This window comes from Lontra canadensis, unplaced genomic scaffold (assembly GCF_010015895.1).
Source record: "Lontra canadensis isolate GAN:19392208 unplaced genomic scaffold, GSC_riverotter_1.0 scaffold35, whole genome shotgun sequence".
NCBI classification, from domain to species: Eukaryota; Metazoa; Chordata; class Mammalia; order Carnivora; family Mustelidae; genus Lontra; species Lontra canadensis.
In genome coordinates this window covers 4,121,331-4,257,716 of record NW_022631029.1, presented here as the reverse complement: position 1 = coordinate 4,257,716, position 136,386 = coordinate 4,121,331, and the positions used below count along the sequence as shown (strand labels likewise).

The following is a 136,386-nucleotide window of genomic DNA, read 5'->3' as shown; positions in this document are numbered from 1 at the left end:
AAATGGGGAATCATAGACCTCCTTCATAGAGATGCCAGGTAAAAATGCCTGTCAGTGTCCATGTTATTAGCAAAGTATATTTCAAAATAGATGAAAAGAATAACATCAATGAGACCCAAGATGAAACGTCCAGCTTTGTAAGTGGCTCCATTTGCATGGGAATGAGAACTGCGCCACAAAGATTCTTCTCATCTCCATCGGAGAGGACAAACATGAGAGCTACAACTAGGTACTATTGTTCTTACTGTACAGTGACTTACGCGCTGAGCGCGACTCCCTAAAAACACTGCAAGATATAGAAACAACCAAACGGCTCCTGGGAAACGACAACAAAGCAACTGAATGGGAATGGGCTAAAGAAAGAGAGCCACAAAATCTCAGCCGGAGACAGTGAACCACAAAGAGCACCCAGCGCCCCAGCACATCTTGGGAGTTGTAGTCCTGCAACCCTGAAAGCAACCGGCTGGGGGGGGGGGGGGGCAACTGAAAGACTACAGCTCCCAGAATGCTCGGAGGTTCACCGTTCGTTCTGCTCCGCCCCTCCGCGTAAAGGGGCGGTCCCCCCACGCCCAGAGGAGCGCGGTTCTCCCCCAAGCCCTACCCCCAGAGACACAGCGCGGCCCAGCGGACCGCCTGAGTAGCGCTGTAATCGTGATAGAGCATCTTCGCGAATTGCGGATGGCGCCACTTCTTGCTGCCGAAGCCGGATTTCTCGCAGGCCTGCACACCCGACACTCTAAGAGGGGTTGGCCATGAGTGCAGCCCAGACTCCAGGGCTCAGCACGCCCCGCCCTTCCCACCTCCTCTCTCCCTCCTCTACTCGCCACGCCCTCCGAGCCACGCCCCCTCGGGCCTGCGTGGTACCGCTGGGTCGCGCACCTTGAGGTCGCTCCTTGTGGGGGTGGGGCTTAATGACTCGCGCGGACCTGGCGGTTGGTTAGGGTCCGTGGAACTCGCGTGGAAACTCCTAAGCAGGTATTTGAAACGTAAACTCACCGGCTGCGATGGAAATACCGGTACCTGGAAACGTAACCTTTTCAAAGCCACCTTTCCCGCCGTCACTTCTGTGCGTCGGGGCTACCATAATCGTCCCCATGGACCCTACGTGGTGTGGCCGCCCAGAGTGCCTCTTGTACCCCTGGGCTGGCTGAACAGACCGTATCTCGTCAGTTCTCTTAGGGGGACTGCCCAATGCGGTGTTGGGAAAAGGAGAAACAGGACGGTGGACAGGCCCAGTGCTGCATGGTACAGTTGGGAAAGTTAGGCGGGCAGGTCAGTGACCTCCTAATTCCCTTGGGGACCATGCCCAAGCCACTTCTCTGACTCCCCGCTCTGGTCTGGTTAACCTATAGTGGCCCTCTTGGCCTCATTCACACAGGCCAGCAGGACCACAAACTCCCTTTGGTCCTTCCCAAAAGATCAGGGAAGTTCGTGGAGGAAGGTAGAACAACAGGTTCTGCTCTGCTGTCCCGTTCCTTTGGAACCCCTAATATCCTTTCAGAACCACAAAATAATTGAACAATTTGTTGCTGCTGGGGGTTATAGTGATAATTTCCCAAGTCATTTTTCCATTTAGTTTTTCTGACTACAATTAACTCCATCACTATACACGCCTCAAACTCACTTATGCAAAGCTCCAATTCTGTGCAGGGAGGAGGCAAAGAAAGCAAACTATCCATGGTACGACTTTCTGGAGCATCAATCCTACTGCCAGTTTTGGAAGAAATGAAGTTAAGTAATTTCCAAGGTAAGTAATTAAAAACTGAAAACTAAGGCGAAGCTGGGAAGTCATATGCCATTAGTGATTGTTAATAGTCTATGCCTGAACTGTCAGGACTTTCTCAGAGAAGAAATTCTAAGGAGATCTTACTTCCCATTATTTTAAATAGAAAAAATTATAAGGCATAGCAAGTCCATAAAATAAAAACCCTGCCAATTTCTCGGCGTCTGGCTGGCTCAGTCACAAGAGCTTGCAATTCTTGCAGGTCGTGAGTTCGAACCCCAGGTTGGGGGTAGAGTTTACTTGATGTGAAAATGTTGGGGTTCAGAGTCAACAGTCAATTCTTGAGGCGTCTTTGGTGCTAAAAGGATGGTTTTATTAAAGCACAGGGGACAGGATCCTTGGGCAGAACTGCACTGGTGAGGAGTAGCCGGTTAAATACTTTCAAGTTGCAAGGGAGATAAAGAGAGCTTAAGTCTTGAAGGAATTTGGAAGCCAGGGGTCAGCTGTTGTTAGGAAAAGGGCATTTACTACTGTCTGGTGAAACCTTAGTCATGAGACCCATCAGATGTATATCAGTGGGCCATATGCTTGGAGGATGATTGCAAACATGTATCTTGGCAGGGTGGGGGTGGGTAGTAGAGATACAGGAAATTTCCAAAGGAATTTTTATATGTTAAAGAAGATTTTCAAGATCTTGGAGGTGGGGCTAACATTAGGCTAAGATTGCCTTTTGCTTCTAGCAAAGTATTAAGTTCCTAAAGGAAGGTCGCTCGGCCTGTCTCAAGGACTTGTCAATGGGCTGTAAGTTGTAAGGAACTTTTTAAAGATTTAGTAGAGTTGGCGCTGAGAAGTCCTTTCAGATTCTGACCCCAGAGTTCTGCAGTCCCAAGTCAGTAGTGATCCCTTGCCAACCTTGGCATACAGTCGTGCCCTAATGTTGTGTATTAAACGCAGACCTCCTTTGACCCCCCGGTCCTCTCCATTTCCCATTCTTCTCTGCTCCATTCAAGTTACCTCTCCTCAGCTCCTCACCTAAACCCATTCCAGTCCAGCTTCCCTCCACACCACTTCACCAAAATGGCTTTCAGGGGGGTCACCAATGATTGCCATTGTACTAAATTCAAGATTAAGTTGTTGTTCTCTCAGTCTTTCAGCTGCCTTTGAAACACGATTGAGAACTTCTTCCATCTAAAAACTTCTCTCTGGATTTGCCTCCCTCCAGATTCACTCCTGCTTTACCCTGCTTCCTCGTCTTGCTCCTCCTCCTCCACCAGTTCTCTGGGATCCTCAGCCCCCTTCTCTTTCCTGTGGGCCCTCTCTTCTCAGGGCGAACCTACAGAGGCTCCCAGCGTTGAATACCATCTATCTGCTGAGCACCCCCAGGCCTGGGTCCTCTTTTCTGAAGGGAACACTCAGGAGTCATCATTGGCTCTTTTTCCCTTCTCATCCCACATCCAGCCCTCCAGCAAGTTCTGTTGCCACGCATCCTGATGGCAGCCTTTCCCCACTGTCTCCACTTCTGTACCAATTTCAGCCACCATCCCCTCTTACTGGTCTTCTGCAAGGACTGCCTCCCAACCCAGCTCCCTGCTTCCCCTCTTACTCTCCTACAGTCCATTCTCCAGTCAGCATCCAGAGTGTGCCGTAGAAAACATGAAAGACATGATATATCTTAACCCTGCACACCCCCCCCCGGCAACTCCCCCTTCACTCCCTCCCACCCCTATTAAACCCTCCCACTGGCTTCTTGTTGCAACAAAATAAAAGCTTAGAGGGGTGGGGAAAACATAAAATAAAATAAATGCTTGGATAACTAGGTAACCTGGCCCCTACCTACTTTTTTGGCCTCATCTCTTATCCTTTCTTGTTCCCACTATTGTGTGTCAGATTTTCGGGTATCTAGAACTAAAAGCAATCTTTTTTTTTTAATTTTTTTTTTCAAGATTTTATTTATTTGACAGACAGAGATCACAAGAAAGCAGAGAGGCAGGCAGAGAGAGAGGGGGGAAGCAGGCTCCCTGCTGAGCAAAGAGCCCGATTCGGGGCTCGATCCCAGGACCCTGGGGCCATGACCTGAGCCAAAGGCAGAGGCTTTAACCCACTGAGCCACCCAGGTGCCCCTGGAACTAAAAGCGATCTTAACTGAGAAATAAATATTAAATCATAGAATCTAGAGGATGGGAGGCACGGAAGGAAAAGTCTGGAGAGAATGAAGATTTCAGTGATTAAAAAACACAAAAATATGCAAAACAATGAAAATATAACTGATCTGTATGTATCTACCCCAAAGAATGTAGTAACAAATAACGAAGTGAATTTTTTTTAACAAACCAAGAGAACTTACAAAGAAATAGAAATACCTCTCACTATATTTTGAAAACAAAAAGGTATATTTAGTAAATATAAAAGGACAGGGGAAGGTGGGTGGCTCAGTGGGTTAAGCCTCTGCCTTCGGCTCAGATCATGATCTCAGGGTCCTGGGATTGAGTCCCGCATCGGGCTCTCTGCTCAGCAGGGAGCCTCCTTCCCCCTCCCTCTCTGCCTACTTGTGATCTCTCTCTCTCTCTCCTGTCAAATAAATAAATAAAATATTTAAAAAATATATATATATAAGAACAATAATTTTAACACATTTCTGGGCCCTAATGCAATAAAATTAGAAATAACAGAAATAGGGAATTTAAAGGCGCTCACCTCTTTGAAAATGTTAAAATACTCTTTTAATAAATTAATGCCTGGATCAGGGCGCAAATGTAAAACACAATTGCAGTGCCTATAAATAACATGCACTTGCAAATATAGCATACCCAGATATATGCAGCAGTGATCAGAGAGCTCTCCAACCCAGAAGCTCCTGTACTGACCAGTTATGTTCATCCTCCTAACTACCCCGGAGTCCTTTAACATCATCCCATTACAAGGGGAGCCACAATGAAGGCAGTACTAGGAACTATAACTATTACAGGTACCTGAAAAATTGGACTCTTCTACTGCTGAGCCTGACCTTGACTTCAGGATTCTTTTCAGCCAGGGCTCCAGGCAACCACCACCAATGGATCTGTGTTGTGTACAAACTCAAAACTGCCCTCCCACAGCGGCCAGCCTAGGAACTGGCACCAGTAGCTGCCATGGAAGAGAAATGACAGCCCTCAGAAGAATCTGTGACCCGCCTCACATGAGGACTCAGGGTCCCAGGAGTTCTGGTCGGGCCTCAGCTTCAAATCTGCCTCATCCACAAAATATTCCTGATCCTGGGGGCACCTCAGTGGCTCAGATGGTTAAGCATCTGCCTTTGGCTCAGGTCATGATCCCAGGAGCCTCAGTTTGAGCCCCGTGTCGGGTTCCCTGTTCAGTGGGGAGCCTGCTTCTCCCTCTCCCTCTGCCATTCCCTCCACTCATGCTCTTTGGCTCTATCTCTGTCAAATACATTAATAAAATTTAAAAAAAGAACAAAAACAATTCCTGATCCTCATCCCAGCTGTACCTAATTGTCTCTCCCTCCCTTCCAAAATTTCCCTGCAATTCTTTCTTTGTAACTCCCCCGCAGGAAAAAGGAAAAATGCTATTTGTGGAGCACTGTTACTTGCCAAGCACTTTAATAATCAAGAAAGCCTATGCTAAAGGGTTGCACCTCAACCTAGAGGATATGCCCAAAAAAGCCACCACAGAATTTTCAATCAAGGACCGTCCCAAAACTCTTCAGTGACCTTACCAAGCAGTGTGACTCTGGAAAAAGCTCCAATTTCACCCTAAATGAGATTTCTGTTTCTGGTGCCTAAGAGGACAGAGGCCCGGAGCACACTGTGCAGATCCCCTGGGCAGAGGTGTGACCCAGCAGTTCAGGGGTGAGTGGGTGTCCTCAGTCAAGTTCTAATTAATTTGTATCTAAATAAAGAGGATTGGGATAAAGAAAGGGGCTCTTGAGTCTAGTAAGTGAATTCTAAATATACAAGAGTTCATCTGGAAGCCATTACCCTACATTTGCTCTCTAGCTCATAAGATTTCGACATGAAGCAGAAGAAAGTGAAGGCCACCCTGTGTCGCACCGCCCTAGATCCGTTTAGATCTGGCTCAGGCTCTAAGACCAGGGATGCCCACTTGTGTGCTAAAGGACATACAAGGCACTGTCCCTCCCGCTAGACAGGGCTCCAGACAACCTTAGTGTTTTCCAGCACTCTGGACAACTTCATCTCTCTTCCTTCCGTTTTTGAGGTAGAGTTTGTACTCAGGACTGTGTCCTGCTTATGCAGAGAAGGACTTAGGGGACTGCAGACAGATTAATTAACCCAGAGTTCTGAAGATTACTGCCCAAGTGGTTGGTTTTTCTCATCTCTTGTATTATTGATTATCCATGAATTCGGAGACCCAGTGTAACCTCGAAAGGGTGTCAAAACCAGGACTGTGGGGGCCCAACGCCTGAACCACGAGAGGCCCTAGAGCACAAGCTCCCGACACGAGCTTTGCCACTCACCAGCTCCGTGATCGTACCAAGTGCCTAACCCCACTCAACATTGATTTCCTAGTCTGTTCAGTGGGCACTTGTACCTAAAAGGAATTGAAATGTTCTAGAAAGTCGGTGGCCACTAGTAAATGCTATTGTTATTTGTTGGTATTCATATCATTACTGTCAAACCTGCTCACGGGAGTGACAACCCTGTGTTTGTAAGACAACCATGAATGAGAACCAGTTGAATCAATAATCACCTCCCACAATCCAACTTTAAAAAAGCAACTCAGAAGGGGTCCCTGGGTGGCTCAGTGGGTTAAAACCTCTGCCTTTGGTTCGGGGCGTGATTCAGGGTCCTGGGATCGAGCCCCACGTTGGGCTCTCTGCTCAACAGGGAGCCTGCTTCCTCCACTCTCTCTGCCTGCCTCTCCGCCTACTTGTGATCCCTGTCTGTCAAATAAATAAATAAATAAATAAATAGCAACTCAGAAAATAGCTGTTAAATGCTTCCTTATTAAATTTTTTAAAAAAATTTTTATTAATTATTATTAAATGTTTATTTCCACAGCAGTATCTCCCCTCCCTGACAAACATGGAGGAAGAGACAGAAGAAGAGCAGGAGGGAAAAAGTGCCCCAGGACAACAGTCTGGTCTCTGAAGATTAGTCCAGCTTGGGACAAAGGGCCAGCCCCTCCTCTTATCTCCCCGGTGGCTCCCAGCCATTCTTTAAGCTCACCAGCCTTTTGGATTCATTGCCTTTGATTGCTGTGGAAGCGCAGGTGCTCCCTTGATTTGAGTACCCTGCACAGCTCCTCGGCAGTCCGCAACTGCTCTCCTCCCTTGCTTGCAGTCCTGGCTTCCCTGCACATGCTTGTAAGCTCCTTGTACCACTCCCATCCCCACAGCTGTCGCCTCAGCCCTGGCTCGGCTCCCACACCTGTCACTGGGCTCTGTGGAACTCAGGATCTTCTGGCTCCCTCTTTAAAAGCCGTCTTTGCTTAGATCCCTGCCTCGCCTATCCACCGTGTGAGCTTTTGCTGGCTTCACTGTGTTTTAAGGGCCACCCCAGTTCTTTCCGGGCAGCCTGAAACGCGGCTATCTGTCTGAGTAGGGTGTTGAAAAAGCTCCCAACAACCCCCTGTCAGCCAGAGGGGGAGGTTGGGGTCCCATTATCGGGCCACCCAACATTGAGGGAGTTTCCATTATAGGATAAACCCTGAGGCCGGCTGGGTCCGTATGGGGTTCTACCACTGCTGCTGCTGCTGTGGATGGAGGGGGGGCCCCAGGGGTTTGTCGGGGACTCTGCTGGGGAATGGGGTGGTCCTTGTCTCCGGACCTAGTGCCGCCAGCTTTCTGAGTTACAGAATACCACAGAGGTGGGAATGATAGTCTCCCCAAAACCACACTTCTTTGCCTTGGCAGAGGCCCTAGGTTGAAGCATGCAGGATGGGGGAGGACAGCAGCTGCTGATAGGATCAGCTGAAGGCAGGGGCTTCACAGCAGTGGTCCACTCCTCCCCCCTTGGGGCTCTTGTAGCCTAGAATCAAGTAGTTGGCCATCACATCATCACGTCCATTCCAGCCCACTGGCAGGTCCTGGATCTTTTCCCACCTGGAGCCCAGGGATAATGTCACTTCAATTATGCCAGGGGTCCTTGTAGTCAGGGAGTGGCTCAATGTAAGGCTTTAGTTCCTCTTCATGGACCATGTTCATCCATGGGTCCTTCATGGTTTTCTCTAAAGCGCTTCTCTCACTGGGACTGAGGGTCAGGAATTTCTCTAGTAGGTTTTCACTCTCCACAGGCATATAAAGGGGAATGTGGCCTGTTGCGTGCAGTACTCACTCCCACAGTTCCTTGAAGTGCTGTAAAGGCAGGGACCTGCCGGTCGCCAGATAGTCATTGTATAGAGGATGGCTCCAGGCTCCGCACAGCCCCCATAAGGCTGTTGTATTTTGGCATAAGGGGGACTACCACAGAAGGTGTTCAGCTCATGGGCGACAGCAAACTCATTGCTGAAGCCAAAGTCTGCAACCTTGATGTTCAGGTCAGCTTCCAAAAGCAGGTTCTCTGGCTTTAGGTCCCTGTGGACGATACCCTCCTGGTGATGGTACGACACAGTGGACACTATCTGGCAGACTGTGCCTCCAGGGCTGCTCCTCTCTCATGCAGGCATGGTCCAGTGTGGGGGGGATCAAGTGCCTATGGCATACTCCGTGACCAGGTAGAGTGTTTCCGTGGTGTCAGTCACCTCGCGTGGTGTTATGACTCGAGGGTCATGATTCAGGGCCTTCGTGCTCTGGACTTCAAGGAATAGTCTGTGGAGGCCAGAGGAGCTCTGCTGACTCTTGTTAATGACCTTCATGGACACTTCTGTCCCACTCAGGTTGTGCCAGACCAACCTCACTTTGTCAAAGCCGCCCTGGCTGAAGGTCTGGAGGAGCCGGTAATTGTCAATGCGGGTCTCCTGGTCTCCCGGATGGCTGTGAGGTCCCTCGCTCAGTGACTTACTGCTAGCAAAACTAACTAGAAACGCCCTCTAACAGTACTAACATACTACATCAAGATGAGAAAAAAAAGAACCAAAAGAGAAAGAGAACAAAGGGGAAAATCTAACTGTCAAAAGTCCCTCAGCTCACCAAACACTGGCTCCCTGACCTAAAAGAACTAAAAAACATAAGCCTGGCCAAGAGCTTATACAGGGAGGTACTTAGGATTCTCTCTTGATGGCTCTTCTTGAAGTCAAGAAATGGACGTATTAAAACTAGGGATAATTCACAATGATTCTCTCATTTGGGTCTCAGGAACCCTTTACTCTTTATTAAGGGGGAGGGGAACACCCCCAAAGGCCTCTTTGTTTATGTGGCTTATAGTGATTGGTATTTGCCATACTAAAAATTAAAACCTGTAGGATGCTTTGGTGGCCTTTTCACGTCTAGTTTGGAAATCTGCCATGATTTTTGGTGTTTAAAGAAAGCCATGATGTCCATACTTAAAAGAATTCAGTTCCTTTTTCTTGAAACTCTGGCTGAGCAGTGTCAAAATAATACCACAATTTAACTGGCTTCACAAAAGCTATGGGCAAAGACTCTCCTTGATTCAACTTCCGTCTGTCTCCTCTAGGCCTGAACCCTGTAGTCTGTCTTTGGCTATCCTATACCACCCAATTGTAGCAAGAATCTTGCCAAATCAGTTTAGAGAGAACTCCCTGCCCTCAATATCTGATAATATTCTTCATCTCTCCCCTTTGGTATCTGTGAGAAAATAGAACGCATATATTGGTCTCTGGCCTCACCTCCCCGCTGCCCCCAGTTCTGGGCACAGGCTTCTGAAACCCTTACAATTTCCCAAGCGTTCAGAGCATTAGGAGCATCTCTTGTTCAGTATTTCGTCTTCAACCCCAGCTCCTGACACAGGGCTCCTAAATCCCTTGGAATTTCCTGGGTGGTAGGAATGTCTTGCTCTAATGAGGCAACTCTGGGTGGGCTCCTGGATGACTCCTGGATAGAGACTGTCATCAGAAAGTCCAAGCCATGATTAGGTCTTGGGACATGCAGCTCCACACCACTACCCCTTCGCCCCCCCCAGTCCTCAAGGGAGGGGAAAGGGGCCAGAAATGGAGCTATTGATCTACATGAGGAAGCGTCCATAAAAAATCCCAATAATATGGGTTCAGAGAGTTTCCACATGGATGAACACATCCTCATTGGCAGGGTGATGCACCCCAGCTCCTGTGCTCAGGACCCTCCCAGACCTCACCCAGTGCATCTCTTCCTCTAACTATTCATGTATCCTTTATCCCATCCTTTAATAAAATGGTGCTCTGTGAGCCACTCCAGCAAATGAATTGAACCTAAGGAAGGGGTTGTTGGAACTTCCCCCTTCCCCTCTAGAGCTGACCAGTCAGAAGCACAGGTGATAACCTGAACTTGGCATCTGAAGTTGTGGGGGCGGGGAAGCTGCTGTGTGGGACTGAACCCTTAACCTGTTGAACCTGATGCTGTCTCTGGACAGACGATGTCAGAATTGAGTTGAACTGTAGGACACCCCAGCTGGTGTCATGGAGGATTGCTTCATGCAGGGGGAAAAACCACGCATTTGGTGACCAGAAGTGAAGTGCTTCGTGTGAGTAGTCAGGGAGACTCGCAGGAGAAAGACTCACAGATGAAAGGACTGTGGGTTTTCCCTGGTGCAGCATCTGACCGCCCTGACCTGCCTTTGGCAAGAATCCTGTCAGGTCTGTTTAACTAGAATCTTTCTCTTCCTGAGGTTTCCTCTTAGCAATTTTCCATCCCCTCACCCTGACCCTATTCGTTGGCTCTAAATCCCCATTTCGTGCTGTCCTGGAGAGGGGGCCCAGTTCTACACTGAGGCCTCTTTTTCCCCTATTGCAATATTCAGTTTCTGGAATAAAACCTGCTTTTACTGTTTTAACTACTGGTGTCCAGCTCCGGTTCTTCTTTTTTCTTCCAAATTGTTTTTTCTTTAACACTGTAGGGCATTATTCTGTTGCATAAGACACAATAAGGTACATTACCAACTTCGGTAAAGCTGAAGGGAAGATAGCGTTCATCATGTTTTTGTTTCTTATTTCCAAATTTTGCTCAAGTCTTTGGAGTAGATTTCGCCCTTCCGTGAGCTTGCTGTGAGAACTTGTTATGTCCATTACAGTGTCTTTAAGTGTAGTGGTTGCAGCTATGGGGCATGAAAGCAAGTCTTCTTTATTTATTTTTTAAGCCCACAGAGCCACATGCTCCATGTCCGTGTCCTTCAGCACGGGCCTGGGGATCCAGGTATGCGCTTGGCACCAAAATGTGAGGGGTGGGAGAAGCCCATTTATTAGCCCATCTAATGCTCTTTCTTTCTTCATGTATATCTGAGTTTCTTACCTGTATCATTTTCCTTCTCTCTGAAGAACTTCTTTTAAAATTTCTTGACAGGCAGATCTACTGGTTATATAATCCCTCAATTTTTGTTTGTCCGAGAAAGTATTTTTCCTGCATTTTTTGGAAAGATACTTTGCTGAACACAAGTCTAGGTTGGCAGGTTTCTGCAGAGAAGTCTAGTGAAAATCTTTTCTTTGTTTTTCTATAAATAAGATGTATATTCCCCCCACCTGCCTTCTTACAATTCAGGATCTTCTCTGCGTCTTTGATTTTTCTACAGTTCGAATATGATTCTCCAAAATGTATAGACTTTTTTTTGGTATTTGTCTGCTTAATATTCTTTGAGCTTTCTCATTGTAGTTTGGTGTCTGTTGTTAATTTTGGAAAATTCTCGCCCATTATTACTTCATATATTCCTTCTTTCTTGTACTTTTGTATTCCCATTACAAGTATGATAACGCTTTTATTATTTTTTAAAATATTTTATTTATTTGACAGAGATCACAAGTAGGCAGAGAGGCAGGCAGAAACAGAGAGAGGGGGAAGCAGGCTCCCCGCTGAGCAGAGAGCCCAATGTGGGGCTCGATCCCGGGACCCTGGGATCATGACCTGAGCCGAAGGCAGAGGCTTTAACCCACTGAGCCACCCAGGCACCCCATGATAACACTTTTAAAATTGTCCTACTGTTCTTAGATATAATGTTTCATTCTTTTTTTCTCTTTGCTTTTTTGTTTGGGGAGTTTCTAGTGACATATCTTCAAGCTCACTGATTATTTTCTCAGCTGTGTCCAGCCTACTGATGAGCCCATCAAAGACATTATTTATTTATTTATTTATTTGACAGACAGATCACAAGTAGGCAGAGAGGCAGGCAGAGAGAGAGAGGAGGAGGAGGCAGGCTCCCTGCTGAGCAGAGAGCCCTATGCGGGACTCGATCCCAGGACCCTGAGATCATGACCTGAGCCGAAGGCAGAGGCTTTAACCACTGAGCCACCCAGGCGCCCAACATTATTTATTTCTTTTAGTGTTTTTGATTTCTAGCACTTCCTTCTGATTCTTAAGAGTTTTCATCTCTCTCTTACATTACCCATATGTTCTCCTGTGTTGTCCACTTTTTCCATTAGAATAGTGATCATAGTTATTTTAAGTTCCTGGTCTCATAATTCGAAAATTTCTGCTATATTGATCTTGGTTCCGGTGCTTCCTCTGTGTCTTCAAATGATAGGTTTTTGCCTTTTAGTATGCCTTGTAGTTTTTGTTGAAAGCTGAGCATGAGGTACCAGGTAAAAGACCTGAGGTAAATATGCGTTGAGTGTGAGGTTCTACATTTATTTGTGCAGAAGTTAAGTCATATTTACTGTCCGCTGAAGCTTTGGCGTTAGAGGCTAAAATGTCCTCTGATGTCCTTTGATTCCCCACCGCCCTCTGTTGTCTTTGGGTTTTCTTAGAGACGTCTTCTGAAATAAAGTCTGAGGCTTGCAGTTCTTTCCATTGTAATCCTCTCTTGTTGTTCAGAGCTATATATAACAATGTGGTGGTGAAGGGTGGAGGGAGAAGTGTCCTCTGGTCTTATGATTAAGTCAGTTAACTTTTAGTGAGCCAGTGCCTCAGGCTGAGACCTTTACAACAGCTTCTTGGCTACTCCCCACCCTCTGCTGCGGTGAGACTGGAAAACTACATGGAACTGGAGTTGGTTATTTCCCATTTCCCATGTTTGTGAGGGTCTGGTAAAATCCAGAATGGTTAGACCTTGGTAAAATAGTTTCCTTGAGGGCAGGGTTTTTTTTTTTTTTTTTAAGGGGAACAGAATACTCTGGGCATATTTCAAAATGGTTACTTTTTCCCTTCCCCTGAGGAAAGCGGGCAGTTTTTCTCTGATCTTCAAGGAGAATCCGAGGGGGCTTCTAAAAGTAAGCTCATGAAAGTGTGGGACCCACCCCCTTTAATTTTTAACTCTCAAGCTTGTGCATAGGGAGCCTCTGGCATGCTAATTTGTGAATTACAGGGTAAGTTTCTTACCCCACCACTGTCTCCTAACAGCTGTTTCTGACCCTTGTAAACTGATTGTGTTCACCTCTCTCCATTTTGGGGAGATAGTAGTTTGCCCTGCGATCTTTTTCCTTATGGATCTAAAAAAAAAAGTTGTCAATTTTCAGTTTGTTTAGCTTATTTCTTATTGTGAGGACAGGAGTGACTGCTTCCAAGCTGAAAGCAGATGTCTCATTGAAATATTTTTCCAGTTTTTTTTTCCTATGTCAAATAATGATGCTACACATATTTTTGTACGTCTCTTGACACACATGCTTTTCTGTTACCTCAGGAGTGAGATACCTGGTCCTAAGCTATGTTCACTGTTAGATCTAGTATATAATGTCAAACACAGTGTACTCCCTCTTACGGCAAATGAGTTCTCATGGCACCACATCCTCACAAACCCTTGGTGCTGACAGTTTTTTTAATCTTGGTATTCTGGAGGATGTGGAGTAGGATCTCATTGTGATTTTAATTCAGATGTACATGATCATTAAGGAAGTTGAACTCACTTTGGTATCTTTTTTTGTAAATTACATATTCAGGTCTTCTACCCATTTTTCTATTAGAGTGTCTTTTTCCTATTGACTTATAGGAGTTATTTACATATTCTGAATGTGAGCCCTTTATCAGTTATATGTGTTATACATATCTGTACTCTTTACTTTCCTCTTCACTCTCTTCATGGTGTCTTTTGATAATCAGGCACATATTCTTAATTTGAATGTAGTTCAATTTATTAAGCTCTTCCTTTATAGCTGTTGCTTCCTGTGATCTGTTTAAGAAATCTTTCCCTAACTAGGGGTACCTGGCTGGCTCTGTTGGAAGACCATGTGACTCTTGACTTCAAGGTCGTGAGTTCAAGCCCCACATTGGGTGTAGAGATTACTTTAAAAAATTTTTAAAAAGGAAGAATTTTTTTAAAGAAATCTTTCCCTAACTCTTGATCATAAGAATAATTTATTAAATATTATTTTTTAACATTCATGCTTAAATGGAATTGATTTTTGTGAATGGTATGTGATAGTTTTAAGATTTGCCTTTGGGGCACCTGGATGGCTCAGCTGATTAAGCGTCCAACTCTTGATTTTGGCTTAGGTCATAATCTCAGGGTTTTGAGGTTGAGCCCCATGTCAGGCTCTGCACCGGCATGGAGCTTTCTCCCTCTCCCTCTACTCCTCTTGCCACCACCCTGCTTGCATACTCTCTCTCTCTCAGATAAATAAATAGATAGATAGATAGATTTGCTTTTCCATATGGCTGTCCAATTAACCTAGCACCATTAATTTTTTAAATGCATTTTTTTCTGTAATCTACAGTACTTTTGTTATAGCTCACAGGTCCCCATAAGAGTTGGTCTGTTTGGGGGCTGTGATCCTTTCTATTGTTCTGTTTTCTAGTCTCGTTTCAATATCATTGCTTTAACTGTTATAACTTTTATTAAGTTTTTGAATTTATAGAATTGTCTTTTCTTATATAGTTCTTCTCTAACAACTTGGCTCTTCTTGGGCCTTTACATCTCATATGCATTTTAAAATCAGATTTTCAATTTCCATTTTCAGAACTGTGCAGGAATTTTGATTAGTTTTGTTTGTTTTTTTTTTTAGATTTTTTAAAAAAGTTTTTTATTTAAGTAATCTATACACCCAATAAGGGGCAGGAACTCAAGACCCTGAGATCAGGAGTCACGTGCTCTTCCAACAAAGCCAGCCAGATGCCCCATATTTAGTGTCAATTTTTAATCTTATTATTTCCACAATGGTCATTTTATCTTTATCTGATTTTTATTATTATGGTGAGGTTTTGTAGGTGATGACAGCAATATTACTAACAGACATCAGGAGCGGTATTTCATGTAATCTTTCAAATGTTTAACATCTCCTGCAAGAAAAAAGACCTTTTAGTTAATGTTTATAACTGGTCATTAAAACACACTTGTTAGCGTAAACAGTCAAGATTGGTGGGTCAGTTCGGCATTTGATGGAAATCTCCAAGTCCTGGGAATGACAGATGGAGTGCTTGACTATTTCTTGACTTCACCTGGTGATGTAAAACAACTACTAGACGATGGCTTTATGTTGCCCAGTGTGTTATGTGTCAATAAGCTGTAAAGTCACCTCCCAGACTTGAATAACAGTTGACATTATTATGTTTAAGAAGATAAGATGACCACAATAATAGTGAATATACCTTTAGGAAAATCTGTTCCCATCTTACAAATTACTAGTATGACAACTACTATAATTTCAGTTCATAAAAAGTATATTATTCTGAGACTAAATACAATTATTCTGAGACTAAAGTATATTATTCTGAGACTAAATAAATTCTACCTGAGTAGGCATGAAGCAGCCCAGACACTCATTTTATCTGTATGTCAATCAGTGTCCAAGGTTGAACTATCCATCAGGCATCTGAGCAGAAGGGCTGCTTCCAAGCATATCTGAATGCTGGTTCATTCCCACATGGACAGGAGGTCAGAATTATCTTTCTTACAGTAAACTGCCTTGTGGCCCAATATCTTGAGGTGCTCCCCTTCATTGTTGGGCAATACAGTACTCTAAAGTGAGAGTTAGGGTTGGGGTGAGCTGCTGTCAGAAAGCTGTACCAGGGCTCTCTGTGAATGACTTTCCTTTTAGGCCCCACATGGCCTGGTTAGGGCCCTTGGTGTTCTTTTCTTTTTCTTCCTGTCTCCTTAGCTAACCTGGAAGAATCTAACACATTAAACTAAGATCTCTTATACTCTCATACTCTAGAATTATACTGAACAAAGTAAACACTCATTAATTCACACTGCTTGTCCCATATTTCTAATTATTCCACTTGGACTAAACTGAAGTTTACTTTGCTCAACAAGATTTGTTATGGCTATCTGAAATTGAAAAGAGAGAGGGCGGGGTGCCTGGGTGCCTCAGTCATTAAGTGTCTGCCTTCGGCTCAGGTTATGATCCTGGGTGCTGGGATCGAGCACCACATTGGGCTTCCTGCTCTGGCAGAAAGCCTGCTTTTCCCTCTCCCACTCCCCCTGCTTGTGTTCCCTCTCTCGCTGTGTCTCTCTGTCAAATAAAGTCTTTCAAAAAAAAAAAAAAAAGGGGGTGGGGCACCAGGCTGGCTCAGTCAGTGGAGCTTCATGGAACTCTTGATCTCAGGGATGTAGATTCCAGCCCTGTATTGTGTGTAGAGATTACATAAATAAATAAATAAATAAATTTATTTTTTAAAAAGAACAGGAATTATTGAATATATTGAAGTGAACAAGTTGTTAATTTAATATGTTCATTTAAAATTATTAAAAAACTTATTACCTGAGGAACTTCAATTAGGATGAATAAATATTGTTAATCTTTGTGTGTTTTCCAACAAATATTAACTGACTACAGAAGCATGGAATCTATCAAATATGACAGTATGTGTATTGACTTAAACAATAAAAATGCAGCCTAAGAAATACCTGGTGTGTTGTTTTGCCACCTACCAAATATATATGTACACACATAGGCCAGTATCTCTTGGAATAAAGATGCAAAAATCTCAACAAAATATTAGCAAACCAAACTGAACAGCCACATTAAAAGGATTATATGCCATGATCAAATGGGATTTTTCCCTGGGATGAGATGAGAGAATGGTTCAACACATACAAATCAATAAATATGATATACCACATTAATAGGAGGAAAGACAAAAATCATGTGATTATCTCAACAGATGCAGAAAAAGCATTTGACAGAATTCAACATTTTTGCATGATAGAAAAACCCTCAAATTGGATATAGAAGAAACATACCTCAACATAATAAAGGCTATATATATTGAAATACACAGCTAACATCTTACTCAATGATGAAAGTTTGAAAGCTTTCCTTCTAAAACCAGGAACAAGAATGCCCACTTTCACCACTCCTTTTCAACATAATACTGGAAGTCCTACTCGGGCAGGAAAAAGAAATGAAAGGCATCCAAATCAGAAAGGAATAAGTAAAATTGTGTTTGTTGATGATATGATCTTTTACATTAAAAAATCCTAAATTCTATAAACCTAACCAAAGAGGCTAAGAATCTATACTCCGAAAACTATAAAGTACTCATGAAAGAAATTGAGGAAGACACAAAGAAATGGAAAAATGTTCCATGCTCCTGGATTGGAAGAATAAATATTGTGAAAATGTCTATGCTACCTAAAGCAATCTACACATTTAATGCAATTCCTATCAAGATACCATCCATTTTTTTCAAAGAAATGAAACAAATTATCCTAAAATTTATATGGAACCAGAAAAGACCTCAAATAGCCAAAGGAATATTGAAAAAGAAAGCCAAAGTTGGTGGCATCACAATTCCGGACTTCAAGCTCTATTACAAAGCTGTCATCATCAAGACAGCATGGTACTGGCACAAAAACAGACACACAGATCAATGGAACAGAATAGAGAGCCCAGAAATAGACCCTCAACTCTATGGTCAACTAATCTTCGACAAAGCAGGAAAGAATGTCCAATGGAAAAAAGACAGCCTCTTCAATAAATGGTGTTGGCAAAATTGGACAGCCACATGCAGAAAAATGAAATTGGACCATTTCCTTACACCACACATGAAAATAGACTCAAAATGGATGAAGGACCTCAATATGAGAAAGTAATCCATCAAAATCCTTGAGGAGAACACAGGCAGCAACCTCTCTGACCTCAGCCGCAGCAAATTCTTCCTAGGAACATCGCCAAAGGCAAGGGAAGCAAGGGCAAAAATGAACTATTGGGATTTTATCAAGATCAAAAGCTTTTTGCCCAGCAAAGGAAACAGTTAACAAAAGCAAAAGACAATTGACAGAATGGGAGAAGATATTGCAAACGACATATCAGATAAAGGGCTAGTGTCCAAAATCTAGAAAGAACTTAGCAAGCTCAACACCCAAAGAACAAATAATCCAATCAAGAAATGGGCAGAAGACGTGAACAGACATTTCTGCAAAGAAGACATCCAGATGGCCAATGGACACATGAAAAAGTGCTCCATATCACTCGGCATCAGGGAAATACAAATCAAAACCACAATGAGATATCACCTCACACCAGTCAGAATGGCTAAAATTAACAAGTCAGGAAATGACAGTTGCTGGCGAGGATGCGGAGAAAGGGGAACCCTCCTACACTGTTGGTGGGAATGCAAGCTGGTGCAACCACTCTGGAAAACAGCATGGAGTTTCCTCAAAATGTTGAAAATAGAACTACCCTATGACCCAGCAATTGCACTACTGGTATTTACCCTAAAGATACAAACGTAGTGATCCAAAGGGGCATGTGCACCTGAATGTTTATAACAGCAATGTCTACAATAGCCAAACTATGGAAAGAACCTAGATGTTGAAAGAACCTAGATGATGAATGTATCCATTCAGATGAATGGATAAAGAAGATGTGGTATATATACACAATGGAATACTATGCAGCCATCAAAAGAAATGAAATCTTGCCATTTGCGACGACGTGGATGGAACTAGAGGGTATCTCGCTTAGCGAAATAAGTCAATCGGAGAAAGAAAACTATCATATGATCTCCCTGATATGAGGAAGTGGAGATGCAACATGGGGGATTAAGGGGGTAGGAGAAGAATAAAAGAAACAAGATGGGATTAGAAGGGAGACAAACCATAAGTGACTCTTAATCTCACAAAACAAACTGAGGGTTGCTGGGGGGAGGGGGGTTGGGAGAAGGGGGGTGGGGTTATGGACATTGGGGAGGGTATGTGCTATGGTGAGTGCTGTGAAGTGTGTAAACCTGGCGATTCACAGACCTGTACCCCTGGGGATAAAAATATATGTTTATTTAAAAAAAAAAGTTTTTAAAGGTCTAAAAAAAAAAATCCTAAATTCTATTTTTAAAAAAGCTAAAACAAATTCAAGAAAGTTTTAAAATACAAAATCAGTATACTAAATCCAGTTGCATTTCTATACACCAACAACAAACTATCTGAAAAAAGAAATAAAGACAACATCTACAATAGCATTGAAGACTCTAAAATACCTGGGGATGAATGTAAACAAGGAAGTGAAAGTTCTATGCATTGAAAACTAGATTTATGAAATTGAAGTCACAGAAAAATGGAAAGATAGCCCATGTTCATGAATCAGAAAAGTTAATATTGTTAAAATGTCTGTACTTCCCAAAGCCATCTAGAGATTCAATGCAAAATCTATCAGAATTGCAATGCCATTTTCCACAGAAGTAGGAAAACGATCTTAAAAGTAGTGTGGAACTGCAAAGGTCCTTGGATAGCCAAAGCAATCCTAAAACAGGCCTAAGCAGAAGACATCACACTTCCCGGTTTCAAATTATATTACAAAGCGATAGTAATCAAGACAGTATGATACTGGCATAAAAACAAACAAATAGACCAATGGAGGAGTGCCTGGGTGGTTCAGTCGGTTAAGCATCTGCCTTCAGCTCATGTCATGATCTCAGGGTCCTGGGATCAAGCCCCATCTCAGGCTCCCAGCTCAGCAGGAAGTCTGCTTCTCCCTCTCCCTCTCCCCCCACCCACCAAATTAATAAGATCTTTGAGGGAAAAAAAAAAAAAGACCGGTGGATCAGAAACAGCCCAGAAATAAACCCTCACATATACAGTCAGCTAATATTTGTCAAGGCAGCCAAGAATACTCAAGAGGAAAAGGATAGTCTCTTCAATAAATGGTGCTGGGACCAACTGGATAACCACTTGGAAAAGAATAAAGTTGGACCCCTGTCTTATACCACTCACAAAAATTAGTTCAAAATGGAGTAATGATTTAACAAGACCTGAAACCATAAAGATCTCAGAAGAACACATAGGAAATAATTTCCTCAACATTGGTCTTGGCCATGATATTTTGTTTATGACACCAAGAGCACAATCAACAACAGCAAAAATGAACAAAATGAACATTATACCAAACCAAAATGCACAGCAAAAGAAATAACAAAATGAAAAGGCAATCCATGGAATGTGAGGAAATATTTGCAAAACACACACACACACACACACACACACACACACACACGGTTAATATCCAACATATATAAAGAACTCATACAACTCAAAAGCAAATATATCCAATTAGAAAATGGGCAGAAAACTTGAATGGACATTTTACCAAATAAGACATACAAATGGCCAACAGATGCTCAACATCACTAATCATCAGGGAAATGCAAATCAAAACCACACTGAGATATCACATCACACCTGTTAGAATAATTATTATGAAAAATACATAAGATAACAAATGCTGGCAAGGGTGTGGAGAAAATGGAACCCCTGTACACTGTAGGTGGGAATTGTGAGTTGACACACCCACTATGGAAAACTGTATGAAGGCTCGTCGAAAAAAATTGAAAACAGAACAATCAGCAATCCCATTTCTGGGTATATATCCAAAGGAAATGAATCCACTCTCTCAAAGAAATAGCCACACCCATGTTAATTGCTGCATTTTTCACAATAGCCAAGACATGGAAACAACCTAAGTGTCCATCAGCAAATAAATGGATAAAGAAAATGTGATACATACGATGAACTAAAATGTGAGATTATTCATATTTATGTATGTATGTATTAGATATGTATGTATTAGAATATTAGTCATAAAGAAGAAGGAAATCCTGCCTTTTGTGGCAACATGGATGGACCTTTAGACCTTGAGGGCATTATGCTAGGTGAGATAAGTCGGGCAGATAACAACTACTGTATGATCTCACTTACGTGTGGAATCTAAAAACATGAACTGGAGAGAGTAGAATGGTGGTTGCCAGGGGCTGAGTGGTGGAGATAACGTTGGTCAGAGTACAAACTTTCAGCTACAAGATGAATAAGTTCTGGGTATCTAATGTACAGCCTAGTGACTATAATTAACAATATCGTATACTTGAAAGTTGCTATGAGTAGAGCTTTAATGTTCTCACCATAAGTACAACAGCAAGAAAGTGGTGAAGTAAAGTGGTGTTCACTAACCATATTGTGGTAAGCAAGTCAAATATATACATCTATCAATCACATTATACACCTTAAATTTACACAATGCTACATGTCTATTTCTCAAACTGAAAATTAATTAGAAGTCACTGTGTAGTCATTAATAAACAATCTGCACAAAGATGTATAGCAGCTTTATTCATAACTCAAAACTCAGAAGAACCAAGATGTACATGAACGGATAAACTGGTGTACATCCAGATAATGGAATATTATGCAGCATTAAGAAGAAATGAGATATTGGGGCACCTGGGTGGCTCAGTGGGTTAAAGCCTCTGCCTTTGGCTCAGGTCATGGTTCCGGAGTCCTGGGATCAAGGTCCGCATCAGGCTCTCTGCTCATCGGGGAGCCAGCTTCCTCCTCTCTGCCTGCCTCTCTGCCTACTTGTGACCTCTGTCAAATAAAGTCTTAAAAAAAAAGAAATATGAGGTATCAAGCCATAAGAGGATAAGGAGGATCCATAAATTCATATTACTAACCATAAATTCATATTACTAAGCGGAAGGCAATCTGAAAAGGGTACATACTGTGTGATTCCAATTATATGATATTCTGGAAAAGGCAAAACTATGGAGACACTAAAAAGATCAGTGGTTCCGAGGAGTTGAAGGGAAGAGGCATGAATAGGCAGATCACAGGGAACTTGTCCAGCAGTGAAACTACCCTGTATGATACTATAATGATGGATACATTCAATCTGTATTTGTCTAAACCCATAAAATATACAATACCAAGAGCGAACCCTAAGGTGAACTATACGCAATGGGTTTATTAATAACAATTGTGAGAGATGTTGGTAATTAGGTTGCTGTGTATGTATGCTGGCAGGGGATGTATAGGAAATTGCTGTACCCTTCTCTCAATTTTGCCTGACCCTAAAACTGCTCTAATAAAATAAAGTTGTTTTTTTTAAGTTGGCCTGCCATAAGATCACAGTTTCAAAGTGTGACAAGAAGAAGTACTCTAATTTGGAAATGAATTGAAGACTAGAACGGAGAAAACAATTATGGTAAAGCAGAAATTTACTTGCTGTTTCTCCAAAACACTTTGATGATCTTTGAAGAGGCCATAGGAGTCCATAGAGGGATGAAACAACTGCCCCTAAATATTCGTACAGAAAAAGAAAGACTCATTTTTTGAAATAAGATTGCTTCGGAATTCAAAACGTTGGTGCACCTGGGTGCTCAGTGGGTTAAAGCCTCTACCTTCGGCTCAGGTCATGATCCCAGGGTCCTGAGATCGAGCACATTGGGCTCTCTGCTCAGCGGGGAGCCTGCTTTCCCTACCCTCTCTCTGCCTGCCTCTCTGACTACTTGTGATCTCTGTCAAATAAAAAATTTAAAAATCTTAAAAAAAAAAAGAATTCAAAACGTCATCAGAAATGGATGGTCCAATTAAACAGGATATTCTGTTTCTTTCTGAATAAAGAAACTTTGGAATCTTTGATTTCATAATTTCAAATTACCTAGTTGTTTAAAAACAATTGTCCCTGTGAAAAGTAGGTTTATCATAACATTCAGTGCGCTCTAAAATGTTAAAAAATAATGAACATTTTGGACATAGACATAATGGACACTTTGGACATAGATAGCATATGATTAGTTTACATATACAAAGACCGGATTGACCAATAGCTGGTCTACCAAAAACAAACAAAACCCCTCCTATTTTGGAGACCTTGAAACTAATCCATACAAGTCAAAACACCTAATAAGTAAAATCCATGCTGAAAGGCTTTAGTTGAGACAATTATTTAGCTTGATATCACATAGGATGACACCAAGAATCACAGTAACTGTGAGCTTGATAAGAGCAGGGAAACAAATCAGTGATAACCTCTTTGACTGAGTTTTATCACTATACAAAACAAAAGGCTATCCTAAAGATTGCAGTCCATTCAGGTAAGTATTACTGGAAAATAAAACTTTATTAAAGAATAAAAATATCCTACTGTGTAATGGGACAGAAAGAAACGTCGTGACTTTTATTAAATATAGAATATTGACTAAGTCCTACTGCATTATGTTCTCCCTTTACAAAGTCTTACAGTTATGCATCAAGAACATGCTACAATTAACCTATAAGATACGAACATCCGATAAGGAGTTTAAAAAGTCGTTCAAACTGCTATATGAGGACAAAAAAGCATGAAAGTGTTGCTATACATTTTTCTCAAGCGATGTTTTCTCGTAGTAGTACGACTTAAATACTACTGATTGCCACTGTTAATGATTCCTATTGTGGTTTTGTTCATACAATAGCATTTCTGTAACAGGAAAGTATCACAGAATACATGTGATTTCAAATAAACACCCATTTTTCATATTTTTATGTTAAAATAACTTTGTGCGTGAGTGTAATCATTACTACTCGACCGCTCTTCTCAGCCGTGTTGGCTCTGTAAGCCCGTCAGCGCCAGTCCTGCCCAGGACCCCGAAGGAGGGGCCTCTCCCGCGGGGAAACCGTCCTGAGACCCCTGCCCCTAACAAGTCCCGCCCCTTCGGCCTGTCCAGGCCTCGCCCCCAGAACCCCAGCGCTTCTATAATTGACCCCGCCTCCGCAGTGTTCAGGCTCCGCCCCTGACAATCCAAACTGGTCTGTGCTGGGGTAGTCCCCGACTAGGGCTCCCCTCTTCCGGTTCAGGTGTCAAGGTGGAGCCCAGCCCGCCTCGCCTCGCCTTTTCCGGTCTCAGTCCGGCGTGGCAGGGCCAGCAGGCAGCTTTAGCCCTTTCAAGACTCTGTCATGGCCGCGCCCTGTCTCTCCTTCCGGCCTCAGCCTGTCATGGCGGCGCCTTGAGTAACAATTTCTAAACCTAACCCCTAACGATTGCCGGCTCTTCCTACCCTCCGGCTGCCATGGCGGCGCCCGGGGCTCACCGGAAGTACAACTTCGGAAGTGAGGCGGTGCTTCTGCCCGGAAGCGAGCGCGGCGCTGGGAAAGATGGCGGCGGCTGCGGCGGCGGTGGTGGGCAACACGGTGCCTTGCGGGGCCCGGCCTTGCGGGGCCCGGCCCGGCGGGCAGCCCAAACACGGGCCGCAGCCGCGCACCCTCCTCGCCGCTGGTCCGGCGCTCATAGCGAGCGGCGACGAGCTGGTCGCAGCCGTGTGGCCGTACCGGCGGCTGGCGCTGCTGCGGCGCCTCACGGTGCTGCCGTTCGCAGGACTGCTCTACCCCGCCTGGCTAGGCGCCGCGGCTGCCGGCTGCTGGGGCTGGGGCAGCAGCTGGGTGCAAATCCCTGAAGCCGCGCTGCTCGTGCTCGCCACCATCTGCCTCGCGCACGCGCTCACCGTCCTCTCGGGGCATTGGTCCGTGCACGCGCACTGCGCGCTCACCTGCACCCCGGTAAGTGAGGGCACGAGCCCGACCCCCGCCTGGGTCGGGCCTTGCGGCGGGTCCGAGTCGCGACGTTCCTGTCGGTCCGCACCCCATCCCGGGCTTCCCGTTTGCTGGGCCTGAGTCCCCAACGGTGCCCTCTGGGTGGCTAAATCCTGGCCCCGCTACTGACTTACTGTGCGACCCTGACACAGGTTACTTCCCTTCCTTGGAATACCTCCCTGGTGTGGTCATTTAGATTCGATAGGGTAATACCTATAAAAAGCTCAGTGTGGGCTCCGGCATGGTCGCTCTTTGGTTTGGCTTGTTAATGCTAGCTGGCTTGTTATTGCTACTATACTAGAGAGTACTAGGTTGTTTTTTCTAGAAATGGTGTGTCCTTATCTTGGTTTTCAAAGTGTGAGGCTAGACCTGCGGGGTGAGTTTCCCTATTTGTGGAGCTTGGTTTGAGAACTCTGTTTTCCATTGCTTAGAGGCTCTTGAAATGCACTTGGATTGCAGCATTTAAGAGTAGCAGGAGCAGTTTGTCAGCAGATGACACCTGCTTGGAGCCTCTTCCTATCTGCCTCCAAGATGATGGTGGTGACAATGAGGACTTCTGTTGGAATACAACAGCCTGGTAGCACTTCTGACCCTTAACCCCAAGATCTGGATAGGGAGAGCTGCCCTGGGTCAGCAGTTACTGTTGGTGACTGCACCACTGCCCTCTGGGCCTGCCTCAGTTGACACTGGCATATTTGGGGCCATCTAGGGACACCAAAGTCCCGCACACCATGTGTGCGGTGCTGAAAAAAGAGGGAAAGGGAAGAACCTGAAGGGCTGCAGAAAGAGACGGAAGGCCCCTGTCTTTGACTCCAAACATGGACTGAATCCTTTCCCTTCTGAGAGAATGGTTTTCCCAACAAGCCTTATCCCAGGGGAGGGGCTCAGACTTACAGGTAGCTTCAGGTCAGCACAATGAAAGACTCCAGTGAGGGACCAGAAAATTCAGGGAAGTTGGAGGGAGCGTGACACCACCCCACACTTCCAACAGTCTTTTGACCTACAGCTAAAAAGCGTGTTAAATTCTTCCAGGGATGGAGGACAAGGAGGAGCTAAATGACCACAGGGTGAGGATGGGCACATCTGGGTTTGCATCAGAGAGCTCAGACAGGGGTGCTTCTCTTTCGGTTTCACTTTCCCCTTGTGTAAAATGAGAACCGTCACACCCACTCGCCTTGCCACTCTGAGAAGCAGCAAAAAACTGCCAAGTGCTTGGTATGGTGGTGGCCCCGTGTAGCACTTTGCCCTTTCTTCCCCCCACGGTGTTACCAGCGTTCGTTAAGTCTTTGTCGTTCTTTTCTGCCCACCCAGAGGCCCGTGGACTCCCCAAGGGGCAGGGCCTTTCTCCTTTCTCCTGAGAGTTACCCTTTGGCACCTTGCGCCGAAAGCACACACACCACAGGGGCTGGTGGCCGGTGCAGCAGCAGTGAGATGGGGGCAGCCCAGGCTTGAGGGCGCGCTACCTGACTCTCATCCAGCGACTCCAGGTCATAGGTGCTGAGGAAACAGCAGTGAACAGACAAAATCCCTTGCCTTCATGGTGCTGGTGGGAGAGGTAGGGCCCGCGCTCAGCTGCTGCTAAAAAGAGGAAAACCTGGGCAGAGCAGAGGAACATTGTGAGGGCCCTTCGTGTGGAGCCTCCTCCCGGGGTAGGGGTGGGGGGGGTCTTCTGAGAAGGTGACATTTGAGCCAAGGCCTGGAGCTGTGTGACCCCATGTTTCAGGCAGAGAAAATGGCTCGTGCCGAGGCTTGAGCCTCCTTGTCCCTCGTCACTTCGGGACATGAAATGAGTACTTGAGAGAGGAGATGCAGAGCAGCAGCAGGCCAGTGGGCTGTGACTGGGCGTGGGCCACGTGGTTTGAGGGTGCAGGTCATGCAGGGGACATTCTTCCTGTTTGAGTTCGGCAGGGCCCCAGGCACTGGGTGCTGTCCGTCACTGAGATTTTATGATAGGGAACCAGACATGTGGTGAGGTTGTGTCATTGTCTCAGCAACAGACTGCAGAGTGGACAGGCCAGCGCCCGGAGCTGGTGTGCTTGCAAACTCCCCAGGGCGGGGGCTGGGTGGGCTGTGGAGCTGGGGGGTGGAAAAGGGCTCAGCTGTAGCTCTTTGCCTCTCATAGGAGTACGACCCCAGCAAAGCAACCTTCGTGAAGGTGGTGCCGACCCCCAACAATGGCTCCACTGAGCTTGTGGCCCTGCACCGGGATGAGGTAGGGACCAGCTGCTCAGCACGGGGCTTGGGTGGCACTCGCAGTCAATGACGGATGGACACCTCCAGGTGCAGGCCTTCTGCCATACACAGCGCCTCCTCCCACAGGGCGAAGACGGACAAGAGGTGCTGTCCTTCGAATTCCAGAAGATCAAGTATTCCTACGACGCCCTGGAGAAGAAACGCTTCCTCCCTGTGGCCTTTCCCGTGGGGAATGCCTTCTCGTACTACCAGAGCAATAGAGGGTTCCAGGAGGACTCAGAGATCCGTGCAGCCGAGAAGAAGTTTGGGAGCAACAAGTGAGTCCCGGTGTCCCCATGCGTGGTGACAGGGCTGGTCCTCTGCCCATGGTCACAGTGTGGACTCCTGGCCAAGCCAGTGGCTCCTTTCCCACTTTTGCCCTACCTCACTCCTGAGTCCTGGTGCCTGGGAAAAGGGGAAATGGGTTGGAGGGGTCCAGAGTACATGCCAGGTGAGGATGACAGCTACCTTTTGAGAAACGTGCTCTAGTCGTGTCTACCCTGGACTTTCCTGCTGACAGGGACCCTGGTGGGCTCTCCAGCAGGAACACATGCGGCTCTTCATGGGAGCCTAGCCCGAGGCCCCAGAGAGACTGTTGATCCTCGTTTTGTAATTATTGTAGGATTTCTCTTTGGTTCTAAATTTTTCTTTTAAGTGTCAGTTATCACCATGCTCCTCATACTCCTCCCAGCACTTTGGGAAGAGTGATAAAAGGAGTTGTCGGTGATCACCATAGCTCTCCTCGGTACCAGGTGTGATGGCAAATGCCCTGTACATGCTCCCTCCCTTTAGTCCACAAAACCACCAGTGCCCACGTGTGACTGGGAGGGGGCAGAGCTGGGCTTCAGAACCCCTTGTTCATCATCAGAGCCCCGGCCCTGCAACCATGATAAGGCCTCCACCTGAAAACCCTCAGAACTTTTAGGGAATTCTTCCCCGACTCAATGTCTTTTTAAAAATTGCAGCTATATTATTATAAGTAACGATGTAATGGGAAGTTTGTTTTTTTTTAAGGATTTTATTTATTTGACAGACAAAGATCACAAGTAGGCAGAGAGGCAGGCAGAGAGAGAGAGCAGGGGAAGCGGGCTCCCCGCCAAGCAGGGAACCTGATGCGGGGCTTGATCCCAAGACCCTGAGATCATGACCTGAGCTGAAGGCAGAGGTTTTAACCCACTGAGCTCATGCAAAGTCACCCAAATAACACACAGTGGGGCCTGGTGGTGGTTTTTTGTTCTTATTACAGCGGTTACTTTTTCTCACACCCCATACCTGGGACATGTCTCTGAGGGCAGGGCGAGGTGGCCTTGGTTGACCTGGTTGGTCCCCTGGCCAGGCTGGGCCACCACACACAGTGCCACAGAACACACCTTTAGGCCCTGCTTCTCAAATCCTGGGACTTTTATGAAGGGAGTTTCAGGAAAATTTTAGCTCTAGAACTCCCCGCTCCGACTCGGGGTGGGGCTCAAGCCTCAGAAGACTCAGCAGTGCCCAGCTGCCGGGCCTTTGTGGCAGCTTCAGGGCTCCCATGCCACAGTCAGGTGCTCCTTCTCTGCCTGCCTTCTTACCCAACCTGATGACAGGTTCTTACACTAGCCCCACTTGGGTGGGCGGCTGCCTGAACAGCCTGTCTGTTGCTGCTTTGGAAGCTTCACCTGGGTTCTGCGGAGGCAGGCTGCCAGCAGTTAGCAAGCTGGCCCCAGCGCTTCGGGGACAAGGAGAGCCGTAATCGAGTAGAATGTGCCTTCTGGCTTCTCATTTCCTGGGGAGGCTTGCAGTGCCCCGGGTGGGGGGTGTCCAGGTAGGGCCTATGAAGCCTCATACCTGAACAGGTTGTGGGGGTCTGGTCTCTTGTAGGGCTGAGATGGTGGTGCCTGACTTCTCGGAGTTGTTCAAAGAGAGAGCCACAGCACCCTTCTTTGTGTTCCAGGTAAAGCAGCAGCTTGGAGCCTCTTCCACCCCTTTCTTCCTCTTCCTTGGGGCTTTCACAGCCCAAGTAGTCTCCGTCTCCAGCCCTGAAATTCTCTCTGTGTCCTCATGGGTCTGAGCCCCCGGGTGGAACGGCCCTTGGTGTGCCTTCCCAGCCTCCACAGGTGTCTCCGTGTGCTCCCGTGGATGGCTGGGCGGGGGTGTAGACACAGAGGCTGTGTCCTGCAGGTGTTTTGCGTGGGGCTCTGGTGTCTGGACGAGTATTGGTACTACAGTGTCTTCACGCTTTCCATGCTGGTGGCCTTCGAGGCCTCCCTGGTGCAGCAGCAGATGCGCAACATGTCAGAGATCCGGAAGATGGGCAACAAGCCCCACCTAATCCAGGTGTGGCCGGAGGGGAGGGGACACCTGTCAGTCTTGGGGTGGCCCCAGCGCGAGGGAGGCACCTGCATCATGCGCACTGTGGGACCCAGAGCTGACGGGCCCTCACCTCTGCCCAGGTCTACCGGAGCCGGAAGTGGAGGCCCATCGCCAGCGATGAGATTGTCCCCGGAGACATTGTCTCCATCGGTGAGGCGCACTTCTGGTCTGTCCCGGTGGGAGCCCTTTCTCTCAGCTCCTCACGCCGACTTTCCTATCCCTTCCCGTAGGTCGCTCCCCACAGGAGAACCTAGTGCCGTGTGACGTGCTGCTGCTGCGGGGCCGCTGCATCGTGGACGAAGCCATGCTTACCGGGGAGTCAGTGCCACAGATGAAGGTGTGGGGTGGGGCACGGGGGTCCAGTCTACCCAGGTGTGCCATTGGCCCGTTGGTACGGGAGGCAGAGGGCTGGTTGCTGGGCCACCATCCTGCCCAGGCATGGATAGAGGAGGGACGGAGCCCTGACCTACGAGGCTAGAAGAGGAGGAGAAGCAGTCAGTGGAAGCCGCCAGATTTCCTGGTGGTCTTGCCCCCTGGAGGAGGGAGAGCTGGGTGAGAAGAGGGAAGGAGGTGAGAGAGGCTGAGATCGTCAGGGCTTGTCCAGGGGAGGGACCAGAGACGTTGGACTGAGGTGGGCTGAGGGAAGCCAGGAGCGCAGAGATTCTCAGGCCAATTGCCAGATCACGAGGAGTTGATACTACACGTGCAGGTGGAGAGAAGACAAGGCGGGCTACCCGCTCAGATATGCTGCATTAGGCCAGGAGCCCTGCGAGGGTCAGAGTGACTCTTGCGAGATTGGGGCCAGAGAAGGGGGCTATGGCGGGAGCACCCTCACCATCCTCTCTTTCCTCCTTAGGAGCCCATCGAAGACCTTAACCCTGACCGAGTGTTGGACCTGCAGGCTGACTCCCGGCTCCACGTCATCTTTGGGGGCACCAAGGTGGTGCAGCACATCCCCCCGCAGAAGGCCACCACAGGCCTGAAGCGTAGGTGCCTTGGGGGGTCTGGGGTGTCCTGGCCCCACCACCCCCATCCCCAGCCACCCCATCTGCTTGGCTGTGAGGGAGTAGGGATGTACAGACACACATGATGCTGGTCTTGTTTGTCCCTGCAGCTGTCGACAACGGGTGTGTGGCCTACGTTCTCAGGACCGGATTCAACACATCCCAGGTGTGGACCCTTGTCTGGCTCTGGGGAGGGTTGGCCCCAGGGTGGGTGGCAGACTGTTGAGATGGTGGCTCTTTCAGACCCCAGAACATCCCTGCCACAGACTTATTCTGACACCAGGTACCAGCCTGGGGCCAGGGTGCGGACATGAGCCCTGCACACAGGCTCACTGTCCTCTGCTGGGGTTCTAGTGCGGAGCACACACAGCAGACAGGCTATTGCCATACACACTGGGGTCATGGTCAGAGTCACGCCCGTAAACTCTTCACTAAAGTGTGATGCGGGCTGCCTCGTAGAGGTGATTGGCTAGACCTCTTTCCGGAAGACTCAGTCCCCTATCTCAGCCACTTTTTTCCCTGACCCCCAATTTCGGGCCACTGGTCTCTATAGCCTTTAGGTGAGCGGCAGCCACCAACCTAGTCGTGTGGTCCCCTGTGTCATGGCCGTAGGACTGAACAGGTGGGCCCAGGGCAGGCACTCCCCATCAGCAGAGGGAGAATCTGGCCCTGGTGCTCTCGGGTGCAGGCGGCCAACCCCTGCCAGGAAAGGCCTCTAATCCTCTTGCTTTCTAGGGCAAGCTGCTGCGCACCATCCTCTTCGGAGTCAAGAGGGTGACTGCAAACAACCTGGAGACCTTCATTTTCATCCTCTTCCTCCTGGTCTTTGCCATTGCAGCAGCTGCCTACGTGTGGATTGAAGGTAGGTGCTGGGGCCCCTCCCCTGTTGGTGGGCCTCACCCTCACGGCCCAAAGGCTGGCAGGCCCTGTCTCTGCAGGCACCAAGGACCCCAGCCGGAACCGCTACAAGCTGTTTCTGGAATGCACGCTGATCCTCACCTCGGTCGTGCCCCCTGAGCTGCCCATCGAGTTGTCTCTGGCTGTCAACACTTCCCTCATTGCCCTGGCCAAGCTGTGTGAGTGCCTGGGATGGGGCTGGGGTGCTGAGTGGGCTGGGGCCTGGCAGAACCCCTGACCCTGGCTCCCCACTTCCAGACATGTACTGCACGGAGCCTTTCCGGATCCCATTCGCTGGCAAGGTAGAGGTGTGCTGCTTCGACAAGACAGGGACCCTGACTAGCGACAGCCTGGTCGTCCGTGGGGTGGCTGGGCTCAGGTGAGTATGGGTGGCCTTGGCCTCTTGCCTAGCAGGTGGCTTTCTGGAATCTTAAGGGACAGAGAGCTCCTGCTTGGAGCTCTCACCGTGTACACAGAAGTCTGATTGGAGGTGAGGGGCTCCCCTATATTCCTCAGTGTGACAGCAGTGTGGTGGCTCGGCTCCATCCCAGGCAGCCATATGATCTCTAGGACATCCATGAGATGGGCACAGGTGTCACGAGGACCAAGACTGTGCATCTCTCTCAGCCCCTGCAATGACTGGCATAGAGTGGGGGCCCATCCCTCATCCTGGCCTGCAATTCCCAGGGGTCGCTCTGCTCCGTAACCAGCTGTTCCCTCTCTTTACAGAGACGGGAAAGAGGTCACTCCTGTGTCTAACATCCCTGTAGAAACGCACCGTGCTCTGGCCTCATGCCACTCCCTCATGCAGCTGGACGATGGCACCCTTGTGGGTGACCCACTCGAGAAGGCTATGCTGACAGCCGTGGACTGGACTCTGACCAAAGGTGAGGGGCTGGAGCTTCGGGCCCAGCTGGGATGAACGGCCAGCCATAATACCCCCGGGAAGACGTACTGCACCCCTCAGAGACACCCATGTGTCCAACACAGGGGCAGGCAGGCCCACAATTCTGACGGTCCCTTAGGTGGGTGGGCACAGGCTCACGTCTGACCTGAGACAGTCCACCTCTTGGGAGTAGAACCTGCCCCACCCTACCAGAAGCCATGGGCAGGGTCCTTTGGGAACAGGTCTCTCCTTCCTGGAACGAGGAGCATCCCCCACATCTCCCCACACCCTGTAGGGTCTGGGTCTGGGGGTCCGGGCGGGGGGAAGTGAGGGGTGGAAAGGGAAGGCGGGGGCTTGGCTGCTTCTTTGGAGCGAAGGCCCTCAGGATTCGTACTTATTTGTTTCCAGATGAGAAAGTATTCCCCCGAAGTATTAAAACTCAGGGGCTGAAAATTCACCAGCGCTTTCATTTTGCCAGTGCCCTAAAGCGAATGTCCGTGCTCGCCTCCTATGAGAAGCTAGGCTCCACTGATCTCTGCTACATCGCGGCTGTGAAGGGGGCCCCCGAAACCCTGCACTCCATGGTGAGCCAGCGCCGGCCCCGGGGGAAGGGGGGCGCGGGGCGGTCGGTGACATCCCCTGCGTTCCCTGCAGTTCGCCCAGTGCCCACCTGACTACCACCACATCCACACGGAGATTTCCCGGGAAGGAGCCCGAGTCCTGGCGCTGGGGTACAAGGAGCTGGGGCACCTCACCCATCAGCAGGTAAGGGCCCAGGCTTCCTACCTGTTGGCCCCTTGTCCATGCAGCCTTCTGTTTCCTGCAGCCTCACCATGAGCAGGCAGGATTCTGTCTTCCTCCTTCTGGTCCTCTACCTTGGCAGGCCCTGAGTGGCACTCAGCCCCGCGTCCCTTCTCTGCTACGTGCCCTGCCCCTTATGGGGCCCCATCCCATCCTGGCTCTTAAGGCCACTCCCTGCAGAGCACAGTCGGACCCCACCTCCATCCAGCCTCTTACCCCACACCCTTGGGTCCTCACACCTCCCCAGGGATCATCAGGAGGCACCTTGGATTCCTTTCTCCAGCCCGGTCTGTCCCTGCCCTGCCCAGCCACCCCGTTACCACATGGTAGTGGGGTGGCTCCAGCTCTGTCACACCCCATGTCCTGTCAGTTATCAGCCCTCCTCCCACCTCCGCCATCAGTACTGCTTTCTCTACTTCTCCCTTACCTCTCATCCAGTCCACTTCTACCTGATGGCTGAGATATCCTTCCAGAATGCACAACAGGTTGTGGCTCAGTGCCCTGCCCTCAGAACCAGCCTGCTCGGGGCCACTCCCTGAGCTGGTCTGCCCCATTTCCCTGTTTTCATTTCTTGTGGCAGTTAATGTTCTGATTTCTGTGACTTTCTTTATTATACATCTTTTCTGGTAGAAGGCAAGCTCTGTGAGGGCAAGAGTTTGGGGTTTTTGGTATGAGATTCCAGGTGAGCATGTGCTCAGTGAAAAATAAAAAAGGGTTTGACTTTACTGTCTTGAAAGCTGAGTTACACAGGCTTGTGCCCTGCTGTTGCGCACAGCAGGGAGTAAAGGCCCTGTGGTGGGGGGACGACGCAGCACTGCTGAGGCCCCGTAGGTCCAGGGTGCCTGGCGTCCTCCCCACTTCTCACCTAACCCTCAGATGTTCCTCCTGTAAGGATGGCCCTGTCCTGACCTCCCCCCACCGCAGCTCAGAAGTGGAGCAAAGATGGGTCATGAGGGTACCCCTGTGTCCCTACACAGGCCCGGGAGATCAAACGGGAGGCCCTGGAGTGCAACCTCAAGTTCGTCGGCTTCATCGTGGTCTCCTGCCCGCTCAAGGCTGACTCTAAGGCTGTGATCCGTGAGATCCAAAATGCATCCCACCGGGTACAGCTGCTGGACCCCTCCCCACTGGGCCCCAAGGGTGTGTGGGCAGGGGTGGGTCTTGGCTCCTTCTTCCAGAGAGGATGATATGGTAGCAGAGGACAGTTCCTCCCTCAGTGGGGCAGGTCTCAGTAGCAAGGGTGTCTTTCTTGAATTTTGGCCAAGCGCCATCATGACTCCGGTGCTGATGCTGTCCCGCATCTGAGGATGCTTTGGGACCTCGCCTGTGCCCACCCTTCTCAAGTTGCTTCCTTGGCCCCCAGCATCCCTGGGAGGTGAGGGCGATTCCCCCACTGCACCCCATCCCAGAGAGGAAGCGCTGGGCCGGGACAGGGAATGTGGAGGCAACTCGAGGACAGGCCACATCCATCTGTCCTGTGGTTTCTGTTTTCTAGTTTGGGACTCAGGATACAGTTTAGGCTGTGGGAGTTGAGTGAGCAGTGTTAGAGGTGGTGACATGAGTAGCCCCCACCTGGCCCTCAGCCATCACAGCCCATCTTCCGTCCCCAGGCTCTCCATGAAAAAGCTGGAGCATCCTTCCCCCACTTCCTGGGGCAGCTTCCAAGCCAAGAGGGTCCACGGCAACGGCTGATTCTTAGACTATATTACAAAGAAATGCTGTGGGTGTTCTTAGTCACATATACATGTATCCATTTGCATAAAACGCTACCAGGTTGGGGTGGATTGTGGCCCCTGGAAGGCCATTCTGCATCGGAGCCAACACCTCTTTCTGTGGCTCTCTTCAGGGGGACCTCAGCCACCAGGTCTCCAGTCTGGAGCTCTGACCTGCTGGGCCCTGCCCCCATTGAGCCTCGGTCCTCTCCGCAGGTGGTCATGATCACCGGTGATAACCCGCTCACTGCCTGCCACGTGGCCCAGGAGCTGCACTTCATTGAAAAGGCACAGACACTGATTCTGCAGCCTCCCACAGAGAAAGGTGAGGTACCGTGGGGCTATAGGCTGGGGGGAGCCTGAACCCAAGAACAGCTCCTGTCTGGTGGCCCGCCGGCATCTCAGGCCGGAGCGAGAACACCCATTGTCATCCGGAACCTGTGACCCCAGCCTGTGGAACACAGCCACGCCTTGTCAGCTCGCTCGGGCCCAGGGCCCGAGGAGCTCCACACCTGCGTGCCCAGCAGGGTGTGGGCCATCACTGGGTTTGGCATCAGGGACGACTGACGACCGGAGTGCTCGGTTGTCATCAGACCAGGCCGTGTTTCCTATCCACGCCTGCTGTGGGCCTGGCATGCTGCCTGTGCGAGGTGAGGGCTCCCCTCCTTAGCACAGGGATGCTGGCACTCTTGCTCGGCATGGCCAGACCCCAGGCAGAGGGCTTGGTATGTGTGACTGTGTTGATCTCTCTGCCCTTACCATCCCTGTATCACGGAGGAGGAAACGGAACAGGTGTGCTCTTGGGGCCCCCACTTTATAGACAGGGAGATAGAAGTAAACTCACCCTACCTTGGTCACTCAAGTGACACTGTGACTAAGGATTTGAACCCAGATGTCCCAACCCCAGAGCTCACGGCTCTGGTCACTCCTGAGTACTCAAACTGGCTGCAAATGGTGGCCCAGAGTAGAGCCAACTGAGGGGCAAAGCCAGCCCCAGCACCTCCCAACTGGTGGAGTGTGGAGTCTGTCAGACGCTGATGGATGGTGCCTGGCTGGAGAGCCACACAGACTGCAGGTCAGAGGAGGGTGCTAGCTTCTGGAACGATGCCAGGTTCTAGAATTTTCCAGCCCTTCTAGTCTGCACTGTTGGTCCCAGATCTCTCTCATCTCTGTCTCGGCTCCAGGCACTAAACTCTTGCAGAGCCTGGAGATTGTAGGCAGGTGGCCCAGAGGTGTTTACCAGGACCACCGATTGGCAGGTGAAGCTGCTCAGTAAAACGGCCACAGCAGAAGCCAGGTGGAGATTGGTTTCCCTCCTGGGCAAGACTGCCTGGATGAGCCACATAGTGCCGGAAGGCGTCCCTCAGCCCTGCTGCTTTAAGCTCAGCGTCCGTCCATCTAGAAAGAGGAAGTGGCTGGCAAGCAGGGTCTGGCCCCAAGGAAGTGACTCAGGGGGCCCTGGCCCCGGAGGAGCAGGGTTTCAGGCAGGCCCCAGGCTCAGGGGTGCCTTACCCCTGAGGTTAGGCTGTCTGGGTTTGAATCTGACCATCATGTGGTCTCAGGCCAGTGGCCTAGGCTCTGGGTTCTCGAATCCTTTATCGCAGAAGGTTCTGTGAACGTCCGGGGCTCCTGGGGTCTAGGGTGCAGGTGTGGACAGGGATTGCTAGGGCTAAAGAGGGGTGAGGGCCAAGAGGGTACTTCAGAGAGATGAGACTGGGGCGGCTTAGGTGGGGTCCACGTGAGGGGGACTTGCTGAACCCCTCTCTCTGACTCTGGGCTCTGGCCCTGCAGGCCGACCCTGCGAGTGGCGCTCCATCGATGGCAGTGTCGTGCTGCCCCTGGCCAAGGGCTCCCCAAAGGCGCTGGCCCTGGAGCATGCGCTGTGCCTCACGGGCGATGGCCTGGCCCACTTGCAGACCGAGGATCCCCAGCAGCTGCTTTGCCTCATCCCCCACGTGCAGGTGTTCGCCCGTGTGGCCCCCAAGCAGAAGGTGTGTACAGAGGAGGCAGTGGGGGAGGCAGGCAGTGCCCTGGGGACGGCGCACAGCCCTCACTCAGCCTGTCTCTGCGCACGTAGGAGTTCGTCATCACCAGCCTGAAGGAGCTGGGCTACGTGACCCTCATGTGTGGCGACGGCACCAATGACGTGGGTGCCCTGAAGCACGCTGATGTGGGTGAGTCCCACGAGCTGATGGACTGTCCCTTCCATCACTGTTCTGCCCACGCGGGCTTGGTGTCAGAGATGCGTCACCGAGGGAGTTCTTTGAGGAGGAAGTGAGGGCACAGGGCAGGCGCCAGTGGGACTGGGGATCTGAGGAGCTGTAGGCCTGGAAGGGACACCGGTATCTGAGCAGCAGTGCAGGGGTATGGGCGTGGCGGACACCTGGGCTTCTGGGAGCATCGGGAGCCAGCAAGGCTCCAGGGGCAGACACAGCTGGGTTCAGGCCTCCTGGCCTTGTGTGGGGACCAGTTGGGGGGCTGAGGCCAGAGACCAGGGAGAGCTGGGACAAGTGAGGATGCACAAATGGGAGCTGAGGCTTTGCCAGTCCTCCATAGCCTTGGTTCACTGTCAACAGAATGAGGTCAGCAGGTTGGTATTTACAGACCAACCTGACCGTATGTGGTGGCTCAGTCTGTTAAGCATCCAGCTCTTGACGGTGGCTCAGGTCATGATCTCGGGATTGTGAGATCGAGGCCCGTGTCAGGCTCCAGGCTTGGGATGGAGCCTGCTTGAGATTCTTTCTCCCTCTGCCCCTCCCCTCCCTACACCCCTCACCCCCACCCCTGTTCACATGCACACTCTTGTGGGGACACACACACACACACGCACACTCTTTTCCTCTTAAAAAAAAAAAAAAAAAAGAAATCTGCCTGATGTACTTAATAGCGTTTTCCAAATTCTTAACTGGTTTATTAATTGACAAATACGTCCTAGAATATGATCCTTGGCAGTAGACCATGGAAATCAGCGTGCATGTGCGTGTGTGAGAGAGAGAGAGAGAGAGCGTGAGCGCGCGCACAAGCAGGGGGAGCGGCAAGCAGAGGGAGGAGAAGCAGACACCCTGGTGAGCAAGGAGCCCAGTACAGGGCTCAATCCCAGGACCCTGAGATCATGACCTGAGCCGAAAACAGAGGCTTACCCCACTGAGCCATCCAGACGGCCCTGGAAATCAGTTGGGTGTATTTGGGTTTTGCTTTCCAAATGCAGAAAGTAAGGTAGATGCTCTCTGAGGCACTCTGTGGGGAGATCAGCTGCGATGGGGAGGTTTGGCTCCTGTGAGCAGACATCTCACTCAGCACAGGGCCAGCAAGCCTGGGGTGACAGGCCCCTCTAGGTCCAGACACACTCACATACCTCCCCAGGTGTGGCGCTCCTTGCCAACGCCCCTGAGCGAGTTGTTGAGCGGCGCCGACGGCCCCGAGACAGTCCTGTCCTCAGCAGCAGCGGCGGCCGGGCCCCCTCCAGGGCAGCCAAGCAGAGGTCAGGGCTCCCGCCCCCCGAGGAGCAGTTGGCCTCTCAGCGGGTGAGTCACAGGAGGTGGGGGTTACTGGCCCCCTTTGGTGGCCAGGTCTCACCCCCGCTGCCTGTGCCACAGGACCGCCTGAGCCAGGTGCTGCGGGAACTCGAGGATGAGAGCACGCCCATCGTGAAGCTGGGGGATGCCAGCATCGCTGCCCCTTTCACCTCCAAACTCTCCTCTATCCAGTGCAGTGAGTCCCCCCACCCCGGTCCCTCCCCTAGGCCCATCCTGATGCGCCCCCACGCCCACACCTTCCTCCCCTCCCGTGCCCCCGCTGCAGTCTGCCACGTGATCAAGCAGGGCCGCTGCACACTGGTGACCACGCTGCAGATGTTCAAGATCCTGGCACTCAATGCCCTCATCTTGGCCTATAGCCAGAGTGTTCTCTACCTGGAGGGCGTCAAGTTCAGTGACTTCCAGGCCACGCTGCAGGGGCTGCTGCTGGCCGGCTGCTTCCTCTTCATCTCCCGCTCCAAGGTGGGCTGAGGCACAGGCAAAGCAGGGGTTCCCTCCCCAGACCAAGAATACCCTCTGCCTCTTTGGGCCGGCTAGGGAAGACGGTTAAAGGCACCACCACGTGTCACCCGTTTGTCTTCCCAGCCGTCCTCAGGGTGGGAATTATAATCCTGCATGTTACAGATGGGGATCAGGGGACAGGCCAGGTGCACTCCGAAGCTCCCCAGAATGACACGACTTGGCCCCCAGCACTGTCCATCCACCAGCTGGGGCCTCAGGTGGGCTACACAGAGCCTACAGGCAGATAGGACAGATGGGGAGATGATTATCAAGACCACTCAGAAAGCATTCAGTGTCAGTGGAAATACAAAGTGGGTCACAGGCTACAGGGGACAGCCTCGGGATCATTCAGGGGAGCCTTTGTGATGCCCGAAGAGCTAGGTAAATTTCTAGGAAGGAGGCAGAAAGGGCATAGATAGGTGTGGGCTGATGCAAGAAGCATGCAGGGGCTGGAAGAGGTGGGAGGTGGGTTGTGTCAACCATGAACACCCACTGGGTCCCAGGGAGGGCTTTGGTTTGTTCTAGAACAAGGGGAGGGGGGTGGATTTTAAGCATCCTGTGGCTGCTATGTGGAGTGTAGGTCTTCAGTGAGGGTGTGGTGGGATCCCGGCTAAGGGGCTGGGGAACCAGCAGGGCGCTGGGGTCTGGTGCTGACTTGTAACCTCCAGGATTTGGTGACTGCTCTCTACATGAGTCTGGCTAGGAGGCTGGGAGTGGCAGGTGGGTAGGCCTAGGGTGAGCCTGGACCCTGAGCCGCCCCCACCCTGCCACTGCAGCCCCTCAAGACTCTCTCCCGAGAGCGGCCTCTGCCCAACATCTTCAACCTGTACACTGTCCTCACGGTCGTGCTCCAGTTCTGTGTGCACTTCCTGAGTCTTGTCTACCTGTACAGCGAGGCCCAGGCCCGGAGTCCTGAGAAGTGAGTGCTGTCCTGGCCCGGGGCTTGGGGTGGGGCAGGGTGCTCCTAGGGGTGGCAGTGTCCCGATGGTGGTGGGTACAGGAAGGTGAGCACGCAGATGTGGCCTGACCGGAGGGGTCGGCCAGGCTGAGACCTGGCTTTGTGCAGGGATAGTGCGGGTCAAGAGAGTGACCCTGTCCCCTCTGTGTCGCTGCAGGCAGGAGCAGTTTGTGGACCTGTACAAGGAGTTTGAACCGAGCCTGGTCAACAGCACCGTGTACATCATGGCTATGGCCATGCAGATGGCCACCTTTGCCATCAACTACAAAGTGAGGCTCCGCCCCTGGCGAGTTCGCCCTGCCCACTTTTGGGTGCCTATAGCACATGACTGTCCATCTGTCTTTCCCCACAGGGTCCACCGTTCATGGAGAGCCTGCCGGAGAACAGGCCCCTAGTGTGGAGCCTGGCCGTGTCGCTCCTGGCAATCGTGGGCCTGCTGCTTGGCTCCTCGCCTGACTTCAACAGTCAGTTTGGCCTCGTGGACATCCCCGTGGAGGTGAGTGGCCCCGTGGGTGTGGCCCCAGGGCTCAACCTGGGCCTGTCCTCGGGCACCCAGCTCACTCGTGCTCTTTACCCTGCAGTTCAAGCTGGTCATCGCCCAGGTCCTGCTTCTGGACTTCTGCCTGGCGCTCCTGGCCGACCGTGTCCTGCAGTTCTTCCTGGGGACCCCGAAGCTGAAAGTGCCTTCCTGAGATGGCAGTGCTGGCACTTGCTGCCTGTGTTAGTGCCGCCGGGCAGGAGCCCCAAGAGGGAACACTGCCCCCATGGAGAGGTGGGCCCAGCCTTGCCACCAGGACCGACCAGAGCTGGGACCGCCCCACAGCCACCTGAAGGCCTGGCTGGCAGAATCAGCCCTGAGCCAGCCCCTTTGGTAAATAAAGCCGCATCCACCATTTTAAGAAGCCCTGCCTCCACCTGTGTCTGCACTACTGGAGGGGTTGCGGTCCTGGCCCCCTCCCTGGGAGCCACGAGGTCATTAACAACAACCCCTGCCATCCGGATATTCAGTGCTTAGATGGGCTGAGCTCCAACCCCAGAGGGTTGTGGTATTTCCTAATTTGACAAGCGCCTCCCTTCGTCTGTGGTGTTTCAGCTTCACCTTCTCTTCTCTTAGGCACTGGTGGAAAGTTTTAGGATCAGTGGCATTTTCTTCTCTTCAGTAATATGTGAAATAACAGCACTCCTTCCTCTCACGTGTCGAGAGGAAGTTCAGTTCAAATTGTTGCAGATGCTACTACCTCTGGTCACGCTTGCCCCGAGGGCGCCATTCATCATCTGTCAGCCCAGCTTTGCAGCCCGGCTCCGCCCTTGTACCGACACCATCCTTCCTTTCAGAGGGTGCGCACTCATTGCAACTCAGGAATTGTGAAGTAGGCAGCATGAAAGCAGAGTCATGGCTGTGGGAGATGTCCTGCCTTCTCAACAGCTAAGAACTTTAGAAAGTCAAGTTATAAACCTATTTCTATTTATTATTTATTTATTTAGAGAGAGATGGTGGGTAGGGGTAGGAGTATGGGTGGGAGAAGGAGAGCCTGAAGTGGGCCTCAATCCTAGGACACCGGGATCATGACTTGAACTGAAGGCGGATGCTTAACTGAGTAATTAACCGGGTACCCAGTAAATCTGTCTTTATTTCAAACTAGGAGTTCCACTAGGGGTATGGATGCATTTTTATGACTTGGACAAGCTGCGTGTGAGAATATGAGGCCTGGTATCCAGGCCCGGGCTTGAAGACAAACTCTGCCTCACCACCCTCACCCCCTCACCCTGAGGGGCTCACCACCCTTTCCCATCTTCACTCCTTGGTCATCCTCAGCAGTCTGTCCCTGTCCAGCTTCCCTATCAGGAGGACTGTAACCCATATCCCATGGAAAGCCCTGGGTTCCAAAGCAGGAAAAGGGCAGGGACCATCAGTGAATGACTGTGAGCATCACATGGGCCGTGAGCACAGACCAAGGTGTATGGAAATGTAAGGGTGCTGGAACCCACCAGGCAGAGGGACTATTGTGATCACTTGGAATCCCTGAGACAATTTGAGCCAACTGGGAGGCAAGAACTCTGAACTTGAGATTTGTTTGCTGGGAATGATTCTTGGGGTGCTCAGGGTGGAGATCTGTGACCCCCGTTCCTGAGAGAGGTGCGAGGGGGCACTTCTGACTGTACTGTAATGAGGGTCTTCAAGAGTCTGATCCAGTTTCCAAGGTCACTGGGGTTGCCCTAGAGCACTGGGGGAACTTAAGATCCCACTGGAATAAGGCCTGCCATCAGGTCTCTCCACCAGGGGGCACCATGGACTCAGTGGAGCCAGTATGGGTTCAGGATGCAAGAAGCGCCTGGGCAGGGAAGTCGGTCCGTCGCGGAGGATAGAAGATACAGGGATAGGCGCCCCGGACATGAGTGTGCTGGGGCTTTGGAGCCGCGCAAAGATTTGGCGGGGATGGAGCCATGGGGTGTCCAGGTCTGGGATGATCACACTGGAATCTCTGGCCCCACAGCATCTCCCTTGTCTGGGCAGGGCGCGCGGTACGCGCTTCCGGGCCTCTGGGGCGTGGCCAATCGGCGGAGGTGTAGCTGGGGGCGGTGCCTCTACGGAGCAGGGGCGTATTCGGTCGCGGGGCGTAGCTCCGCTGGGCGGGGCTACGCGGAACCCGGGTGGCGGTGGCGGTGGCGGTGGAGGTGGAGGCGGCGGCGGCGGCGGCGGCGGCGGCGGCGGCCGCGGCAGGAAATCGGGGCAGAGCCCCGCCGGCGCGAGATCCCGCCCCAGTCCCGGACCCCGCCGAGAGATCCTCGGGCCGGGCCATGGACGCAGCAGAGCCGGGTAGGCGGTCCGGGATATGGGATGCGAGAGGGACCTCCCCCAACCGTACCCCACTTCCTAAACTGAGTGGTCTCGCCTGCCCTTTCTGTCCAGAGAACGGGGAAAGGAGTCCCAAATGGGAGGGACGCCAGCATCCTCCACTGTGGGGACCCCCAAGCCGAGAGGGGCCCAGAACATCATTCCCTGACCCCCTCCCCCTTTGGAGTCTTCACCCCGGATGCCTGGGGGAGGGGGCCCAGGAAGGGGAAGTGGCCGCTTCTGCTTCTGATATTTGTGATGGGGGCAGGGTGTCACGACCGCTGATGGAGAGGCCGACGCGGCAGAATCTCCACCCGGCTCCTCCATAATCAGGGGAGGGGGCATTGCTGATCTGGAGTCCACAGAAGGGGGGCTGTGGCAGAAGTGTGGCAAGGTCTGACTTGTATTTCCGGCTGTCTTTGTGTCTCTGCTGTGCATGTCTAGTGTCATTCGGTCTTTATGTTCCTCTGGTTTCAGTCTGCCCATATGCGTTTGTGCCACAGGCTCTGTGCCGATCTCTCCCACGTGTATTTCCATCTGTCTGGCCTGAGGTCCATGTGGTTCCATTGTCAAGCTGGCTCTCTCCCCAGGGACAGTGTGGCTGCATCTGGGGCATCTGTTTTGTCTCTTTGCTTCTGGGCCCATGTGTGTGTGGGTGTCTCTGTTCCTCCAAGCAGCTGTCCCAGTGCTGGGTTGTGCCGGAGTCCATCTGCCTGCCCTGAGTTGGCTTCACCTCAGGCAACACTGCCTCAGTCCTGACTCTGACATCAGCCCCCATCCCAGGCTCTCTACAGGTCCAGAACACTCTCTGTCTCTCTCTTCCCAGCCTCCAAACAGCTGGCTAAGAGCCATGGTGTCGGGGCCTCCGTGGGTGGAGGGAGGCTTTGATTGGCCCATGTATGACACTCCCCTCCCCCAGGGCTACCCCCGGCTCCAGAGAGCAGGAAGAGGTACAGTGACATCTTCCGGAGCCTGGATAACCTCGAGATCTCCCTGGGGAACGTGTGAGTCTGAGCCTGGGCCAGCCCCAAATCCCTAACCATTTAGGTGCATTAGGAACCTATAACATCTGGATCCACTTACCTAACAACCAGAGAAGTCTAAGATGGGTCCTTCCAAAACACCTGGAAAATCCCAAAATTCAACCCCCATATCCACTGGAAATTCCCAAAATGGTTCTAGGAACCCCATATATCCTTGTGACCACTTAAAACATTTGAGATCCTTATAATCCCACTCTGTGGACCCCAGATTCACCCGGGACCTTTCAAACTCAAGTCCCATTTAGAAAAAAAAAGGAAAGAAAACAAACTCATTTAATCCCCCCACCCAGAACCACTCAGACCTCCCAGATACAAGAGATGTCCCAGAGGTGAAATCCAGGACCATCACTCACACTGCTCTGGGGGCCCCCCAACAACCCCTAAGCAATTCCCACCGGGTGGAGGGTGGCATCCTGACGCCCTTACCTCCCAGGACCCTTGAGATGCTGCCTGGAGACCCCGTGCTCTCAGGAGACCCAGAGTCTGACAAGACCCCCACAGCCAATGAGGTGAAGGGTGGGACCAAGGAGGCAGGGAGGAGGGGGTCTCCAGGGGGAGGGGCTCTAGGGGGTTGAAGCCCCTCCCCCGCTTGCTCCTGAATGCTGTCTCCCTCCCCCTCAGACCAGTGAAACCAGCCTTTGGAGTCGCCCCTCCACGGAGGGTCCGGCGCCCCTTACAGGTAGGGGACTTTGAGGTTGGGGAAGTGGGGGGCAGAAAGGAGTCCTTCCTTCAGCTAGTCATCAGCCCCTGCCTGTTCCACACACCAGGGACACGGCAGTATACACAACAGAGCTGAGCCCCTGCCCTCAGGGAGCCCCAGGCTCGGTGGAGAAAAGGTATAAAATTGCAACTGGACAAGATCATAAAGGGCTGTTTTGGGGAGCCATAGGGTGTAGAATAGGGGTCACTGGTCTGGTCAGTCTTGGGGCTCAGGGAAAGCTGCCACAGGTCAGGGTTCAGAGGTCAGAAGTCCAACCTCCTGCCCCAGGGGAGGAGCTGGACTTGCGGCTCATTCGGACCACGGGCGGCGTGGATGCAGCTCTGGAGTATGCCAAGACCTGGAGCCGCTATGCCAAGGAGCTGCTGGCCTGGACAGAGAAGAGAGCCAGCCTTGGTGAGGGCCCCTTCTGCCCGACCCCAGGCCCCAGGCAGTGCCCACATCCTGCCCAACTCAGACCCCTGCTGTCTCCCCCCAGAGCTGGAGTTTGCCAAAAGCATCATGAAGATCGCCGAGGCTGGCAAGGTGTCAATCCACCAGCAGGTAGCCATGACCAGACCCCTGCCCCGGGGTCTGAGCCCTCCAGAACCCCAGCCCTGACCCCCTAGATCCTCAGCATCCTCCAATGCCAACCCTCTCCCCACCCCCTCAGAACCACATGCCACTGCAGTACATCTACACCCTGTTTCTGGAACACGACCTCAGCCTGGGAGCTCTGGCCATGGAAACAGTGGCCCAGCAGAAAAGAGATTACTACCAGGTGAGGGGGCCCTGCTGCCCTAACTATCCCATTCACACCTCCCCAGGGGGAAGGCACTTAGCATCAGTGCCATTTTGCTGATGAGGAAGCTGAGGCCCAGGGATGCTGAGGAACTTGCCCAAGGTTACCCAGCAGAGATTCAAACCAGGCTTCCTGTGCAATTGCAAAACTGCTTCTGTTCCTTTGCAGGGTTTAGGGGTGGTGGTGAGGGGGGATGGGGCAAAGCGTTGAGTGTTCCCAGGAAGAGAGCTTTGGCATCTCTGGGTCCAGGCTTTAGAAAGGATGAGGTGGAGAGCTGGAGGGTGGGGGAGAGTGCAGACCCCCAAGAGGGTCCAGAGGATGAAAGGCACGTGGTAGAGGGGAGCAGAAAGACCGGGCATGGCCCTGAGGCAGCCCCCCCCACATCTGTCCTCCTTGCCAGCCCCTGGCGGCAAAACGAAATGAGATTGAGAAGTGGCGGAAAGAGTTTAAGGAGCAGTGGACGAAAGAGCAGAAGCGGATGGTGAGGCCTTGGCAGGGTGGGTGGGTGCACACCTGCTGGGCTGACAGAGTAGAGGAAGAGGTGCTGATGGGTCCCCTTCTGTCCCTGCCCCCACCCCCACGGCCCCAGAATGATGCAGTGCAGGCGCTGCGGAGGGCCCAGCTCCAGTATGTACAGCGCAGCGAGGACCTGTGGGTTCGCTCCCAGGCGTCCCCCGAGGACCCGGCACCCCAGGCCTCCCCAGGGCCCAGCAAACAGCAGGAGCGGCGGCGGCGATCTCGAGAGGAGGCCCAGGCCAAGGTGGGGACCTAGCCCCATGCCCCGCCAGAGCTGCAGCTCACCCCGCCCCACACTCTGTCCCACATGTGCCCTGGCCTGGTCTCCCCAGGTGCAGGAGGCCATGGCGCTGTACCAGATGTGCGTCCGCGAGGCCAACGCGCGGCAGCAAGACCTAGAGGCCGCCAAACAGCGGATCGTGTCGCACGTGCGCAAGCTGGTGCTGCAGGGGGACGAAGTGCTGAGGCGGGTGAGACCCTTTACCACTGCCACCCCACATTCTCCTTTGGCCCCAGTTGAAGGCCCTCTGCCCCTAACCCATCCCCAGGGCCTAGGACTCCTTATCCCGAGGCGGCCAGTTTCCACCCTCAGTCCCTGACCACACGTCAGCCTCGGCGCCACCCGCATGGGGTCCTGTCTCCCTCTTCCCCCTCCTCCAGGTCAGGCTCTGACCAGGATCCCCCAGCTGCTACTCATTGCTCGCCCCGCCCCCAAACCCTGGCCGCAAGGGCGACTCTAAAGGTCAGGCTCCGCCCCCTCTGACTGCAGTTGGTCCTCCCCTCCACTGCCCCGCTCCCCCCCCCCCGCCCCGCCCCGCCCTGCTGCAGGTGACCCTGGGACTGTTCAGGCTCCGAGGGGCGCAGGCAGAGCGGGGACCCCGCGCCTTCTCTGCCCTGGCCGAGTGCTGCGAGCCCTTCGAGCCCGGCCAGCGCTACCAGGAGTTCGTGAGGGTGCTGCAGCCCGAGGCCCCGCCACCCCCTCCGCCGGCTTTCTCCTTCCAGGAGTTTGTACCCGCTGCGCACAGGTGGGCCTCCCTCGGGGAACAGGGTCAGGAATGAGCCCCAGAGACATTTGCAGGCTGTTGGCACCACAGGTTGAGTACTTGGGGGTCAGAAAACTCAAAGCCTCAGTTCTTGGATTTGGTTGCCAAAGCGCTTTTGGGGGTGGGTATTCCAGTTCTGGGAGAGGCTGAACTTTAGGGTCACTGAACTGGGTGCTCACTGGTGTCAAGGCTTCCAGACACAAGTGCTTCGAGTTGGGTCCTCCTAGACGCAATGCACAGGTGTTGTCATCTCAGGGCAGTTTCCTGGTCACCAGCGCCCTCAAACCTCTCCTTTCAGCTCTCCTCTGGACACAAGAAAGAAGCTCTCCTGCCCCCCACCACCACGGCTGGATGAAAGTGCCTCGGAGGCAGGCCCCTGGGAAGATGCAGGCACAGGCTGGCAGGGTGAGCACAGTGAGAGGGAGGCACGAGTGGTGCCGGGGCAGGGGTCCATCCTAATTGACCTATTCCCTCCTAGGAACTCCAGGCCGGACTCCCGGTGGCGATGCGGACAGTGTGGGTGGTGGCAGCGAGTCCCGGTCCCTGGACTCTCCGACTTCCAGCCCAGGTGGGGCTAGGAGCTGGCCCTAACCCTCCTCCAGTCCCCAGTCCCCAGTCCCCGACCAGACTCTGACTCTCCATCTCTAACCTCTCACTTGACCTTTGACTTACCTGCATCCCTGACCTATTTTCCTCACCCTCTGATCCATTCTCTTGAGCCAGCTTCTGAACCACCCCCCAGATTGCTGACCTGTTCTCCAACCCCCAGTCACTGACCTGACCTTCCTCCTGACCTCTGACCCTTTCCCCAAGGGCATCTGTGGGTGGTTCTGGAAAGCCTAAAAACCAGGAATATCTCCTTAGCCCTGGAGCTTCCCCACGACCCCTGTGACCCCCGACCTCTGTGACCCTCTGACTCTAGGCTCTGGCACAAGGCGGTTGGTGAAGGTCTCATCCATAGGCACCGAGTCCTCAGATGACTTTGAAGAGCGAGACCCTGGTAAGGCTGGAAGCAAATCGGGTGTGGTGAGGGGTGGGCGGTGGACCAGACACCCCTGACCCTCTGTCCCCGCAGACCTGGTAGATGGGCTGGAGAACGGCCTAGGAAGCCCCTTCAGGAAGTGGACGCTGTCCAATGCGGCCCAGACCCACCGGCTGCGGCGGCTCCGGGGCCCAGCCAAGTGCCGCGAGTGTGACGCCTTCATGGTCAGCGGGACTGAGTGCGAGGAGGTGTGGCCTGGGCCCATCAACCAATGACCTCTTCTGACCCCCAGTGACCTCCCTGACCCCAGGCACTTCCCTGACCTGAAATCCCTATGCCCCTTTTGCCATTAGGACATGCCCTGATATAAGGATTTCCTATGAGTCTCCCCCACTCCCAGAGGATCCCTATGACCTCCCTGCCCCTGCTGATCCCTGCTGTCCTCCCAACCCTATGACATTCCCTTCAGTGCTTTCTGACCTGCCACAAGCGCTGCCTGGAGACTCTACTGATCCTCTGTGGACATAGGCGGCTCCCAGCCCGGACCCCCCTCTTTGGGGTTGACTTCCTGCAGCTGCCCAGGGACTTCCCGGAGGAGGTGCCCTTTGTGATCACCAAGTGCACAGCCGAGATAGAACAGCGTGCCCTGGGTGTGCAGGTGCTGCCCTGATTCTTGACCACCCCCAGTAGTGACCCGGCACTCCTGACGGCCAGTTGGTAAGCTGGATGTTTGTCTCCTACCCCTGCCCTACAGGGCATTTACCGGGTCAGTGGGTCCCGGGTCCGCGTGGAGCGGCTGTGCCAGGCTTTTGAGAATGGTCGAGCATTGGTGGACATGTCAGGAAACTCGCCTCATGATGTCTCGAGTGTTCTCAAGAGATTCCTCCAGGAGGTGGGTACTCAGCGGCTCGGGGGTAGGGGCTGGGCGGGCTCAGGCTGAGGACCCTCTGCAGCCCACCCACACCCATGTCCCTCCCGCCATTCCACCCCCAGCTCACTGACCCCGTGGTCCCCTTCCACCTCTACGACGCCTTCATCTCTCTGGCTAAGACCCTGCATGCAGACCCGGGGCACGACCCTGGGACCCCCAGCCCCAGCCCTGAGGTTATCCGCTCGCTGAAGACCCTCTTGGTGCAGCTGCCTGACTCTAACTACAGCACCCTGCGGCACCTGGTGGCCCATCTGTTCAGGTGTGCACTGTCCCCGACCTTGAAATGTGACTTCTGACCCAAGGCACGGATCTGTGACCCCGTCCGTGGACATAACTACTGACCTCTGGGACTGATCCCTGATGCTGACTTCTGATCTTTGCATGTGTTTTCTGAGCTCTGAATTTTAATACGTGACTCTAGACTTTGGGTGCCGACCCCAAACTCCACTGCCAGGCAGGTAGCTGCTGGTCTCAAACAATGACTGGGAGACAGCCATGACTGGGGCGGGTTGCCATGAGCCTGGCCTACAGCTCCTCTCTGACAGCCAGTGACCACATATTCTGTGCTCTGATCTTTTTCCTCATACCATCCCCAGGGTGGCTGCACAGTTTGAGGAAAACAAGATGTCTGCCAACAACCTGGGCATTGTGTTTGGCCCAACACTGCTGCGGCCACCGGATGGTCCCAGGACAGCTGGTGCCGGCCCTGTCACCTGCCTACTAGACTCTGGGCACCAGGCCCAGCTCGTCGAGTTCCTCATTGTATACTACGAGCAAATCTTTGGGATGGACGACCTCCCCGTGGCCACTGAGCCCCTGCCCCAAGACCCCAGTCCAGCCCCTGGACCTCTCCTAAACAACAACCCCCAGCCACCACCCTCTGACCTTGCTCCAGATCCCCTGCCCCCAGTCCTAGCATCAGACCCCGACCCAGACCCTGAGCCCCACGGTACCTTGGAGAAACATCCTGAGGCCACACCTCCTGAGGTAGGAACCCACTGGGCCCACAGACATGGGGAGGGCCTTCTTTCCATTTAATCTTCTCTCTCTCCCATCTTCCTTCCATCACTTTGCCTTTAAACTTTTCTCTTTCATTCCCTCTCTCCCTAAAAGTGAGGAATGGAGTGGTAGGTGATAACAATGGAAGTAATAATGGAGGAATGACAGGGTATAGCTCTGCAGAGTTACTAACATAGGTGATCATTTATTCCTGCAACAGAATATTTCTTGAACATATACTATGTACCAAGCACTGTTGTAGCAGGCATTACAAATACAGCAGTGAGTAAATTATTCAGAGACCCCATCCTTTTGGTGACTGCATTCTACTGGGAAAGAAACCAACAACAAATAAGAAATATGGTATAATGTCAGTTCGTAGGACATTACAAGGTGACAAGTACTATGGAGAAGAAAAGAAAGGGTAGTGCAAGGTAAGAGACATGGAGGGGCACCAAGGAGAGGTGGAGAGCAGTGTGTAGCAGTAAATAGGATGCTGTGGCCAGGTCTCCTGGAAAAGGTAGATTTGAGCAAAGACTGGAAAGATGTGGGGGAGGATTGAGCCAGGTGGAGATCTGGGGAAGCGGGTTCCGAAGGGAACAGTCAGTGCAAAGGCCCTGAGGTGAGAGCATGCCTGATGTGCTTAAGGTGCAGCCCCAAGCTGTAATGAATTAGTGAAGAGAAGGTGGTAGAAAGTGAGGCCAAAGAGGGGTCTGTGGAATGCCATGCACCACGCACCTACTATGTATGGGCATTTTATAGGCCTCCTATTATCATTACCACAGCCCTGAGAGGTAGATACTGTTAGTGAAAACCATTTACAGATGAGACTCCTACTGGTGGCTTCCCTGTCCCTCAGATCCTGCTACACACAACATTCCCGAGAGCCTGTACCTCCCCCGCACAGTGGCCCAGAGCTGGCAAAGGGGCTGTCAGTGAGTGCTGGGTCTCGGAGCCATGGAATGGCTCAAAAAGTGCTCAAGACATGTAGAAAGAACTCCAGCTGCTGTTAGCATTTAGCTAAAGGATCAAATGAAGGATATACAGATACATTGAAAAGCAGGTGTGCAGAGTTGCTGAGCAGAGTAGGGCAGAGACAGGTAGGTGACCTGCTACTCATGAGGACATGGCTAAGTCACTCCCTGGGCTGGCTGGCTGCTGAGCGAGGGTGTTCCTTCCCACGTGGAGCCCATAGCTGAGATTAGTAATACTGCTCTTCATAAGGGGATAAGCAGGATTACTATAAAGGGCATCGTCACCCCAGATACCAAAACTGCCAAAGACCTTTTACATATCCAGGAACAAACCCTCAGCTCTCCAAGAATCTCAAAGAACTGGGATTTTATTGTTGGGGTTTTGGTCTTGGGTTTGTTCCCACAGATTCCAACTCCACAAAGTGACCAGAGAGACATGGTTGAGGACACCAGAGAGGAGGGAGGGGAAGGTAAGTATGTTGGGGGGCAGCCCAGGAGTTGTAGGGGTGTTCTTGCCTGGGGTGGCTTGGCTGAGAGATGACTCCCAGGAGATATCCAGAGGACTTAGGGGTCCTCAGCAATGACCATGCCATCCTGCAGTGTCCAGCCAAGGTCCAGAGGACTCACTGCTGGGGACACAATCCCGTGGACACTTCAGCCGTCAGCCAGTGAAATATCCCCGGGGCGGCGTGCGGCCTGTCACCCACCAGCTGTCCAGCTTGGCCCAGGTAGCTTCCAAATTGAGCGAAGAGACCCCTGTTGCATCAGTGACCCGAGGGAGTTTGCGGAGGCGGGGACCTGGCCCTGTCACCTCCTCCTCGCCTGAGGGCAGCCCTCTGCGCCGCACCCCACTGCCCAAGCATTTTGAGATCACCCAGGAGACAGCCCGGCTCCTGTCCAAGCTACACAATGAAGCTGTGCCCAAGGCCACCTGTTGTCCAGACCCCCAACCTGAGGAAGTCGAGGACCATCTCTGACCATCCCAGCATTCTGACTGAGGAGTAAAGGACTGAGAGGGTGTTCGGTGTTGCGGGGGTGGGGGTGGAATCTGCAGAGTTCCTGTAAGGAAAGACTACATGGCCTGGGAGACTAAAACCCTTGTTGGGACAATATACCAGGATTCCCCCGACTAGACACAGGTCACTGCCCATTAGGGCCACTCAGGTTCAGAGGTGAGTCGGGGTCAGTACTCAGGGTCAATACAAGTCCTGGGATCCTTGGTGTCCACCGTAGTGTCTGACTCCTGAACAGGGCTGCCTTTTGCTACTTTGGATGTGGCCAGTCCCCCACTTCTGCCTACTTCCTTAGCTGACCTCGGGTGACCAGCTTTTGGAAGGTGTGGGCAGCCCAGACTCCACATCCTGGTGGTACCCGGGGTCTGATGACCTGGGAATAAACTGGGTCCCTTATACCCTTGAGTGTCTTTCTTTGCCCGGCGAGGCTGATGGGAGAGATAGGTGAGGGCCACGTCCTTTGACCCCGTTTAACCCACCAGAGGAACCAAGGCCCCCTTTCATTCCCAAACATCCTTGAGCACCTACAGGTAGTACTGGCTGGGCCAGGACACCAGACTGAGTCACACCCGCCCGGCCCTCCCGGAGCTCCACGTCCCCGATCCGGGCCTGCATAATCAAACAAATATAACAAAGTGCAGATAACCGGGACAATGGAGCTGTGTGCTCTGGGCCGTGGGAGCCCAGGGCCGGCACAAGCCGGGGCCGGGCAGGGGGCTGCGGGACCGGGGCCGGGGGCGGAGGGCGCGGGGGCGGGATTTCGAGAAACTTAAGTGCGGCTCGAGGGTCAGCTGGGGCAGGAGAGGTCCGAGGGGCACCGCAGGCCGCAGCGCGGGGCATCTCAGTGCTGCAGAAGCGGAGGCGGGGCGGGGGTCCCGGCGGTGGGAGCCCAGTCGGATCAGGGCGTGGCTTGGAACTCGGCGACGGATTGGATGCCAGGGAGCGGGCGGGGTTGGGCCGGGCGGGGGCGCGGACCCTGAGACCACCCGGAGCTTCGCCCAGGCTGTCCGAGGTCACCGCGGGAATTCTGGTGCAGTGAGTGACTCAGCCCCCGGAAGGCTCGAAACTGCGTGCGTGTGAGGTGGGCGAGGACGGGGGCGGGGGTCCCGCGCCGGAAGTGGAGAGGGGCGACCGAGAGGCCGGGAGGAAATGAGGGGGGGTGCTGCGGTTCCGGGAAACCTTGTCCTTACCGCGGCTGCGGGGGCTGGGCTCCCTCAGGTGGCGGAGACGGGGCGGGCCTCCCCTAGGTGGCGGGGGCGGGGCGCCGCGCCCAGTCAGGGGCAGGGGCGGGACCCCGCCTCCCGTGCTCTCTCTGCTGCCCGCGCCCAGCGCACCCGGACGCTCCTCCGTTCCTGCGGTGGACTCCAGGCTATGGGTCTGGGGCCTACCCCGATCCTCTGGGAGGCCGTCCGGTCTGCGGCGTGACAGGCGGCCCAGGTGAGGCGGGTACTGACGGTGGTGGATGGGCGCGGGTCCCGGGGAGGGAGCGGCACGTGCCTATGGGGCCTGGGCACCGCCCCCTCCTCCCCTCTGCCCCAGCTCCTCCTCCAGCCAGCCTAGGGGCGCCTGGAGGCCCAGCGGGCCACCGCCTCCCTGACCGCCCCCTTTGTCTGGGAGGCCGCCAGGGTCCTCTGTCCCACTCGTAATGCCCAGATGCCCCGCCCGCTTCGGGAGCTCTCGCGCCCAAACCCGCTGCCCAACTTCTGGGGCTGCATCGCTGTCCGCTCTGGTGGATCTGGTCCCTGATGTAGGAAAGAAGGATGGCCAAGAAGGAATTCTTGAGACATCTTTGGTACAAAAGGTGGTTTTATTAAAGCTTGGGACAGGACCCATGGGCAGAAAGAGCTGCACTGGGGTCTTGAGGATAAGTGGCCCATTATATACTCTCAAGTTGGGAGGGGGTTAGGGATAGCCTAAGTCTCTAAGGAATTCTGGAAGCAAGGTTCCCAGGACCTTGAGAGGGCTAGCTCTTGTTGAGAAAAGGTCATTTATTACCATCTAGTAAAACCTGAGTCATGGGACCCTTCCAATGTCTACTGGTGGGCCATATGCTTGGAAGATGATTGCCACCATGTATCTTGGGGAGTTGAGAGATAAAGGAAATTTCCAAAGGAATTTTTATATGTTAAAGCAGACTTACAGGATGTTGGGGGGGGTAGTGATTGGGCCAGGATTGCCTTTTGCCCTTAGCAAAGTATTAACATTAAGGCAGTTGAGTCCCTAGAAGAATGTTACTCTGCTTGTTTCGAAAACTTGTCAGTGGGCTATTGATAATAAGGAAATTTAATAATTTTTCTTCTGCCTTTGTTTCCCACATCATTCACCAGCACCGCTTTACCCTGAGGCATCTGAGTTTGAGACCCTTGCCCTTCCTGTCCTGACCCTCCCCTCTGGCTGCTGCTCCTTCCTGTGCCCTTCCAACAAATGCCACCTGCATTGACCTCTCCCTCTGTGCCCCCAGATGGCCACCATGGGCCGGTGCTACTACAATGAGACCATCGGCTTTTTCTACAACAACAGTGGCAAGGAGCTCAGCTCCCACTGGCGGCCCAAAGATGTGGTTGTGGTGGCCCTGGGGCTGACCGTCAGCGTGCTGGTGCTCCTGACTAACTTGCTGGTGATCGCAGCTATCGCCTCCAATCGCCGCTTCCACCAGCCCATTTACTACCTGCTCGGCAACCTGGCCGCAGCCGACCTCTTTGCAGGCGTGGCCTACCTCTTCCTCATGTTTCACACGGGCCCTCGCACCGCCAGGCTCTCGCTGGAGGGCTGGTTCGTGCGGCAGGGCCTGCTGGACACAAGCCTGACGGCCTCGGTGGCCACACTGCTAGCCATCGCCGTGGAGCGGCACCGCAGCGTGATGGCCGTGCAGCTGCACAGCCGCCTGCCCCGCGGCCGCGTTGTCCTGCTCATCGTGGGGGTGTGGGTGGCCGCGCTGGGCCTGGGGCTGCTGCCTGCCCACTCATGGCACTGCCTCTGCGCCCTGGACCGCTGCTCACGCATGGCCCCTCTGCTCAGCCGCTCCTACCTGGCTGTCTGGGCACTGTCCAGCCTGCTTGTCTTCCTGCTCATGGTGGCTGTCTATACCCGCATTTTCTTCTACGTGAGGCGGAGGGTGCAGCGTATGGCGGAGCACGTCAGCTGCCACCCCCGCTACCGAGAGACCACACTCAGCCTAGTCAAGACCGTTGTCATTATCCTGGGTGAGTGAGGGCCCTTCCGCTGGCCCAGGGTTGCCAGAACCCTGCTGCCCTCCCCCTCCCCACCCCAACTCCCACGAGACACGGGAGGGGATCATTTGGGTGGGGAATGTTCTCCAAGGAGGTGACATCTGAGCAGAGACCTGAATGCTGGGGAAGGGAAGAGTTCCAGGCAGAGGGAACAGAAGGTGAGAGCCCTGCAGGACCGGGCCAGTGCCTCCAAAGAGGAGAGGAGGCCCGTGTGGCTGGAGAGAAGCAGGAGAGAAGGTCAGCACCGCCTCGAAGGGCACAGGCAAGAGTCAGATTTTGTTTTAAGTTCTGTGGGAAGCCCTCCAGAGTTCTTAGCCGGGAGTGATGAGGTCAGTCCAGCTGGAGAGGGGTCTGAGTCAGGGAGGCAGCAAGGTAGATCCCATGTGGATACACTCCCTACCCCACCAAGAACAAGGAGTGAGTCTTCCCTATGAGAGCCTGTCCTACAGTGACCTCCTTTCCCCCAAAGAACAAATCTCCATGTAGAAGGGTCCAGCGCCCTGTCTAGTGTACCTGTTAGGAAAGGTATCCCTTTCTGGCAGACACATCAGACAAGGGTGTCAGGCCCTGCAAGCTTGGGCCTGACACTCCGGCCCTGAGCTCAGAGCTGGGGGTGCTGGGCCCCCAGAACCAGCCCCACTCACCTTGGGCCCCATCCTGCAGGAGCATTCGTGGTCTGCTGGACACCAGGCCAGGTGGTGCTGCTCCTGGACGGTCTGGGCTGCAAGTCCTGCAACGTTCTGGCCGTGGAGAAGTATTTCCTACTCTTGGCAGAGGCCAACTCACTGGTCAACGCTGTGGTGTACTCGTGCCGAGACGCTGAGATGCGTCGCACCTTCCGCCGCCTCCTCTGCTGTCTGTGCCTTCGCCGGTCGCCCCACGAGTCTGCCCGCTATGCTCCCTCCACCCGAACAGGGGCCAGCACGCGCATCATGCTTCCAGAGAACGGCCACCCCCTGATGGACTCCACCCTGTAGCCAGCCTGGGACTTCAGTGTGCTGAGGCAAATGCCCTATTAGAGCCCCCGTCTGCTTGTAAATGCACCGGGCTCGACCTGAGCTGCCGGACAGACCCTCAGTCCGCGTGGCACAGCTCCCCTGCCAGCCTTCCCTGGGCTCATGGCTCTGCCTGCCGTAGGGCCTCGGGGCGTGAGGTCATCTTGGAATGCCCAGGAGACAGTCAGAGGGGGTTCAGGAATCTGCTCTTCAATCATCTCATGCCATGGGGTTTTTTAACTGACATTTTCTGGTTTTACTGCCCATCCCTGGTAAACCCTGTGGACCACTTCCTTGTCCGTGGCGGTGTGGGTGTTAGACCGGGGAGAGGAGGGCTGTCTCAGGCCACTTTGCCCAGTGCGACAGGGTAATGAGGCTCGCCCAGGGATGCACCATCTGCCCGAAGCTGATTCTTTAGGGGCATGGACTGAGGAGTGCTGAACATGAGCTAGGAAAAGATTTGTGGCCTCTTGGAGCTTCTGGGGTCTTGCCTGTCCCAATTAGAATTGAGGGGGGTCTGTGGGGAGAGCATGATACAAGGAGTAAACCTTTCTTTCCACTGAGGTCTCCAGAGCATTTTCTGTCATCAAGTCAGATAGTCCATCTGTCCCTGTGTCCCAGAATTGTCCAGCTCAGCTCAGGCTAGGCTAGGATCTTTTCAGCCCTGTTCTCTTTCCTCTTTGATCACTGCACGGCTGTTTTTCTCTCTCTCTCTTTCCCTTTAAATCCTATACACAACACGGGACTCGACCTCACAACCTTGAGATCAAAAGTGGCTTGATCTGACTGAGCCTCTCCATCTCTCCTTTTGGAGGTCTTGCATCCATTCTGTGTGTTCCCCTGCCTCTAACTCACCACCCCTATCTGTCTCTGTCCTCTGGAGCCCACAATGGTCTCTGACCTGTGTAAGCCGTCTTTCTCCTACCTTCCCTTTCACCTGGGTCCAGGTTATGAATTGTCAGCCATTAATAACTAGGTGTAGGTCCACCCCTACACCTAGATTCATCCATACCTACAGGCCAAAGGAAGTGGAGCCTGTGGAGCAGGAAGTAGGATTTGAGAGCTGCCATTTCTCAAACTCCTCGGATGTGCCTGGCACACTGATAAGCACTGTAGGTACATTATTTAATCATTACTTGCATCTTGTGCAGAAGCACACTTATTTTCACATGAGAACTACGGCTCAGAGAGGTTGCCACCTGGCCTGTGGTTACACAGCTTCCAAAGGTCACAGAGATGAATCAAGGGACTAGAGATGCCCCCAGGGAAAGAGTTTTCGATCCCCACAATGTCCAGATTTGGTTACCACCCTAGTCTGATTTTCCTCACCTCACCTCACAGCCCCCCAAGGCTTCAGACATGCCATGAGGAGCCCCCCTCTCAGATGCTCAGAGATCCACCCTGCAGGTACAGTGTAGACCAGAATCTGGATTCTCTGCTTCCACTTCACCAGGGAGGAGACAGAGTTATAGCTCTACTTAAGGTTCACATGCTACTTAATGGCTAGAATGTGGACCCAGGCCTCCCATTAGGGGCCAGATCAACCACTAAAGCACATGTCGTGGAAGAACCAAAAACATCTTAAGTCCTTCAACATTATATGGGGCTAGGTTTCCCTTGGGGAAAACTCCCCCTGCTCTAAGACAGCTCTGCGTAGGCAAGAATAAACTGGGTTGCTGGGTACTTCAGGGTCCAAGATTGGCAGCAGGACTTCTAGGATCTGAGGCCAGCATCTCCAGAGATGGTGACCCAAGTGAGCCCTGTCCACCATGGGTCTGGGCGCAGGACCATGAAAGATGCAGTCCTTGCCTCTGTGGAGCTCCAGGCCTATTGGACAGACAAATTTGGGTGCCAAAGCCATTTCCTATGGGGTGGGGCCCTTGAAGGCCTCCCAAAGTCAGCTCTGTTTCATTTGCTTTTACCTCAGCTTCCCCCAGGTTCTAACCCACACTCCTCTGGTCTCCTTTGCCATCTTGTCCCATTGTTTTTTCCCTCTCTTGTAGATCTCTCCTCCCTTTAAGCTTTGGTCCCTAAAGATTTCAGCCCTGTGCCCCCACCACTGTTCTCTGAAGCACACCAAAATTACTCACAACTTTTAGGTTTCCTGTGCAGGGCTGAACTTTTGCCCAGGGCAACAGCTCTCTATGGACCCCACAAGTTCTGGTACTTCCTCTTAGTGGGGCCCAGTGTTGGGTTTCCTTAATCAGGGAGCTTTCGATGTGGTTCCTAATACTGACCCACATCACTCATTTCCATTCTCTGCTGCCTTTTTTGGAGTCCTCCAATCCAATCACACCAGATGTTTTGAGTTTCCTCTCCAGCAGCAATGGGAAGATGGGCCCTGCCCTGAAGTGGTCCCAGAGAGGCTGAGGAGCCTTTATGAGGCTGCATCTGGAATCTGCCCTCAGAGCAAAGAGGCTCCAGCAAGTCCCAATGACTTTGAAGTGATTCATGTCCAGTCCGTTCCCTTTCTCTCACATGACGATCCTTGTCAGATGCCATAGTTCTAATGGCTAGGAACAAAGACCTGTGGAGATTCGCTCTTACTGGGGATACGCCTCAGAGGAGACCCTCAGGAAGCATCCTTCAGTAGTGGGTATTCTAAGACCTGATTGCAGTAGATGGAGAGAATGAATAAACCCAAGGTCAATTTGAAAGGAGAATTGATTTGCGCAGCTGAGAAAATCACTCAGCCACCATCACCTCACACTTCTACACCCCTCGTGGAAAACTCCAAGGAGGAAGAACCAGTAGGCTGGGAGACCTAGAGATACATCTGATGGGGCTTAAACTGAGGGGACCATTAGGGGACTGAGGAGGGGTTTGGGACTCAGGGCTTCTGGAGATGAATGGTGGGTGTTGGTGGGGATCTGAGAATCAGGGATTTCTGAGAAGGAAAGGGTGGCTTAAGGGAAAAGTGGGGTACCTGAGAAGTGGGGATTTGGAAGAGATGTGTGGGTTCCTGAGGAGGTGGGGGGATCTGGATATGGGGTCGTTGAGGAAGAATGGGGACCTGTGAGGAGTGAAGGCTCTAAGGAGGCATGGGGGCTCAGGAGAAGTGGGTGCTACGGTGAAAAGTCGAGGGCGCTGAGGAGATGGGGGCGGTTCTCTGAGGAGGCTTGAGAGTCTCTCAGGACACGCGGGACCTCTCTGAGGAGGTGCGGCGGCTCTGAGGAGACGTGAGGGGCCTGAAGAAGGATTAAGGTCTCTAAGCAGGAATCCTTGCTCGGAGCAGGTGAGGGAGGCGGAGGTATGCGAGTGGAAAAAGGTGGTTGAAGGTGCGAAGAGCTGTTGCCTCGGCAACTCGCCACCGAGTCCTGGGCCGTTGAGAGGGGCCGTTAGGGGCGTGTCCGTGGGCGGGGCGCGGCGGCCCAGGCGGCAGCAGTTGGCTGGCGGAGACGGTGGGGCGTGTCCGTGGGCGGGACTCGGCCTCCTGGCTGGCGGCGGTTGGCTGGAGGCGGCGGCGAGGGGTGGGGCTCGGGGCGCGCGCGCGCAGCCCGCGGGTGGCGGTGGTTGGCTGCGGCGCCCTTGTGAGTGCTCCAGGACAGGCGGATCTCCCTCCGCGCCTCCCCGGCCCCGCCGCCCATGGACTCCCCGCCGCGCCCACAGCGCCCCGCGCCGCCTCCGCCGGCCCCGCGCCGCCCGCCGCCCGGGCCCCCTCCGGGCCCCGACACAGGCGAGGTCCTGCAGCAGATTATGGCCATCACCGACCAGAGCCTGGAGGAGGCGCAGGCCAGGTGCTGCGCGGGCTCGACGGGGGCGGGGGGCCACCCAAAGTCGCGGCAGAGAAGGGGGCGGGCCCAGGGGCCAGGGCCAAGTCGGCTGGGAGGGAGCCCGAGGGGTGAGGAGGGTGAGGGGTGAGAGGCGGGGAGCGGGGAGGGGAGATGTGGGGGCACTGGGAGGACTGAAGGCGGGGTTCTGAAGCCTAGGGGATTTAGGAGGTTAAAACGCGACGGATTGAAGGGTTTATGGGGCTAAGCGGCGGGTGATGGGTTGTAAGGAGCCGTCCTGGGGCGAGAGGAATGGGCCTAAGGGGAGTTTGTGGGTGGGGAGGTCTATGGTGAAAGGCAGTTTCGTGGTTTATGGAATGTAAGGGGTAAGAGGAGAGCGGGGGCGGGGGGTGCGGGTAACGGCTGAGAGATGGGAGTAAGTGAAGGGTGGACAGGTAAATGGATGCATTAGTGGGACTTCTGAGGTGGGGAGTTCTGAGAGCAGATAACGGAGAGAGTTGTGGGCAGTGGGACTCAGGAATGAGGAGATGGGGGTGACTTGGTGCGGGAACCATCAGGAAAAAAGGTTGGTGGGGGAGCTGGATGGAGGGATGGAGGGCCGCCTTTTTGTTAACTCAGCAAATATTTTTCAGACACTTACTGTGCGGGGGACACCCAGCTGGGTGCCGACATAGTCCCTGCTCTCAAGCTCATAGAGGAAGAGAAAGCAAGTAGCAAAAACTAAGAATACATTGTGAGAAAAGCTCTAAGAAAAGGCATAGCATGCTGTGGGAAGTCAGATGTAGAGAACACGGCACTTTCAGAGTCCCAGAGGTGGGAAAGACCTGGAAGAAAGCAGAGCCAGAGACATAAAGTCCTGAGTTCAGTTTGCAGACAGGTTGGAACCAGGACTGTGCAGAGCCCACAAGTCTCAGGAAGGAGTTTGGATTTTATTTCAATTGCGGTGGGAAGAACCACAGTAGTTTTAAGACGACCTGGCCTGGGGCACCTGGGTGGCTCAGTTGGTTAAGTATCTGTGGTAGCCTCAGGTCACGATCCCAGGGTCCTGGGATCGAGCCCTACATTAGGGTCCTTTCTCAGTGGGAATTCATCTTGCTTCTTCCTCTTTCTCTGCCTGCTGTTACCCCACTTGTGCTCTCTCTCTCTCTCTGTATCAAATAAATTTTTTAAAAAATATTTTATTTATTTATTTGACAGAGACATCACAAGTAGGCAGAGAGTCAGGCAGAGAGAGAGGGGGAAGCAGGCTTCCTGACAAGCAGAGAGCCCGATGCGGGGCCCGATCCCAGGACCCTGAGATCATGACCTGAGCCGAAGGCAGCAGCCTAATCCACTGAGCCACCCAGGCGCCCCTCAAATAAATTTTAAAAAAATCTTAAAAAAAGAAAGACGAGGGACGCCTGGGTGGCTCAGTTGGTTAAGCAGCTGCCTTCGGCTCAGGTCATGATCCCAGAGTCCTGGGATCGAGTCCCACATCAGGCTCCTTGCTCATCAGGGAGCCTGCTTCTCCCTCTGCCTCTGCCTGCCATTCTGTCTGCCTGTGCTCTCTCTCTCTCTCTCTCTCTGGCAAATAAATAAATAAAATCTTAAAAAAAAAAAAAAAAAAAAAAAAAAAAAGAAAGACGACCTGTCCTACCTACCTACCTCCACCCACCACTTGTCAGCCAGCCAGGAATGGTAGAATCTGCTTTACAAGGCAATCCATTGTGTTTGGTGCCTGCTCAAATTATTAGAAAATAGGCAAGGACCAAAGTCCTTTTGGAGGATGGGGCCTTGTTGCATGGGGCCTGTTTGGGGTGAAGGATGATCCTTGGGGATGGGACCAGGGTCTGGTGGTGTGGACAGTACAGCCACTAGAGCCCTTTAGGGAGGCAGGGTTATGCCAAAGCCAAGTGAGCAGCAGCCACAGGAAGGAGGAGACAAAAGGTGGATTTGGCATGCATTTGTTCTTCAAACTTTCCTTTGCTTCTTGTGAATTGTCCACTCTCTACAGTTTCATAAGCTCTATCTGAAAAGTTCAGAGTGTGATCCCCCGCTCCCTTACTACGTTTATTCTACCTGTTGGAACACTGTGCTGGGTGCTAGAGAAACCAAGATGGCTAAGATGTTCTCTGCCCTCTCAGGGCTCATACAGAAGTGGGAGTGTGTGGGAGACTAATTTATAAATAGTTGTCATAACAGGTGTGTGCTGAGTAGTGAGGATTCCTGGCACTGGCAGAAAAAAAGAGATGGGCCAGGAGAGGGTGCCCTTGTGTGATACCCTGTCTGCTAGACTAGTCTGAGAACAGGGGGCTTTGTCCTATTTTCCTTTGTATTCCCAGGACCATGCATGATGCCTGGCACCTAGCATATAGTAAAATTTGTGGCACTGAAGATTCTATAAGGTTTAGGAGGAGCTGGGGGGGCGGGGCGGATGTGCTCTTCACACCCAGGAACCACAGAGGCAGCACTTTGGGTGGAGGAGCTCTGGTTTGTGGAGCTCCTTGAGTTCCTTCTCTTCTAGGTAGGGAGCTGCTTAAGGAGTGAGCTCTGCTCAGGTGTGGTGTTCCTCCAGCATCTGTCACCCCATTACAGCCCCAAGGCTGCACTTTTTTTCTTACAGCAATCCACACCTCCCCTAGATAGGCTTTTTTTTTTTTTTTTTTTAATTTGTCAGAGACAGAGGGAGAGAGAGTGAGCGAGCACAGGCAGACAGAGAGGCAGGCAGAAGCAGAGGGAGAAGCAGGCTCCCTGCCGAGCAAGGAGCCTGATGTGGGACTCGATCCCAGGACGCTGGGATCATGACCTGAGCCGAAGGCAGCCGCTTAACCAACTGAGCCACCCAGGCGTCCCCCCTAGATAGGCTTTATAATGCTGTACAGTCAGTCACATCTTTCTTGCTATTCTTCAAGATAGCTTTTTCTTTTTCTTTTGGGCTAGGAAATTGAATAGTGGGGCATTATACATGCATGACAATGTGGTTGTTAGGTAGCTGTTCCCTGGTTTCTTTCTGAAGTAGAAAGACCCCTGGGGCTTTTATTTTGAGACTTAGATGCTTCAGATCTCCCCCACTTCTTTGGATATAGCCCCAACAGTCATCCAAGTCCAGACAACAGTCTGAACTCAAGGCCCTAAAAGTCACTCAAGTCCAGCCAACAGTGTTCAGTCCTCAGGGGAATCACTTAACTCTACTCGGGAGCAAATGGCTTGGGTGGGTCTTTCCTCATAGTAAACTCTGCAGCCTGGTAGGTTATCAGCCTGGGAGGGGAAGCAGATTGTGTCTGTCCTGATCAACCAACTTGGTGAGGCTTTTGCAAGTCTTTCTGACCCTGCCGTCTCTCTGTGTGCCTGCTGAACCCTTCATAGCCCCTGCAGTCAGTTTAGTTTAACTGCCTAGCAAGAAAGAATTTTTCGTCTCGCACGTGGGACCTTTCAAACTGTTTTGTCACCATAAGTGTGTTTAAAGAGGGAAAGCACATCTACTCTCCTTAAACCAGAATTCTTACTTAACACCTTTCTACATGATTTGGAAGGCACCTCCAAGTGCTTGTGCATTATTTTGTCATAGCTGAATAGTCTTAGAATAATGAACTGTATATTGTTTTTCCTTTGGGCTACGCAGTGGACTTGTAAAGGACTTTGGAATACGCCACCTTAGTTTAGATTCAGCCCAAGTCAGCTGGAGACTTTCTATGTAAGGGATCACCAGTCTTCTTGAATGATCTTCTGACCTTCAGCTATACCCTAAGCTCTTCTGGGAGGAGGTACAGCTCTGCGTTTTCTGATTTCGAACTGATGATGTGCTCATTCATATCTTGTATGAGACGAGTAAGGCAGAAAATTTTCTCTCATTTTCCAAAGGTTGTCTGAATTATGTTGCACGGCCTTGTTTTTTTAGAATAAATTTTATAACATTTTACGTTTTCTATGTAGTTTGTTTCTTTTGCTTCTTTGATTACCTTCATGAGGGGTTTATGAGGGTTATTAGGCTAGGGTTGAGGGCCCTCTATCAAGACTCTCAGGCTCCAAAGTTCTTCCCTCCTCCCACGGTTCTTAACCAGTGTTTGGGTCATAAAAATCTGTTGTAAGCTCTGGGCCCACCCTCACTCCCCACTCGCAACAGTGCAGTCATGTACTTGTACCCTTGAGGGTCCTCAGACCTTAGGTGCCCCCTTCCCCAGCCTGGAAGCTGCCTCTCATCAAAGTCTGGGGGCTCATTTTTTTTGTCCAGTAATAAGATTTCAAAGAAATCAGCATGAAAACTCTAGAGCTGAGGGGTAAATTTTGGAAACCTGATTGAGAAAGGAAGCAGAATGATCATAGTATCATCTGGCGATCCATGCTCCATACCTGATGTTCTGGGAGAGCAGCTGAAGAGGACTGGTCTTTCTTCAAGTCGTTCTGCATATTGGAACGACAGGTGAGTTGTGCTCCATGTTGCTGGATTGGCAGATGTGGCTGTAGTGGCCCAGTCTTGCAGGTATCCACTGATCCACTAGAGAGCTGTACTGTTCAATGTAGTAGCCACTCCCTGGATTTTTTTTTTAATTAAAGTGAATTAAAATTAAATACTCAGTTACTCAGTTGCACTAGCTACATTTCAAAAGTTGAGTAGCCACATGTGACTAGTGGCTACTGTATTAGCACAGATAGAGAACAATTCCATAATTGCAGAAAATACCAGACAGTGGTGCTTTAGAGCATCTCTCTGGCTGGACATGCCGGAAATTTCCCTGGGAACCTTACTGCAATGCAAGTTCTGATGTAACAGGTCCCTATGGGGCCCAAGAGCCCATGTTTCTAACAGGCTCCCAAGGGTACCAATGCTGCCGATCCCAAACCACACTTGGAGAGGTTGGGTTCTCAAGAGTGGAGATAATAGCATCCCATTTATTTCAATTTTCATGAACTAGTTTACCTAGTAGTTGGTTAATCTGACAAATGAAAGTTATTTTGGAATCTAAGTTACATTTGTAGACATAATAGATTTTAAATTAATCACAAGGGTCACATATAGCATTGTTTTGCCTACTTAATATAGAAAAAAAATTAGAAATGAGCAAATAAGATTCAGGAAATAGTTGATTTTTTTTTCTCTTAATGAAAATCTTGCCTTGGGGCCATCAGACCCTGTTTTTTCAGAGTCTGTTTACATTTTAAATCTAAGGAAATCAGGTTTTGGAAGTTCCAGGGTTGTTTCTGTATTTCCTTTATAGAGTCTATGAAATCATAGCCCAACTTTGTGTTTGTAGAACTTGAGTACAATAGAAAATGACTTCTGGGGAATGGGAATAGGTTTTAGGACAAAAACCCCTTTATATATAGTGAATAAAGGGATGATGGAGAATGGCCATTATCATATCTGTTCAGGAGCAAGTCATGTGGTACATGGGATAGTGCATTTGAAACTAAAAAATTTCTGGGTGCCTGGGTGGTTCAGTCAGTTAAGTGTCTGCCTTTGTCTCAGGTCACAATCCCAGGTCCAAGCCCCGCATTGGGCTTGCCACTTAAAATGGAGCTTGCTTCTCCCCCTACCTCTGGCTGCCACTCCCCCTGCTTGTGCTTTCTCTCTCTGTCAAAATAATAAATTTTAAAAATCTTTAAAAAAAAAAAGAAACTAAAAAGATAATGTTAGAAGTTGGCTTTTAGGCAATATAACAGGTACTACAATTAAGGCCCTTCATAGCTTTTCTTAGGGAGAAAAGATTTCTCTGAATTGATTTATTTTTCTTTCTTTTTTTTTTTTTTAAGATTTTATTTATTTATTTGACAGAGAGAGAGAGAGGTCACAAGTAGGCATAGAGGCAGGCAGAAACAGAGAGAGGGGGAAGCAGGCTCCCCGCTGAGCAGAGAGCCCAATGCGGGCCTCGATACCAGGACCCTGAGATCATGACCTGAGCTAAAGGCAGAGGCTTAACCCACTGAGCCACCCAGGAGCCCTCTTTTTTTTTTTTAAAGATTTTATTTATTTATTTGACAGACAGAAATCACAAGTAGACAGAGACAGGCAGAGAGAGAGAGGGGGAAGCAGGCCCCCTGCTGACCAGAGAGCCCAACACGGGGCCTGATCCCAGGATCCCGAGATCATGACCCGAGCCGAAGGCAGAGGTCCAGGCCACTGAGCCACCCAGGCGCCCCTGAATTTATTTTTTAATTGGATTTTTACATATGCGACGTTAGGTATTTTCTACTAGTAGAAATTTGCATGACTTTCTTAATTCCTCCAGTATTTCTACAGATAGACATTGCCTGTAATATAGACTAAATTCTAATTATTAAAAGGAGATGATTTAATTTTGACCTTAGAATTTATGCAAGTGGCAAGACATAAACTGTCAACTGAATGGTGTGCCCCTTTTCTCAAGGTCTGTGTCCCCATATTTAGTATTCTAGTTCTGTCCGTGAGCATTTGGCTTTCAGCATGCCTGTTCAAAGCATGTGGGGAGTCAGAGAAGGAATTTATGGTTTGGAATTTCCGAAAGCTAGATAGTGTTAGCAAGATAGGGTCTACTTGTCCGAACCTGGGAAGTAGAATTTCAGAGTTGAAATTTTTCTTTTCGTCATCCTTAAGGAGGTTCGTTAGATCCCGGTCATCTCAGTGCCAGCACTCTGTTCTTTTTTTTTTTTTTTTTTTAAGATTTTATTTATTTATTTGACAGACAGAGATCACAAGTAGGGAGAGAGGCAGGCAGAGAGAGAGGAAGGAAAGCAGGCTCCCTGCTGAGCAGAGAGCCCGATGCGGGGCTCGATCCCAGGACCCTGAGATCATGACCTGAGCCGAAGGCAGAGGCTTTAACCCACTGAGCCGCCCAGGCGCCCCCAGCACTCTGTTCTTAACCTGCTTGTTAGGTTGTAGCTTTGCTCTCAGGTTTGGCTTAGCTAGGCTTGGTCTAGTGCCAAAGGAAATTCTTGCTGTCTTTTCCTAAGACTTGAATTTTGTTCGTTTTAAATTTCCTAAAACTATCCTAAATCTAGGGGCACAGCAAAACCCCTTTTGAAGTGGTTTCTTTAAGTAAAGTAACATGCAGAGTGTTTTAGAAAGTTTCACAAATAAGCAAGTACCCCTCATTCATTTTAGTGACAGTTACAGAGTGCCTCTGTCAGAATACAGTGGTTGATGATGGTGAAAACAATGGTTTCCTTCAGGTAAACTTCCCAGTAACCATAGAAAGTGGGTGGTTCCTCACAGAGTTTCTAGATAAAGAACTAGGCCTGAGTAAGAACTTGCCTGAAGTCAGACAAATAGGAAGTGGTTGGATAGAGATTTGGCTGTTTTCTCTAGAACACTGGTGCTAACATGCCGCCCTCCCTGATTTTCCCAGAGCTCCCACGAGTTCACTAGAATATGACATCACCTCCAGCTCACAGGAGCTAGAAGATGATTGTAGGAGCTATGGCCGATTGGACAGTTGGGCTAAAGCTAAAGAAGATTTTTTTTTTTTAAATTTCATTCTCATGGATTTAATCTCATTTTCTCAATAAAACTTCATTTTGTGCCAAGCCCAGGGATACAGCAGGGATTCCTGAAGGCTCACAGTTTCAGGAATGTCGGACATTGGAAGAGTATGGTGCTGGGGGCGTGGGGCCAGAGAAAGTGTGATGAGGAATTAGCCAGATAAGGAATTAGATCAAGGGAGGACACCTGGCAGCAAGATGAGTATGGATGATAAGACCCTAAAATCCAGCTGAAGTCAGACAGGGGGACACGAGCATGCCCCAAAGAGATGATCACATATCTGGATGCAAAGCTTTATGCAGCAGAAAAAGAAGGCACTGCATTCTAGGCTGGGGCAGGCAGGTCTGCAGGGAAGGCACCGAGCGTGAAGGCATGCAACATGGCTCCATTGGGCATGGGTGGAGGCTCAGCCTTCAAAGGGGGACTCAGATGAGGTGACTGCATGCTTTAGCTGCTGTCCAGTGGAACATGGCCTTGAATTCCTTGTGAGACAAGAAGTGAGCGTAAAGGTTTTTCTGTTCCTTGTATAAGTACTTCTCAAAGTATTCAAAGCTTTCTAGGGTATTGACCCTGGATCAGAAGAAAGCTCAATAGTCATTAGCTACTGTCTACCACCTCTTCTTCAGAAATGTCTTGAGACTTTCAGATTGAGCCCCGCAGTGGGTTAAAGGCTCTTGTTCTTCCTTCTCTCTAAAGCAGTTTTTCTCTTTCATGTGTAACTTCCTCTTGTCCAAATCTAGTGTCCTTTGGCCATTATCTTTTTTGATCTTCTCTCTTCTCATGCTGCTGTTACTATTAAACCCCTTAACTATACTATACTATACTATACTATTAAACCCCTTAACACTTTTCTTCATTCCTAGAGTGGATGAGTACCCACTGTGTCCTCGGCCCTCGAGGAGAGACCAAGAAGAGGGGCTCCCAGCAGAGCTCTGTGTTCCCTTGGCTTCTGCTCTCTTCTTTGATGCTGGAATCTAGCAGTTCTCTCCCCAGATTTTGACTTCTCTATTTGCCCCAGTTTAAGTCTGGAGATGTCAGAGCTCTGCCTTCAGACTTTTAGTTTCCATCTCTGCCAGTTTGTCATACTAACTTTTACCTTTTCTTCAGTTAAGTTCAATGAGTCTTTGCTCAGCTAGTATGCCAAGTATGATGTGGGCCTAGAGTTTCTGAAACCAATAAGTTGAAGCCTTCCTCATGCCCAAGCCAGCCATAGTAAATGCTTTAAAGGGAAGAGGGGAGGGAGTAAGGAATCCAGGGTAGGACAAGCCACCCATCAGAGTCTTGCACTTGCCTGGGTGGTTTTGTCAGGTAAGTGTCCAACTCTTGATCTCAGCTCAGGTCTTGGTCTCAGGGTTATGAGTTCAAGCCCCGCATTGGGCTCCATGCTGCTGGGCATAGAGAATACTTAAGGAAAAGAAAGGGAGAAAGCAGGGAAAGAAGGAGGAAGGAAGGAAGGAAGGAAGGAAGGCAGGCAGGCAGACATAATAACATGACTGTGAGGCAGGAAAGAAGGTCCATAACGCTCCAACTGACTAGCAGTGATGAAGTAATAATTCTTGTGAACATGAGGTCAGCATGATAAATAAAAAGCAAAAAATAAAAAACATGCTTAATACACACCTTTTCTATTAGCACCTCCTGCATGTCTTTCCTTTGTGATCAAATGTCAGAGTTTGTGGTTGCTGCTTCCAGGTCCCCTCCCCCACCTATTCTCTCCCAACTTTCTCCTCCCTCTGCTGAGTCACCAGTGACCTTCATGTTGCTAAGTCCAAGGTCTTTCCTGGGTTCTTCTCTTGCTTTGCCTCCAAGAAGCATTTTTCACAGATTGCTCTTCTCTCATTGAAACTTTTTTCTTGGGTCCTCCTCACTGGTAGTTCAGTCGCAGTCTCTGTAGGCTCTTCTCTTCTTGACTTCTGTGAGTCCATGGGCCTTGGTCTGGGATATGGACCCCTCTCTATCTACACTCTCTTATAGTGATGTCCTCAAGTCCTGTGGCTTAAAGTGTCATCTCTATGCCCAGGACTCCCTATCTTTATATTGCTTATCTCCAACCTTCAGTCCTTGTCCATGTGACCAACTACCTACCTGAACCTTCTCTTGGATAGCTCATAGGTGGGTATCTCAAGTGTAACCTGATCAAGCACATCTCTGCTTTCCAGACCCTTCTTCCCTAAACCACGTGCCTTCTACTCTTCCCTATAGTAGTTAATGGTATCTCCTTTCATCTAGTTGCTCAGGCCTAAAGCTAGTAGTTATCCTTGAATCTCCTCTTTCCCCCAAAATCCCAGACACTTTGTCAGAAGGTCCTGTTGATTCCATCCCCGAAGTCAAAGATCTACTTTTCTCATTTTTTAAAAATAGGCTTCATGCCCAACTTAAGGCTCAAATTTAGGACGATGAAATCAAGTCGCATGCTCCATTGACTAAGCCAGCCAGGCACCCCAAGATCTATCTACTTTTTATGTTTATTACCATAACTCTAACTAGGCCAGCAGCATTTCTGGACTATTCTAGCTGCAGTAGCCTCTAGACTACTAGAGTTCCACCCCTTGTCTTCCATTCTGGTCTCAGAGCAGCCACAGTGATCTTTTAAAAATGCAATTCACTTAAAGATAGGCAAGTAGATCAACGGAATAGAATTGAAAAGGCAAAAATAAACCCATACGTATATGGCCAATTGATTTTCTTTTTTTTTTTTTTAAACATTTTATTTACTTGAGAGAGAGACAGTGAGAGAGAGCATGAATGAGAAGGTCAGAGGGAGAAGCAGACTCCCCGTGGACCTGGGAGCCCGATGTGGGACTCAATCCCTGGACTCCAGGATCATGACCTGAGCTGAAGGCAGTCGCCTAACCAACTGAGCCACCCAGGCACCTGCCAATTGATTTTCTACAGGGATGCCAAGACTATTCAGTGAGGAAGGAATAGTCTCTTCAATGAATAGTCTGGAAAAACTGGATCTGCACATGAACAAGAATGAATTTGAACCCTTACTTAACACCATATACAAAAATGAACTCAAATGGATCAAATACCTAAGTGTAAAAGCTAACCCTGTAACCCTCTTAGAAGAAGACACAGGGGACGCCTGGGTGGATCAGTCAGTTAAGCAGCTGCCTTCGGCTCAGGTTATGATCCCAGAGTTCTGGGATCAAGTCCCACGTTGGGCTCCCTGCTCAGTGGGGAGCCTGCTTTCTTCTCCGTCTGCTGCACCCCCCCTCCCACCGCCACCACCCCAGCTTGTGCTCTCTCTCACTCTCTCTCTGGCAAATAAATAAATCTTAAAAAAGAGAAAAAAAAAAAAGAGTTGCTGCTTCCTCTAAGAAAAAAAAAAAGAAGAAGAAAACACAGGCATAAATCTTCATAATGTTGAATTAAGCAACAGTTTCTTAGGTATGATGCCTAAAGTACAAACAACAAAGAAAGAATAGATAAACTGGATTTCATTAAAATGGAAAAACTGCTGGGGTGCCCGGGTGGCTCAGTGGGTTAAAGTCTCTACCTTCAGCTCAGGTCATGATCCCAGGGTCCTGGGATTGATCCCCCCCATCAGGCTCTCTGCTCAGCGGGGAGCCTGCTTCCTCCTCTCTCTCTACCTGCCTCTCCGCCTACTTGAGATCTCTGTCAAATAAATAAAATCTTTAAAAAAATAAAATGGAAAACTTCTGTGCTTCAGATGACACTATCAAGAAAGCAAAAAGAGGACTCAAATAATGGGAGAAGAGATCTGCAAATCATGTATTTGATGAGTCAGGTATCCAGAATATATAAAGAACTCTTACAACTCCATAATAAAAAGACCAATAACCCCATTAAAGAATGAGCACAGGATTTGAATAAACATTTCCCCAAAGAAGAATGGCCAATAAACACAGGAAATAATGTTTAGTGTCATTAGTCTTTAGAGGAATGCAAATCAAAACAACAATGAGCTACTACCTCACACGCCTGGTGTGGCTATAATAAAAAGGACATTGGCAAGTGTTGGTGAGGATGTGAAGAGATTGGAACCCTCAGAAGTTGCTGATGGGAATGGAATATTGTGCAGCCACTTTTTTTTTTTTAAAGATTTTATTTATTTATTTGACAAGGGGTGGGGAGAGAGAGAGAGAGATCACAAGTAGGCAGAGAGAAAGGAGGAAGTAGGCTCCCCGCCGAGCAGAGAGCCCGATGCAGGGCTTGATCCCAGGACCCTGAGATCATGACCCGAGCCGAAGGCAGAGGTTTAATCCACTGAGCCACCCAGGCGCCCCAAGAGTGAACTTTATAGTATGTGAATTACATCTCAAAAAATTGACACTAATAAAAAAATCAATCCATGTGACAACTACTCTGTAAAATCCCCATTGCTCCCTGTAATGGTTTTCTGTTGCCACTGTAACAAATGACCACTAACTTAGCGGCTTAAAACACATAAATTTGGGGCAGTAGCGGAAGAGTCTATCTCCTTGCTTCCTTCTGAAGGCAGTAGCGGAAGAGTCTATCTCCTTGCCTTTTTCAGCTTGTTGAAGACACCTGCATTCCTTGGCTTGTACTCTCTTCCTCCATCTTTGGAGCCAGCAGCAGAGTGTCTCTGACTCTATGTTACTCTCTCTCTCTCTCTCTCTCTGACTGTAGCCGGAAGAAGTTGTACACTTGTAAGGACTTGTGTGATTGGATTGGGCCCATCTGGGTAATCCAGGCTCATCTCGCCATCTCAAGGCCCTTAACTTTAACCACACCTCCAGGGGCCTTTTTCCCTTGTAACTTATTCTGAGGTTCAGCACATGGACATCGTGGGGAGCCAGTCTTCTGCCGATCACAGTTCCCATCACAGGCAAACAAAAGCCAGAGTCATTCCCCTGACTGACAAGGCTCTTTGAGGTGGACCCCCCTTGTCTAATTTCACTTCATGGCTCCCTCCCTTACTCCTTACTCTGTAGCATCTTGGGCTCTTAAAAAACCAAGTGTTTTCACTCAGCCTTTATACTGGCTGTTTCCTCTACCTAAATTATTGTCTTCAGCCTCTCTTTTCCTGCCTGACTTCTCCTTGTCATTCTGATCTTGGCTTTGATGTTACATCAGAGATATGCAAACTCCAGTAAGCCCTCCAGCCAGCACTCTTGTTAGTTGCCACAAAACACCCACCACAGCTCATGATTGTTTGTGTGCGTGTTTGGTGTCTCTCTATCCCTCCGTCTTAACTGTCACATGGGTGGGAACCTCATCTGTCTGTGTCTGTGACCCTAGAATGGTATATGGCACATAGTGGCTGTTCAGTAAATACTTACTAAATTAACATCTCATGACATGGGGGTAGGATGACTGGGGTATCTGCTCTGCATGTAGGGCAATAGTGCGAATGCAGCTTTTAAGTCATCAGACCTTGAAAGTTTCTAGCTTTTGATGAGTTACTTGGATTATTTAAATTTGCATTGTTTAAAACCCTGCCTATAAAGGGAAGTGGTTTGAGTATTTGTATATTGCTCCATTTGAATTTTGCAAAGTGGCATTCGTCTGAAATGCTTTTGTACCATAACTTCGTAAGACCGACTTTCAACAGAACTGGCAGAGTCCCTATGAAGGGTCTTTATGCTCGTGGACAGGATGACTTCTCTTTCTCATCATGCTTTTCTGTCTCTTTCAGAAAGCATGCTTTGAGTTGCCATCGGATGAAGCCAGCTCTCTTCAGTGTGCTCTGTGAGATCAAGGAAAAGACAGGTAGGCCATTGAGAAGACATTTTTGGTGGGTCCAGGACCATGACAAACACGCCCCTCTGGTCCTGGCTCAGCCTGACCTGTGTCGTGGGCTGTCTTGCCTGTCACATCTCTCTCTGGCAGCAAGGGTTCACATGCTGCCTTTCTGCCTGGTCGTGCCCTGTTTTCTGGTGTATCACATCCTTGTATTTTGCAGTTTGAAACTGGAGAAATACTGTTGCCAGTGAGTAACAAGCAGCTGCTTTGTTCTTAAGTAAGACTTAAGAGGTACTGTGGCATTCATTTTGGAAAAGATGATAGAATTTGAAATGTAGAATAATAATGTTTTAAGCATTCAAAGTAATCTCCATGGAGGGCTTTCTGCCACTGCAAATCCTTTTGTTAAAAAAAAAAAAAAAACACAAAACTTTATTTTGAATTAATTTTAGATTTGCAGAAAATTTAAAAAAATAGGACAGCCCGTTCTCCTGTACCCTTCTCCCAGCTTTCTCTCATGTCAACACCTTCAGAACCACAGTGCAATGATCAAAACCAGGACATTAACCCTGGTACAGTGCTTCTTGAACTGAACAACGGGCTTTATTCAGATTTCCTCAGTCTTTGCACCAATGCCCTTTTTCTGGTCCAGCCTCCCACATTGCATTTAATCATTCTATCTCCTTAGTCTCCTCCGATCTGTGACAGTTCCTCAGTCTTTCTTCATCAACTGTGACCTTCACACTTTGGGTGAGACCGGCTCATTTTTGTGGGACTGACATTTGTGGGGAACCGTATTATATTAGTTCAAAGAAATACTTCATGGCCGATCTTCATGTTATTGTTCCCAGCCCAGCTAGCAGCCAGCATTTTATCTATTGTCATTACCACTGCTTTCCTTTCTCATAAAAGCCAGCCTGGGCTATATTTCATTCCTGATTCTTTTACTTTCAAGTGCACTTTGTAACCAAGAAGGTTTTATTGTGCATTTGTTTTCATAGGTCGTTTGTGCATGTTTAACTTTCTATTTTGAAATGATCAACAGATTTACGGAAATGTTCCAAGAACAGTGCACATACATTTTCTTCCTGCTCTGTCGGGGAATAGGTTGCTGCCATAATGCCCATGACCTCTGCACACCCGAGTGTGTGTTTCCAGCGAACAGGGGTTTCCACCCCCCAGGACAACACTCATTGTCAGGAAGTGACATTGATATGCCCTTACTGTAGAATCCTGACCTTATTCAAGCTTTGTCAGTTGTCCTAATAATCTATAGAAAATGATGCAGGCCAGAATCTTGTCTTACACGTAGTTATGATGTCCCCTTGGTCGTCTTCTCTCAGTGACAAGCCCCATTTTTCCTTGACTTTCATGACCTTGATCATCTGGAAGATCACAAACCTCCATTTGGGTTTATCTGATGTTTCCTCACAATTAGATTTCTGCTTCTGTTATCCTTGGTACCTTTACTTATCTAATCAGTTGTTCCTTGCCCCCCATGTATACCTGATCCTCCTCCCTAATATGAACCCCTTTTCATCCCTCAGCCCCCACTCCCATCCCCCACCAGGTCACTGCTGTGACAGCTCCCATGTGATGCCCTTCTCACCTTTATTGGGCTCCAACACCTAGAGTCAGCTCGCCCTCCTCCATGGATGCACCCTTAGGGCTGTGACAGCCCCTGCTGAGCTCCCACTCAGGTGCTTCTCAAAGGTGTCTGAGTGTCTAATGGCCTGTGTTGTCCATTTCATATTTAAAGTATGGGGAGCAGATATTATGGCCTCTGGAAGGTTGAAGCACAAAGGCTGGGCTTTTTGCAGGTTTCAACAAGTTTACCCTCAGGGCCTCACACCATCCCTTCTGCGTTCTGTATGAACTGGACAAGCAGCACTCCTGCAACTGAGTGAGCAGCAAACCCGGGAGTCCTGTGGGCAGGAAGAAACTGCCCACACCAGCATGTGTCCATGCCCTGGAGACGCTGGCTGTGATTACATGCTCCTTAGTACTATTGAATTGTATGATGTTGGTCACCCTCATAAAAAAGCAGCCGGGGTCGGTAGCTCTTGCTAAGGTGTGCTGTTCCCCTGCCCAGCCCTCACCTGGCCTTGGGTAAAATCAGCCCTTCTGGGGCTCCCTGCTGCCCCCAGTGGTTGGCTCTGTCACCGTAGCTCCTTGGATGTGTGGGACCCTGAGGTTTTTAACTGACAATAGCTTAGGTATGCAAATATGGAATTTAGCAGTAATAAAAACAATTTTTAAGGGGCACCCAGGTGGCTCAGTTGGTTAAGCGTCCTACTCTTGATTTCGGCTCAGGTCATGATCTCCCTGTTGTGAGCTGGAGCCCCACGTTGGGCTCTGTGCAGGGCGTGGAGCCTGTTTAAGATTCTCTCTCTTCCTCTCCCTCATGCTTCCTTTCTACCAACTGGCTCCAGTGTTGGGCTGCATAATGTGTTTTGGGGCGTGGTACCACAGGAATGGGCCAGCACTGCTCAGCCGTGAAAATTGCAGGCCATCTGCAATTGCCATGAACTGGGCTCCACATGGGTTGGCTGAGTTGTTAAGTTCACTGTGGCCAAGTGTCTTTTCTCATCTGTAGGAAGTGCAGCTGTGGGTGTACTGTGTGTCCAGCATGTGAGTGGCAGGAGAGTAAACAAGATCTCAGTTCTGCTTCAGTGTCTCCCAGTCTTGTGATGGGAGTTATTCAGTATTAGCCCAAGGAAAACTATTCAGGGTCCTGATCCTGTACACTGGCAGGAGTGGGTCACCCCCTTATTGGTGATCCTGAGTTACAGGTCTCCTGGGACTCCTCATGCAGGGACAGAGCATGTCTGCTTCTTGAGTTAACCCACATTCCTCACATTCCCTGCTGGCTGAAGTCTGCAACAGAGTTTTTGGGTAAAGGCAAAGCCTATACAGACCATTTGAAGCCCAGTGGGCATTGTTGGAGCCTGGCTTGCAGTCGGGCAGTCCCGAGCTTCCTGGCAGTATCACCCCACCCTGCTGGCAGCCTCTTATTTTCCTCGTTTTATAAATAAGCAGGGTGAACTTCTGGAGAGAGCCGGTCCCACCCCAGTAGGCTATAGCTGGCCTGTGTGCTGCCCTTCCACACCCCATCCTGGTTCAGAAAGGGAACTCTTCCTATGCCTCCCAGCCCGCACCCACCAGCCCCAAGTGCTATCCGTGTCCCCGCTGCTCTCACTGCATCCACAGGGGCTCTGGGCCTTTGCCATCTGTCTCCTCCAGTGAGCTCAGGGCCAGGATGTGCTGTGTTCTACGACTGTCCTGGTCCCTGGCACACAGTGCCATGTACCTTGGGTTTTTGATGAATGAAGAACTGTTCCTGGTGACTAATACCTATTAATTGAAATCCTTTTCATCCTGTTCATTGTATGAGGTTCAGGAAGATTATGTCTGGGGCCTGACTTAGAACACAAAGCTATTGTTCATGTCACCCTGAGAAGAAAGCCATCCTGTGTGTAAACCCTGGGCTGGCAGACAGACCTGGAAACACTGCCTCACTACCTTCCACCGTCTCCTGGCCCGTGGAAGGATGCTGGCATATCTTCCACATCAGGGATGTCTGGGCGTCCGTGCCTGCAGAGCTCTCTGAAGGCCAGGAAACTCCCCTACCCCGAGGAGTGCACCCTCCCTCCTGAATCCTTCCCTTGAGACAGCCATTCTTCTCGGCGTCTAGAGGAGCTATCCTAAGAGAAAAACATAAACCATCTTTGGAGAGTTTCAGATTTAGCTGGGAGGACCAAATACTGGCCCAGTTCCTTTCTGAAGCCCTTGGGGCTAGATGCGTTACAGAATTCAGAATTGTTTGGATGTTAGGCCTGTTGTGATGATGACTTCTGAGGCAGAGCCTGCATTCCAAAGGTGACATTTAGCACCAGAGCAGGAACATTCTTACACGCTGGTTGGGTCAGGCTTTGCCTCCAAATGAACTTGAGTGCCAACTTCTGTAAAAACATTGAATCTTGGATTGTGGATGGGCAAGGAGCTTAGACTTAGTGTGCAGAGGAAGTGCACTGAAAAGCTACCGGTGTCTTGGGCAGTTGACTCAGGGACCTGCTTCGTCTTCTCCACGCAGTCACTATCCCCTGCGCCGGTCTTAAGTGCCACCTCGGTTTGGTCGGTTCTGTGCTTACTGTCTCCTGAGAAGTGAGAAGTCCTGGAGACCTGCGTCGGCCAGCCTTGCTCTTAGGCCAAGGAACCGTCTCTGTGCTACAGGGGCACAGATGGCTGCCTTTCAGAGGAGTAAATGTAAATAATGGATCATATAAGGGAACATCTTGTTATTTCCTGGCCACTGTTCATTGGCCTGGCGAGGAGCCATCAGGCCGGGGTAATTCAGCAGGATTTTTACCTTTGTTTCCCTTCCTCATCAGCCATTCGGATCTGTTGCAGTTGCAAATTCATGATCTTGATCCTGGGGTTGTAGGTTTGAGCCCCACATTGGGTGTGGAGATTGCTTCAAAATAATACAAATCTTTTAAAAAGCTCAAGAACCTGAAGGGTTTTAGTTGTGGGCGCACCTCCAAAAAAGAGTGAGCCAGGAGCTTCAAGGCCTTCGTATGGACACAGATTCTTGGAAAGTCTATTACCCTGTTCAGGTTTTTTCTTACAGTTTGGCCATTGGCTAAAATGATCTTGTGCTTTTGTTTCAGGTTTGTTTTTTGATTCCCAACCTGGAACACCAGCCCCCAAGAGCACAGTTATGCCCACAGTGCGGCCCAGTCCTGTGAGGGGCTTGGCTCACTGTAGGTATCAGTAAACTTGGAGATGGCATGAGAGTGACCAGTCTTTTTTGACACAAAATCTTCCTTGGTCTTGTCACTTAGAACTTGCTTAACATCAGTTCCTGGGATAATTCCTTTTAGGGTCCTTAGGGCATTGACTGGTCTAAAAACCTGATTTCCAGCCTGGAAAATTAGGTAGGACAGGTTGAGGTGCATATTGCCAGGCTGGTCACCTGTGTGGGATTTGGCAAAGTTAAGGTCACACCTTGGATGACGATAGCCCAGCTTTGGAAGCTTCTAGGCCTTTCCCCAAGGCTCACATAAGGCATGGTCCAGTTAAATTAGGAGCATTTCTTTGGATGAGAAATGAAATTGTTTAATGTATCATCCATAAGTGTTGTTTAGCTATTGCTATTAAATATTCTCAAAGCCTCGTAGGAGAGCATGGACTAATTTTCTAGACCTTTTACCTGGCTGTGTTTTATATTGCAGTGTTTTGCTGTCTTTTCCTTTTGCCGTATTGCCACATGCAAGCAAAACAAACCTAAACAAACAGCATATCATTTTTACTTCATACACTAGTTTATGACAGAACTGCAGAATTTAATAAATGCCGAGTATATTGAGATGAAAATAATTTGCATATTTGGTTGAGGTTTCAGTACTTCAATTGTGATGTATTTTAATTAAGGATTAATTAGAAGTGATGGGAATTTGCATAATGTTATACTCCCTGTTTGGTGACTCTCCAGTGTGCATAGTAGCCATGAGTTCAGATGAGTGTTTATTAAAGGAATAGTCTCTGTAAGGCCCTATAGGAATGAGAGTTTGGGGACATTTATTTATCTAGAGTGCTGCTTAGCTGGATTGACCTGGGGACGTTGCCTCACAGGTAATGGCAGGCAGATCTCAATACCAACAGGCTGTGTTCAAAAGCAGCCTCCCTTCGAGTTAAGAACTCAGGACCGAGTTAAGAACTCAGGACCGTTACCCCGGGAAACAAGAATATAAAAGGGCCCTTAATAGAGTCACGTGAGCACCACCCCCCTGCTGTGGCCAGATAGTTAGAATGCCAGTGTTCAGCACAGACCCAACCTGGAGGCCAGTTTGGGGCAGGAGGGTGAGAAGGGTGTTAGTGAGTCCCTGCGCCACTCCAGTGATACGGGGACATCCTTTAGCCTTTGACTTGGTCACATCTCCTGTCCTGACCTCGCCCGTCTGCCTTCCCAGGCTCCTGGTCTCATCCTTTCCATCAGCACTTGAGGACACAGCCGAGGAGAGGCCTCCTGGCCGGTGTGTGAATTGCAGCAGCGCTTCTAAAGGGTCCTCGGTGTGTCCTGAGTGTGCCATGCAGTCTGGGGAGATGCTTGTTGTCAGGTTAAGCAGGGTTCTTTCTATTTGTGGTCTGCTAAGAGTTGTTTTGTTTTGTTTTGTTTTTTAAGATTTTGTTTTCATGGGACACCTGGGTGGCTCAGTCCTTGAGCGTCTGCCTTTGGCTCGGGTCGGGATCCCAGGGTCCTGGGATTGAGCCCCTCATTGGGTCCCTGCTTGGCAGGAAGCCTGCTTCTCTCTCTCTCCCCGCTGTGTGTGTTCCCTCTTTCGCTGTCTCCCTTTCTGTCAAATAAATAAATAAAATCTTTTTTTAAAAAAGGATTTTAGGGGCACCTGGGTGGCTCAGTGGGTTAACCCTCTGCCTTCAGCTCAGGTCATGATCTCAGGGTCCTGGGATCAAGCCCCGCATCGGGCTCTCTGCTCAGTGGAGAGCTCGCTTCCTCCTCTCTCTCTCTGCCTGCCTCTCTGCCTACTTGTGATCTCTCTTTCTGGCAAATGAATAAATAAAATTAAAAAAATAATAATAAAAAATAAAAAAGGATTTTATTTTTATTTTATTTATTTATTTTTTAAAGGCTTTTATTTATTAATTTGAGATAGAGCAAGAGTGAGTGAGCACAAGCAGGGGGAGCAGCAGGCAGAGGGAGAAGCAGGCTCTCCACTGAGCAGGGAGCTGGACGTGGGCCTCGATCCCAGGACTCCGGGACTGTGACCTGAGCCAAAGGCAGCCACTTAACTGACTGAGCCCCCCAGGCACCCTTAGTGGGTATTGTTTTAATTAATTTTTCTTTCCTTTTTTTAATCTTTTGACTTGCAGTTTTTCTCCTTGAGGTTACTGTCATGACTTACATGGACAGATACTCATTTACGCTGATGATTTACACTGACACAATTTGAAAGCACCTGTGTGCAGAAGTAAATCCTCTGGGCTATGATTCATATATTTATGCACATACACGTACACAGATGCCACTGGCTCCAATTTGCTGGTCATTTAGTTAGACAACTAGTTAGTCGTGTGTCTCTGGATGAATGAGGCTAGGTCATGATTTCCTTTTGAGCTCCCATCTTGAGGTCTCTGAATGGTGTGGCTTTTCCTGGGTCTCTTCTCTGTAGCAGTTTGTTGAAGAAAGGGCCTCTGTCTTCCTTGAGAGTTTGGTAGCCCTAAAATGGCCTGGTGGCCTTTGGGAGAGATTTCTTAGCAGAAGTTCCTGTTTCTAGAACATGATTCTGTGAGGCCAAGCATGTTCCAAGGAGCTGGGGTGATGACAGCAAACTAGAGAGTGATGGTCTTTAGTGAGCAGGGTAGTTTCACACAACGATAATGGAGGCAGACCTGCAGCTTCAGGGCCATGGGTAGAAGTCGGCCTCTACCTGCCTGATGGCACATCTTCTCTTCCTTGCTGGGAGAGTCTCAGAGGCAGGAATGACTTGGTACTCCAGGCCAGAGAGAAGCTATGTTGGAGTTGAGTGGGTGAGGGGAGCAAGAAGCTGTGAGGATGCCAGGGAGCTTCTCAGGGCCAAGTTCTGAAGGACGTGGGGCACTTGGGTTCTCTTGGGAGAGTCAGGCCACCTCCCATTCTTGCCTCTCACCATCCTTCAGTGTTTCCCTGGGCCTCCTGCTGGTCGTCCCACTGTCCTGGTCTCCCTCACCTCCATGCCACCGCCTCACACCGCCCAGCCCCCTCTTGCATGTACAGGTGCCCCTTCTCCCATCAGGCCTCTCCCAACCTGTCTGTCATCTCCTTTGCCATGCAGGGCCCCCCAGGAACTCAGAAGCCCCATTCCTGTCCCTGTTGCCTTGGTTGAAATGTTCTTTCCTAGACCAGGGAACGTGGTCTTCCTCCTCTGCAAAGGCTTGCCTGAACTCCTTTGCTCCCAAAATCCAGCACAGCACCCATAGCCTGTGTTCTTGACACATTTGCCATGTCCCTGGGGTGGTGGTCTCAGAGTTAGAGGGGCCTGCCTCTGCAGTACGTGGATCTTCCTGTGGGAATGGATCACTCTTCTCTAAAATGTGGTCCTGCTCCTCATTTAGTGTCTCCGCATCCCCTTGATGGGAGCTCGTGGAGTGAGCCTTTCTACTGTACACAGGACTTTCCCTCAGTTTCTTATCTCCAGGACCCAAGAATCTTCCACAGGGTCTTTCCAGGTGACAGCACCATCTCTACCCTGACACTGAAGACAATAATGATGCACAGAGACACAGGAATCCTGCAAACATGGGGAAGGAAATAGGTTTACTCCCCGAGAGGGTCACTTCTGGACTGTTCTTATGGAACCCCAGAGCTTGGATCTGAGACTGGAGCATCCCAGGGCCGTGCCAGAGCTTCTGGCAGTGACCCGGGCTCGGGCTGCTCTGGCCTTGAGGAGAGTTTGGCTCACCACCATCCAGTACCAGTGGGAGATACATGCGAGATGAAGTTCTGGGAAAAGGAAAGGGAAAATAAAGCAGACATACAAAACAATAAGCCCAAAGTCTCATTAGATTCAACAGACAAAATTACTCCATCACGTTGGTATAAAAGTTTTTACGTGTGTCTGTGTTGGCTTCTCCGTGGACAGGTGACAAACCAGATGTCACGTTTTAAGGAGTCCTGATCTAGATTGGAACTGAACTAAACAAGCTAAAATCCTTTGTACTGCACCCACAGAAGAAGAGAGAAGGATCAAGGGGGGGCCCCAAGGAAAGGGCATTTGAAGGCAGTGATACAACAGTGTTGGCCTACCTGGTCCTGCACGCCTACAGGCTCTTCCTCAGGTGCAAAGTAGGCTCCATGACATGCCCATTCTGGAGCCAGGATTGTTAGACCATAGTGTTGGGAACAGGACCCAGCTGCTCATTTGTTTACTCTTGTCTGGGGCTGTTTTGGTGCTACAACAGTGACTGGGCAGTAGTGACAAGAAACCTCAGGGCCCCCAAAGCCCAAAAGAGTTACTCTCCAGCTCTTTATAGTTTATGGATCTTGGTGGGAAGGACTCTGCCTCCAGAGCAAGGACCAGGAAAGTGGGTGAGGGAGGGCTATTCCAGAAGGGCGGGGCTGGCAGGGGTTTTCCAAGCTGTGGGAAGGAAGAACTATAATGGGCTGCAGTTGGAGATGCTGGGGGCATTGCTGGGGCGCCCAGCCTGGGGCTTCATGGGGTGTTTCCAGCAGCAGCAGCAGCAGCTCCTGTCCCCAGGCATTAAGGCTCAGAAACTGCCCCTTACCACCACCAACTGCCACTGACCCAGTCTGGATCAGTCCAGTTTCCATGACAAGGTGGGAAGGTGCCGATCCTCTGATCTCTGCAGCTAGAGCCAGCCAAGGGGCGTGCGTAGTTTACTGGCTCCCCAGGTGAGTGTGGAGTTAGTTTGGGAAACCACTGGCCTATCAGGTGAAATTATCCTGATTAAGAAAAGACTCCTGGGTCCCATGTACACACTCCATTGGTGTCCATCCTCAGGGAAGGATGTGGGGGAGACCCAAGAGATAGGAGCAACAGAAAGAGCAACCACAAGCCATTGAGACCTTCCCTATAGCTAGAGTTGTTTGGGTTGTTTTTTGTTTTTTTTTTCCTTAAATAATTGGGTCCAGGTACAGAAGGCTATTTACCACATGCCACCCCTTTCCATGTTCTCCAGCATCAGAGGCATTGTGTAAGGGAGGAAACACTCTTACAAAAGATGGCACTGGTTGCTGGGATGAGTACTTTTGCCAGAATTGCTTGTTAAATTCCCTTATTACCTTTGCTTCTTTGACTGCAAGAGAAGTTGGGGCCAGGGGAGCTGAACTCAAGCCTGAGAATGAGGATGGGAGCGCCAACCTCAGCACAGGTCTCAGTGACCGCACTGGGTCCGCCCCAGAGGCCCTGTTCCTGCCAAGCTGTAGTGTCAGGAGACCACCCCAGTCCCCGCTGTTTCCTGGGGGCGGCAGCAACCACTTGTCACCCCAGTGCCCCAGCTTAGGCCCAGCACTTAGCCCTTAGCAAGGGATCAAAAAGCATCACAAGGTTTCTGGAAGCAGGAAGTCCCCAAGCTTTTCTTCCTAATAATTATCCTCACCCATGACCGCAGAGACACTGGTACTGCCACTTCCAGACCGGTGCTGCGGGCAGATGGATATGGGAGGTGGTATGACCGGATGAGGGTGACTCTGGGTGCTCAGCACGTTCTCAAGACTCTGGGTCTCTAGACCCCTAACCTGGAGGTCCCAGCAGCAGGCTTGGACTTTCTGTTGTCAGAAAGCAGTTTGGTTGCCACCTGTCAGTTGGATTCAGTGTGTCCTTCCGTTCCGGGTTGTCTCAGCTTCATCCATCCGGGCAGCGTGTGCTGGAGACCCCACTGTGTGGGTGAGGGGGGCAGGCTTCTGAGGGTCTAGGGCCCTGCCCATTGAGGGCAGCAGGGAGGAAGGGAAGTCAGTGTTTTGCTAAGTCCTGCACCCTGGCAGGTTCCACGTCAGGCCTGTCCTGTACCATCCCATCCCGTCAGGCGCGCAGGGCACCTCCGTTCTCAGCTGGGAGCTGCAGCCCACAGAGTGACACATTCACAGCCACGTGGTCAGCCCGGTTAGGGGCATCTGAGGTCTCTGCGGCTCAACTCATGGATTAGACTTCCTCCCATGTGAGTGTGGGCCCCAGAGACGGCTCTGCCCAGCCTCCCACCTGCACACGGGAGGAAGCTGGAACATGGTCTTACTGCCAAGCAAGAGCACTCTTGAATGGGCAAAAGGATAGGCAAGCAGGATGGGGGGAGTCAGCGTGAAGGAGGCTTCCCCTCTGAGCCTTCCATCTCCCCCAGTAGCCATGTCTTTGTTCTGTTAAGGAGAGAAAATACAAGCAACCAATCATGTTCCCGTCTTAATCTGCTTGGGGGTTCCTTAACTATAAACATTTATTTTCTTCTAGTTCTGAAGGCTAGAAGTCCAAGATCAAGGTGCCTGGTGATTCGGTTCCTAGTGAGGGCCACTTCCAGCCTTGCAGACAGCCACCTTCTTGCCTTGCCCTCACACCGAGCTTGGGGGAATGGGAGGGCTCTCTTCCTCTCCTTGGAAGGCCACAGTCCCAGGATGAGGGCCCCAGCCTGACAAGCTCGTTCCATCTTAATCACCTCCTCCCAACTTGTCTCCAGATACAGTCACACTGGAGTTAGGGCTACAGTGGGTGAACTAGGGGGACACAGTTCAATCCCTAACAGTTCCATATTATCTCTTTAAAAAACAAACGTAATATGTTGATATTCACAATTTCCTTTCATTGTTTGATTCACCAGGCTTTTTATCACCTTCAGTAAGTTGGGAACAGAAGGAACTCTGGCAGTTGGCCCGGGGTGTGGGTTGTGGCGGGGGGGCTTTATTTGAGATCCTACCTCCTCATCTAAATGCCTCAAGCAGACAGTGTCCCTGAGCTGAGCTCCTGGTCCCCGAGGCCTCCCAGTCACCACTTGAGGGCCTCTGAGGGTGCCGAGGAGCACATCTGAGATGCTCTGGAACAGCCTACCGGAAATGAGCTTGTTGTAATTGGTGGTAATGAGTATCTAATGACCATAATTGGGACAGTTACAGTGCCTGGGAGAACAGGGGCTTGGTGCTGAGGGAGAGGCTGAGCTGCGCTGCAGGGTGTTGGCGGGGGTAAAGCGCACTTTGCAAGCAGCTAAAGTGACATCCAGACATGTGTGCTCTTCACAGCCACGTCTGCAGCTATAACTGGTGGGGACCAAAGCATGGGGTCACTTTTTTTTTTAAGTTTTGCTTTTACTCATGTATGTACATTTGCAAAAATGTCTAGTAAAGAACGAAAACTTGTAGGGCATGATTGCTTTTCATAACAGCTCCCCAAGGCCTCTGCCTGGCTAACACCATGGGGCCCAGGGTACAACAGGCATGTTGTCTCCTTATTTGTGGACATCTGCATGGTTTCAGATTTTTGGTTTTTGTGTTTTGTAGTGAAATGGAAGTTTATTAAGTGAAGGTGCGAACAGAAAGGAAGGGGAAAAAGCTCTCTAGAATGAGAGGGGTCCCAAGTGGTTGCCTTCAGTTTTTCAAAATCAGTATGGGTAGCGGGCATCCTGTAAATATGGCCTCTGTCGGTGTCAATGTTCCTGTAGGACAGATTCTCAGAACAATAATTTAGATATCAAAGGATATGTACTTTTTCATGGTTAATCAGCATTTCAAAACTCACCTCCAAGAAAGGCTGCACCAGTACATGCCTGTAGACAGAGATGAGGAAAGGCTTGGGTATTCTCTGTGATTTGAGAATTTTCATTTGTGAAAGGCAAGTTCCATGGTTGTTTTTGTTTGTTTGTTTGTTTGGTGTATTTCTAAAAATCTTCAACGCTGGGTGTTATACTCAGCTCATGATAGGCTCCTAGATGCCTGCTCTTGGATAAAAAAACACAAGAAAGACTGCCCCATGCCCTGCAGCAGCCCAGAGTTACACACACACACAGGTGGCACACATAGACACACTTACCCTCGTGTGCACCCACATCTCTGCATGTACGCACATGCCTTCACTGAGCCCCGTGTTCCAACCCTCACCACTCCTTTCCCTAATTCAACTGAAGCCATGATGGAAGGTGAGGCGGTAACCTCTCTGCCCCTGGGCATCAGAGCATGCTGGGGACCCTCTGGGAAGCAACTGGGTCATGTGTGCCACTCTTGGCCCGCTCCTGATCCCCCTCCTGGACCACAGGCACTCAGGGGACAGCTGCGGAATAAGCCTGATACAGGAGCAGATGTCTGCTGTGCTGTCAAAGGGCCATGTGCACGGCCCAGCAGAGGGAAATTTCACGACGGTGAGTTTGGAAGGATGTCAGGCAAGTCCCTGAGTGCCAGGTGTCAGACTCTAGGTTTTAGCTGAGGGTGCCAGGAAGTTGTTAAAGTCTTTGAACAGGACTGGAATGATGCACACAGTGTTGGAAGGTAGTCAGCTTGCAGGCGTGCATGATAGATGGGGCAGAGAGGGATTTCCTCGGAGGATCATGGAGGGCAGGGGAGGGGTGAGCTCAGCAGGACCCAGGAATGGCATTAAGGGAGAGGATGGATGGTGAATTGATTGAGGAGGTAGAATCAATAGGATTTGAAAACAGAGAGACCTGAGCAGGAGGGCGTCCATTATCTACTCTGGGTGAAGAGAGATTAGGGAGGCCAGAGCCTGTACCAAGACCAGGTGGTACAGGTTAACACTAGAGCCGACTTAGGGCCCATCCAGGAGCCCCCAGCTGCTTAGCTGAGCTGGTGTATTTGAGGATGGGGGCTATGTGCACCCCTGGGAGCCCCATCCTGGTTGAGCACGGGAACTAAGATTCACTTCCCGTGTCCTTGGGGATCACGTAAGGTTGTAAGAGATTGTGGGGAGCTGATGGAGGATGGCCCTCTCCCTCAGATCTTTCAGAAAGTCCCTCCCTGTGACCCAGCAGGACTGACTCTCCTCACACACGAGGAAAATCCCTACAAGGATAGCTTTTGAGCTCCTTCAGTTTTCACAAGTAAATTTGTGACAGAAAGGCCAATCCTTTATGCAGGGAACAGGAAAGGGACAGGCAATACCTAAATATCTCTGCTAGGGCTCCACTTCTTTTTTATTTGTGCATTTAAGTCCATTAGTAGCCAAGACTATTAAAGGAGCCTGTTCCCAAGAAAACACTTCAAACTTTGTTTTTCTGAGAGGTCAGAACTAGATGGCCATCATCACCTCCTTCCCCATCCCTTGCCTCCCTCCCCTCAGGGCCACCCCTTCCCCCAGTGACTGTCCACCTGTATCTTTCTCTGTAGCCACAGGCACTTCTGTCACTGAAGAAGCAAACAAAATTCAGCTCCTGCAAGTCTGCCCTCAGATCTGAGCCTCGCTCTGCAGCCCCTGTAGCAGCCTTTCCCTCCCTGCACTGCCTGGCTCCCATGGTCCCCTGGAGCTTTCTAGTGACAGAAGTCACTAGAAGTCACTTTCTACTCCGCCAGACCCTGCAGCTGCCTGTACAGAGGTTAACGGCAGTCTCCTAATGGCTAAGCCCACGCTTCACCCCTATGACTACTTCCGGTTCTTCCTGGACCCACCTGATCATTCTTTCACTGTCTCCTTTGCCTGTCCCCTAGGGCTGCGGGCACAGGTGGCTACATACAGATGTCCCAAACACACCACATGCAGATGACACATGAATATCCGTCTCCCACCCAAACTGGTGTGTCCATCCCCAACTCCCAGTAAGCGGTTACCTTGCATCTGTGATTGGCCGGGTCAGGGACTCAGGCTGTTTCAGGCCGGGTCAGCCTTTCCTGCCACTCAGCCCACTGTGCTTGGGAGAATGTGGTGCCGCCCATGGTGTTGCCCACTTGAACCTGGGAGTTGCCCCGGCCTCTTTCTCTCACACCCATACCCCGTGGTCAGGGATCCTGGGGACTCTCCCTCGGGCTGCTCTGCAGCTGCCCTGTGTCCACCTGGACAGGGGCAGCTCTCCCCATTGCCTCCCCTACCCCCAGCAGGTCCCCCCTCTCAGCCCAGCTGAGGCCCAGCCTCCCAAGTTTTAGGGCCAAATGTCTTGTTTCTCTTTTACTTTTTTAAATCTTTTTTTAAAAATATTTTATTCATTTATTTGACACAGAGAGAGATCGAGAGAGACAGCTAGAGAGAGAACATAAGCAGGGGGATTGGGAGAGGAAGAAGCAGGCTTCTGGCTGAGCAGAGAGCCCGATGCCATGCTGGATCCCAGGACCCTGAGATCATGACCTAAGCCAAAGGCAGCTGCTTAAAGACTGAGCCACCCAGGCGCCTCATCGTTTCTCTGTTTTAAGTCTCTAAGTGGATTAGTTCATCTTTTCTGGTACTCTCTGGATCAAGCTTTTCCTTTCTGACTTTTTTTTTTTTAAGATTTTATTTATTTATTTGTTTGTTTGTTTATTTATTTATTTGTTTATTTATTTGAGAGAGAGAAAGAGAGCCAGCATGGGAATGGGGAGGGTCATGGGGAGAAACAGCCTAATGCAGGGCTTGATCCGGGGACTCCAGGATCCTGACCTGAGCTGAAGGCAGACACTTAGCCGACTGAGCCACCCAGGTGCCCCTCCTCTCTGACTTTATAGCAACAGGTTACCCCCCCCCCCCGTGACATACATTGTCACAACAGATGCACAACAACACAGCCCTGCACAGACACCAGGCTGCCGTTCACCTTCACGTCCACACCTGTGCTTGTGTGAGCATCTGGAAATGTGCCCTCCCCTCCCTTCTGGACGCATGGTTCAGGGCTTCGGGTGCCACCCCAAACCTGCCCCGCCCAGGCCTCCCCTGGGTGCCCAGCTGTGGACTGTAAGTTCTGCCCACACGGCTACACACAGTGGCCTGCGCGTGCTCCCTGGTCTGCCCTCCTGTGTGGCACCTGGACCACTGTCAAAGTGGGTAACTCGGTGTCTCTTAATGGATTAAAGGAAGCCTTTCTTTCCCCTCAGGGGTTCGGATATGATGACAGCGCTAATAATCTGTTGTGCTTGTTCGCGCAGACAGTGGACACTGATTCGGTCCCATCTCTCCTATCTAGTGTTAAGCATCCATGGCATTCAGGAGGAAGGGCCCCCCAGTGCTCAGCTCATGAGGTTGGATAACATGCTGCTGGCCGAGGGTGTATCCAGGCCGGAGAGGCGAGGAAGAGGAGGATCGGCGGCAGTGGCGAGCGCAGCAACACCAGGTGGCTGTCCAAATGACAATAGCCTTGAGCACTCTGACTACAGGGCCAAGCTGTCCCAGATCCGACAGATTTACCACTCTGAGCTAGAGAAATATGAACAGGTGATCTTTCTGCATGGAAGAGTTTCTGTCATGTGAACGCGCATTTGTCAAAGCAAAACGTGGACCGCTAACCACCTTTCCTTTGTGGCATAGACCAGGGAGTAGATGCACTTGGTCTCACGGCAGAGGTGGCCGATTTTGTTGGAAACCCTTTGCTTCTCAGTAGCCAGCCTGTGTGGGAGCTGCAGGGGGTGGCAGGTGGCTGGTCCCGCGTGGAGCCCCAAGCCAGCTTGCTGGGTAGTCACAGGCTGGCACGTGTGTCCCCACCCCAGGCCTGCCGTGAGTTCACCACGCACGTCACCAACCTCCTCCGGGAGCAGAGCAGGATGAGGCCTGTCTCGCCCAAGGAGATTGAGCGCATGGTCGGTGTCATCCACGGCAAGTTCAATGCCATCCAGATGCAGCTGAAGCAGAGCACCTGTGAGGCTGTGATGACCCTGCGTTCACGGTTCCTCGATGCCAGGTCAGGCCCTACATGCTGCCCATGTCCCCGAGGTTGGCTCTTAAGAAGAACTGAATTGCAGCTGACTTGGGTTTAAGTTCTGGGGGCCTCCCAGCTTGTCCCGGGGCTCTGGCTGTGGCCAGGGGTGCAGCCCTTACACAGCCTCTTGGAAGGCGATCAGAAGTGCTGACCTTGGGGTCCCTGGGTGGCTCAGTGGGTTCAGCATCTGCCTTTGGCTCAGGTCATGATCTCAGGCTCCTGGGATCAAGCGCCACATTGGGCTCCCTGCTCATCGGGGAGTCTGCTTCTCTCTCTCTCTCTCTCTCTCCCTCTGCCCCTCCCCCTGCTCATGCGCGCATGCTCTCTCTCTCTCTCTCTCTCTCAAATAAATGAAATTTAAAAAAAAAGAAAGTGCTGACCTCTAGGAAATCACAACGGAGACACAGGGGCATCCCTAGAGGCCAGGGTGTGCGTGGGCTGAGGCTGAGCAGATGGGTCTTTGCAGGCGCAAGCGGAGGAACTTCAGCAAGCAGGCCACGGAAGTGCTGAATGAGTATTTTTACTCCCATCTGAGCAACCCTTACCCCAGTGAAGAAGCCAAAGAAGAGCTGGCCAGGAAGGGCGGCATCACAGTCTCCCAGGTGATGGGCCTCCTTGCACCTAGGAGGGGAAGAAGGTCATGTCTGGTGAGGACACCCAGGGAAGCTCATTAACCGTGTGGAGCACGTGGGCAGAGTGCGAGGTCCCTGAGGGCGGCACCAGTGGAGTGGAGAATGTAGCCCTTGGGACCCAGTACCACGCTTGTATCACAGGGATGTTGTGCTGTGTGGAAAGGAGCTGAGCGTGTGTTAGCGCAGGAGAGGAAGAACAACTTGGAGCAAAATGAGGACTTCACATGATAGCCCAGCTCTCGTGCTGGAGCGCCAGTTCCGCTGTGCTGGGAGAAGTTAGGGTGCATGCGTGCTTGGTTGTTTCTCCGGCAGTCCAGACGTGTGGCCGGGGTGGTGCAATACCGGGCTACATCTAGCTCCATGTGGGGAGCGGGGGTACAGACTGGAGATGAGACCTGGACAGCCTTGGGAGGCCCTGGTCGTCTGGCCCTCAGTGGACCTGGAGCCAAAGGAGGGGGAGCTGAGGGGAAAACCCAAAAAAAATCTCAGAAGGTTTTAAAGTGGGAATGGCGAGTACAGGCAGCTCAGGAGGCAGGATCAGGCTGTACCCCAACCCGCCACTCCTGCCTGCCCCCCACATCTGGTCTGGTAGGGGCTGACTACGTGAATGCTAGCTCACTAATCATCACCACGCTGTGCGCTTGAGGGCACTGAGTTTTCAGCCCAGTTTGGTGACCTCCAGAGCCTGTGCCCTTAGCCAGAACTCTCTGTCCCAGCCCTGTCCAAGTCCAGCTGCAATTTCGTGACAGAGGCATGTAGGAGGCCTGCAGGGGCGCCCAGGCAGCAGGACCTTGCCGGTGTCCCAGTCATATCTGACTTCCTTCACCCCGGCACTGCTCTGGCATCCTCGGCACCAAGGCCGGCACTGAAGCCAGGGGCGTACCTCTGGGGCTTCAAGACCCCCAAGAAGCGTGAGGCGCGGCAGCTTGATTGCCACCTCGTGCAGCTGTCCGGAGAGCAGCCCGATTCCGTTCCACTACCTCTGGAAAGCAGATGGGTGTTAGGTCTAGACTTCATCCAAGGAGAACAAATCTGAGAGGATATCTGAGAGCCTGGGCGATGCCCGTACCTGCTTGAGGTGCTGTGTTGGGGTGCTCCCCATGGAGAGGGCAGATGCTGGCCCAGGACCAGCTCTCCTCTAGCCCCCAGGCCCCCGATCTGCCCAGAACAGGGCTTGCCTTCCCGCCTTGCCCACACAGGTGGCTTGCTCTCTGCCCCCCGAAAATGCCAGTTGAGTTAACATGGAAAACTGCCTGCTGCTGTTCCTCTGCCAACTCAGTTCCACAAAGATGTTCCAGCACATTCCTTGTAGGTGGAGGGAACCAAGTGCTGCTCTGGCTGCCCTCACACCCCGGGAGCAGGCGGGAGGAGACACGGTGAGGGGCAGGGAGCGCACATAGGACTTTTCCCTTTCATGGCTAACACGGAGAGGATAACGTGGAGTGCTTGGGTAGGGACATTAAAGAAATACATTTTTAAAAGAGAAAAGGTCATTGAAACCCTGCCACTGTTTATTTCTGTTCGTTAAACCACACATACTTCACTGAAGGGCCCCAGGCCTTACTTTGGGGTATTTAAGTGTTTCCAGTCATGCTGGTCTTCACAGGAAGGTGCTGGCCCAGGGGCTCACTGATTCTGCCCCCAGGGGAATGTTCATTGTCACAACCCTTGGGTGGGTGGGTTGCTGCTGGCATCTGGTGGGTGGAGGCCAGGGGTGCTGCTCAGCACCCCACAGCGCTCAGGACAGCCCCACTGCAGAGAATGTCCCTGGGGAGGAGTCCTGGCCTGGTCCTGGTGCAGGTTTGGGGTCAGCTAGGTTCGGCTCGCTCAGCCCTGGGGCTCCTGCACCTGCAGAGCCCGCTGGCTTGTAGGATGGCTGTGACCATAGCTGTCCCCAGCTGCTGCGAGAACTGGATGGGGCTCATCTCAGCGCTCAGCTCCTCCCCGCTGCCATGTCGGTTAGCCATCCTCTGAGAAGTTGTGGATCCGACGTGGTCTTTCCTTAGACTGAATTCCCAGGAATGGGGTTGCTGGGTCCCCGGGGTTGGGTGGCTCCCTGGCTCTCACTTTCCCGAAAGAACAATCCAGAATTTAGTCTGTTCCTGGCCCTGCAGGGAGTGGATGCTCAGCTCTCCATGTGTCAGACATGCTGTTTCCTTCCAGCTCCTTCCCATCCCCATTCCAGTAGCACCTGGTAAGACAGGCCAGCTCAGGGTGACCTCCCCCCACTGTGGCCATTTCCCTGGGCCCCTTGTTCAGTCAGCACCAGCTTCTTGGTCCCAGCCTCTCACCCAGACCCGGGGCTGCATGTTGCCACTCAGAGATGTTCTTCCTGGCCGTGGGAGCATGGGCACCTCAGAGAGAACCCACCATATGTTCACGTTATCTCATACTGGGTCAGCTTTTCCAGCAACGTCTTTCTTTCTGTGTCCATAGGTCTCCAACTGGTTCGGCAACAAAAGAATCCGATATAAAAAGAATATGGGGAAGTTTCAAGAAGAGGCTACCATTTATACGACTAAAATGGCAGTCGACACCACCAAAGTCGGGGGTCTGGGGGGCCAGGCTAGCTGCCCGTCAACACCCAGCTCGGGTGAGTGAGGACCAGCCCAGGGACTGTCCTTTGTGGATGGCCACGCCCGCTGAGCTGCACAGGAAGGGGCTGGGGGAGACCTTCTCTCTGGAGCCGAGGCCAATAGGAGCCACATTCCTGGCTGAGGAGCCTCTGTAACTTTTGGGGCTGGAACACTTGTCCTGACACCTCACATCCCTTCTAGGTTCCTCTGGTCCCTTCCCGCTGACCAGTGCCGGGGATGCACTTATCACCCTGCAGACCCTGACCTCTCTCCGCCCCGCCCCTGTGGGAGGCGGTTTACAGTCCCAGGTGAGTCTCAGGGCACAATCCGAGGATGCCCTTGGGGTCCCTGACCCAGTGTTGGGGCAGAGATGCAAAGCCCAGATGGGTGGTGGGTCCTGGGAATGGGCCATCTTGCCAGCCAACTCTCAGCCTCCACAAGGCTCCCTCAGGTCCCAGCAATGAGGAAAGGCCCACTGGATGCTTGGTCCCTTGTCCTGATGATATCAGGTTGGCAGAACAGCCTCAGGGGCACGGCTCTGTGGGGCCCACTTTGCAAAGACCTGTGCCCTTCACTTCCAGTCCCAGGACTCAGTAACTCCCAAGTGGTGCGCCCAAGGCAAGGGCTGTTGCTTGTGGCTGTTGGGAACGAGCCCTCCCTCCCAGTGGGCATCTGTACCCTGGGGCGTGGAAGGGGACAGGCATCCGAGGCCCTGGCCATTGGAATGTGGAGCCCTACTAGGCTCATACTCTCTACCACGTCAGTGCCTTGGCCTTGCCAGCCTGCCCGGCATCCCACTGGCTGTCGCCAGGGCTTCTAAAGAGGCCGCACAGGCACAGCTGTGATGTGTCCATGCGGGTGCACGGCTGTGTGGCATCTGGCCAGGCCTTAGCCCACCTTTCCCTTCACATGAGTGTACCCTCCAGTGTCAGCTGACCCCCCGCTGATTTACCTGCAGCCCCTGGTTGATGCAGGGAATGGATACCCCCTGGTGCCATTTGGCAGGACCTGGTGCAGGCGAGAACTGTCTCATCACCATGGTAACCCCACAGCCCACCATGAGCCCCTGGGGGGAGCAGGGAGCTCTGGCACCACCAGGTGGCCCAGCCTCATCTTGCTCTGTGCTTTCCTCCATGCCTTGGGTGTGATGGGTGTGAGTGGGGAGCTAATAGACTCCGCCCATCCTTTCCCCTAGAACCAGCCCCAGGAGATCTGGAGCTGCCTAAGTCCCGAGGTGGTTTCCCTGGACCATGAGTCAGGGTCCTGTCCATCCCACAGAATAAGTGGGAATGTCCTTGGCCTGGTGTGGACACCCCGCCGGTTCTGGGGGGCACAGATGCTCTTTCAAGAGAGCCGAACCCGAGGGGCAAGGCTGCCCTGTCAGAAGCTATTGCCTCCAGCCTGTGACCTGAGGAACATCTGGGCTGCCCTTTGGCTGCCCTGACTAGCCTGTCAGCCCTCAGTCCTGCGGATGGACCCCTCTCTTCACCACTCATGGCCTCCTTCCCGGAACATAGCACTGTGGGTGTCCATTGAGGGCAGGATGTCCCCCTGAGGCCAGTGCTCATCCCAGCTGCTCCCAGATGGAGGCCGGGCACCCCCATGTCACGGGATGAAGCAGCCCCCTCAGGAAGCCAGCAATCTGTCCGTCCGTTCACCTGACATTGGCATCTAAAGCACCCGTGCCATGACCGCTCAGGGGGACACGTGGCGAGGAGAGAGCTGAGGCAGGGAGGGCCGAAGGGCTGGGTCTCAGCCTGGTGGGGTCAGATGAGGTAGAGGGCGCCAGCCGGAGGGCTCAGCCTGTTAAGGGAAAATGCTAGAGAGAGGAAGGGGAGGAGGAACTCATGTGGTCGCATGCAGACTCAGGAGAGACCGAGTGAGCCCTCAGGGTCACTTGGAGGGTGTGACATCTGCACACCTGGGAGCATTTGGCTCTGGTGGAAGCCACCCCCACTGGAGCGAGTGTTGGGAAGCGGAGTGGCCCTGCCCTCGTGGGCTGCAAACAGGCCTCTCCATGGAGCATACCGCCCGCGGAGAGCCCTTTTCAGGGGTGTTTTCCATTGCGGGGAGAGGGGGGGTATGTCCTATGGACAAACATCCCAAGGCTTGGTGTACCCGCTCCTGTCCGGCTGGGTTTCTGTGCCCTTCCGGCTCACTGCCTCCAGCCTCTATGGTTCAGGGGCTGTCACCAGCTCCAGGCCAGGTTGGATCTGTTTCCCCTCAGAACATGTAGAAGCCTCGGCTGTGCCACAATGCCATATCAGTCCTTGAGCAAAGCCCCGGCGGGTGTGGAGGCCCCTTCCCATTGGGGAAGCACGGCCACCTCGGGGCTCAGGTGGCGAGGCCAACTGTGACCCAGCAGGACCCCTCAGTCCCTCTGCTGGCTCCTGCCTCCTCTTTTGGGTTCTTCTTAGGGGGGTGTGGGGGCGGGACGGGCCATCCGTGGCCTTCTGATGCTCAGTCTCTTTGTCTTTGCAGGCCCGGGGTGGCTGGCAGGGAGCCGCCCCCCCAGTGTCCAGCGCTTCGCCTGCTGGAGACCTCAGCAGCGTCAACTCAGATGCATCTAATTAAGTTTTGGGGACCGGGTGGCTGGCCGTGGTTCACGGGCACTCAAGTCTTTACTGCCCGTGCCACTGATTACCTCAAAAACCCAGAACTGCAGCAGGCGACGGGCACCATCCTTTGCTTGCCGCCTGGGATCTGAAATGGGCTGAGATGCTGCTCATTTTCTCAATTCACTTCGGTTTTTTAATAGTAATTTTATGCTAAGACTGTGAATTGTTTCTCCTAGGACTTGTCACAAATTCTCTCATTAAAATTTCGGACTTATTTTCACGTCGATATTGTTCACCCCAGATTTGTTCCCAGCGGTGGCCATGCCAGGCGGGCAGAGCGGCGCGGTGTTGGTGTCATGGTTCTGTCAGCTCCTGGGTCCCTCCGCACACCGGCTCCCCAGACACTGCCTTCCCCAATCTCTTCTGTCATCTCATTCCATGTGCTCTCGATTTCCGTCTGCTGTGCACTCCGAACTTTGCCGGGGATTGGGTTTGTACTTTTTCCTGTTAATATAAGTTCTACCATTCTCCGTTGACATCCTGGCCAGGATTTTCTTCCAGCGAGTGAAGCACCATGGCAGGAGGCCCCCGGCCTCGGCGCTGAGCATTTAGCTGGTTCCCATTTTGCGGCTGCGTGCCCACAACGCCACTCAGCTTGGTGTCTCTCTCCCTGGCTGGGTCTGCTCCTGTGCCAGCTGGGGACCAGCCCTGCACTGCCTGCTGTGGGCATTTCCCCCTCACAAAGTTTGACTTGGGTTTTCTATCATTTGTGGCTAGAAGGTGGCAGCTGACGCCCTACCCTGCCCGAGGTGGTGGTCCTCAGGTCCAGCTCGACTGCCTCCTGGCTCCCTGCAGCCCCACTGACAGACCAGGGCCCTGCTCTAGTGAAATTACATTCCAGAGAGACAAAGAGAATAAACATGACCAGAAGTCTGCTGGTGGGCTCAGGGTCAGACTCTAGGAGAAGGTGCCTTTTTCCCTTTTCTTTTTTCCTCCTTCTTTTCTCCTCTCTTCCTTTTTTCTCTCTTCTCTTCTCTTTTCTCTCTCCCTCCCTTTCTTTTTTTTCTTTTCTCCCTCCCTCCCTCTGTCCCTTCTTTCCTTCCTTTTTTCCTCTCTTCTCTTTCTTCTCTTCTCTTCCCCCCCTCCTTCCCTCCCTCCCTCCCTTCCTTTCTTTCTTTCTTTCCTTCCTTCCTCCCTTCCTTCCTGAGAGAGAGCAAAAGTGGATACGGGAGGGGCAGAGGGATAAGCAGACTCCCTGCTGAGCAGGAAGCCCAACTTGGCCTCAATCTCAGGACTCTGGGACCATGACCTAAGCCAAAGGCAGATGCTTAACCCACTGAGCCACCCAGGTGTCCCTTCCCTTTTTAAAAATTGTGGTAAAATATATGTAACATAATATTTGCCATTTTAGCCATTTTAAGAGAAGAATCCGGTGGCATGGATTACATTCGCAGTGTGATTGTGAAATCATCACCCCTCTCTAGTTCCAGAACGTTTCCTTTACCACACAGGATACCCCATTCCTACGAGCAGTCACTCCCCACCCCTTTCCCCCAGCCCTTGGCAAGCACGAGTATCCTTTCTGTGTCTCTAGACGTGCCTATTCTGAATGTTTCCTATCAGCAGAATCATGCACTCTGTGGCCTTTTGTTGTGGCTGGCTTCTCTCACCGTCATGTTTGCGAGGTTCATCACGTTGTGGCATGTATCAGGGCTTCATTGCGTTTTATGACAATAACCCACCAGAGAAGGGAGATCTGAGACGAGATCTTAGGGAGGTGAGCCGGGGAGCATGCAGAATGCACGTTCGGGGGTGGGGGGGAGGCTGGGCACTGCCCCAGGTGCCCACACAGGTGGGAGGGATGAGAGGTACCAGTCAGTGCGGTGGGCACCACCGGTACTCGGGGCCTCCCAGGCCTCCCAGCTGTTGAGCAGAGAGCCGACCTAAGGGGTGGTGGTCAGCGAGTCCTGTGGTCATAGGGTGGGGTGGGGTGGGGGTGGGGGCAAATGCAGGCAGACATGTCTGACTTGCTGTTGAATGGGAGTGGGGTGGCCGGGAGGCGCAGGGAGAGAAGGTAGGATGCCATGCAGGGAAGATGGCTCAGCTCTGGACCGTCAGAATTGGGGTGTCTATCACACAACTGGATGTATTAGTTGTGTTCCTCAGACAGAAATGTGAGAGTCCTGAGAGGCCAGAATATAGGGCAAACACCAAGAGAGGGTGTCATGGAAGACAGAGACTAGATTTCAGGAGCAGGAACTCTATTAGCAGGGGGAAGTGACGGCAGGCGGAGCAGCGAGCGTTCAGTGGGGCGATGGGACCCCCCACTGCTTCCAGAGAGAGTCAGACACGGAGCTCAGGTGCGGAGGAGATTCCCAGCAGATAGCCGGGGGCCATGCCATGTGGGAGGGAAACCGGGGCAGCGAGCACTGGGGAGGTCTTGACGGTGGGAGAAGGTGGGATACGCCAGGACAGGTCGTCTGGTCAACGGAGAGGTGGGAAGGAGAGGTGGAGGGTGCCGGCGTGGAAGACGGCGAGACCCGGTGCTCCGGAGGGAAATAGACAAAGCTGCGACTGGCGAGTCCCAGACTGGGACTCCCGCGGCTCGGCCTCCGCTCACGGGCGCCCTCTAGTGGCCACCGTGTGAATTCGTGCTTCTCTGGGCCGCAGGCCTGGAGCTGGGTCTTCTGGGGGATTTTTTTTTTTTTTTTTTTTAAAGATTTTATTTATTTATTTGACACAGAGAGAAAGAGCACAAGTAGACAGAGAGAGAGGGGGAAGCAGGCTCCCTGCTGAGCAGAGAGCCCGATGCGGGACTCGATTCCAGGACCCTGAGATCATGACCTGAGGTGAAGGCAGAGGCTTAACCCACTGAGCCACCCAGGCACCCTTCTGGGGGATTTTTAATTTGAAGGAATACCTTAGCTCAAATTCTGCACATAACGTCGCATTCTATTAACATTTCCTATTGCACTATGCAAAAACGCCTAGGGGCACCTGAGTGGTGCAGTCAGTTGAGCCTCTGACTGGTGTTCTCAGCTCAGGTCTTGATCTCAGGATCCTGAGATTGAACCTCGCATCAGGCTCCCTGTTCAGCACAAGGTTGGTTTGAGTTTCTCTCCCTCTGCCCCCCTGCTCATGCTCTCTTCAATCAATCAATCTTTTTAAAATGTGGCCACACAACAATAATCGAGCCACAAATCTTAGAAGAGTACAGAGTACAGAGGAAGCACTCCGAACCCCTGAACTGGCCATGCAAGGCCATGAGCGCTGATGGCGCCTCCATGCAACAGGTGGGGACGTTGGGGCTCAGAGGCTTCCTGAGGGCCCCAGTCAGATACCGGCAGAGCCAGGCCTGTGATCCCGAAGGCAGTACCCCTGGAGCTGCTCATCCAGCAGCTGCTCAAGAGGGCAATTTTCTAGACTCTATGAATATTAAAAATGCGCACACCTTTCTCCTCATCAATTTCTCTTCTAAGAATTTTCTACAGCTACATGTCTACAAGTATACAAATGTATGTATATGAGAAATGCAAAATGAATGCATTTCTCACATCTTGTGTAACTGTGAAATATTGAAAATAATTGTCAGTTGAAGACTGTTTAAATCAATGAATGGTTCTCCAGTCATGCAGTGGAATACTATAAAACTGTTAAAAAGGCAGGACTGACTTTTCATCCATGGTGCCTTAGGGTAAAGAGTAGGGAGAGTGGCAGTTTGTGTACATTTTTGAAATGGGGTGGGGGAGACTTTTATCCAAATATCTCTGGAAGGAGACACAAGTCACAGCTGTGGCCTCTAGGGAAGGAACCAGGGGGCTGGGGTTGGCACGGAAGGCAGTCTCTTGTTTCTCCTTATACCCTTGGGCAGTTTGCATTTTATTTTATTTTAAAGATTTTATTTATTTGACAGAGAGACACACAGGGAGAGAGGGAACACAAGCAGGGGGAGTAGGAGAGGGAGAGGCAGGCTTCCCACTGAGCAGGGAGCCCGATGCGGGGCTCAATCCCAGGACTCTGGGATCATGACCTGAGCCGAAGGCAGCTGTTGAATGACTGAGCCGCCTGGCAGTTTGCATTTTAAAAATTCCATGGGAATACAAGCTGGTGCAGCCACTCTGGAAAACAGTAGAGAGGTTCCTCAAAAAGTTGAAAATAGAACTACCCTATACTGAGCAATTGCACTACTGGGTGTTTATCCCAAAGATTACAAATGTAGTGATCCAAAGGGGCATATGCACCCTAATGTTTATGGCAGCAATGTCCACAATAGCCAAACTATGGGAAGAGCCCAGACGTCCATCCACAGATGAATGGATAAAGAAGATGTGGTATATACATACAACGGAATACTATGCAGCCATCAAAAACGAAATCTTGCCATTTGCAATGATGTGGATGGAACTAGATGGTATTAAGTGAAATAAGTGCTAAGTGAAATAAGTCAATCAGAGAAAAACAATTATCATATGATCTTCCTGATATGTGGAATTTGAGAAACAAAGCAGAGGATCACAGGGGAAGAGAGAGAAAAATGAAACAAGATGAACCAGAGAGGGAGACAAACCATAAGAGACTCTTAATCCCTGGAAAAAACTGAGGGTTGCTGGAGGGGGGTGGGTAGGGGGGAGAAGGGGGTGGCTGGGGGATGGACACTGGGGAGGGTGTGTGTTGTGGTGAGCACTGTGTATTATGTAAGACTGTTGAGTCACAGACCTGTACTCCTGAAACAAATAATACATTATATGTTAATTAAAAATTAAATTTAAAAAATACAAAATTCCAAAAAGGCTGGTATAGAGACAGGAGTTGGAGCCCTTGAAACTCTGACCACTCTTTTCAGCCAGTCCTGCTCATTGTCCTCCCACCAACCTGGGGGCTTGGCGGTGCATGCATGATCAGGGGTTTTACCTAAGAGGGGACCCATACAGAGAGGGAAATGGAGGCCACAGCTGGTGTCAAATGGTGCGGGTGTCAGAGGTCCAGCTGCTGTGTCCCACCACCTACCACCAGGGGTCGCCGTGGCCCGCAGACCCTGCAGGAAAGCCCAGAGGGGGGGTCTGGAGACCAGCCTCTCCCAAGGACATGAGACTCCCCCTCACCTTGGGGCTGTGCTGTCCAAGGGCGGATCCACGTAAAGGACCGGGCTCAGCGCAACTGTGAAGCGGGAATAGAAAGCAGGGCTTCGTAGGAATCCTGTGAACACATCGGCGCAAAGCACTGAGGACGATGTCCACGTAAGGGGCGCTCTCGGAAGGTCTGGGCTATCTTGTCTGCATTTCACCAAAGGGGCCACTGAGACAGGAACACAGGAGGCCGCTGGTCTGACCAAGATCCTCCTGGCTGTGAGTGCCAGAATGAACTTGAGGGTGGACTCCTCCCATCTCTCTGCCCGTTTTCCATCCGGCCGCCAGAGGGCGATCTTACAACGTGAAATGGATCCAGGCCTATTCACTTACTCAGCCGGGTTTCCCTTCCCTCTCAGAATCCAATTCCCCCTCCATCTTATCCCCCCATTTTTGACATTATCTCTCCCTTCTCCAACCTCCTCACTACACCTCCCAAAACTCCTTTCCACCGCAGGGCCTTTGCACTGAGCGCCTGCCTGAGCGCCCTCCCTTCTTTGTACTGAGCACCTGGCTAACTGCTCTACTGCTCCTTGAGACTTTCTTCTGCTCCCAGCCCACCCCCTCACAGCCGTTCTTCCCAGGCCATGTGACCCCTCAGAGTCTCTGACTCCTTACTGACTCCTCCCCAGGGGAGCCAGCATCCTGGGGCTTCAGCCTAGAGAGGGGCCACTGAGATGCTGGGGGCCTTGTCCTGCCTTGCACCTCATTCTCTTCTAGGGTAGAGATGGGACAATTCCAGCAGTTGCAGGGCCCCCTCAGTTGCCCTGAAATCACGGGGAGGAGAGGAGACTTTGTGATCCTAGAGACAAGGCTGCCCTTCTCTGGCCTCAACCTTATGACTGCCTGGTGGGTGGAGAAGTCGTGGGAAGGTGAGAGGTGAGGAGAGCTGGGCTCTGTGTGTGGGGAAGGTCTCTGACTTCAGACACCTCATGTTGGTCCTGAGTCGAAGTTTCCCGCAGCTTCTGGTTCAATCTCTTGATCTCTCCTGGGCCAGGGCAGAATTAGGCAGGCACCTGAGTCTCTGTCCACCTAGACCTGGCCCCTCACCGACCCACCCTTCTCAGAGACCGCTTCTCCCCCATTTCTTTCTTTCTTTTTTTTTTTAAAGAGCTATTTATTTATTTATTTATTTGACAGACAAAGATCACAAATAGGCAGAGAGGCAGGCGGGGGTGGGGGGGGGTGAAGCAGGCTCCCTGCCAAGCAGAAAGCCTGATGTGGGGCTCCATCCCAGGACCCTGAGACAATGACCTGAGCCGAAGGCAGAGGCTTTAGCCCACTGAGCCACCCAGGCGCCCCTCTCTCCCCCATTTCTGATCCTGACTCTGGCCCCTCCCCTTCCCTCCTTGGCCCCGGGTTTATCTTCTTTCTGGGGTGTTGGATCCACCCCTGATCCTGGCCCCACTGCCTCTAGCCCTGAAGCTCCTCCCCTCGCTCGTGCCCCAGGCCCCCTCCATCTCCAGGGAAAACTTAAGGGTCATCTGGGCTGAGGGGAGGGTCAGAGACTGGGGTTCTGGTGGCTGCTGCCCTGGGCCCCAGAACACCCTAGGCCATGGGGTTAGAGTGGCCCGGTCCAAACCTCTTTCAGGTTTCCCTCCAACCCTCCCTGCCCCCCAGTCTCCCACCTCTAAGAATGCCCACAACCTGCCAGGGCCACTGAGGGTGTGATCCTGGAAATAGGGGATTTGAGGCCCCCTATATGGGAATTTGGAGGCTCCCCATTTCCAAGCCCTAGTTGAAATTTCCAGATTCCCTAAGCCAGTCCATGGGAAGAGTTAGAGAGCTCCCCATGTCCAGGTACATCCAGGCCCAAGTTAGGTGGGCAGTGCCAGTTTCAAGGTCCCCATGTGCAGTTTCAAGATGGAAAGTCCTGATGGGCTCTAATGAGGGCCCAGACCCAAACCCTAGTAAAGATTTCTGTTCTCCTAAGACTCCAGGAGGTGTTTCAAGAACCTCACACCAGAGCCCCAGAGGAAGTCTAGAGGCCCTCAGGCTCTGGTGGGGAAACTGAGGCCCTGGTTTAAGTGCTTTGAGGAGTTTTAACTTACCCCAGTCAACATCACTGCAAAGCTCTGGGGGGTGGCCGTAGCTGAGGGAGGGGAGCTGGGGCTGCCTGGGACGCCCCAGTGCAAATCCCTGCCCCTCTCCTATATGTTACTGAGGGTGATAATTGCAATTAATGAGCACCTACTGCATGCCAGCTGCGTTCACTGAGACCTGAAGAAGCAGAGGCCTTTGGCTGCTGAGCTAGCTGCTCTTCAGCAGAGGGAAACTGAGTCTGTGAGGTTGACTGGGAACAGGGCCTAGGTTTGACCCAAGAGGCCAGGCTTTGTGTTTAGGGGTCTCTATGGTAACCAAGCAAGGGTTCACCCAGAGCCCCCAACCCCACTGAGAGGGACCATGGGAGTCATGGAGGGTGTGTGAGCAGCTGAGCAGCTGAGTGACTGTAGATACTCCGGCCCACCGGCTCCCCATTTGGCCTCCAGGAGATGCCCCAGCCCAAAAGATGAGGTTGCCCAAGCCCCTATCTTGGCATCTGTAGGAAACAGGCTTTCACTTCCACTATCTGCCCCTGTGACCCCAGAATATCAAGTGAACTGTCTGAGCCTCAGCTTTCCCATCTGTAAAGTGGGCAATTTTACAAGCCTCACTGGGAGGAGTCAGTGAGGAGATGTAAGTAAAGTGCTTTAGCATCCAGTAGGTGCTCAATGGATGTGTGGGGCCTTCTGCCAAGCCCGTGTGGCTCAGGACAGGTGGACAAGCAGATAGCACGGAAACAGGGTACAGGGTGAGGAGAACATTTTGGGGAGTGACACTTGGGTCACCTTGGGATACACTGAACTCAAAGGGCCTGGGTGTTCTCCAGGGGGACCCACAGAGGGGTGCAGGTGCGGGATCCTTCCTGACCTCCCTTCTTCCTGTGAGAAATCTGGCCAGTTATAGGCTCTTGGCTGGAGGGCGTAACAGCTGTGAAGGGGTGAACTCCCCATCGTCAAGGTCATGCAAGCAGACAAGGGGTCTCCAACAGCAGCTGGACCAGGAGGCTTGATTGTTCAAGGACCCCCTCGGAGGCAGGTCACAGCCTGCCATCAGACAGAGGGTGGCACCACCCAGCAGCTGGCTTGCTCAGACAACAGGTTCCAAAGAGCTAGAAAATGAACATTCCTCGGCTCTGGGCGCCGGGCAGGCCACTCCTGCTCGGTGAAACGTAAGCTGGGCCTGGCCCCGTGGACTGCGTGTTTTTCCAGTGGCTGCTTCAGCCACGGCCTGACCACAACCTAAATTCCGTTGGGTAGGCCATTTCCAAGTGTTTGCGTTTGGCCGGGCCAGACGGCAGGCGGGGGCCAAGGCCAGGGGCCCAGGCCTCCCAGAAGGGAGGAGAAGCACCCTCGGGCGTCTAGTTGGACGTGCTCTGCCTGAAAGCCCCCCATTAAGGCCTCTCAGCAACCAAACGACAAGGTATAGGGACGAGCTTACTGAAGAAACTCGAGGGGTGGGGTGCTGGTGCGCAAACACGTGACCCTTGGCAAAGCTGGCTCACTTGAGGCTCACTGTTCTGTCCTTCAAACTTCAGGGGTAGCTTGGGGCCGGATCAGCAGCTAGTTTTGGGTAGGAGGCCAGGGTTGCATATGTCCGCGTTGCCTCCCTGTAGGATCCTGGGCAAAGGACTTCTCTCTCTCAGGCTTGGTTTCCTGACCTTTAAAATGGGGCTAATAATGGGAACCTTTAAGGGTTATTAACAGGATTCAAGCCAAGAGCAGGTGCTTCACAAACCTGAGGTCTCTTCTACCCTTCCTGGTTCGATTTGGCTCTGCCTCCCGCATCTGACTAAAGATGAGTCGGCCATTTCCATAAGCACCCCGAGCTTATGGGCTAGATCTTGAAGAAGAGGTGGAGACCTGGGGTTTGTCTGACGGTGTCATCTCCCTGCTTCCAATCCTCATGGACAAAAAGGAAACTCTAAAACCGGGATTTAAGACCTTTGGACCTCTGATTTTGGTTTGGCAACCTCCTATTCACCCGTCAAAGCCTGTATCAACTGCTCTCTCCCCAGAAAACCTTCCCTGGGCCCTCCTTCTGGTTTTCCCGTCCCCTGGCCCTCCTGCTGGGGCCACACCTGACCCCACAGGCTGGGATATCAGCACCTGGCTTAGCCTCATTCTTTGCCATGGAGCTCTGGGAGGGACAGCCCAGGAGCTGGGTCTCCGCATGAGGGAGCCCGTTTGTATCCACAGGTCTACACGTAGACACCACATGGGAGCCTGTGTGCACAGCTCTGTGTGTGTGTGTGTGTGTGTGTGTCCCTGTGCTGGGCCCCAGGATGAGGAGCCGGGCCAACTGTCCCCAGACCACCTGAGACATCAGCGTCTCTACGAGGCAGGGAGAGTGGGCGGAGCAGGGCCCCTTTGTGAGGGAGGCTGGCTTGGCTGGCAACTCACTGCTCTACCGACGCTCAACCAGAAAGAATTGGAGGTACGAGCAGCCAGCCTCGGCCTCCACCATGCTGGCACCATGCCTTGAGCCCCACCATTGAAGTTCCAGCTTCATCTGGGACAAGAGGGGAGGCTGGGGCCCGGGGAAGGGCTGAGTCCCGAGTGGGAGCCCCCCTCCCACGCCTTGAGGCAGCCTTCGAGGACATACCTGAGGTTTGGCAGCGCCCGGCCAGCCGGCCCCCGGGGCTGAGTCAGCAGGAAGGGATTCAGGACTTCCCAGGAAAAGCGGCTGGGACTCTGAGCGCCCCCCCACCCGGGCTCCCAGCCCCCAGCCCGCACCCTCCCCAGGGCCGGGAAAGAGCAGAAAGTGCCATGTGCGCCCAACTGTGGCCCAGGATGCTCAGGGGGTCTGAACTGTGGGAGGTCATGAGGGCTTATGGTCGGCCCTGACTCAGGCAGTCCAGCTGTCTGGGGGTCAGAGTGCCCCCAAGTGCAGGCAGATGCAGGGAGCTGGTGGGGGTATTGGTGCTACACGGTGCACAGGTGCTCTTGGCCGCACACACTGTCCCATGACCCTGGGGCATGGGCCTGCAGGTCAGGGGTTGCTGCCCCCCTGGTGGCTGCTGGAGGTGGGACAGCGCCCTGCCCGGCTGGGGTATCCAGCACACCGGGCGAGTCTGGCCACATGCACTTCGGGGCACTGGTGACTGCACGTAGAGCTGTCATCAAGAGTGACAGCATCACCCAAACGGGTGACAAGAAAGAATCGCTGGTGGGGTGTGAGGGTGTGTCTGGGGAGGACAGGGACAGGGTGTGACAGGGACAGTGTGACCTGGGAATGGATCATGCGGGAGGCTGGTTCCAAATGCTGCTCGTCGGCTGTGACCCTGGGTAGGGCAGCCTCTGTTTCCTTGCCTATACGTGCCAAAATGCTGGTGTCTGTCACTCCCCTTTGGCCTGGGGTCTCCTCCCTCTGACCTGCCTAGACCCTGCACCCAGGCCCTAGGAGGGGTGAGGCAGCAGGACGGCAGCAATTCACCTGGCCCGTTCTGCTCTGCGGGCACCCTGCCTCTGTTTCCACCGTTCCCCCCTCAGCCGCCTGAAACCAGGTCTCCCCGCCAGGCTGGCTCCAGTCTTTGGGGTCTGAGACTGGGATGTACCCAACTCCGAGGGCTGATGAGAGAGACAGACGGGGCCGGGGAAGTGGTGGGTGGCCGCGCCAGGTCCACGAGGCCTCAATGGAGGAGCCAGCAATGTTCAGCCAGGATAAGAGGCAGCCAGAGGGGAGGGGGCACCGGCCTGTAGGGCTTGGACCCCACAAGGGCTGCCACGTGGGAAGAGGCAGACTGCAGTTCCATAAAAGAAACACTTTCCAACAAACTGAATCCCGCACCAGCTCCAGAGGATTCTTTGTTATAAGAAATTATGTACCTTCCTCCACTCCAGTACCTTCCGTGGCTCCCTATCACCTGCTAGAGACAGCTCGAGCTTCTCACTTGGCATTCAAGGCTCCGTTCATCGCCCTGCATGCTTCCCTTCTGCCTCTGCTCTCCATGTCCCTCTTCCTGCCTTCACAGACACATTTATAGCTGCCCAGAACGCCCTTCCTGTCTTGCCTATGGGTGAACTCCTACACATCCTTCAAAACCCACCACCTACGTCCCCTTCTCTGGGAAATACTGCCCTCCCTGCCCCCCCCAGCCCACAGTGTCCCTATTTGCTTTGTGACTGCGGGCAAGTTCCTTCAGCTGTGAAATTGGAGTTGTTTGTGTGAAAATTACCCGCCCTACAAGCCTATTTTAACCCCAAGACAATAAATGCACATTAAATACCCTTGAAGTGAGTCAGGCCGTGGGGGAGCAGGGAGGGCTTGCATCCAGTCAGTGCTTAATGTGTGCTCATGATTCTCTTCTTCCTCTTGGATTCTGCGGTTTTACGACTCTCTTGTTTTAAGCATTGTTCCAAGATTTTTCTCCCACTCACAGTGCTAGGAATTTTAAGAACCCCTGGTTCTAAAATTATAAAAGTCTAAAATACCGTGGGCGGGCTTGAGGGCCTTCTTGTGCCCTGAGCTGACCCCAGGGGTGGCTGGAGCCAGGGTCTCTGGGGGGGCCTCATGCCCCCCACTTTCCCCAGGCTGAGGGGGTGTGATCTGGCAGCCTCGGTTTGTGGGGGGAGAGCAATGGATTTACCAGAAGGCGGATGGCCAGCATTCCAGGAGGGAGGGGGCTGGACTCCTGGCTCCACTCGAATGGGGTCACAAGGCAGCAGCAAGAGGCACAGGGCTGTCAGCTCAGGCTGACGGCTTCTTTGTCTTGGAGACTCAGTTTCCTCATCTGGAAATTGGAGTTAAGGGCTGTCCTTTTAAAAAATGTCATCAGGGATGGGAGGAGCCAGGGCTGCTGTCCCTGCCCTGTGCCAGGCATTGGCTTTGGCTGTGTCCTCCACCTGGAATGTCCTCCCTGGTCCACTTCCCTCCGGAAGCCCCTCGTCCTCCTGGCCCAGCCATGGCATCTGGGGAGGGGGCTTCGAGATCACGTCCATCCACCCCTGCCCCGCCCCAGGGAAGGGAGGCCAGCTGCCCGCCCCCACCCCAGCTGCCCCAGGTCTGGCAGCAGCACGCTCTCTCCGTGAAAGGTATTTGGCTGTGACGCCTGACACCTCATCACTCCCGGCCTGGAAGCCAGCTTTACCCGCCCGCTGCAGGGAGAGCCCCCCGGCACTTGCTTGTCCCCGGGACCCCACCGGGCAGCCTGAGGCAGGGCTTTGGGGCAGGTAAGCTCGGAGCCCAGGTCACCTTGGCCAAGGACGTGCCCCTCTGAGTCAGGGCCTCCCTGTCAGCTAACGTCATAGACACAGTGAGTTCTGGGTAAATGCACATGCCCCCTGGCTCCCGAGGGGGCATCTCTCCACTCCTGTCCATCGTAGCCCATCCAGGGAGAGGCTGGGGGGTGGGCAACGAAGGCCTTCCAAACCTCGACGACGGCAGAGTCCTGTCATATTCTCCCCCACCCTCTGGACTCCCAAGACCACCCCCTGGGCAGGGGAAGGTTGTTCCCATGAAAGGAATGGCCTGGACAAAGGCATGAGGGTTGGAGAGATTGGCTGAGGGGTCAGCCTGAGGGGTTTCGGGATGGACAAGAGCCAGCAGACCATGTTGGCTGAGTGCTGTCCCCACAGGTGTGTGTTGGGGTCTGTGGGGGAGCCCATCTCCTTACCGAGGCCAGGCCCTCTCCAGACCCTGGCTGTTGGCACAGAGCTGACATCTCCAAATGCTGGACAGGTAGATGGTGGGGTGGGCGGGAGGGGTGGGGGCAGCAAGTGGGGGAGCAGGCAGGCTGGCGCTGGAAGGGGAAATGTGTAGGTGGGTGTGCAGAGGGCCCAAGCATACCCGGGGTTAAGGGAACAGCCCCACACCCTCACTCCCAGCTGTCACCCCATCCCTGGGGCGATGAACAAGGTACAATGCCTTGCATTCCAGGTCCCCAGCAAGCCGCTTTGACGCCTTCCTGGGGCCAAGGGAGTCTCACGCATGTGCTGGAGCGCAGCCTCTGGGCCATCCAGGCAGCCCTATTCCTGCCAGGATTCACCCCAGAGCGCAGGCAGCACTTTTCCTCTCCTTTTGGGAGCTCAGTTTCTCTGTCTAGAAAGTGGGGATGTGGTCAGAACAGCGCCTGCGCCACGGGGTGCCGGGAGGGCTGGTGGACACCGAGAGCCAGCCACAGCGTCCTGCCACCTCCCGCCCCAGTCCTGCAGAGGGAAAGGGCCTGGGGCCGTGGCCTTGGGCAGCCTGGTCACCATGTGGCCAAGGCGTGGCCAGGCCTCAATGGGTGGGGCGGAGGACGGGGCAGCGTGGCCCTGGCTGAGAAGTCCAGAGCAGCCTCGGCTCCTGCTGCCTGGGGGCCTGCGCCCCTGCCAGGGCCCCCTCCCTGCCCATTGCAGCCCTCGGGCGTGGGGCCAGATGGGAGCCGCCGGCCACAGCCAGGCTCAGAGGAGAAGGCCAAGGCGGCAGCTGCTACCGTGTTCAGCAGTCAGGGCCGCACAGGCTCGGGCTGCCCACGAGGCGGCTCTGCACACACGTGTCACAGACACACTTCTGCGGGCCTCAGCCAAGACCCACAGGCCGGCCTGAGGCCCATCTGGGACCTCGCCAAGTCCTCTGAGCAGCTCGCACACTCGTGTCCGGGTGTCTGCTTGCCAAGGTCTGGGGCCAGCAGCCCCAGTCTCCATCTTCACGCCCTAAGACCGACACCATGAGTTGAAAATGAAGCATCTTTAATTGATTCCCTGCCCCAACCTCCCTGGAGGTGAGGGGGGTCTCCAAGCACCAAACCTGTGAGAATTGTGCCCCTCAGCCCCAGGAACCAAGAAGCCCCTGCCTGACGTTCACTGGGCCAGGACACCGCCCCCCCCGAACCCCTTGATGAACCCCATGGGCTTCGTTTCAATAAATAACCCCTAGAACAAAGCTTGGGGCAGAGGACCCAACATAGCACCCAGCTCAGTGACACAGAGAGGGCGCTTCAGGCGACAGTCAGAAATCTCAAGGGGCAAAATATCTGAAATCAAGGTCAAAACATACATAAAATCAGAGCCAGCATGCAAGCTGGGAGCAAATCCCCCCTGGGCCTCAGTCAGATGCCCGATGGTCTCCCAGGATGCTGGTTCCCGCCATCAGGAAGAACGCCATTCTGTGTCACACAGCAACAGTCCCCTGCCTGGTATTTCCACCATTGGACACTCCTAGGTCTTGACTCTGAATTCTGGGCAGGGGAGGAGGGGGGTGCCCAGAAACCTGGGGGAAGGGAGCTTCTGGGGAAGGGGGCAGAGAATTCCCAGGTACAGAGGAGTCCGGGGCAAGGCAGAGGCGTGAGGCCGGGAGCCCAGGTCACTGCCGGGCCCTCCCCCGGCGGGTACGGAGGCGACCTGTGGTTTGATCCTGTGCCCGAGCCGCCTGGCCCATCTCCCTGCGGATGTCACCAAGCGCTGTTGCGGGGGCCTCCAGCAGCCTCTGGAAGAGGCTAGGCCGGCCGGCTGCTGGCTCCCGACACTGGAAGGTGACTGCTGTGCCAGCGTCGGCCTTCATCTCCCGAGAGAAGCCGTCAGAGGAGCCATCAAAGCAGCGGCCGATGGCGATCTCCTTGGCCAGCCTCGGGCTCTGGTCGGTGACCGTGTAGACACCATAGTTGTGACCCAGAGGGTCCAATGGGGCCAGCATGCTGAAGGCCGCCGGGTCGTCAGCCGGGGCAGGTGGGGGGTGCCGGGCCAAGTAATCCCGTAGGAGCCCGTTGACGGCCACACGGCGGCAGCTGCCCTGGGGCATTATGGTCACCAGCGTCCTGTCCACCTGACGCTGGTCGAAGAGCATCCCGCTGCACTTGAACTCCACGCAGGCGGCGGATGTGCCGGGGCGCTCGGGGTCTCGGACACTGCGGGCATCCCGGAGCCCATAGAGCTGGCCCTGGGTTCGCGGGTGGCTGCCCCCCGCGTTGTGCGCCCGGACCATGTACTCCTGGGAACCCTGGATCTTCACTTTGAGGAAGCAGGCCCGGAACTCCTGGGGGTTGGGCCACCAGGCCAGGAGGTCTCCAGTCCAGGAGGCCGGCGCGCCCTCGCGGAACGGGACCACGTTGTACTCGTATTTGTCGGCCTCCACGCGTGCGAAGCGGAAGTGGCTGGCGGTCACCGGGGCATCCTGGCATTCCCGCAGACTGCGCCACGGGTACACCGGGCCATTGGCCTCAGCGGGGTCGCCCGGCCTGGGTTTCGCCAGGTTGATGCGGAAGCCGTTGCGTTTGAGCGCCGGGTCGTCGTGGTCGGTGCGCCTGTACCCCAGCCTGTCCAGGTAGGGCTGGGCCACGCCCACGGTGGCCGCGAGCGGGCGGGGCCGGGAGGGGGCGGGCTCCAGCTCCTCCCCGCCCAGCGTGGCGGTGACCAGCGCCGTGTAGGCGTCGGGCCGGTCTGCATCGCAGAAGGCGGGGAGGCAGGCGCCGTTGGGGCCGGTGACCGCGCTGTCGAAGCGGCCCCAGGCACGGGGGTTGGCCGAGTAGCCAGGGGCGGGCTCCAGGTTGACCAGCGTGACCACCACGCCCTCCACCTGCTCGCTGGGGGTGAACTTGTCGTTGGCGTAGGCGCGCACCTTCACGAAGCAGCGGCGGCGCTCGGGGACGTCCAGGTTGAACAGACGCCGCTCGCGGATCTCCACGTTGCCCACCAGGAAGACCCGCTCCTCCCGGCGGACCCGAGGGGCTGCCGACCCCTCCCGCTGGAAGCCGCTCTCCTCCTCCCACAGGCCTGTGTCAGGGTTCAGCGACCACAGCTTGAGGGCCTCCGCGTGGCCCGCCATGCGGATCTGGCCGGCGTTCACGCGCACCGCCACGGGCCCCGCCTGCAGCTGCTCCGCGGAGCCGGCGGCGCGGAGGTCCACCGAGAACATGCCATAGGTGCGCAGCGGGGCCAGCTCACCATCACTATCCGCAAAGCGCAGGTCACTGGGGGCGGCAGCCGCCGACGTGAGATCTCGGGGGTCCACGAACGTCACCCGGGCCTCCACAGCCCCGGTGTAGGGCTCGCCATCGGCTCTGCGGAAGGCTCCCGCAGGAAGGACCAGCTCGCCCAGTGGGGCCTCGTCTTCCAGCTCCCCAAGAGGGATTGTGTTGCTCTCGCTGGCATCTAAGATGATGGGGGCTTTCTTCCGCATGGCCTTGACGTCATGGTATACGCCGCCCCCTCGAGGGTCAAAAGGCAGGACTCTGACAGTGTCCATGAACTCCCCACTGGGGTCCACGAACGTTACCACCAGCCGCTGTGTGGAGGGAGGCACCTCCAGGGTGAAGTCACCCTGGTAGGAGGTGAATCCGATGGGCTCCTGGCCTAGCAGGATCTGGGCGAAGCTCAGGGGTTCCCCTGAGTCCGAAGCCAGCACACGTCCCCGTACCAGTCCCCGAGGGGGCAGACATTTCTGGCAGCCACACTCAGCCACCACCTTAACCGGGAGGACGTAGTTGGAGCAGTGGATTTCCCTGCTCTCCAGGCGGCGAACAGAGCAGCAGCGGGAGCCTGTGTCCCCACACCGGGGGCTGGAGCCTGCCAGGCTGGGGCACGGGGTGTCGGGGCAGAGCCCCACATCCAAGTAGGTGGGGCCACTGCCAGACTGACCACAGTCATCTGGGAGCTTGATCAGGTGCTCTCGGGGCTGGGGATTGCAGGATGGCTGGCCCGGGGCTGCAGAGTGAGAAATCAATCAGATCAGAGGCAGAGGGAGGTTTCCATTTGAGTCGAAGTTTGGGGGCCTGGACTGGGGTCAGGACTCAACCCAAGGGTTCGGTGGGGGCCTGGGATCAGACTCGGCATGGAAAGAGAGCTGTCTAAAGTTGGGGCTCCATTTGGGGTTGACTTTGACTGGTGTTACGTCTCAGTTCAGTTTTAGAGCACGCTCAAGGTTGGGGGGGCCAAGGGTGCTTACCAAGCACAGTGAGGCGGGCAGTACCGGAGCGCACAGCCCCTGCGTCATTCCATGCTTTGCAGTGGTAGGTGCCTGCCTGGTCTGGCCGCAGCCCCCGCAGCTCCAGATGGGCCCCGTACCTGTGTTCTCGCCTGTCCAGCAGGGTCCCATTGTGGAACCTGGGTGGCAGATGGGCAATACCATGGAGGCCCTTGGCGTAGGGAAGGGGCTGCACCTGTCCCCAGCCCCACACACAACCCAGGAAGGTTGCAGAGCAGCCACCTCCCAGTTTCCAAGGCACCACGTTATCAGGGGAAACCCAGTGGAACCACAATGCTGGGTGCAAGGCCCTTGGGCGTGGGGCAGGGCACTCACCAGGAGTACTTCTTGGGCAGGGGGATGCCTGAAGCCTTGCAGCAGAAGGTTACATTCTGTCCTGCCTCTCGCACTCGGGACTCGGGGTGCTTCACCAAGTAGGGCTTCTCTGGGGCCAAAGGTGGCAAAGGTCGGGGCCCTGCCCCATCCCAACTTCTCCCAATAACCCTTCCCAATGGCAGGGCCCCATCCTTTCCCTTCCAGGGATGCCCTGTTTCACCTGTGCCTCTTCCGATGACCTCCTCATTCAATTTCATCCCAAGGCTGCTCAAAATGGCGCCCCATCTTTTTTTTTAATTTTAAGTACGCTCCGTGCCCAACATGGGGCTGGAACTCGTGACCCTGAGATCAAGAATCACATGCTCTGCCCACTGAGCCAGCCAGGTGCCCCAAAATAGTGCCCCATGTTTTCTTTTCTTTCTTTCTTTTTCTTTTTCTTTTTTTTTTTTTTTAAAGAGAAAGAGAATGTATGAGCAGGGAGGGGCAGAAGGAGAAGAGAGAGCATCGTAAGCAGGCTCCACGCTCCCCATGGAGCCCAGCTCAGGGCTTGATCTCATGACTCTGAGAACAAGGCCTGAGCCAAAATCAAGAGTCACTTAACTGACTGAGCCAATTAATCTGACTGCCCCCATCTTAATGCTTCCCTCTGCAAGTCCCTGTCTCACCTCGTACCTTCTCCAATGTCTCACATTTTATTCACTCCCTCTGTGACACCATATTTAGTGTTATGCCTTCTCCAATGTCCATGTCACATCTTATTTCTTCCCCACTGACCTCATGCTGCATTGCATCCTCCAAAGTACGTGGCGTCATCCAGAATTTCCTTCTTAGCTTCTCAGAAGCCCCCTCACCCTCCTTGCCAGGAGGCACTTACCCAACTTATTAAGGACAACAGTGACCACAGCAGAGATGGAGCCATTGGCCTGGGCCTGGCCCAGGCCTGCAGAGAAGCCATCCATCTGGGCACTGACGTTGGCCCGGCTACTGGCACAGACTCCAGGCATCCGGAAGGTTCCATGGGCATCAGTGGTGGCCGTAGTGCCAGACCAGTCTCTCAGGGAGACCCTGGCTCCTGGCAGCGGACGCCCAGATGGGGTGACCACCAAGCCCAGAAGGATGTGCTCAGGGCACCTGCAGGTCTTGGAGCTGCACCCTGGGGGACACAGGGAAGCAGAGGGACAGGGGAGGCTCTTCACTCCCTCCTGGGGCAGGCCTTCCACTCAGTCACTCAGCAAAGATGCCAAGACACTCCCCTTTGTGCCCCTCAGAGGCCTCAGCATGGCCCTGCTTGGAACAACCCTTAGTGTGAGTGGGGATATGTGGTTGAGTAGTCAGAACCGGGGCAGAGGGAGGGACCTGTGGTCTGAGGAATAGGGAAAATGCCCTGGAGGAGGGGACAGGAGAGGTGACTCTCACAAGACAGAGAGGCTCCTTCCAGCAGGAGAGAAAATGTCCAGTAGGGGCTGGGGGCCCATTTAGGGGTTGGGTCTTGGGCTCAGAACATCTCCCTCCCCTCCCAATCCTGCGGTTTCTCCATAAAATGGAAAATTCCGCTGGAAACTTCAGGGTAGAGGCGTCAGGAGGGCAGAGCCAGGCGGGGTAGGGTGGGGACCCCACTACCCCATTGGCCACCGTGCTCCCCCACCCTGCCATGGGCTCTGCGGGTGCAGTCTCCAGACCGTGTTTGTGGAGCCCAGGCGGATTGGAATTTCCAGTCGCCTCCTGGCTGGCCTGGTGTCTGGCCCTGGGAGGGCTTGGGCATGGTGTCTGCCAGGGTGTGAGCGCGTGTCTGCGTAGGCGTCGGGGCCGGTGGGGGCTGTGAATGCAACGCGTGTGCACCCCAAATCCGTGAGCCAGCTTCTGTGTGTGTCCGCATCCATGAGGCCATACAGACACTCAGTGGTGCACCCAAGGTAATGCCCACTGGATCCACACACGCCTGGACGCGACCCTCAAGGCATCCACCCATCCAGATGTACACATTCACCAATGCTCCTCGGGACCCCAGAAGGAAAAGAAGGGCCAGTCTCCATGTGGTCCAAGTTCTGGCCCTCCAGGACCCACCTCTTCCCTTCCACCCCTCTGCCCCATCAGGCTCCATCCCAACCTGCCTCTGCCCCCCAAGTACCCTTCAAAACTGGCCGCATCCAGCCCCCGCCTCTAACTCAACACTTTCCTCCAGGCCCCATCCCTCCTACCTGGACATGTAGGCCTTACACACTTCTGAGCCTCCACGGGACGCCCCGGACACGCATCCCCAGCCGGGCTTGGGCAGCGACGGCGGCGCAAGCGACGCCCTGGCCCGCAGCTCCCTGAACAGGGACCCCACGGGCCCCACGCGCCCCACGTGGCCTCTGCGGTAAGGGCGGAGAGGGGGAAAGATGAGGCGGCCGCCCACCCCAGGGACTGCGCCTCTTTGGAAATCTGGTAACAATGTGGGACTGGAGGGTGCCCTCACCATGTTCATCCGAGGGTGGGTATACCCCAGACAGAGGCCCTGCCCACTGCCCCCATCAGTTGTTCCCCAGGCGCACCTGTTGAAGGCGCGGTTGAGGCACCGCCCCACTTCCCCCAACCCCAGATGAGCTCCCTGAAGTTAGCCCTGCTGTTCTCCCTGAATCTCTCACATAGTTGGGGCCAAAACACGCCCCCACAGAACGGAGTGACAGATGAACAAATGAGGGCAGCAGGAGGGAGACGGGCTCCTGGGGGATCCCTCCTGTGCCCCACCTGGGCCCCTATTGGCAGGCCCTCCCTTCGAAAGCCCTGCCCCTATCTGATTTTGCCTGCTCCTGAGGCCTCTTCCTAACCACGCCCCCCCCCCCCCCCCCGCCCTGCCCCTTCCTCCGGTATCATCCATTCAGGCTCCACCCACCTATGGTCTATCCCGGCCAATCCCCACTCTCTCCTCAGCATGACTGATCGCGAGCCCGCCCTCTCCCTAGCCCCGCCCGTTCCCTCGCAGGCCCCGCCCCCAGACCCCGCCCTCACCGAGAGGGCAGCGGAAGCGCACATGGTAGTTGGAGCAGCGGCGGCCGCGGGGCTGCTCACGGTTGAGGCACCAAAAACCTCGCGTGGGGTTCAAGTGCACGCGCTCGCCTACAGTGGATGGCAGGGCCCAGTCCGTGGTGCGCGCCTCTAGCGCCAGCGGCCGCGGGCACACGCGCGCTGGTCCGTAATAGAAGCGGATGGCAGCCAGGCTCTCGAAGTCGCCATCGCCGCCGGGGTGGTCCACGTTGAACCAGGACGTCCACTCGCTGGCCTCTGCGGGAACCGCATGCGCTGGGACCCGGGCCGCAGCCTGTCGGGCCCCATCAGTGCATGCAGGGGCCCGGGAAGCTGCCTATCCACCCCCATCTCCCAGGTAAGGGCCTTACCCTCTGTCTAAAATGGTCACCCCACGCCCAATGCGCACGGGCTGACGCAGCCCGCCCATGACCTCGCCCAGATCCAGGGTACTCGGGCAGAAGGAGTTATAAAGGGATCCCGGGGGGCGGGAGTGGGGGTTTGGCCTCCCCTAGCACCAGCCCCACTTCTGCTGCCCAATTCTTGAGCTTGCCCATCGGTGCAGGCTGACATTTTGCCACGCTGACATCTTGCCACTGTCTCACCAGTCCCCAACCTTAGAATTGAGGCTGCCCCCATCTCAGAATTCAGAACCCCTGAGGTGTGAGGAGGTACAAGGGCAGCAGGAGGAGTTGGGCCTGAGACCAGCCCTAGCTGTGGCTTTTCATCGCCTTGGCCACTCCAGGTTAGAGCCAGCTGGGCCCTTGCTCACTGCTGGGGAAACCCACCAGGCAACCTCTGTTTCACAGAAGCCACAGGTGGGAAGGGCCTGGCCTCCCAGAGCTCAGATTCCGCTTCCATCAAACCTCTCCCCACCACCACCACTAGGGGGTGCTCACTCCTTTCCTGAATTGAGAGTGAATTTCCCAGCTAGGAAACTAGAGACCCAGGTTCCAGAACTAGAGGTCTGGAATCCACTGGAAGCATCCTGCATGCTGCTTCCAGTAGGGGGGGAGGAGGCGCCCCCCTACACACACCCTCCATTGGTTTCCTCCTTGACAAACAGCCTGAACTCTCACCCCTCTGCTTCCAAAATTTAGACCTCTTGGGACACCTATGCCAGGGGCCACCATGTCTGGGGACCAGGATGGTACGGGGCCCTTCTACCTCTTGTGTCCCGTCCTCACATGACCCCACCAGCCAGAGCTCGCACAGTAAGTCCACAGCAGAGTCAGGACTTGGACCCGGGATGACTCACCTTCCCAGTCCTCCAGGGCTGGTGAGGACTGTCCAGGGCGCAGTGATGGACCTTCAAAGCCCCAGGCAGCTGCTGTGGGCTCCTCGGGGGGGTTGGTGACTGTGGATAGGGTGAGGAGTGTGAAGGGGGAAGAAAGCATGCTGATGGAGACTTCTGTGATCTGCTTCTGTGCAAGGTGCTCTCATGATCATCCCCATTTCACAGGAAAGAAAACCGAGGCTCCGAGAAGCCAGAAGCTAACTCTGGCTGACCCCAAGGAATGCAGGACCTCCCCCTCCCCTTCCAGGCGAAGCCTCCCTGTGACCCCTACCCCCAATCTTCTGCAGCCCCATCCCTCTCTCTGCCCTGGCCCAGATGGCATGGACTGGGGAAATCTGTGCATCTGCCCTGCTCCCCAGACCCAGTTCTCCCTGAGTGTACTCAGTGGCTATGAGCTCAGTTGGTGGTGACTCTGCATTCCCCTTCATCCATTTGCTGGCTGGAAGTCCCTCCCTCCGTGTGCCTTCCATCCCTTCACTTGGGGCCCCAGCTGGCATTGGGAAGTCTTTGGAATCCAACCTGGCGTCTCTGACCTTGAGTTATCTAAGATAGCCAGGCTGGACGATGACCTCAGACAAGTCCTTTCCCTGTCTGTGTCTCAGTCTCCTCATCTGAGAAATGGATCCAGTGCCCTCTCCACTGGGTGTTCCAGAGGTGGGAGTTTTTCTGAATGGTGTGTGTGTATGTGGAGGAGGAGAGGAGTTATGTGAGGGGGACGGCTCAGGCCCCTTAATCCTGGGCCAGTATCGAGTGCTTCAGAATCCAAATGCTAGCGCTGAGACAGGCCCCCTGGGGTCCCCGGGGAAGCCAGGGGAAACCCAAGGTTCATATCCATATTCCAAGTGCCCCTCCTTCTCTTTGAGGAGGGAAAAGAACAGAGAGGTTTCCTCCCCTCCCCAAGGGACCATCTCCCCGATGCCCCCTCACTCCAGGGGGACCCGGGCCTGCGGATGCGAGCGGATCCCCCGGTTCTGCTCCGGAAGCGGCTGCAAGCCAGGCGGGCTGCCAGGGTGCCTAGGGGTCTGGGCTGGGGTCAAGGGGCGCCTCACCTCGAGCCCCCGCCAGGTGCGCGGCGGCGACAAAGAGACAGAGTAGTGGCGGCAGTGATGCCATGGCCGGGTCCGAGCGTCCGAGGGAGGGTCCGGGCTCCGCCGCGCGCGCGGATCTGACTCCCGCGGGTCGGGCAGCCACAGGGGCTGAGGGTGGGGGCGGGAGGGGACTGCAGGCCACGCCCCGTCCAGGCCCCGCCCCGCCCGAGCCAAGCTCCCTGGCCCTGGGTGACTTCGGTGCGCTAGCAACCTCTCCGGGTCGCCCCCTTCGGTGCGTCCGGGTGTGCCTCCGCCCTCAGGCTGGCCTGCATTCCCCCCGCACCCCCGTCGCCAGCTGGAAGTCCCTCCCTCAACCCACTCCATTCTCCACCTTGGGTCCCAAGCTGCCTGTGGGACGTGCCTCTCCTGGACTCGAGCCTGAAGCTGCCCAAACACTCACGCTTTAGGCAGCCCTTTAGGCGGCGAGAAATCCTCCATCGGGTCTAACTTCAACCCCGTTGGCGTTAGGCCACCCCGAGGGGGCTGGAAGTCCCACCCTGAATCTACCCTCTACTCTTCTGGGGCTAGTTTTCTCGGCCAACGGGGAAGTCCCCCTTGACGACTACCCTCCGTCCCTCGGCCTGCGCTCTGCGGGACGGGGGCAGTTCCCTTCCCGAGGCTGCCCCCCGGGCGGCGAACCCGGCGCACAAAGAAGAAGGAGGCGAGGTGGTGGTGGGACGTCTGTTTATTGGCGCGGGTCCAAGCCGCCTGGGTGCGGGCGCGGTCACAGCGCCGCGACGCAGTCGGTGCCCGTGTATCCCGGCAGGCGCAGAGCGAACTTTCGGCGCACGTCGTCGGGCACGAACCTGCCGGCCACGAAGTGGTGGCGGCCGGAGAAACGGCCGGCACAGGGCTTGGGCGCGGCGAGCGATACCAGCACGTCGGGCCGGAGCCCATCTTCGGTGTCGCCGCCGCCGGTCTCCGCGTCCCAGCCTGAGGGAAGAGGGGCGGGAGGGGAGGGAATCGGGCGCTGGGAGGGGTGCTTGCCTTCAGACTTGCCTGCTCACCACCCACTTCTCCTTCCCCATCAGATCGAGCCTCTGCTCTATGACACGTGCGTCTTGGTCAGACCTGCCTCCCCACAGAACTGGGCCTCCGCTCTCAGACCAGTGTCTCCCTCTCCTTGGAGATGTTTCCCTCCTCCTCTGACCAGATCGTCTGCCCTCATACTTTTCTGCCCGTGCTCCCCTCATGCTACTAATTTTTTTCTTCTCTATCTGACTCAGCCTCTGCCTTTAGAGTCCATCATTTCCACTTGCTGCCCTTTCCCAGTCAGACCCATGCCTCTGCCTTCTGACGCAGCATCTGTCCCCATTACCCCCTATCAGTCTTGAGCTTCCCCACTTAGGCTAGAGGCTCTTTCCTTTGGGGCTTCCTAGCCAGCCTTCCCCCTCTAACAGATCCCCATTCTCCAGGCAGAGGACAGACTTGCCTCCATCCTTAGGCAGGCCTCCCCCGTAAGGTCTGTCCCCTTACTCTTGGTCCTTGTCTCTGACAGAATGTGGCCCGAGTGTTCATCATCCTCCTTCTGATTAGAGACTCTTCCCTCTGACATCTCTGTCTTCGCCCTCAGACTAGCTCTTGCCTTTTGACAGGACCCCACCTCCTCCTTCACTGTGCCCCAGTCTCTACTGCCTCTCAAATGAGCCTCTTCCTTCAGACTAGGGGCCTTGCCTTCTGCTCTGCTTGTGATCAGAGTCTGGAGCCACTAACTAAAAGCCTCCTCCCTCTGACTTTAATTCTTCCTTCTGTGACCCTAGTCCCCACCCTCAGACCAGACAGCCCATCTCTTTGTAGCTAAGCCCCCACTCTTTGGCACCCTGATGGGATGGCCCTGAGGTCTTGCAAGCTGGGGGACATCCCCTGAGTGTGGCCACCCCCGTGGAGGGTCCGGCTGGCCAGCAGCTGTTTGTTCCGTCTGCCCGTCGCCTAATGGCTCCAACAGGCATGGGGCGGCGGCCAGGATGGGCGAGGCCTTTGCCGAGTGAGCTCACGTCTGCCCAGGCAACTGGGCCAGGGTGGGCAGCGGGCATGCTGGGCTGGGTGGGGGGGAGGATGGGACAGGGGATCACCTGGGCAGCAGCCTCGGTCTTCCCTATCTGAGGGATGGGCATGACCCTCACCCAGAGTGCAGGAGCCATCCATGCAAGCGAAACTGAGGCTCCGAGACAGGCTGGGGCCACCAGAAGCTGGGGTGCAGAGGGCCCCCACCCAAGCCCCCCACAGACCCCCCCCTTCCTGCCTGGCATGCCTGAGGGAATGTCCAGGCTCACAAGGGGGATGGACAGCAGCTTGAGTGTGGCCAGCGCCCGTGTGCAGGGGCCCCCGATCTCTCCTGGCTGCACGCCAGGGCCCAGCACGGCGTCCACCACCAGCCCGTAGGCATCGTTGATGAGCTGGACCTGAGAGAGCAGGCGGAGTTAGGGGGCAGCCTTTGGGCACCATCCCCTCCTTCCCCCCATCATTTGCCACCAAGCGCTGACCTCCGTGGGCAAATAGGACAGAAAAGGGATGTCCATCTTCTCACACTGAGTGGTCAGGTCCTGGTGCAGCCCATCCAGTGACCGTGTAGGGTAGAAGATGGTCGGTTCGTACTCCTGATTTGGGGGGGTGGGGCGTGGGGGCCACAGAAAGGAGTCAGTGCTGGGGGCCCTTCCAGGCTTCCTGCTGGGCCTTAGCCCCCAGACCCGGATACCAGGCAGAAGACCCTGCCTGGGGCAAGCACTGGGCTTATTCTGTCACCTCTCCAGCCTCAGTGTCCCCCAGAGACACTGTCAAGAGAAGGAAGCAATTTCTGCCAGGACAGGGTTGAGGGGGTGACGCTGGGAGACCAAGGGGCTCCTAGCTACTCACAAACATCCGCAGGTGCCGTGCACAGACCAGCCCCACGGCCCCGTTCTGCTCCGGGCCACACACGACCAGCACTGTCCTCTGCTTCCGGGAGAGAGTAGGCAAGGGGAACACCTGGCAGGGGGCACAGCAAAGGCAAAGGCATGATGTCTGGAATTCCTCCTTGTTTTGGTGGGGAAACTGAGGCCCGGAGTAGCAGAAGGGAGGGGCATGGGCGTAGAGAAGAGGCACTGTGGGCAAAGGGCATGGCCTCTGGAGGCCTCGGGCTCCTCCTTGGAGATGCAGAGTCCCTGCTTCAGGCTCTGCCAAGCTGGAGCAGGAAAACGTGCCTTCTGCCACCACCCGGCGCCCGGAGTGCGGTTTGTTTATCCTCGGCCTGAGTTGCAGACATTCTTCCACCTTTTTCCACCGCAGTGGCTGCCCCTCCCCCGCCCACGTTTCCAGGCCTCGGCCCCTCCCGGAGGCCCCAAAGCTGGGGGGGGGTTAAGGGGGGGTTACTTTTCCAACCCAAGATGCCCTGTCTCTCTCCATCTGCCTCTGCCGTCACGTCACCTTTCTCCTTATCTCTGACTGTGTCTATCCCCATCTGTCTCTCCGTAGTCTTTTGATGCCTGCGTCTCTGTGTCTCTCTTTGTCTCTGTCTCTATCTCCCAGACTCTCTGCGTCTCTGTGGGCCTGTGCCTCCATCTCTTTAACACAAGAGTTCGGAGCACCGGTGTTCCGGTCTCAGCCCTGCCCTGACTCTGCATGGCCTCAGCCCCCTGTCCTCTCCCAGGCTCCTTTGGCCTCTATCAGACAGGAATGACCATGACACTGACAGGCTCATGGGGCCTCTCTGAGACAGGGGCCCCAGGGGCCTGGCTGTACTCTAACCTCCAGCTACACAAAGGGCTAGGTACACCTTTTTTTTTTTTTTCTCCTCCCCAAGGTCTCAGCGAGGTCCTGACCCACCCCAAGGGTGGTGTGACCCCACCATGCCAGGCTCAGAGCCCGAGACCAGAGGCCAGGGGAGGGCGACGATGTCTGGGCTGGCTGGGACAGAGGGCCTTCTAGACAGACTTGGGGCTTTCAGGGCAAAACCAAACGACCTTTCGGTCGGCAAGAACCAGGCAAGAGTTTACCCCGCTGGGTTTACTGGTGGGGCTTTGATTGTCATCATTTCCTTCTCCTGCGGGAGTTTTGCCCAGGATAGGTTTCATTTGGAAAAAGTAACGTTTAAAAACAAAAACAAAAACAGAAAACCTGAGCCTACCTAAAGAAATTGTGTTTAACCAAAGTCGGCAGTGGTGACAAGAAGGGGAGGAAGACCTGGAGGAAGAGAAAGGTTACGTGCTGGAGCCCCGACACCACCGGGCACTTCTCTAAGGCATTTGGGTTTATTAACTGGTGTCAGTTTATTTCGCTTGTTTTGGAGGAAACAGGCCCGCGGTTTGACACCCGTGGCCAAAAGCACTGGAAGGCAGCATCGTCATCACTTATTACTGTCGTGTCCTTTGGAGGCACCTCAAAACTGGGGCTTTGCCCCAGATCCAGACAGCTCTGCTTACTTACCCCCTGGGACCTACCCTTTGCAGGCCACTCCCTGCATCTGGACCTCAGTTTCCCCATCTGCAGCATGGGGTTATTTGGAAGCACTCCGCCTGCAGGAACCAACGTGTCCCTTACTGAGATCCAGGAGATGGCAGAGGCGGGTGGGCACGAAGGGACCCAGGAGCATCCTGCCGCAGCCTCAGCCTCCGAGTCTCTGGGGACTCCTATCTCTGCCCTGACCCTCACTGACACTGGGGTCTTGGGCCCCTGCCTTCTAGACCAGCGATGAGTCTCTCCAGGCCTCAGTTTCCCCATCTAAGTGATGGGCTGGAGAAGCTCCACACAAAAAGGGGCTTCCTGAACCATTCTGGCCACCTGGGTCATGCAGCTAGCTAGGCCTCGGCTCTAGGGGAAGCTGGCCATCTGGATGGGGTCAAGGTCAAGGATCAGGGGTCAGATACCTTGGTCACAGCCACAGCACTAGCATGGCCACACAACTCCACCAGCTGCTGCCGCCCAAAGCGGTAATCCTCCAGTAACTCGCGCTCCAGGGCGGCCGCCTCCGCAGTGCTGGGGGACAGAGTGGGCAGAGACGCTCAAAGACACACAGAGAGAAAGACTTAGAGAGGCTCGGATGGAACCAGTAACGTTCCACCAACGTTCCCAACCAGGGCCTAGAGCCACCTCCAACCTCAGTTTCTCCATTAGATATTCATGCGGTAGAGTGGATCTGCGGGAGGTTTAAGCCGAAGCCCAAGGTACGGGCGCCCTCTGGTGGTCGAGGAACGCCTGGTGGCGCCTGTTCTACAGCCCCAAAGCTGGAGACTGCAGCTCCGCCCAGATGCGCCCCCCGCCCGCGTCCATTCCCCACCCTTTCCCCCCCGCCGCCGCGAGAAGAACCCAGAAGGAGGAATGCGGCGGGAGAGACAGATGAGGGTGATGGACGAGTTTCATGCAGGGGAAAACACTAAGCAAACTCCAGAATACTGGAAGGGGCCGACTGGGCTGGGGGAGGAGGTGCCTGAGGGAGGTGGAGTTAGATGGCTCACTTAGGGAGGGGGGATGGGGAGCCCCCAGCTATCAGACCTATTGGTGACCCTTCAATAATTGTGGCCAGAGAGATGGGGCTTCCTCATTGGAGGTGAAGGTCTGCCATCAACTCCCTAAGTGACTGGGATGTCACATCTGAATTTTGCTTTCTCTTTTGCAAAAGTGAAGACCGGGTAGGCTAGATAATTTTCAAGGCCCATTTCAAAATGCAAACACGGGTCCCATTACTTAAGAATTTTAAGATAATGACAGCCAAGTGTTGGACTCTTCCAAGAGCAAGGACCAAGCTAGCCCTGGCTTAGGGGCCTTCCAAAGGGCATGGGCTTAGTGGCTGTAGAGAGAGCTGCAGAGAGACCTGGCATTGAAGAGTGGAAATGGTCCTCACTCCAGAATCAGGGGTTGGGACAGCTGGGCAGGGTTTATGGCCTGATGCCAGCTTCCCCTAGCGGGACTCTTTCGTGCTGGGGTAGAGCACCTACCCCTAGCCCAGCAGGCCCTAGCAGTAGTAGTAGCAGCAGCAGCAGCAGCAGCAGCACTAATAGACAGGCCTGGAAAATATTCAACCACTCAGAGAAGCCAAGTGGCTTGCCCAGGGTCCTGCAGGAAGCAAGTGAGAAAGCACACTTCTACCCTTGGTGTCTGTTTCCAGAGCCATACAGGGTACGAGCAAAGAAGCAGAGGCAGACCTACAGATAGCAGAGGTTTCTTGGGATGAATCTTTAGATTCCTTCAATTCTATGAGCAGGAGACCACAACATTCCCGCCAATTTTGCAGCCTGATCAGGCCGGGCAGCCGGAGGGGCATAGGTAAGGAATGGAGACTGCTGCGGGAGGGGGACTCGGGGTGGGCTTCCTGGAGGTGGTGGCCTGGAGCACTATGGGAGGTAACTCACATGCAAGAACAGTGAGGGCCAAGGCCCTGTCATGGGAATGAGCTTGGCAGATGGAAGGGACAGAAGCGAGGCCAGTGTGGCTGGAGCCGAGCAAGGGAAACTAAGAAACTGGGTCAGAAAGACACTTTGGGGGCCCGTGCACATGAGGTGGATTGAGGCTTAGGGCAGGAAGGACACATGCCCTGAGTCACCCCAGCCCACCAGAGCCAGATTCAGCCCCACCTGACTTCAGGTAAGGTTGGAGGACCAGTTGGCGAAAAGGATGGTGGGTCAGATGAAGAGCAGGCTGGCCCAGCTCCCAGGAAAGAACACTGGAGAAGGTGTGTTTGGAAATGTGGCTCATTCCTCCACCTTCATCCATGACAGCTCTGCCTGCTGCCCCCACAGGAGGGTGAGGGGAAGATGAGAGCGTGGGAGCACTACCCATTCCTCTTCCTCTGTTCCGAAGCTTTGGCCTCAGGCCACCACTTGGAACATTATCTTCCTGCCTAACTGATCATTAGAGTGATAATGGGGAGGATGGTCCAGGCTAGGAGCCTGGGGGTGGGGACGCTGGCAGCTCTGGGTGGGGTGTGAGTGGGAATTAGGGCAGGTCTGGGGAGGGGGACAGGGCCAGGCCACTGTGGGACTGGCCAGAGGTGGAAGGCTTGGTTATGAAGTGCCTCTTCACTCTCCTGATGTCAGTCCCCAGATGAAAGGAACTGTAAGGATTTCCCCAAGAGCACAAAGAAGGTGACTTGCTTTCAAAGGAACTGGGCCTGTTCTCCCAAAATGCTTCCAGGAGTGGGCTCTTTTGGAGGTGAAGCCCTGGGGCCTGGTTGCCCGTGGCAGACCCTCCCTGCTCTCTTGGCTCCATCTGCTTCTCCATCTTCGGGCCTCTGCCCACCAGCCCACCACCACTGCTCACCTGGCTGCCTACAGAAGTCTCCCGGCCCCCAAACTCCTCCTCGGTACAAGAGCCATGGGGGCTTTGAAAACCTAAATGCCATCACATCACCACTTGCCTCAAACCTGCTTTTGGCTCCCCAATATTCAGAGAATATTCAAATTCCTCACTACACCTACGCACCCATTATGTTTCTAACCTGTCTCCTCTCCCCGTGCTCTCCACGTTCCACTCCTACCCACCCACAGTGCCCCATCACTCCTCAGTTGGCCTTTGAGACCCTGCACAACTGGCCCGGCCATCCCCCACGCCAGGTGAAATCACAGCTCCAGCTTCCTTCTGTCTAGGATGTGCTGGGTCTACAGGCTCAATCTGGACATCAGCCAGTCACTGGACAAGATCTGCCCTGAGGGCATGAGTGGAGAGTGGGCAGAGAAGGACAGACAAGGGGATGTCAGATGAATGTGCTGTGAGTGGTTTACACTGAGGTCCACAGCCCTGCTTGGAGTCCCAGATCGCAGGGCCTTAAAGGAGGACACAACATAACTCAGGATGAGGTGAGAGACACAGCCACAGCTGCCAGCTAGAGACCCCAAATCCAAGCAAACTACTGGTAAATGGCCCATGCATTCAAAAATCTCCCTAGCCTTGGCTCAGGCAGTGGTTTCCGTCCCCAGGACTCAGTTTCCTTCTCTGGTCCAGGAGACAGTAGCAGGTGGGCCACCAGGAGGGGTGTGAACGTTTGAGGAGCTAAGACCTCAGCTCTTCCCAGCTCGGAAGGAAGGGTGGGCGCTCCAGGGTCTCCAGGACGGATGGAAAGGGGCGGTGGGCCTGGACTGAGTTGAGGGGTGATGGGAGAGCTTCTAGCGGTGCTGCTGAATGATTCACTTAGGGGTGAGCCTGAGGCAGATGCAGTTTCCCTGGCAACGAAACTTAGGAGGCGTTGGCAGCAGTGGGCTGGAGGCTTCCTCTCTCCAGCAAAAGGGGGGGCCTTGGAAACCCCCAGGCCCCCTCCTGGCCATGCCCCTGCCTCTGATCCATCCAGCCCGAGAACCTCCCCCTCCCAGCCATGTCCTGCCCATGATGCCCATGGCTCCAGGCTGCATCCCTGTCATGCACGGTATTTGGCATCCCCATCCCTGGCTGACCTGAGGAAATGCCGCTCCTCGGGCGCCTCCGCTGGGTCCGGGCGGGCCGCGCTGCTCATGGCCAAGGTGAGCTGGTGCGCGGAGCCCTGGCGGCCACAGCCACAGCTTTTTAAGAGCATCCCAGGGCACTGGGGCTCCTCCCCGCCCACCCCGTGCATCTGCCAATCAGGCGGCACCGCAAAGGCGCTGCGCGCGGCCATTGGCTGGAGGGCGCAGGCTGACTTAACCCTTTCGTGCCAGGAGTGGAGCTGCCTTGGGAATGGAAGGAAACGAAGTCTGGACAGGTCCCAGCCTGGGAGCAAGGGGCCTCGCCTCTGGCGCCCCTCCGTCCAGTGCTCTGTTCTTTAGGTCCCCCACTCACTGATGTGCCCAGGGTGCGGGGTTGGGGGGCCAGCCCACCTGGCAACTTCTGCAGAGTCCCCAGGTTTAGACCCTGTGTCCCCAGGCCATGTGTAAACCAATGGGGCCCCACTCGCCAGTCACTCAGTCGCTGGGACACAGGCAGGCAGGTCTCCAGAGCATTTATTCTTTCCCAGTGGGGAGGGTGCAGGGGTCCAAGCGGTCCAAGGGGAGCGGCCCCCTACGTGTACCAAATGAAGCCATAGGTGGCGTCCACAATCTCTTCATTTGTACGCAGCCCATACAGCTCGCCCATCACGGGAGTCACCCAGCGCGTTGTGTGGAACACAGACTCACCCACCTGTGGAGACGGCGGGATGTAAGTGGGGGTGCAGCTACCCCCTCAGGCCCATACTGCCTAGGGGGACCCCACTAGGCCTGGTGGCCACTGTGTCTACACCAAAAGCTGCTGTCTCCCCTTCCTCATGCCTGGCCCCCAGGACCCCTCTCAGCCTCAGGCTTCCCATGGGGGGCTGTGTTTCTGCGGGGGCCAGCACCCCCGCCCTCCCTGCCCAGGACCCACCTTCCAGTCGGGCACATCCTTCATGATGATGGCCTCCTCCTCCAGGTTCTCTCGAAGCATCTGCAGGACCCTGCAGGGATGAAATGAAAGGTGGGGGACAGGCCTGAGCACCCCAAAGGGCCCCTCCCTGTTCCATTCCCCATCACCTCCTGCCACTGCCAACCCTGCACATGCTATCTCCTCTTGTCCCTTCCTTCCCCCTACAAACTTTTACTGTCCTCCTGCTGCAACCTCAATGTCTCCTCCTCCAGGGAACCTTCCCATTCTGTCCCTTGGGTCCCCACTTTAAGTCAAGTTTGGGGCCCTCTCCAAGGGTGACGGCAGCCCCATGTATGCAAGGACACAGCTGTCAGTCCCCATATGCATTCCGGCCAGGTCCTGCACTGCAGCACGGGACACTCAGGCCTGCGAATTTCCAACCCTGGTCCCAGTGGCCCCACCTCCGGTCCTTCTCTGCCTGCAACAGTGGCATCAGCGCGATGCGGGCCTCAAAGTCCTCAATCTGCAAGCGCCTGCAAAACCCGAGAACCAACAGATTAGATCAGGCTGGAGCTGGGGGCAGACGTGGCCTCAGCCCCACAGGGTGACACGTGGGAAAGGGGGCTGGAGGAGAGGCAAGTGAGTGTGGCAGGGCTTGGCAGTAAGCTCTACCTGCCACAGGATGAGAGGCGGGGGGGGGGGCACGCAGCTGGCACAGGCACTGATCCACAAGAATGCTGGCTTCACACTTTCTTCCCAGTTAAAAACTTTATTTCTTAATCCTAAAAATAGCCCTGGCCTGATGACTGTGGTGAACCAGGGACGGGGGATGGGACGTTCATCGCCAGACTCTGGGCCTTCAAAACCATATCCTTTTCATGTCAAAATAACCCTGGAGTGTGAGCCCAGGGCAGACAGCTCCGTGTCTTTGAGCCACCAGCCACATCTATGCTGCGGGAGTGGCACCCAGCGATGTGGCCCAGCAGGTGGCCCCTGGCCCTGCCCCTCATCACCAGGAATCTCACAGCCATACAGGGAAGGGTGTGGATGAGCGTCAGCGTCCCCCCTCCCCTCCTCCAGACCCAAAGGAGCAGACGCCCCCACCACAGCCACACAGTTGTCACTCCAGTGGCCAGACCTCTGCACGTGGTCCTGGGGAGCCGGACCTGGTTTGAGTGTACCCCACGCCGAGTACCTGACACATGGGGGCCTTCTCCAGCACTACCCTCAGGGACTCCCAGACTTGTGGGGGGCGGGTGACCTCAAGGGGGTGCTGAGGACACATAGCACACCGGGGTAGGGTGAGGCAGAGCAGCTGAGAGGCAGCAGCCAGAGTCCGAACGGAGGCCACCCTCTGCCTTGGTGCCTCTGGTCCCACGTGCTGGCACAACTACATCTATGCCTTTGTTGTCCTCACTGCCTGGTTACCACTGGCAAAAATGCACTAGGAGAACACGTCCTGGGCCCACCCATCCACCTCCACCTGATGCGCCATCCTAATCCAGACCCTCGGTTCCTGAGCAGCGGAGGCCAAGGGACATCTGGCAAAGAGCTCCTTGCTTACGAGTCCTTTCTTCAGTGGAAAGCTCAGAAGTGGACTCAGTCCGGGTCCCCACTTCCTGAGTCCCCAGGGGCTGAGAAAGGGCCCCACGGGTACCAGGGGCATCCCGCCCGGGGAGGCCTGGGGCCTACCTGCGCTCGCGGTTCCACCTCATCATGCTCCAGTACCCGAACAGCAAGGTCCCGATGCCCACAGCGAACATGCTGTAGCCTGTGGGGGGGGAGGCCGCCAGTCAGCGCCCGCCCATGGGACAGGCCGCTCTCTGCAGCTTCTTCCCGGGACGTGCACTCCACTTGCCGTGCAAACACACCAGAAACACTGACGCAGGAGAAGGTCAAAGTCTTAGTGACCTTCTCCTAGAGATGGCCAGTACTGTCTCTAGTGCATATTTCCTCAGATTATTATTTTCTTGTCCCCATGGAATGTCCACCGGCCCCTTCCCTTGGACCCCTTCCTCCAAAACTGCAGACCACTCTTCAGTCCGTTCCCCAGCCTGCGGGCAGGGACTCCAGGCTGCCTCAGCTTCTCTCTGAGAAGGGAGGCAGCTGCAGCCGCCACACCTCTGCCCACCATGGGACAGTTTCCAGAAGGTACAGTGTGGGCAGGGACTGCAAGAGAGCCCGAGGTCTTGCTATTCATGGCTGGGTGGCCGCCACCCCACGATCTTGTGGAAGGTTGCTTGGCTCCCAGTCGGCGGGTGCTTCCACGGGGCAGGATGGTGTCTACTGCTGGGTCCAGCTCCACGGTGGCGCCTGGCTGCCTGGGCCACTCCTCTGAGTGCTGCCCAGAGGGGGCTGGATGGGCTGCGGGAGGCAGGCAGTGCTCTGTGGGGCCCACCCAGCAGCCCATGGGCTCCCTGACGTGCTGCCTCCTGGCCCAGCAGGTAGAGCCCCCTGCCTGGGCACCAGGGGACAGAGGCTGCCATGAATATTTACTGACACCAGCAGGCACCTGCACTGTAATTCTGATGGACAGGCTGTGGGCCTGCTGCGGTCTTCATGGAGGCCCTAGCTGTCTGTGGCCTGGCTGGGGCCAGCTCACCCCATAACCTCTAATCTTTCAAGCTGTGGTCTCTTCCCGGGATGGGCCTCATGGTTGCTGGGAAAAACGGACAAGCTCGGCCAGGTTGAGCTCAAGTTAACACTCAGGAAATGACCAGCAAATGGTGGATGAGGCCACTCCCTAGGATTTGGGGGCGGGGGGGCAAAGGGGCTCTGGGAGTCCCGGCCCTGCTCGCAGCCTGCAGGGAGCCTCTGCTGTCCCTGTCCTCATCTTTCTTCTTCAGCTCAGTTCAGCACATGGTTTTTCTGGCACCTTTGCTGGACCCAGAGATGCATAAGAAACTGGTTAGATTTTTCAGCTCCTCAGTCAAGCCTGTTAAAAACATTAGCTCAGGGGCTCAGCTGGTTAAGCGTATGCCTTCGGCTCAGGTCACGATCTCAGGATCCTGGGATCGAACCCCGCATCAGGTGCCTCTCCCTCCAGGCTCGTGCTCTCATTCCCAAATAAATAAATAAATAAATCTTTAAAAAGCAAAACAAAAAACAAACATGAGCTCAGAGTAAGACATTTCCATATTACAGGGGGCAGGACAACGAGGGCACCCTGGTTCCTATGCACAGAGGGAGAACCTCTCCTGGGAGGCTCGAGTGCCTAGGACCAGCTCCCAATGCAATTATGGCTCTTACACATGGCTGACCACCTGTCCTCGACAGAACATCCTAGAAGAGCTGCCTCTTTCTTTTCAGTAGCTATAGAGAAGCCCCGGGATCCTCTTCTTTTGACCCAGCCCCAGGGCATAGGCCTGGGCTACCCTCATGGAGACCCCTTGTCTTCGCACCAGGCACCCATATGTGGGCCCACATGTAAGATCAATTCCAAGACAAAAATGGCCTTTACGAACATGCGGCTCTTTCTTGCTGACAGTGGAGAGGCTGAGACTGCAGACCCTCAGCATGGGTCTGTGCTTCAGGACCTGTCAGTCCGGTGGGGGAGGCTGATTATGGTCACGCCCAGGAGTGGGTGCAGGCCACATCCTGTGTTCAGTTTCAGTACCTAACCTTGTTCAGATGGCAGCACGACCCAAACGAAGGTACCAGTTCAATGGGGTCCCATCTGAATCCCAACCTTCCCCCTTTACCTGCCCTACAGAAACTGAACAGCCAATTGTGAAATTCATATGGAAATTCAAGGGCCCAGATTAACCAAAACAATTCTGAAAAACAACAAAGTTGGAGGACTCGCACTTCATAGTTTCAGACTTCACACACAGCTGTGTGTACAAGACAGTGTGGCATGGCATCAGGATAGACATGTACATCGATGGAACAGAGCTGAGAGTCCAAAAATAAACCCTCACATTTACGGTCAATTGATTCTGGACAAGGGTGCCAAGACAATTCAATGGGGAAAGAATAGTCTTTCAGCAAATTGGATAAGTGGACAGCCACATGCAAAAGAATAAAGTGTGCTTTTTCCTTCCCCCATACACAAAAATTAACTGAAAATGGATCAAAGACCTCAATTTGAGAGCTAAAACTATAAAACTCTTAGAAAACAGATTAGTCAGTCTCTGTGACCTTGGATGAGGCAATGGCTTCTTAGCTAGGACGCCAGAAGCACAAGTAACAAAAGGAAAAAAAAAATAGACAAACTGGGCTTCGCTGAAATGAAAAACTTTTGTGCTACAAATGATGCCGCCAACAAGCTGGAAAGACAACCTCCAGAATGGAAGACAAGTCTCTGAAAATCCTCTATCTGATAAAGGAATGGTAACCAAAATGTATAAAGAATTCTGTAAATTCAGTAATAAAAAAGATGAACACCCTGGGGCACCTGGGTGGCTACGTTGGTTGAGCATCCCCCCTTCTTGGTTTTGGCTGAGGTCATGGTCTCAGCGTTATGGGATCAAGCCCTGCACCAGGATCCACGCTGGGCACAGAGCCTGCTTAAGATACTCCCCATACCCACCCTGCGCTTGCACACTATCTCCCTCAAAAAAAATTTAAAAAGAAATAATAAAGTTGAATGACCCAATCCAATGGCCTTGGATGGTATTTCTCCCGAAGAGCTATACAAATGGCCTAGAAACAAATGAAAATATGCTCAACATCATGAGTAACCACGGAGATGCAAATCAAAACCACAATGAGACACCTCACACCCGTTGGGATGGTTAGAATTTTTAAAAAAAGGAAAATAATGAGTGTTGTCCAGATGTGGAGAAATTGGAAATCCCGTAAAATAAATGCAGGAAGAAATGTACAACAGTACAGCCAATTTGGAAAACAGCTTGGCAGTTCCTCAAAACGTTAAATGTGGAGTTAGCATATGACCTAGCTATGCTATTGCTAGGTGAAATTTTCCCGCAAGAAAACCGAAACATATACCCACATAGAAGCTTGCACGATAATGTTCACAGCAGCCAAAAGGTGGCAACAACTCAAATGTCCATCAAGTGGTAGATGGATACACAAATTGTGGTCCATTCATACAAGAATATTATTCAACCAAAAAAAAAAAAAAAGCAGCTTTGAGACATGCTACACCATGCACGTTAAAAACGTCCTGCTGAATAAAAGCAGCCAGACACCAGAGGCCACATAGAATAGGAGCCCATTTACATGAAACATCCAGAACTGGCAAATCCATAGAGACACAAAACAGACTGCTAGTTGCCAGGGTTTGGGAGAGGGAGGATGGGGAGTGACACCTCATGAATTTGGGGTTCTTTCTGGCGTGATGGAACTGTTATAAATTTATCTATTTATTTACTTATTTAGATTTATTTATAGGTTTATCTGAGGGAGAGCGCATGTGCTCACGCACACAGGGGGAGAGGCACGGGCTAGAGAGAGAAACCCAAACAGACCCCCCGTGATGGTGGAGCTCCACGCGGAGCTTGATCCCATGACTCTGAGATCATGACCTGAGCCAAAACCAAGAGTCAGACACTTAAGCGACTGTGCCACCCAGGTGCCCCAGATGTGTTATAAATTTAGATCCTGGTGATGGTTATGCAACTGTGAACAGACTAAAAATCTGTGACTTGTACGCATGAAATAGGTGAATTATATGGTATGGTCTGTGAATTTCAAAAAAAAAAGTTAAAGACTCAAGGGAAACAAAGAAAGGGCCACCCCCTGGGCACAATGGAGAGAAGAGAAATGAGTGGAAAAGATGGAGGTAGCAGTCACTTCAGGAGCAGTGGGGATTAAAGGTGGTCTGAGCCAGCTCTGCTGGTTCTAGGACGCTAGGGGTGAGTGATCTGGGCAGAGAAGAGGGGAGTGGATGCCAGGCTTGTGTGCCTTACAGGAGCAGAGCAGGGTAGGACTAATGGGGAGAGGGCCATGGGGACATATGGTTCGAGTGCAAGGCTGGAGGAGGGCACAGGACAGATGATTAGCACGGGGTGCAGGATGGAAAGCAGGGCTGTTGCACTTGCTGTTCCCTCCACTTAAGGGACTTTCGGAGAAGTCCTTCCAGCCCACCCTGGCTAAAATGGACCCTGGTGAGCTGGAGCCTTGCCAAAATAGGAAATGCTGGTGTGACACATTCATCTCCTCTGCGAGGCTGTGAGCTCTTCCAGACAGGACTCAGTGCCACATGCATACTCAACAAGCAACTACTGAATGCAGGGACAGAACAAAGACCACGCCACCAGAAGGGGTCTCCTCCTCACCCCACTGTAGCCAGGGGGCAGGTCTGTATATGCTACAATGCAAGCTGGTGTGAAGGGGTGCAACTAGGAAGCCCAACCCTAGATAACGGTCTAGATGGCACATGGGAGACACTACCATGTCATGAACTGGAAGAGGACTGGGATTAAGGGCACACTGTAACTTAAAAAAGAGACATGCTGACTAGGAGGAGCCCAGAGAGGCTCATGGGCTGGGACCCTTCTGCAGTCTGGTCTGGGTACAGGTCACACAGGTGCACATGTATCAACAGACCTCAAGCCGAACATGTGATGGGCACACTGGCCTGGGTGTTAAGTCACACTTTGAGAAAAGAAATTGCAGAGATTCAGATCACATTTTCATTCAGTGTGTTCTGGGATGAGTCAAGCCTGTTTTTGTAACAGCCCTCGGGCTAAGAACACTTTTAGGTTGGTAAACAGTTGTGAAAATGCAGCCGCGGAAGAGCGCCTGGGTGGCTCAGTTGGTTAAGCATCCTTTAGCTCAGGCTGTGATCTTGGGGGTCTTGGAACTGAGCCCCACTACAGTCTTCCCACTTCGTGGGGAGTCTGCTTGTCCCTCTCTCTCTACCCCTGCCCCTGCTCACGTTCTCTCATGCTTGCTTTCTCCCTCTAATAAATAAATAAAATCTTAAAAAAATAAATAAAGGAGCAGCAGTGGACAGAGACCATCTGCATAAAATGTTTATCTGGCCCTTTATAGTAGTCTGTCAACTGCTGTTCTGAGAAAAAAGCCGAGGGGCTGGGAAGAGCTTGAGTTTCCCCCTGATACTTTCCCACAGTCTGAATTCTTTCTTTACCATGCCTGTATATTTTTTTAAATTGAGGCACATGTGCATAATAATAAATGTAAAGTATGACGAGTTATGGGAAATGCATTCATGCTTAAAATTTTGTATCTCTGTTAACCCTAGGTGCAAAGTATATGCCCCTTCTACTTTTTTTTTCTTTTACATTTTTCTGTGTTGAGCCCAATAGCAAACTTTTAAATGTTACTTAAAACATTTTGAAAAATTTAAGAATACACATTCCTGGGACATCCGCGGGTAGATACTACAGGGAGGAACACCTAAACTCCCTTAATGTTCCGGATTCAGCATGAGTTTTACACTGGGTGGCCGTCGGGGCAGGTAGCAGCCTCTCTCGGGCCTCAGTTTCCCCACTTATGAAACGGAAGTGTGGCCGAGGGCTCGGGGCACGAGTTACATTGATCTAACCAATCGCAGAATGGAAAGGATTAAGGGGACCGACCTTCCAGACTGTTCTGTGAAGAAAACAAAGCTCAGTAAGCGTTCGACAAACTCCAGCAGTTACTCTCCTCACTACTGAAGCCATCGGGGATGCCTGGGCTCCGCCTCCCGTCACACCGCGGCGGAAACTGAGACCCGCGAGACTCCCCGGCGACCCCTCCCACCCCTGTCGCGGCGTCCCGAAGCCCCAACTCTGACACCCCGGCGTACTGCGACACTGACCCGACAGTCCCCGACGCGGAAGGTTCCGCTTGTAGTCGATGGGGCCATAGCCCCCCGGCGGGGGCATGTCCTGTTTCACCTTCGATGCTGCCATGCTCACAGGATCCCAACTTCCGGCCGCGGGCGGAAGTTACGTCCGGAGGCCGTCGCCATGATGAGTGTGGCTGAAAGTACCGCGCATGTCGTGGGCGGGACTAGGGCATCTGGGACGCTAGTGTAGCTATCCCATGGTGAAGGAGAGCTTGGGCAATAGGTCCAGGACTCCACTGGGCGGCGGGGCTGCAGCCGAGGATTCCCTATCTTTTCTCTTAGACGGGGCTTGGTTCCGTCGGTGTAGACGCTTGTAGCCCGTCTGGTCGCCCGGGTTCTTGCCCTAAAGGACCTCCCGTACACCTTTCCTCTGGTGTGGTCCTGAGGCCATTCAGAGACCCCAAGCTCCTGAGGGAGCCGGGTCACCGAGTTACCAAGTTAAACTCCCTCTCTCGTTTTCTCCCCTTTGCGGGCGTCCCAAGGCTCCACATGGCCAGGGCCGGGTACACAAAGCTGGGGGGCGACTGCTGCTCAGCTTCGAGTCATGAGGAGCCACCCCAACGCCAGGCACGGATTCTGCTCCCGAGTGGTGGTCGGGACCCCTTGCTAATAGCCTCTCATGTGAACTGGGCCATTCAGAGCGATTATGAGTCACAAAGCCTGATGGCCTTGGGGGGCCCCGTGGGGCGGGGTCCACGGGGCCCCCACCCAGAGGCGGGGTGACGCCCGTGGTCACTTCACAAGGCAGAAATTGTTACCTGGGCAATAAAAGGCACCTCTGCGGCGGGGACCCGGGAGTGGGCACATGGGGGTGCGGGTGTGCAGGTGCCAAGCGCCATGGGTTAGGCCCGAGATTGGAGTCCGGCCGCCCCCCGACAGCAGCCGCCTCCTGCTCCCCACGCGCCCCAGGCGCCACCATGTCGGGCGACAAACTTCTGAGCGAACTCGGCTATAAGCTGGGACGCACGATAGGCGAGGGCAGTTACTCCAAGGTGAAGGTGGCCACGTCCAAGAAATACAAGGGCACAGTGGCCATCAAGGTGGTGGACCGGCGGCGCGCGCCGCCCGACTTCGTCAACAAGTTTCTGCCACGCGAGCTGTCCATCCTTCGAGGCGTGCGACACCCGCACATCGTGCACGTCTTCGAGTTCATCGAGGTATGCAATGGGAAGCTCTATATCGTGATGGAGGCGGCTGCCACCGACCTGCTGCAGGCAGTGCAGCGCAACGGGCGCATCCCCGGGAGCCAGGCGCGCGACCTCTTTGCGCAGATCGCTGGGGCTGTGCGTTACCTGCATGACCACCACTTGGTGCACCGTGACCTCAAGTGCGAAAACGTGCTGCTGAGCCCCGACGAGCGCCGCGTGAAGCTCACTGACTTTGGCTTTGGTCGCCAGGCACACGGCTATCCTGACCTGAGCACTACCTACTGCGGCTCGGCCGCCTACGCGTCTCCTGAGGTACTCTTGGGTATCCCATACGACCCCAAGAAGTACGATGTGTGGAGCCTGGGCGTCGTGCTCTACGTCATGGTCACCGGGTGCATGCCCTTCGACGACTCGGACATCGCTGGTCTGCCAAGGCGCCAGAAGCGCGGCGTCCTCTACCCCGATGGCCTCGAGCTGTCGGAGCGCTGCAAGGCCCTGATCGCAGAATTGCTGCAGTTCAGCCCATCTGCCAGGCCCTCAGCGGGCCAGGTAGCACGCAACGGCTGGCTGCGTGCTGGGGACTCCAGCTAGAAGCCGGGGTTCCCACCATTCCCGCCGCCCGGAGCACTGCGCAAGCGCAGTGCATGCGCACAAAGCGCGCTTCGTACTCTCGCGAAGCCGACACGCGCCACTGCGCACGCGCACTTCCCCCTTTATCCTGACTCTGGATACCTGGGGCCGTAGTCGCCCCTGTTTAGAATCTAGCTCCTCTCCCCAGGATCCCGAGAACAGGAGGGCGCAAGCGCTTCCTCTGTTCCCCAAGAGAAGGCCTCGGGAGGGGAAGGGACAAGAAGAAATGGAAGCGTTGCGCCAGCGCGGAATGAGCGATGGTTGTGGGCAGGCGGTGGATACCTGGAGGAGCTGCCAGGGAATGGACGCATGTGGAGGGCGTCCTTCTCTAGTCACCCGCGCATGCTGGTGGGGAAGGCACGGTCCGAGCGCTGCCTCCTTGGAACTTGCAATAAACTCGCTCTTCCTCGCACCTGCCTCTAGCAATGGCCCCCTTTTACCAAGGAGGGGTGGGAGGTCATCCCCCAGCGGAAGTCAGGCGTAGCGCCTCATTGTAGA

At 53.3% G+C, this 136,386-nt stretch overlaps 8 protein-coding genes across 22 annotated transcripts; 5 read left to right on the top strand and 3 right to left on the bottom strand.

Annotated features, from left to right (window-relative positions):
* Positions 1-24,020: 24,020 nt before the first annotated feature.
* ATP13A1 (ATPase 13A1) lies at positions 24,021-40,243 on the top strand. 2 transcript variants are annotated; one of them, XM_032867802.1, is made up of 26 exons: positions 24,021-24,432; positions 26,588-26,677; positions 26,785-26,975; positions 28,555-28,627; positions 28,855-29,010; positions 29,127-29,196; positions 29,277-29,383; positions 29,903-30,032; positions 30,161-30,216; positions 30,786-30,912; positions 30,989-31,126; positions 31,206-31,326; positions 31,677-31,834; positions 32,242-32,417; positions 32,488-32,598; positions 33,612-33,737; positions 34,563-34,671; positions 36,138-36,337; positions 36,424-36,520; positions 37,710-37,870; positions 37,943-38,057; positions 38,148-38,344; positions 39,160-39,302; positions 39,499-39,610; positions 39,694-39,837; positions 39,923-40,243. In XM_032867802.1, the coding sequence occupies exons 1-26, from the start codon at positions 24,031-24,033 to the stop codon at positions 40,031-40,033; spliced, it is 3,621 nt and encodes a 1,206-aa protein (XP_032723693.1). In that variant the 5' UTR covers positions 24,021-24,030; the 3' UTR covers positions 40,034-40,243. The 2 variants fall into 2 exon arrangements, with proteins under 2 accessions (XP_032723693.1, XP_032723694.1); XM_032867803.1 differs by lacking the exons at positions 39,160-39,302; positions 39,499-39,610; positions 39,694-39,837; positions 39,923-40,243 and adding an exon at positions 38,507-39,117.
* Positions 40,244-42,043: 1,800 nt separating this feature from the next.
* On the top strand, positions 42,044-51,575 carry GMIP (GEM interacting protein). 4 transcript variants are annotated; one of them, XM_032867786.1, is made up of 21 exons: positions 42,044-42,159; positions 43,097-43,181; positions 43,654-43,729; positions 43,842-43,899; positions 44,209-44,334; positions 44,417-44,481; positions 44,591-44,698; positions 45,120-45,200; positions 45,309-45,479; positions 45,568-45,705; positions 46,064-46,260; positions 46,577-46,683; positions 46,757-46,846; positions 47,201-47,278; positions 47,354-47,508; positions 47,730-47,918; positions 48,015-48,152; positions 48,254-48,450; positions 48,788-49,178; positions 50,571-50,634; positions 50,765-51,575. In XM_032867786.1, exons 1-21 carry the CDS (start codon positions 42,141-42,143, stop codon positions 51,139-51,141), a joined length of 2,910 nt encoding a protein of 969 aa, XP_032723677.1. In that variant the 5' UTR covers positions 42,044-42,140; the 3' UTR covers positions 51,142-51,575. The 4 variants fall into 4 exon arrangements, with proteins under 4 accessions (XP_032723677.1, XP_032723678.1, XP_032723680.1 ...); XM_032867788.1 differs by lacking the exon at positions 42,044-42,159 and adding an exon at positions 42,262-42,571; XM_032867787.1 differs by lacking the exon at positions 46,757-46,846.
* Positions 51,576-51,625: 50 nt separating this feature from the next.
* LPAR2 (lysophosphatidic acid receptor 2) lies at positions 51,626-55,565 on the top strand. Of its 9 annotated transcripts, none has more exons than XM_032867797.1 (4): positions 51,626-51,707; positions 53,639-54,380; positions 54,537-54,644; positions 55,071-55,565. In XM_032867797.1, the coding sequence occupies exons 2-4, from the start codon at positions 53,639-53,641 to the stop codon at positions 55,382-55,384; spliced, it is 1,164 nt and encodes a 387-aa protein (XP_032723688.1). In that variant the 5' UTR covers positions 51,626-51,707; the 3' UTR covers positions 55,385-55,565. The 9 variants fall into 9 exon arrangements, with proteins under 9 accessions (XP_032723688.1, XP_032723685.1, XP_032723681.1 ...); XM_032867794.1 differs by lacking the exon at positions 51,626-51,707 and adding an exon at positions 51,958-52,258; XM_032867790.1 differs by lacking the exon at positions 51,626-51,707 and adding an exon at positions 51,959-52,258 and having other exon boundaries at positions 53,505-54,380.
* A 3,422-nt stretch (positions 55,566-58,987) lies between these two features.
* Positions 58,988-94,605, top strand: PBX4 (PBX homeobox 4). 2 transcript variants are annotated; one of them, XM_032867800.1, is made up of 8 exons: positions 58,988-59,139; positions 72,195-72,268; positions 87,827-88,074; positions 88,347-88,537; positions 89,022-89,157; positions 91,624-91,780; positions 91,965-92,071; positions 94,245-94,605. In XM_032867800.1, exons 1-8 carry the CDS (start codon positions 58,988-58,990, stop codon positions 94,335-94,337), a joined length of 1,158 nt encoding a protein of 385 aa, XP_032723691.1. In that variant the 3' UTR covers positions 94,338-94,605. The 2 variants fall into 2 exon arrangements, with proteins under 2 accessions (XP_032723691.1, XP_032723692.1); XM_032867801.1 differs by lacking the exon at positions 58,988-59,139 and adding an exon at positions 63,328-63,532.
* Positions 94,606-108,334: 13,729 nt separating this feature from the next.
* On the bottom strand, positions 108,335-117,144 carry CILP2 (cartilage intermediate layer protein 2). Its single transcript, XM_032867785.1, has 8 exons — positions 117,055-117,144; positions 115,967-116,065; positions 114,694-114,966; positions 113,901-114,056; positions 112,577-112,855; positions 111,703-111,811; positions 111,349-111,506; positions 108,335-111,107 (listed from the first exon to the last, which is right to left on the bottom strand). The coding sequence occupies exons 1-8, from the start codon at positions 117,116-117,118 to the stop codon at positions 108,772-108,774; spliced, it is 3,474 nt and encodes a 1,157-aa protein (XP_032723676.1). The 5' UTR covers positions 117,119-117,144; the 3' UTR covers positions 108,335-108,771.
* A 618-nt stretch (positions 117,145-117,762) lies between these two features.
* Positions 117,763-125,535, bottom strand: YJEFN3 (YjeF N-terminal domain containing 3). 2 transcript variants are annotated; one of them, XM_032867781.1, is made up of 6 exons: positions 125,451-125,535; positions 121,935-122,043; positions 119,947-120,057; positions 119,577-119,690; positions 119,336-119,495; positions 117,763-118,026 (listed from the first exon to the last, which is right to left on the bottom strand). In XM_032867781.1, exons 1-6 carry the CDS (start codon positions 125,507-125,509, stop codon positions 117,818-117,820), a joined length of 762 nt encoding a protein of 253 aa, XP_032723672.1. In that variant the 5' UTR covers positions 125,510-125,535; the 3' UTR covers positions 117,763-117,817. The 2 variants fall into 2 exon arrangements, with proteins under 2 accessions (XP_032723672.1, XP_032723674.1); XM_032867783.1 differs by having other exon boundaries at positions 119,345-119,495.
* A 419-nt stretch (positions 125,536-125,954) lies between these two features.
* Positions 125,955-134,216, bottom strand: NDUFA13 (NADH:ubiquinone oxidoreductase subunit A13). The gene is made up of 5 exons (XM_032867784.1): positions 134,081-134,216; positions 128,044-128,122; positions 126,813-126,884; positions 126,373-126,442; positions 125,955-126,150 (listed from the first exon to the last, which is right to left on the bottom strand). The coding sequence occupies exons 1-5, from the start codon at positions 134,172-134,174 to the stop codon at positions 126,031-126,033; spliced, it is 435 nt and encodes a 144-aa protein (XP_032723675.1). The 5' UTR covers positions 134,175-134,216; the 3' UTR covers positions 125,955-126,030.
* Positions 134,217-134,859: 643 nt separating this feature from the next.
* On the top strand, positions 134,860-135,945 carry TSSK6 (testis specific serine kinase 6). The gene has a single exon (XM_032868516.1). The coding sequence runs from the start codon at positions 135,028-135,030 to the stop codon at positions 135,847-135,849; it is 822 nt and encodes a 273-aa protein (XP_032724407.1). The 5' UTR covers positions 134,860-135,027; the 3' UTR covers positions 135,850-135,945.
* Positions 135,946-136,386: the final 441 nt, after the last annotated feature.

Bases quoted from the DNA above. Each gene is read 5' to 3' on its own strand.
- ATP13A1 (XM_032867802.1), top strand. From the start codon at position 24,031: ATGGCGGCGGCTGCGGCGGCGGTGGTGGGCAACACGGTGCCTTGCGGG. The intron at 24,433-26,587 runs GTAAGTGAGGGC...TGCCTCTCATAG, and splicing joins GCGCGCTCACCTGCACCCCG to GAGTACGACCCCAGCAAAGC. The intron at 26,976-28,554 runs GTGAGTCCCGGT...GGTCTCTTGTAG, and splicing joins AAGAAGTTTGGGAGCAACAA to GGCTGAGATGGTGGTGCCTG.
- GMIP (XM_032867786.1), top strand. The intron at 44,335-44,416 runs GTGAGGGCCCCT...GTCTCCCCCCAG, and splicing joins AGAGAAGAGAGCCAGCCTTG to AGCTGGAGTTTGCCAAAAGC. The intron at 45,706-46,063 runs GTGAGACCCTTT...GCCCTGCTGCAG, and splicing joins GGGACGAAGTGCTGAGGCGG to GTGACCCTGGGACTGTTCAG.
- LPAR2 (XM_032867797.1), top strand. From the start codon at position 53,639: ATGGCCACCATGGGCCGGTGCTACTACAATGAGACCATCGGCTTTTTC. The intron at 54,381-54,536 runs GTGAGTGAGGGC...ATGCTGGGGAAG, and splicing joins GACCGTTGTCATTATCCTGG to GGAAGAGTTCCAGGCAGAGG. The intron at 54,645-55,070 runs GTCAGCACCGCC...CCCATCCTGCAG, and splicing joins GGAGAGAAGCAGGAGAGAAG to GAGCATTCGTGGTCTGCTGG.
- PBX4 (XM_032867800.1), top strand. From the start codon at position 58,988: ATGGACTCCCCGCCGCGCCCACAGCGCCCCGCGCCGCCTCCGCCGGCC. The intron at 88,538-89,021 runs GTCAGGCCCTAC...GGGTCTTTGCAG, and splicing joins TCACGGTTCCTCGATGCCAG to GCGCAAGCGGAGGAACTTCA. The intron at 92,072-94,244 runs GTGAGTCTCAGG...TTGTCTTTGCAG, and splicing joins GAGGCGGTTTACAGTCCCAG to GCCCGGGGTGGCTGGCAGGG.
- CILP2 (XM_032867785.1), bottom strand. From the start codon at position 117,118: ATGGCATCACTGCCGCCACTACTCTGTCTCTTTGTCGCCGCCGCGCAC. The intron at 112,856-113,900 runs GTAGGAGGGATG...TGTGTCCCCCAG, and splicing joins TGTAAGGCCTACATGTCCAG to GGTGCAGCTCCAAGACCTGC. The intron at 111,507-111,702 runs GTGAGTGCCCTG...TCTGCCACCCAG, and splicing joins CTGCCCAAGAAGTACTCCTG to GTTCCACAATGGGACCCTGC.
- YJEFN3 (XM_032867781.1), bottom strand. From the start codon at position 125,509: ATGAGCAGCGCGGCCCGCCCGGACCCAGCGGAGGCGCCCGAGGAGCGG. The intron at 120,058-121,934 runs GTATCTGACCCC...GCCCCCTGCCAG, and splicing joins GTGCTGTGGCTGTGACCAAG to GTGTTCCCCTTGCCTACTCT. The intron at 118,027-119,335 runs GCAGGAAGGGGG...CTCTTCCCTCAG, and splicing joins CATTCCCTCAGGCATGCCAG to GCTGGGACGCGGAGACCGGC.
- NDUFA13 (XM_032867784.1), bottom strand. From the start codon at position 134,174: ATGGCAGCATCGAAGGTGAAACAGGACATGCCCCCGCCGGGGGGCTAT. The intron at 126,443-126,812 runs GTGGGGCCACTG...TCATCCCTGCAG, and splicing joins CAGGCAGAGAAGGACCGGAG to GGTCCTGCAGATGCTTCGAG. The intron at 126,151-126,372 runs GTGGGTCCTGGG...CCGTCTCCACAG, and splicing joins AGGATGTGCCCGACTGGAAG to GTGGGTGAGTCTGTGTTCCA.
- TSSK6 (XM_032868516.1), top strand. From the start codon at position 135,028: ATGTCGGGCGACAAACTTCTGAGCGAACTCGGCTATAAGCTGGGACGC.